The 126,284-nt window shown below is 36.1% G+C and overlaps 1 protein-coding gene across 1 annotated transcript; it reads right to left on the bottom strand.

Moving 5' to 3' along the window:
• Positions 1–24,085: 24,085 nt before the first annotated feature.
• Positions 24,086–123,912, bottom strand: LOC149791889 (N-chimaerin-like). Its single transcript, XM_089970395.1, has 14 exons — positions 123,828–123,912; positions 118,034–118,290; positions 105,090–105,131; positions 101,044–101,099; positions 86,637–86,668; positions 81,528–81,641; positions 76,555–76,849; positions 75,025–75,096; positions 70,256–70,340; positions 64,717–64,890; positions 59,386–59,463; positions 50,071–50,208; positions 28,406–28,517; positions 24,086–27,510 (listed from the first exon to the last, which is right to left on the bottom strand). Exons 2-14 carry the CDS (start codon positions 118,101–118,103, stop codon positions 27,327–27,329), a joined length of 1,452 nt encoding a protein of 483 aa, XP_089826521.1. The 5' UTR covers positions 118,104–118,290; positions 123,828–123,912; the 3' UTR covers positions 24,086–27,326.
• Between the last annotated feature and the right edge of the window lie 2,372 nt (positions 123,913–126,284).

Here is a 126,284-nt window from a genome sequence, read left to right as displayed (position 1 = left end):
AGACGCAATAGCAGCAGCAGAGGAGGCGAACATACCATTTACTGGAGCGTCATTTTTGGAAAAATAAGGCTTCCTACGAAAATGAAAATATAAAGTCAATAACTCCAAACCAAAGCCTCTAACTAACCGAGAGTTTCTCTAATTGAGTTAGGTTTTTTTTGTTCCTTTTTTGTTGTCGTTAGTGTTTTTCAAAAAGTATGTGCGTGTGTTTACCCACCGTGACGCGTCACTGAGGTCGCACTTCCTCTGCTACTGTAACTAAATCAGTTTCTCATCTACAAATTTTATCAAGGCCTATACGATACCGTGATCGAGGATCATGTAAATTCATTGTTATAAATCCGTGTGGGATTGGCTGTGCTCGCGAAAAGAAGTTTGTTTTTAAATTTAATTATACCCATGTCTCTGCTACACCAAGTCTGGTGAATATTTCTGAGAGTAGTTGTTGTTGTTGTTCTAGGGTTTAACGCCATTTTTCAGCACAAGATAGGCTATACATGGCGGCCAGTATAACTGGTAGAGGAAGAACCATGGAAAACCCAAGGAAGAACCACCGACCCACGATAAGCTACCGGCATTTCGCAGAGCATGTGTATCAACTCAGTTAAATACAACTAAAATATTACAGTTGTCTCTGATCACTTTTGGCATTTGTGTATATCGTTGAGTAACATAAACCACGTCTGTGTTTTATGCCTGCCTCTGAAAAATATTCTAGCTGGATTTGATTGTTTGTCCAACATCACATCATCATAAACTACTATATTATTAATAAATCCGTCAATGTCATCTACCGATGGTGCTTCATCAATATCAGTAATAAATTCAATAATAGCATTGTCATCTTCATTTAACAATTTTGCATTTTCATTAAAATCTTTAAGCACCTGGTAGCATCGCTGTTCGTCAACTGATGGTGCTATCAAATACATCTTATCCCATTTGATCCATCTCATTATCGAATTAAGTAGCAATTGTGTTTTACTAGACCCGGACAGCCCAATTTTTATCATTCGAATATAATTTGGTAACGCTGGATGATGTTTGACTGGTTCTTGCTTTCTTGCCGCTGAGAAATCAATGACATCCATGTTGTAGAAATATAATAAATAATATGGATCTTTGTTGTGTAAAATGCAGAACATCCACCCCCACAAGTGGATTAACAATTACGATAACAAAAAAATAGCAAGCGTGCGGTTATAGGCAAGTGTGTACGACTTGGTACAAACAAATGTAAATTTATTTCTAACAATCAGTCAGGCGGTGATATTGCCGCTTCACTAGGAAATTGCCAGAAACTCCATGGGTTAAATACCCAGGAGAAAAACATCTTCCACGATATAATTATTGCGGCCCTGGTACTCGACTTGATATTCGTCTTGATAGCCAAGACCACCAAAGACCTGGTGAATATCCAATAAACGCTATCGATAAAACGTGCCACTACAAGATGTAGCTTATAAAAGAAAAGATCTTCAGCAACGACATGTTGCAGATGTAAAATTAATTCACTCGTTAAATTCTATATAAAAAAATCTTTCAGAGAATCATTCGCTAATTGATTGGTAAGATCTGCGATGAAAGGTAAATTATTATTTGGAGCCGATAATTATTTAACCGATAATTAAAATAATGGAATCGATTTATTATAGCCCAAGAGGATATTGGAGGGGTAGAGCAGCGATTAGTAAACTCGCTGACGCAGCAAATGTTACACGTTCTGCCACCGCAAATTGGTTGCCACGACAGGCAATAATGCAAATTTCTACCACCGCCTAAACGAATTCAGCATGCACATTTTGATGTCAGCATGCCAAATAAAGTTCATCAGGCGGATATTTTGTTTTTACCACACGCTACTATTAAACTTGGCAGACGTCAGTCACGTGCAAGTAGATACAGGGAAGCAGAACCGTTATCAACTAAAACAGCAACTAAAGTTTCATCTGCGCTTGAACGAATTTATTAACGAGGACCCTTGCGATGGCCACAGTTCTACAGGTTGATCCTGCAACGAATTTCTTGGTGCAGTATCATCGTTGATGAAGAAACACGATGTCCAAATCAGACGAGGCCATACTGCAATTCATCGTGATCAGGCAATTGTTGAAACGATTAATCAAACACTTGCTGAGCGGTTGTTTGGATATCAATACGCGAAGGAAATAATTCAGAAAAATATAAGATCTCGCGAATGGGTTGCAAGACTACTAAGTGTAATAGCTGCGTTAAATAATAAAATTACTCGTGCAACTTCTCTGAAACCCGTTAATGCGATTACAACAAAACATACACCAATACAACGACATGACTTTTCAAAATAACCACTTTTAGGTAATGTGACTGTGAGGTATTTATGTGAACCCGGTGAACTTGAAGGTGGTTAAAAAAAGAGCTACTTATCCTATTTGGAGTATTACAACGCATACAATTTCTAGCGTGGTTACATCTATGGGTAGACCTGCAGTCTACAGACTAGATTCAACTGCTCCTCAACGTGGATTTGTACGTGAACAATTACAATTAATTCTTGAAGAAACAGTTACCACCGCGATCACTTTCGTAAGCAAACACCCGTACGACGATTACACTCAAGACAGGTCAGCATTGTATTTTCTCGTGTATAACCAAAACTACTGTAAATTCTATCTACGGTAAATTGTCTTGGATTATTAAGAATATTGCTCCACAACATTACTGTGTTATAGCTCGCACAATGATTATTTTGCTGTTGTTTCAGCGTCAAGATAAATTCAGCATCGAGATCAAGTCACGCTTATATTTTTTGTCACATTGTTTATAACTAACTCATTTTTTTCTTACTATATCATTGTCAGTAACATCGACAACAACAACTCTGTTGTTGTCTCCATCAGTTTCTGTAAAGTCTATGACAATTCTCCGCAACTGAGATATATTTGTGACTCGAGACACTGCGAGATAAACTACGTTTGACCACTCGATGTGATCATCGACGATCGAAATTCGCGTTATCAGAAATAGTTAATCCCTGAGATGAACGAATTGTCATTGCGTATCCTAGCCTCCATGGAGTTTTGTCCATAGTTAACGCGCTCTGAACAACACTGACAGGAACAAAAACAATATCATTTAATACAAGATTTTGTTTTTCTGACGATCCTGGTATATTAACGCCGATATTCTGCCGTCGTGTATCAACCGGTCGATAACACAATGGTACGGGTAGATTTGGAAACTTTTCTTTATGTAACATAAATAATTGTTGTTGAAGTGCATCACGAACTATCTTTCTACTTGCCACTATCAAATCGTTTGGACTCCACACTTGCAGAAAATCTTTCATAGAAGTTTCTGAAATTATTTCACGAATTATTTCACTTTGAATTTTATTCGGTTGTAGTCTGGTTAATTTCTTAAACTCCCTTAATTCTGGATCAAGTGTTCCATGACCATCAGTTATTTCTTCATAATAATCTACAAAATTATTTAACCTTTCGTAGGGAGACAATCTAACAAAAGGCGGTGGTTGACCATGGTCGCCACACATTATTGCAGTAGTATTCTTAATAACAGCCAATCAAGAAATATTGTTAGCGTTTCTAGCGACACTGTACCTATTTCATTCGAAACAATAATCACTGGAATGCATTTTTCGCCCATTCGTTCATGATTCCATTTATCTCCCTTCCATGGAAAGAATTTATGATAAGTGCATGATTTAATATTTCTTTTCTCTCATTTCTCTTTCGAGTCTGTGTGTAGGTGTTAATACAATTATATCAAAATTCCTAAATAATTCGATCACACGAGTTGTTTTACCACAACCCTTCGGTCCTTTGAGATAAACTGTTTTATGTCTATCTACAGGATCATATACCGATGGTGCTGATGACAATTTTGATATTTGATTTTTAATTAATAAAAATCTTTAATCGAAACATCAACGGATTCAGTATAATCAAGTATATTTTTTGTTTTATTCACCAATACACCCCATGATGCATAAGTGCCGATATGTAGTTGTTCTATCAATCCTGTATTTTTTATTGACATAAAATGAATCCGTAGAGACTGACAGCAAACTCAGAAATTCAATTTGTCATCGATAATAGATTTATCGAAACGTACACGAGCATTGACGATCTTAAAGGAGTAAACTGCGATGACTCACCATCAGTATAACTCACAATTGTACCTAATTTAGTTCCGTCTGATAAATCAACATTACTTCGACTTATAAATGTGTTTCTATTCGTTGTATCAGCGATTATAAAGCTAACTCGGCATCATCTATAATTAATCTTGTACAGTGTCTTTTGTGATCATATGATACTCCTTGGGTGAATTTACCGATTATTTTTCTGCCAAGATCCTTTGCTGATTTATTTTCATAATCAGTTATATCAGGATCTTCTTCAGAATATTCCTTTTGTGGCGGTAACCAAACTTCTTTCTGAGAACGATACGATATAATTGCTTCACTTACAACCAACGATATCAGTAATTTTACGTCGAGCATATATCGTAATAAAACTATTGGTGTCCACATTTTTTCTGAAAAGTGTTTACCAAACCAGACATAACAAATCGGATGAAGTATCAAACTTTAATGACTCGATACAAGCGAATCCAGTCAAGTCAAAACCTGGTAATGGTCCATTTATCGATACTCTGGTCATCTCGTGTGTGGAATGTCCAAATCTCTTAAAATACTCAGAACACTCCCCCATACCAAGAAAACTTCCCGGATAACATGCGACCATATCAACCGAAACAACATCGCCATACGCGTATTTACTATTCCACAATGCACCGTGTCCATATTCTATACAACTACGTTGTATTTCTTCTAGAAAATCAAACAGAGTTGGTTTCCACGAATTTTTCTTCTGAGAAAAATGAGCCGCATTGATGGAACGGTAACACAATTAATCAGTAATTGTTCAGACTTGACATCGTCAAGGTCATGAAGTATATTCAGCGATAAATATCGCCGCGCCAGATTTTTCATTTTTTCTTGGAGAGATTCTTTACGATATACTTCGCCGCTAGGTCTTATAAACTGATCAAACGTTTTTATTTATTTATACACATACTTCCATCTGGTCTTATCAATTCGTCGTCGTTTTCAGAACTCTGAAATAACCATACTGATACATGATCGTTCTTACTTATTTCGTCAATAAAATCGAACATATCTCCTTGGTAAAATATATCAGTTCGATTAAGTGGAAATATTGTTACTGCATTAGTCCACGCATGCGCATTATGATCAATAATTTCAGTTGAAACCCCATTCGATTTATTCTTTGATTCTTACAAAATCTCTACGGTAATCGTTTTTACTTTTATTGGGAATTTTAATTTCTTTCCTTATTCAGCAACATCATTTATAGTAGCTCCGGTATCCTTGACTGATTCAACCCATTTGTTTATTTTTTCACGTCGTTGATCCGTTAAACCATTTCCACGTATCGCGTTTGTAAAATGTAAAGTTACTCGTTCGGTTACGCAATTTATTTTAGAAAATTTCATCGGCACAAGATCATCAACGCTTGGTTTACCATTCAACGAATAAATTCCATAAATAACGGCGGTCACAGGATACGCTCTTTCATAATACGGTTTGTCAATACCAGTCAGCATTCCTGGCTTGAAATTTTTACTTAATACGGCGATTTTGTTATTATGAAGAACAGGGTCACGTTTGTCACGGATAATCCAAGTATTATTGTCTGTTTCTGCTAATATAATAAACTTTATTCGGAAAAAAATATCTTTGATCGTATAGATAATTAATAATCTTTGCCGCTGGCTTGTCGTTCATTGTAGCATCGGTGACACCATCGGTGTTACGCATGATTTTGAATGTTGACCACACGTGAGATGTACCATCGTTGCGAAATTCTTTTTTAGCATTTCGAATATAGTTAATCAGAATTTTCGTCGGATCAACCAGAGCTCGCATCGGTAAGTCATGGGTACTTCTGTCAAGATCGAATCTATATTCAGAGGGTTTAATCTTAATAGCTGATATTATCTCTCTCTCCCTCTCTCTCTCTCTCTCTCTCTCTCTCTCTCTCTGTATATATATATATATATATATATATATATATATATATATATATATATATATATATATATATATATATATATATAATGATTCAAACAAAGAACAAATGTAGGTGGCTAATGATAGGCTCTACAACTCCCTGTAACAAAGTCTGTGTAAATGAATTTTGTGGATATCATTTACAAAGCGTGCATCGTAGAAGTCTAGGACCAAATCCGTGCTAACGGTGAGGTGTTGGAGTTGGAGTACACGGTCATTAAGCAAATTTAACAAGCTATGTTCCAATCCTTGACTGCAGTCAAGGAAACAGAAGTGGATAAATTCGTCTTACTTTTACGCGCGATCGAGAAAATTTGATCAGAACTGTTTCACGAATACGAAACAAAAAATAATTATGAACACATCTGTAAGACATTTAAGAAGGATTATGTCAGGAAATGAAAATACTGTCAGTGACTGTAGTAATGAAAATCCAATTAGGGTCCCTGTCGTAAAAGTGAAAGTCAATTTTTATTCAGATTTTTTAAAATATAATTCTGAGTCAGATTTTTTTTCTTTCTGAATTTCTTAGAAAATTGCGAGATTTTAGTGACCTTTAGTCAAAATTTATCGTATTTTCACTGATTTTAGTCGATTTGTCAGCAAAATTGCAGATTTTCGAAGGGTCAGACCTCACGCAGTTCTCTAAATGATTTCAGGATTTATCGTTAATTTTTCATGAAAAATAGTCTAAAGTAATGGGGTTTTTTTTATACTGAATTATGTCTGATTTTGATTGTTTTTTGAGCAGAAAAGGGGAACTAATAGATAAATTCTAAAATCATTTAAAGAACTGCATGAAGTTTGACCCTTCAAATTAACAAAACATCAACATTAAAACATCTGCTATAATATACCTATCTGATTCGACCTCGTCAAGGATTATTATTCAGAATTAGAAAATATTCTTTAAGCCGATCTAATTCAATACAAGAATGTGCATAATTCTCAATCTGATATCTATCCCACTTAATCATAGTAATATGCTCTGGCTGCAGTTCATTTAGTTGTTCCTGCATCAAAAAACAATTTTTATTACCGTATTCATCAATAATTATATTAACACTAAATTGTTCTGTATTGACTTGGGACGGTGTCATTATTGTTCTGGTGGCATTTTCAAGTACCTCTTTGTCGTGTATAAAAACTTTCACATGTTGGTACATTATATAATACCTCTTGATTAAATAATTAATTTGTAAAACACTCTACACGTTTAGAAATCGTTAAGATCTGACATACAAATTTATACTCAGAGTTTTATTCCTTAATAATAATAATAATAATAATAATAATAATAATAATAGTAATAATAATAATGATGATGATAATAATAATAATAATAATAATAATAATGATTTTGTATAGCGCCTAATCTTTAGAAGCTCTAAGCGCTTTACAACATTAGACAACACCTATAAGATTAAAAAAAACATATAATAATATTATTACAAAAACAAACACCATGAAATTAGAAAAACATTAAAAAAAAATAAAAAACATGCTGAGAATATTTCAGGTAGGAAACATTATTAGGTTTTTAAGTTTGTTCTTGCAGTCGAAATAAGTGAGTTTTGAGAGCCCTCTTGAATGTGATCACTGTGTCTTTGTGTCTAAGTTCAGTTGGCAATTCGTTCCACGTTGCTTGGCCCTGGTATGCAAAAGAACGCTGTCCATATGACTTTGTTTTCATAGTGGGAATAATGAGTATACAATTGTCAGAAGAGGAGCGTAAGTATCTTGCTGGTGTCTACACATGGGTGAGATCGGATAGGTATGTTTGACTAGAGTCCGACAGTGAAACGTAGCACAGAGAACAAATTTTGTGTTTGATTCTGGATCGAATGGATAGCCAGTGTAGGGTACAGAGCAGCGGGGAGGTGTGCTCTGATTGTGGTACTCTAAGTATGATCCGAGCAGCTGTGTTTTGAACTTTTTGAAGTTTCTGGAGTAGATATTGAGATGAACCAGACAGAATTGAGTTACAATAGTCCAGTCTTGAAAGTACTAATGAACACACAAGTGTTTAGTGGCATCAACTGAAAGATATTTGCGAATGGAGCTGATGCGTCTCAGCTTAAATTAAGCAGGTAAGTTAGTTTGAAATATATCCTTGATAATAGCGGATTATGACATCGTAGACAGACCGGATTGATTGCACGATCAACCACCCGGGAGGTACTTGAAGCATAAAAGTATAAAGAATATATCCATGCTGAGCTTGATTTGATTTTTCAAGATCTGTTTGATAACTACCATCGACTGCATCACATACAAAATTGACCGCGATCGTCGATGTTACATTTACAATTCCCGGCGAAATATGCCGACCTTCAACGTGCTGATTATTGTTATATCAGAGAATACCTGGTGGTGGATATATTTTTTTCCATCTTCAAGTATTTTAGGAAAATATTCATCAATGATATCATTGATTGATTTTTTAAATTCGGCAGCGTTAATACCAGGAAAATTAAAAGTCGGTAGATCTGCTTCTGTTTTTGAATATTCATTGAAAAAAAATAGTGTTTCTCCCCACTCCATGAATTAATTACAGCCTGCATAATACTATGATCGGCAGTTTCTAGGTCAAATACAACCTGGTTTAAAAGTTCTATTTGTTTAATGATTTCATCTTTTGTAGACGTCATGTCAAAACGATACTCAGTGAATAATTGGCGTAACTTATTTTGTTGCTGCTCGTGTTCACGATTAATATCGCCAAAAGTAATATTGATATCATTGGCGATATATGGCCTTTTTGTTTTTCTGTACATCCACCATAATTCAGTTAAATGGATGGGTTGAAAATCACCACTGTCTGGGTTAGCTTTAATATTTTTCCACAACGGATTGTTTTCATATCCTGTAGTAATTCCCCAGTACAAACGTTTATCCGAAGTAAAATAAGATCGCACAGGCTCAGGTATTGCTGTAGGCACCGGCAGTTCTATTTCGGGCCATCCTAAAACACTTCTGATCAACGAAGAATAAATATCAACAGTGAATTTATTTCTATCACTACTGATAATGTTGGTTCATGAACCATTATAGCTATTTTTGATTCTCTTTTTGTTATAGATTTTGTTCTGCGCCGAAATTCATCATTGATTTGTTCGATTTGATAATTGCCTGTTGGTATTCTGACAACCTGCCAGTTCCATCGTCGAGATTTCTATCTGCATATACAAGAGATTTATTTGCTGGTAATCCACCAAATGATTTTGATCTAATATTGGGCCAGTTGTAATTTACTTGCTAGTGTGCAAGAGCTATTTCTTTCACTGGAATTGCAGTTGGAAAAACAATGCTGAATTCAGGGTTGGTTGAGCTTACTGATATCATGGTTTTCAACTGCGCTATATTTGTGGTGATCTGTTGAAGTAGTTCTGTCATTATTATTTAAATCCTGATTATCTAAATTCACTTCATTGTAGATTTTAACCATCGCATAAAACTCATAATATGATATTGTTAAGGCTTAATGATATCAACCAGGATAATTTAGAATACATCGCTGTATGTAATTTTACTACATAACTGTGCAATTTTGCATTTGTGCATGTAGATATTTTTTCGTGATGATATTAAAAATAGCGGCAATTGTTTTTGTGGCTGAAACACAAATTGTTACAACTGCCAACAATGATATTAATGCTGATAGTAATACGCAGGTTCCAGCAATAACAGCAGACGCCGAAAAAACCACAACGTCGATAACAACTACACATTATATTTTTGTACTTTTTACTGTCAACAATATTTTTTAATTTTGTTTGCCATTCACGCACTTGTTCGTACCTAAAATTCTGTACATTTGGAAGGCTCATTATATTTTATTTGTAATCAATTGAGACGTTTCTTTTAATTTTTATCAGATGATTCCAGTATAAATGTTTATTCATCTCCGCTATTTAACACAATAGAAACGGTTCCAGAAAACGTATCAGTTGAGTGACACCAGGGATACGAAGTGTATATACAAAATTTTGCACAGATGAACACAGACATTCTATACACACCAGTGACTTCCACGGTAAATATGATAGTGTTATTTTGATGTGATCATGCTGAGAATCCTGATGACACTGTGTATGCGTTGTTGGTAATCTGCTTGTGGGGAATTTTAATCAGATTAATTTTTTAACAATATCAGGAATTCCACTTATAACACTTCTCGTTTTTTTTTTTAATTGTTTTAATATCTGACATGACTGTCTTAATATCACCGAGTTTTGTGTTAATATCAGAGAGTTTCATGTCAACAGTTAACGGCGTGCCAAAAAAATCATCTTCGGTTTTATTGAGCTTTTGAAAATTTCTATGAGTATTTAAAAACATGTTTACGCGAATGCCATACTCAGCTCGCAGCATGGATAATTTAGTATCCACTGTATTATAGTTATTGTCTACGTATGTTTCTGCTGTGGCATCTTCATCAGATGTTGGATCTCTTAAAACAACTATTTCCATTCATGCTGATTTCACCTGTCATTGTATCACCAGTAGATCGTAAACGATTAGCAACACTTTTTGCGATTTCATTTTTAATAGTCACGGCTGATATATTTGAATCTCTTATTCTACCGCCGTCGGTAAATACTGGAATATTATCCATGGTAGCACCGAGTACTCTACGAACTATGTCATTCCATTTGATATTACTCATCTTTAAAACACTGTATTTATCCTGAAAAACAACAACTTCATCTCAGTCAACTCCCGAGAGGTTCATAATATTGGTGCGCTCATCTTTATTCATCTTATCTGACAAATCTATGTCGCTGAATTTTTTCTTGTCTTTGAACAATGAGGATATTCCGTAAATATCTACCATTATACTTAAAGATCTATTTAAATCATTTACTTGTGAAATTGTGCACGATTTAATGAGGTGGTAATGTTGATTTTGATACAGAGTTGAGTACAGCAATTGCTTCAAGGCTGCAAATTGGCGGATCGGTTATTGTCTGTGTTGGTAATGTTAAATACCAGACTGGAGTTTTTATGGATTTCACGTAATTCATAAATTCTTTTGGTGGAGCCAACCTATACGAATCAAAATAAACAATTTCACGTGGATCAATCGCATATGCCACCCAATGAGTGCTAACACCGGTATTATCGAGATTAATGATACCTGTTTCAATATGGTTTGGTTTGAAAGGTAACTAATCGCGTGCAAAAACACCTCTGAAATAATTTATATTTAATTTCTAAGCAGCATCAAGTAAATCAAAATTTGACATTGGAAAGACTAACGAATTGTTCCTGGAAGTCTCAGACCTTTTCCATATAGATAAGGAGTTCCTGGTAATCTCAGCCACAGAAATATTTAGTTTAACACTAGTTTTTGGTTGTTTGGCATTATTGAAATGCTTCAGTTGACGTTCTGTCAATGAAAATTTATTCTCACCACATGTGATCTGATCTCGCTTTAGTGATATATTCCTTCCACAGTTCTTTGCTGAATTTGATTGAAGCTTTTTAACCTGACCAGGAGTCAGACTGACACTAACATGATGACATGACATTATAATATCATGAGTGATTTAATTACATGTTCAGAAAATATTACATATTTTCCACTGGAGTGTCAATAACTCTCATTCTTCCACCAGCACCTTCAAGTAACATTGATTTGTCACGGAGTATAATAGCAATTGTTCTATAGCCATCAGCGGGTAGTTGAGCTACACGAGCTTGGAAGTGTATATCAATGACAGACTGCCTGAATAAATCTAAATGTTCCAACGAAAAGAAATAGATTGGATACAAATGTTGTGAAATCCCATTGAGATATCTGCAGGCCAGTGTCAACATTCTGACCATGCCCCATAAATGTCATCAACCGATGATATGCGCATGCTACATGATTATGTTCAAAATTCAGCAACACTTCTTCAGAAGGTTCTTGATGCCAGTTTATCCTCAAAACAACTTCAGAAACTCCAAGTGAGTCAAATACCATTGGATTTCTTTCCTGCAAATCTACTTGGGCATTTTCCTGAAATGCAATGAATATGTGTCGTGGTGCCGACACTCCCTGCTGTGATGCTATCAGTCATGTGAATAACTCAGCAGCATTATTTTGAATACTCTCTGTGGTCATTGTCAACCATGATAACAATGATTTACCACCTGAGTTCATAAAAGAAAGTAATTTTTGTTCTTCAGCAATCGATGGAATCATTACTGGCATCCACACCGGCAGTGTTTTCTAGTGTTAATTTACCAACACCAATGGCAGCATCATGCCTTATTGCATTATTGTCAGTGGCTTTTCTAACAAGTACCACGGTGTGTTTAGCACCAAGTATAACCTTTCTAACATTTCTGCAAAATCCAAAAATATGAGACAGTGGAATTACGCAGGAAAACTCTTCATCACCATTCAACATCATTCATTGTGCAGGAAATCCTAAGTTGTAATTTTCATTCTTTGATGCAACTTCAGTTCCAGCTGCATTCATTGTTACGCTTCTGTTTTCTGGATAATCATTTGTATCCTTCATAAACATCATTGTTGGACCAGACGATCTTGTATCGCGCAAGGCCAAGTATTGTTGTGACAATGTCGATGTTTTCAACAGAGTTTTCAATATTTTTTCCATCAATCATGTATATAGCGCTGTTAAATAACACCATTGTTAACAAAACCAACATCATCACCATTCTGTATGCTATATCATCTGCTTTTAAAAGTCTACCTTTGACCTTGATAAATGCCTCAGCGGGCAAAAAATATATACTTGTATCCTGAACTTGTAATTCAATTCTTCCACATGCATTAGGCACATGTGCGTCATAAGAATAATGCTGATAATCACGCAGACTCATATTGGTACGTCCATGTCAAATGCTGGGTCAGTTACACGTTTGAACATTTTATTATAATTGCTATTGTCTAACACGAAGACCACTTTGTGCTATCAGACTTGCAGTTGTATTTTTTCTTTTTCTGATAGTGGCACACCAGCCAGCTCTACTAGTTTTTGATTTGCAGCTTGATTTATTATTTAACTGATATTTGCAGGCATAATTTCAGTGCTGGCCAGTTTTACTGGTGGCTGTGGTTTTCACTGTATTAATCGTGCTAGTCTATCCTTGACTGCTGAGAATGCTTTACTGGCAACATCACCAACAGCGCTAGAAATGTTTCCACAAACAAAATCAATAGATTTCATTCCTAGTTGTTTTGCAATCAGTATTGCTTTTGGGGCTATCTTTCTAAATAGACCCTGGATAACATCGCCAAACCCATCACCGTAAATCACTTTATAAATCGGTAATTGTGAATTTATCACCCTGACCATTACAGGTCCACATTGAGCATTATATATGATCATCTTGTTTATTTATTATTTATCTAATCACTGTGATAATCATCAAAGATTTCATCAATAAGAGACCAATAAACATCGATGTCCATGATACCGCCTGTAAATAATCATTGACAAATATCAGCTGCTTCATTAATAATTTCTGGAGAATTATTTCCAGCACGTTTCCCTCCTATGAGGATTTCTAGTCGTTCTATGTCAGAAAGAACATTGTTAGGACAGTTTTTCAGGCAGCAGAAGGGTTTTTACACTACCAGTGACAAAAAGTTTTCCAGATTTTTTGCTTAGTTGTTGTCATACTGTTTGTGGTTGTTCTAACCATGCAGGATAGTTATCTATTGCATAAATAAATGCAATATATCTAGTATCACTATTTCGAGCATGATGAACTCCATAGCGTATACGATATATCCATTTGTACCAGTTATCATGATTACAGCATCATTGATATGGTTGGATTTTAAAACTTTTTCTCTCTGATCAAAACTTTGCAAGACAAACTCAGCCAATTTATCCAGGTTTTTAATTTCTTTTATGAATGCGATACTATTTTCGGTAAATTTATCATTTACATCAATTTTGGCCATTGCTTGTTCTGGTTGTTTCTGGTTCTGATTCTGGTATACGATCTTTTATATCACCTATTTGAGCATGAGCTTGGTCAATAGCCTCAAGTATTTCTCGCATTGGTTGAGCAGCAGCTATTTCACCTGGAAGTTCTCACAGAATCTTTTTTTGTTTCTTTTAGTTCTTTCTGCTATTTTTCCAGTTGCTCTAGCGGTTTGCTCCAAAGTAGGAAGACCTTTGGTAGCCTCTGCAACTCCTTCGGTGGCCTTCGTAACCAGTTTAAATAATTGTTCTGCACCCTCTGCAAATTCCACCCCCCGAGACTCCTGACGGGCATGTAGTTGCTGCTTGACAGAATCATGAACAGGGATATATTTTTTATTGCCTCTTATTGCTCTCGAGCTAATCTAGCCATGTAAGATTCCATTATTGATATAATAATGCTTTAATTACTCGTATATTTACAGCAGCAGAGGAGGTGTGACCTCAGTGAAACATCCGGTGAGTAAACAAATGCGCATACTTTTTAAAAAACACTAATGACAACAATAAAGTAACAACAAAAAAAACCTAACCCAATTAGAGAAACACTCAGTTAGTTAGAGGCTTTGATTTGGTGTTATTGACCTTATATTTTCATTTTTGTAGGAAGCCTCATTTTTTCAAAAACTGATGTTCCAGAAAAAGGTCTGTTCACCTCCTCTGCTGCTATAGCCTTTCTGTCACAGCCACTGATGTGAGTTGAATCCTTGGCATATAGGACAGCAACCATGGCAGTGTGAGGTCTGGCCTTGTACTTGCATTTAAACTTCAGAAAGCTGCATGGGGCCAGCAGGAAACCATATGGTTACAACCTATTACCATATCCTTACCATCATCACCACCACCACCACCACCATGTGGCTTGATGAGATCGAGCTGCTTGTTTTCATGCTGAGATTTAAAAGCACATTGAAAATCACATGTGCAAGGGTTCTGCCTGGTACATCACAAGGTCTTTTGGAAGCAAAGATTCACATTTCGAAATAGCATCCATTTTGGGTGAGGAGCAGACTAAGTGTATTTCTATCATTAATGTGAAGAAAAAAAGTGGAATACTCTGTCTTGCCTGCTCTCAGCAGAGGACCGGCATGATGACCGGTCAAGTAAGTAATGTCAACACATGGGCGAGCTCAAGTTAGATGGCATCGATTTGCCAGTTAAAGTGCGTGACATCTGATAGATCTAGTTCCTTGGCCAGGGAATAGCGGTCAGCATTCTGAAAGCCAACAGCGCAGAGATTAAAAAACCAAAGTGAATCCCATGTGCCACTCTTAGAGCAGAACTCCAGTACAACTTATACCTCATGTGTCGCCATGAGAAAGAAAAAAAAGAGTTCCGGCAAATACCAAGGGAAAAGCACATCTTTGGTTACAATTTGTGTGGGCCTAATACACGGCTGGGTATACAACTTATTTCTAACAATATACAACTCTGCCAAGTCTAACAGAGTTACACCAACATAGATTGGCTTTGTCAAATTTAGCTTGGCTTTCTTGCTGTGGACAGCCACGAATCATAAAATATTTTGCACTACTGAAATTCCACTTCTGCAATTAATCAGTTGTGTTTGTCTTGACCAGTGTCCGGGAAAAGATCAACTGGGATTTGTTAAGTTTCTCCATCATTTTTGCCCAATTGTTCACCAATCCGAAAAATTGATTTTCAAATTCATTTTATGGCACTTGTGCCCAGATCCATATTCATTTGTATATACAGCATCTTGCAGTCACAGTGGCAAAAATCAAACACATGGTGGACTTTGCTTATAGGCATTCTGAGCCGTGAATACAACTCTACATTTTTATGTAGACTACCTAATTCGTTTTAATCCAAAGATTCTGGACAAGATGGTGTAAATGTAAGCTTCAATTCATCCACGATCTGGGACCTGGTCCATCTGACCATGCTTGCAAAATCCTCCTGCTTGGCTTGTGAAGAAATTTTGATATACTGCTTAATATATATTACGAACAGTTTCTGTGACTTTGTGTCTGAATCTCTTTTCACAACTCTTGTCAGACATTGTGCCAATGTCTCTTCATCTACTATTTTACTTTCTTACAAAAATATGACTGATGTTTCCACATATTATAATGCTGAAGGAATCTCTTCAATTTATCCTTGAGGGTCTTCATTAGTGTTACTAGATTCACTAACTGCATCACAGGAGTATTCACCTCAAGATGCAAGATGACCTCATTAATATGCATGGATCTTGCTCATAATTGTGCTCATTCAAAATCTTGATCAGAAGCCTTGACTGGATCAGAAATAGCCTCTAGAGTGGTAAGAAGCTCAGTCAATCAGATGCAAGATGACCTCATTAATATGCATGGATCTTGCTCATAATTGTGCTCATTCAAAATCTTGATCAGAAGCCTTGACTGGATCAGAAATAGCCTCTAGAGTGGTAAGAAGCTCAGTCAATCAGATGCAAGATGACCTCATTAATATGCATGGATCTTGCTCATAATTGTGCTCATTCAAAATCTTGATCAGAAGCCTTGACTGGATCAGAAATAGCCTCTAGAGTGGTAAGAAGCTCAGTCAATTAGATGCAAGATGACCTCATTAATACGTGTGCATCTTGATCATTATCAAATCTGTTGAGATCTTTTTGCTGTAGGTATATATTCCATGTTTGATCAAAGTCAGATCACAAACACTACCTCCTGCATTGTAAAAAAAAGTCAGTCAATCAGATACAATGGCTGACTGAAATTGAACCAGAAACATGGACTCCAGTGTGCTAAGAAGCAATTGTTGACAGACAGACAATGCACTAACAACAGACAATAACACAATAGGCACAGGACTATACAATAAGATCACATGGCCTTATAGCCACAGCCAATTGAGGTGAATATTTAAAAAATACTACAATTTTAAAAACTGATATTCACACCAATAATATGCCTTCATTTTGTTCAGATACTGTACTATTTCCTGGTGAGAATGCGAGAAAAATAATTCATAATATTCACTGGTATGGGAAATCCCATCCTTACTGATATAGGAGAGATAAATCCCATCCTTACTGATATAGGAGAGATAAATCCCATCCTTACTGATATAGGAGAGATAAATCCCATCCTTACTGATATAGGAGAGATAAATCCCATCTTTGTGACTAGAATTCTTGGCAGGGGCAAAGCCATATTCCTTCCTATAAATTTTGACACATGGGCAGTATTTCCCAATCCCAAAACTAGTGCACATCATGGATTATATTAATTCTCCATGCTTTTCTCATATCAGCAAACTATACCACACATATGAATGAGAGGAATGTGCAGGTGAGCCAACAACTATGATCATGGGAAAGCTATCAATATAAATGGGTGAGTAATTAGAAAGCTATCTTTTTTATACAGAAATATTTATGTATATCAATTACATTCATAATATCACAAAAATGGCACTATCTGCCTCTATACACTGATGACATTAATATTATACAAAAATCTATTAACTATAAACATAAAACTGAAGCACAAGAAAACAGCAATACAAATTAAATTGAAATTTTGCACTTCTATTATCTAAGCTTATTTTGCCAATATCACAAAGATTTACATTCCTGTTAATGGTAAAAAGGTATAAATTATTGATGCAAAAGCTGAAAAAGAAATCACCAATTAATTTATCTTGGGTCAAGAACCTATTTGTTGGAACTAATCTGCCCATAGTACAATGGTCTGTTTTGAAAAAGATGCATCCATGAAATTTCTTTTGAAGCTGCACACATGAAATAGAAGAAATAAATAAAAATGGATGAATAAAATAATGTTAGAACGATTCATTCAGTTCATGACTTTTCCATTGTAGATGTTATGGGTCTTATAACAACTACAATGAAAAAGTCATGTACATAATGAATCTTTCTGACATTTTTTTAATTTATTTTTTAACTGAACACCAACTGAAATAAAAATAGGAATCTACAGAAGAAGCTTCTAAAATTTCAAATTATAGAAATAATGTATCACATAATGATAATTAGTTTTCTTTAAAAAAAACTTTCATATACCATGAGACATTTTATGAGTCGCTGTGATTGGTGACAACTAATCATGTAGAAAAAATCAAAGTCTAGCTTTCTTTTAAAGATTAAAAATTCCAGTAATTCCATGCAATGAAAGACTGATGATCTTTCTTGTCCATCTTGTCATTTTTTTTTATTTTCACCACTTGATCATTTGATTTAAAATGCAATCAGAGCTTGTGATTCGTATTGGTGCATGCAGAAATGATGGGGAGGGGAGGCAAGTTTTTGTTACTACAATCCAATTATCAAATTATGCTGTTCTCCCACCCTTGAGTCATCTCTGAACAGGGGGCCATGGTTGCTCAGTAAATCATCCAACTTAAAATCCAAAGGTCACAAGTTTGATATGCCAGACCAGCCCTGTCTACTGCTTCAGTATATCCTTGGGACAGGTACAGACCAGTAGCTTCCTTTTCCTTGGCAAGGATTAGCCAGCCATCATCACATAACAACTACTTCCAAATAGCATTTACTAACATGCACATTCATACTATAACAAGCAAATTTTGATCAGACTTTTTGTAAAAAAAAATGCAGTGCCAAAAAAATATATTGCACAAACATGAAAAGAATAAGAACATGTGATACTATGTTATAAAAGTTCTAAATTGGCACTGGAGTTTGTTTGTTACATATTTAATAATCTCTGGAAGGTGTAATGAACGTCTAACTACAAGCTGTTAACAAGGAGTAGGTCAAGTAGAAAATTCTATTACATGCATATGAATGTAGGCTAAATTTTCAACACTGAACTGATGCATTATATAAAACCTGTATCACCTGGCTCATATTTTTTTTTGAGAAACCCATTTATACCTTCCACAGCACATCTCTGACTTCATCATCACAATGTAGTTTGAAATCACGTATCTAATGTAAAGCAACATAAGCAAACAATTTCTTTTGTCACTTCTCAGGCAAAGGTTGTGAGTTTACACATGCAAATTTATGATCAGCAGTTTTAGACCTAGGGTAGATTTTTGTCTCAAAACAAATCTTTTAAAAATCAATGAGAGAAAATCATTTTACATAAAATCTGTCTGAAATGAACACACATGAGACCATGAAATTGACCCCTTACTGACAAGTTCCCTTTAAACAAGGTTGAATATGAAAAAGAAAATGACAGTGGTCATAAATGTCCTTTATCAAGCTGATGTCCTTTATATATAGATGTCTGTTATGACTAGTTACAGTGTAGATCAAATCCAAGCTAATACACAAAGAATAGAAATAGGTCATCTACATAGGTTGGGACCTTTGTTATGACATCTCTTTGTATGTGAAATATTGCTCTCTGCAAATTATTAGTACCCAGCGATAGGACTTGTGTCCCTACAAAATGATACATGAAAGCAAACCATATAAGCTGCATTTGAATGGACAGTAAACTATGCCATTGTGCTTCAGCTGAATTATTTGACAGTAACACAAAGTTTGGTGTGTCCAAAGCTAAATCTCTTGACAGTAACACAAAGTTTGGTGTATCCAAAGCTAAATCACTTGACAGTAACACAAAGTCTGGTGTGTCCAAAGCTAAATCACTTGTCAGTAACACAAAGTTTGGTGTGTCCAAAGCTAAATTACTTGACAGTAACACAAAGTTTGGTGTGTCCAAAGCTAAATCACTTGACAGTAACACAAAGTTTGGTGTGTCCAAAGCTAAATCGCTTGACAGCAACACAAAGTTTGGGGTTTCCAAAGCTGAAACAAGTTTCTAACAGTGATTTTACATATCTGATAAGTAATGTTTAAAAAATGTAAAGAAAGATACAGATACAATATGTGATTTGTGTGTATGCTGAGTATGAACCTTTCAGCTGAAGCATTATATAAATCCTTCTCCGTGTGCTTGCCTGACAGCCCTCTCCAGCTGGTAAACTCTTGTACTGCCACCCAATTATGTTACTAACCCTTTATAACAAGCTGGCAAATAACAAGCAGTCAAGTGATAGCTGACAGACATATGCCATAGTAAAGTGATAAATCATGTATCATACAAATTACCTTACAAAACACCCTTCAACATTTACTGGTAAATTTAAAAACAATCATCATATGGTAACCAAGACAAATTAGCCAATCAGATCTCTAGAATAAGGAACTCCTTTCCATTGCAGCTGAGGTCAGATGAGTTTAGATAAAATCTGCTCCCTTTTAGTCTAAACCTTTCATCCTCATTAGCATTATCCTACACACAAAAAGTTAAAATGGGTTTGGGTAATGCTTAGGACAGTCAATACTATAAGAAAATAAAAATAAGGGTTTGGGTAATGCTTATGACAGTCAATACTGTAAGAAAATAAAAATAAGGGTTTGGGTAATGCTTATAAAAGTCAGTATTATAAGAAAATAAAAAATAAGGGTTTGTATAAAGCTTATAACAGCAGTATAAGACGATAAAGGATGTACAAACAATGTACACTTTACTGCCTTTGCCTGTTGCTTTACTCAAAATAATTAACAGGTAAATTTTAAGATACACAGAAAGGATGATAATCATGTTAATATTTGATAAATTGACCATCAGAACATGTTTATTTCTGAATTTGATTATCAGACGTACAAATGATTACATAACAGATATTTCATATTGGTCTGAATATCGTATAAAATAATACTGTACCCATTCTATCATTCATGCTGAAACTATGACATACAATTAAAAAACTCAAAACATTTTTATGGTATTGCCTTTCCTTATACTAATCTATATGTTAAATAATTTTTAATTTTATTTTTCTTATTTTCTTGTCTGCTGCTCATTTGCAGATATCGACTTGTATGCTTGAAGCTTCCTTATTTTAGACATTTTTAATAAAAGGATCTGCACCAGCTTCGACAGGGAAAGAGAGCTGAATGTATCAATCTGAATCCTAATATGTGTAATCTATAGCCTGAACAATTTCACCCATTTGGCAATTTTAAAAACCAAGACTATTAAGGATGTAAGTTTTTCCCCCAAAAGTATAATTTCAAACCCAATTGTCTCCAGAGGGTCCCTAAAATGGTCATCTTTGTTTAGATTTCAAACACTGGTGATCCAACTCCATTAGCGAATGTTCCAATGTGTTAATCCTAACTACACCTTGGCAGATTGACCAGATAGTGCTTTGTCATAGTGACATCTATTGGATTTTATGAGTTATCTCCCATAGTATATAATGCTAACTAACCAACAGAGTGTAACAACAGTGCAACGTTACTTTGTATATCAGCCAAAAATGGTGGAGGCAATCGACTTCAAAAGGATACTTCGTAAGTTTAACATTGAAAGTATTACATACCAGTAAGAAGAATTGACAGGTTATAGCGAAAAGATGCATTTTTTTACAAACATGGAAAGCTGTTTATTTTTCAGTCCATTCCAGTTGTATGCTGCCCTTGTATCAATTATGTATGAACAATGTTCACATTTGAACAACCTGATTTTGATTGGATGCACTTGCTGCCACATCCAATGGAATTTACAGATTTGAAACACTGAATTATCTGATCGATCTGCCACAGTGTAGATAGGATTAACACATTGGACCCTTGGCTAGCTAAGATGACAATGATCATGCTAAATATCGTTTTCTGATTCTTGGAAAATTCCTGTTTTAGTGAAGGGGTGAGGTTCCTAGGACTATACCTGATACACAGATGATAAAACCTGCATTGTCTGCATCTAATATATCCAATGTCAAATTTTAATATTTCTCCAAATCAGTGAAAAAATTAAAGCTATTTTGTACAAAGTATCTTAAACCTGATCCCTTGGGCAGAATGTCATACCCAGGTATTTGCCACATTCAACCATTAGCATGAAAATTTGATTTGGATTAATAGCTCAAGCATTTTGTAATATCTTTTAAATCTGACAAGTATGCTGAAATAAAAAAAAAATACAATATAGATATTTCTGTGACTATAACTTCACTCTGAGCAAAGTTTAAAAAAGAAAATGTTTGTAAAGTTTTAACATATGTCCAATTTTGTTTGCTTAGATTTGTGACTATGGGGACTGGTTTGCTTGTAGACTGGAGTCTATCCACACATTATGCACAAGTAACTACCAACTATTCTGATAAAAGTACATACCATGGAAATCAATAACAAGAAAACCTTTATTGAATACATGGAAATTAATAACATTATACAATTTTGCTACAGTAGACAAAATGTTTGCAAATCTGAGGGTCTTTCAGAAACAATATAATGCACAAAACAATGCAGCATATTTTCAAAACAGAATTTTAAACTTACAATTCTATGAATACTTTTTTCCCCTCTCACATATCCGGACCATTTATCATGCTAAACAAGTTCGTATTTTTGTACCAAAAACAATCACTGACTCTGCCGGTATGTCACTGTAATTCAGACTTGTAAATGAATACCATTTCAGATATGCAGAAATCAAAGGAAAAGCAACAATAAATAAAAATTAGTTGCTTGATAAATGAATCAGTAAAAAATTAGAAACACAATTATAAATATAATCAAAGTCTGACTAAACTACAAAAATGAACTCTAAACAAACATACTGAGGTTTAATTTTTGCTGATTATATTCACACATGGAACAAACAGTTCAACTTCTATTGCAGACCTGCCAACTCTGACGAGTCCATCTCAGTAAGGCAGTTGATATTTTTCCGTAAGATTGACCAGTTTTCAGTAAGGTGTAACAAAACATCAATAACTGCTATTGTAAAGCTGGAAAACCATTAAAAGTTTGACACATCGATGATAAACATTATGTTCAACTGAAAAGTTTATAAAGTACTCATAGACTTTACTTATGACTAGTACAGTTGCACAAACTCTAGTTCCAAACCCTATGCAGCTCAATGGCTTGTTGCTATCTCTCAACTTGACATAATTCTTGGAAATTCTTTTCCATTTCACATGACAATGGCAATTGTATATCCCACCATGAGACATACTCAAACTGGCATGTAATGTCCAACAAACGTAATCGCGTCCTTTCCAGCTTTTATTTAGAAGAATCTAAATACTCCTTTTATTCTTCTGTACTGATTATTAACACTTTTCTAGAAGCTTATTTTTTCTTTCATCTTAAACATGTATCGCTTTCAAGACGCCGTTTTTAAAAATTCTATAATCAACAGTCTGATCGTGCAGGCACTTCGCATGAACAAATAGGTGCAGTTTAAAGTATCTGGGGTGATGCTGTAAAGTTAGTCTAGTTCCCAGACTAATTTCACTAATTCTAAGACGAAACCCGATCCAAATAAAACAGATGAACCAATTATCCAGATTTTTCGACAATGATCTTTTTTCTAGTATGCCATAAGTTGGTATTTTAAGGGTAATGTTCATAAGACTTATGGCAAAATCATAAGAGTTGGCAGGTCTGCTATTGTCATATAAAACCAGCTTTGATTGTCGCTATCAAAATGTAAATACTGCTACTATAGAGTTTTTATATGTAGCTAATAATGAATGAATATACTCAAAGTTTTGACAAACATTCAGAAGACCATAGTGAGGTGATGCTAGGAAATAAAAAAGTTATTTTGATATTATCAAGCCATTATAAGGTCAGATTAACAAGCAGAGATCATACAGTATTTATTTTAGTTTTTCGTCTGAAAAATGACAATTTAAAAGTAATCATACTGCCTCAAAAAATTATCTTTGAGGAACACTAAACTAGCTTAACACAAAAATTTTCATGTAGTCAGCAAACATTTATCCTGAAAAATACTGACAATAATCTTATATGCCAGAAAAGACCTGCCCTATAAAACTTTTCCTAATGAAAATATTTAAGAGAAAATGCAGAAATCCTTTATCCATTAGTAAAATAAATTTCTTATGACTTTGAAAGAAACATTTCAGAATAGATGGACATTATAAAATAAAATACAAGCTAACAAGGAAGCAATTAATATAGTTAGACACCATATGACTACTATTCAACTATATTAATTGCTTCCTTTAAGCTTGTATTTTATTTTATAATGTCCATCTATTCTGAAATGTTTCTTTCAAAGTCATAAGAAATTTATTTTACTAATGGATAAAGGATTTCTGCATTTTCTCTTAAATATTTTCTCATGTCTTTACTGACTTCAAATAATTCTTGTTTTAGTACTAGTATGTTTTACCAAAGTCAATTCAATCCTCAATGATGAATTATCTACACCTCAGTTATCATTACAAACTTCCAGATACAAATTACTGATAACTGTGGACCTTTAAAAATGCAAACTGGCACAAAATTGGGTCAAGAAAAAAGATATCAGGTCGAATAATTACTAAAGCAAGGGGTACTTCACATTTTTTCGAATATTGCAAACATTCATTAATACATCATACCTTGTGACAGTCGCTCTGGTTTACACTAGATAGTACCTCTTGGATGGCACTGTTTAAAAAGGTTGATATACTTTAACATTGATTTTGTCCTTTTCTATGTCATTTACAAAATGATCTTCCAATGAATACTGGAAAAAGGAGTCGTATCAAGTGAATAATTGCTGTTTAAAGGTATGTGTAATCAAATTCTCAAAAATGACACCTATAGCTGAAATAGTTGATACCAAATGCCTACATGACCTATATAGCTTGTACTTTAGTGGATATCAATGACTTCAAAGCACAAATCTGTAGACAAAAAGCACATACCACAAAATAATCAGTAACTAGGTAATTAAATGAATCAACCTCAGAGTATTTTGGTCACCAAGGGCAATTTGGATGTTCACTGAAGCCAAAAAAGACTATGTCTTGCCTAAAAAAATGTGAAAACTATATCTTCCCCGAATCTATTATCATTATGGGGTTTAGCACCATTCTAGACCATATGACCACTTGAAGCACCACCCCGAATCTGACACAAAGTGCAAGACTCATGTGGGTCAAACACTGCTCACACCACTAAAATCAGCCTAATAGCCAAATTCAAGAATTATGGGTAAGTATGATGCTTTCTGTACAAATTGTGTTCAGATTCTGCTCATGGCATATAGCATGAATACAGTTGTCTCAAAGTTTCTTTAGTTTTATTTCTCTGTCCATATCTGATGGCATTCAAAATCATTTGGTCACTTTATTAAGAGGTTATCTGAGAAAAAGATGTAAAACTGTATCCATTTCTAGTAACAATGGCTATATTTTATATCAATCAAATTTGGTCAAATCCAGTTGAGACTTTTTTAGAAATTATAAACTAATTGTAACTTTTTAGTAACAGCAATCATATTTATTGGCAGATTGGCATCTTCTGCATTAATTTAAAAGCTCTTTATGCCAGATATTTTTTTTCCTGAAAATTCTATAAAATTCTGTCAGTTACTTTTGTGATGAAGTCATTTAAAGAATGTTCTGTTGTTTATTAATGGTGGCCTTATTTGATGGAACAAAGACATACCATTTTTATAAAACTGTATATGCCCTGTGACAATGTTTTTTGTCAAATTTGGTCACATTCTGGTGAGCGGTTTCTGTAAAGAAGTTTTAAAGGTTTATTTTCTTCTAGTTTTAGAAATGGTAGACATATTTCTGGAGGTCCATTGTAATTGTATGCCAGGATGCTTTTCATCAAATTTGGCCTCCTTCTGTTGAGGGGTTCTTAAAAGGTTGTCAAAAGAAGTTAACCAAGGTGTCCATATTGGACTGCTGATCAGTATCATCTGTGTAAAAATGAAAGCCCCCTATGCCATCATTCTTTACATCAAATTTGGTCAAATTATGCCAAGTACTTTATGAGAAGAAGTTGTTCCAAGTTTTTTCCACTCTGAATAATGCTGATTCAGCATATTAATTTGTTCAAATCTGAAAGTCCTTCTCGGCAGACAGTTTTGTCATGTTTAGTCAAATTCTGCAGAGCAGTTTCAGACAAGTCTTTTGAAGTTTCTTTTTTTCTATTTTAGTAATGGTGGCATTATTTGATAGATCAGCATCATTTGTAAAAAAAAAAGTTGAAGGCAGCTGTTACTAAAATGGAAAACCCTTTAAAAGACTTCAATAACTTCACAACAGAACTTGACTAAATGTGACAGATAGCATGCTGGCTTACAGGAAAACCTGAAATACCTACATGCAAGGATGCTTTATTTTCAAGCTGTTCAAATTCTGTTGAGCAATTTTTGAGAAGTTGTATAATGGATTTCAAAGTTTTAGTAATGATGGCCATAAATAATAATGGATCAGCAACTACAGAACAAATCTGAAAGATCTTCATGTTAGAACACTCCCTCTTTATGACATAACACTCCCTCTTTATGACAGAACATTCCTTCATTATGACTGATATCTCCCTCTTTATGACATAACATTCCATCTTTATGAAAGAACACTCGCTCTTCATGACATAACACTTCCTCCTAACGAAAGAACACTTCCTCTTAATGATTGCATACTCCCTACAAAATCATATGTAAATTGTTCAAGCATTTCTGAAGACCTTGTACACAGTAACTGTAACTGGAAAATGTATGATGGACAAGAGATAAATGAAAATACTACTGATAAATGAAAATACTTTTAAGATCACATGGCCTTTTACAACTAATGTAAATTACCTTTATTAATCAAATAAAAACTATTCCTTTTATAATACCTTCAACAACTTTGCAATCATGAACTCTTTTGAAAAGAGAATACATGTACAAGTGAATGTCAATGAGAGTTAAATTAATTTTATGAAATTTTCTTTTTCATGAAAAGAAATATCAAAACAATGCCAAGTATCATGTTTTGTGGTGCTGAATAATAAAGTGATTTGTACCAAAAAACATTTTTTTTAAAAGTTATTTCAAACAAATTAACAAGAGTTTTGCAAAAGCTAGCATTTTACTTGTGACCCTAGCTTTGTCATAACCCCTACTGTATCTGATATTCCAAGTCTTAACACCTAGCTTTAACCATAATACTGACAATGCCATTATTCATTGCTATCAAAATAATCCCAATGTTTACATAGGTTAGACAAAATAGCCACTAATAATGTCCATCCTTCTTTCTATCCCTGAAATGAATAAAATTCCAATTTTTACAAGACACTATGTATGACAGCCTAACTATATGTACTAGTTACATATATAAACCATTGGACTGAATTCATTCTCTGGGATGTAGAATATGTATTGTTCAGTTCATTGTCTAGTGCAAATTCATACATTTTTTACCACAATTTCTACATATCATGGTTTATTATGGTTTTCTTAGTGAGAATGAATCCTAAACTGAATAAGTTTGAAAATAACATACATACATCATTTCAGAAATATCTCTTTATACTGTGTGAGCATCATTTCAATGGCTTTCTGTTCCAGTGCAGCATACAGTAATCCTTTCATTGGATCACCCAGTGATTCAGGGCTCCGCATCAGTGTTGGTGCAAATACTATAGCCAGGTTTGGTGCCCCCATCATATTCTTTGATTTCTTTTCTGTCACCCTGAAAAGATGAGTAAAAGTATCAGGGTCACACTCATAACCTAGACCGTCAGGGAAATCATTATAATTTCATAACTAATGGGCCACAGAAGGCTATCAAAGATCTAATATTAATCCTGTGGACCAGTCCAACCCTAAATGTTTTGTTTCATTTTGCAACTGCATCCTGTTTGCTTTCATTTTTCAATTGCATCTTGTTTGCGTCATTCATTTTGCAACTGCATATTGTTTTCATTTAGCAATTGCATCATGTCTGCATTCATTCTGCAATTGCATCCTGTTTACATTCATTTTGCATTATGTTTTTGTTTCAGCAGTAAAATGACCTATTTCAGGTCTGTACCTTCAATATACCAGGACCCACTTCATTCTGCAGTATAACGAGCTCCAAAGTAAGTGGGTGTATATGATTACTTTACTATGTGTGCCAAGAGGCATTTTATACTGGATGTATATAATTACCTGACTAGGTGTGCCAAGAGGTATTTTATACTGGATGTATATGATTACCTGACTAGGTGTGCCAAGAGGTATTTTATACTGGATGTATATGATTAGATGACTAGGTGTGCCAAGAGGTATTTTATACTGGATGTATATGATTACCTGACTAGGTGTGCCAAGATGTATTTCCTATTGGGTGGATATGATTAACTGACTAGGTGTGCCAAAGAGGTATCTTATATTGGGTGGATATGATTAGATGACTATGTGTGCCAAGAGGTATTTTATACTGGATGTATATGATTACCTGACTAGGCGTGACAAGAGGCATTTTATACTAGATGTATATGATTACCTGACTAGGTGTGCAAAGAGGTATTTTATATTGGGTGGATATGATTACCTGACTAGGTGTGCCAAAGAGGTATCTTATATTGGGTGGATATGATTACCTGACTAGGTGTGCCAAGAGATATTTTAACGTTTGAGCATGGGCTGTGGGAAGGGCAGCTACTCCATCCTTAAGTGCTTTTGCTTTCTCTTCTTCTGATAGGCCTGGCTGCTCTATAAATAGGAATACAACTATACTTAGCAAAATCAAAATATAAAAAGAACTGATTTAATTTTTTGAAGAACACAATATGCTTGTATTGCAAACCAAACCAGAATGTAATCGATGACTACAAAGCTTGCCTCTACAAAGCTTTTGTAAACATTAATTACGCACACACAGAAAATGTGTCGGCCAAAAATCCATTTCTCACTGCACTTTTCCCCCATGTTAAAAAAAAAAAATCATATTAAATATATGTAATTTAAAAAAAAAAAAAATGCTTATACTAATTTTAAAACCAGTGCAATAAGAAACACATATTTTTGGGGTCTTATCATAAATTCAAACAAAAGTGATCATTATTTTTTTCTTTACAGTTTTCGAACTAACCTTTTGATCAGCGCCATGTAGCCAGTAATGTGATGACATGCCTTTTTATTAACACACACACACAGAGAAAGCAAGATATGACCGATGGGCAAACAGAGGGCAAAACTCCTGTGAATGTCATGGAGTGCTGGAAATTAAACTGATATGATGTCTCATCAATATAAACTGGCATACAATTTGGCTTCAATTCCACAATCTTTGGCAAAGTTGTGCAGAAACTCAAGTCAAGCGAGGCAGACATAAGGGGGCATAACCCCTGTATGCTGCAAAATGCTGCTAACTGAACTCATTCATGGTCTCATTAATATTAATCACATGTTTTATTGAAGTCCAAAAAGTGTTGACAAAGTTATGCTGTAGACACCAATTCAGAAAGACAACAATAAGGGAGCTTAAATCCTTTAAATCTTGTCCACGTAAAGTTTCAGGCTAAACTTGGCTGAAACATATTTTTGGGAGTAAAATGTTTCTTGTTAATAGTGGCCAAATAAAAATACATTAGGAGAAATCCACTAACAAATCCATCACTCCAAAGCCAGATTTGGCATAAAGAAAAAGCCTGCTTACCAAGGTGTGTTGGACAAAAGTGTCTCAGAAGTTGAACAAAAGTTGTCTCCCTTCGACTGGCACCAAATGATTGTATTCTCATGAGGGCTTGCTTAATATGAGTTGGGAATGCTGGCTCCAAAGCTCCAGGGTCTCGGTAGCACAAATACATTCACCATTGTTTAAACAAGTAATATCAGGCTGAATTTGTCTGGGAATCTCCAGTGCAGACTTTAATATATCACTGATGCATGACCATACCACCTGAGAAAATCCCCAACCTGGAGGCAGAATTGCATGAAATTGATTCCCCTTTTATGTAATTTTCTAGAAGCTTATTTTCCCTTTCACCTTAAACATGTATCGCTTTCTGGATGCCATTTTTAAAAATTCTATAATCAATAGTCTGATCATGCAGGTGCTTCGCATGAACAAATAGGTGCAGTTTAAAGCATCTGATGTGCTGCTGTAAAGATAGTCTGGTTCCCTGACCAATTTCACTACTTCTAATATGAAACCCAGATAAAATCAAACAGGGATGAACAAATTTTCTGGATTCTTCGGCAATGATCATTTTTCTGTAGTTTTTGTCTGTATGCCGTAAGTCTGTATTTTATGGGTAAATTTTGTAAGACTTACGGCAAAATCGTAAGAGTTGGCAGGTCTGGCACTATGGGTACACTGAGGCTTATGAGTGCCAGTGCACTGATGTCGGGACAGCATATGGGATGCTGATCAACGTAAGCTGGCCCATAATTCAACATAATAGGCAGGATCAGCTTTGTTACTGACCTCATGCTGTCTTATTCAAATGGCAAAATGGCTGAGTGCAACAGTAATGGTACAGAGCCATTGTATACTCCATAACTTTATCAAATTCATTACGATGATAGTGGGTTATAGGATATGTACTCAACAAAACCTGTCCCAGTTGCACAGTGCAATGGCATCTAAGGTTCTTACTGATGTGGGCTTCGCCATTCCCTATGCTGCTATGTGTATATGATGCTCTTCAAATTTGCCACTTGACCCAACAGCAACAACAGTTGAACACTAGTTGGTTTTTGAGTATTAGCAGCATGTCTAATTTTTTTTGAATGTTCTAAGACCAAGATGCTGACAGGAGGAGGAGGAGGAGGAGGAGGAGAGTGAAACTGGTGACAACATGCAAAGGACTTCTTGATTCATGGTCAGAAGGCAGAGGCTTCTCTTCTCAGTGAGATCTAACAAAAACAATGGGCTTCTGTGCATACTTCATGATGTCTAGATGAATGTGACAAAGCTGATACCTAGCAGCAGAGGGGGCGAATCGGACATTTTGTCCAATCGTCATTTGGTTTAATTGATACTTTTCTGCACTCAGCGGATCCAGCGTCGTCAGCGCCTGGTAAAAAAAAACGACGTTGTCGTCGGGGGGGGGGGGGGGGGGGGGGGAGGGGGCAAATCGAACGTCATTTAGTTTAATATACGTTCTGCACGCAGCGATCCAGCGTCGTCAGCGTCCGCTAAAAAAGCGCGACGACCGTGTCGATGTCATCGCCCCCTCTGCTGCTAAGAGGTTACAATGAGAGTCTTTATGATCTTACAAACAGAGTGATCACTAACTCCTCCTCTTGTAGATCAATCAGTTTATTTGACTGATCGGTAAGTCTGAAATTAATTCTTGTTAAAAACCGATTATGGCATCGCATATAGACCGGATTAATCGGACTCTCAACGATTAAGAATCTGGGAGGGGCTGTTGGTGAAAATGAATAAAGGATATACCCCTGTTGAGCCTGATTTGATTGCTTGGTATCTACCTGGTAACTCCCTTCGATAACATCACACACTAGATTGATTGCTATCACCGATGCAATATTTACGTTGTATGGAGCAATATGCCTACCACCCTCTCCATTATCGTGTCTGAGGACAATTGATGGGCCGAGAAAATCATTAAGAGATTTTCTTAGTTCTGGCGCGTTGTATCCTGGAAACTTGAAATCGGGTAAATCGGCTTCTGTGATATTATACTCGGTTAGGAATTTTTGTTTATTATTATCGCTGTTAGCAGATACTGTTTTAACGATTCGTTCATTGATATATTCCATGTCTTATATAAGTTGATTTAACACCTCAACGTGTTTTCGTGTTTTTGTTTTCCGTAGCTGTTCTAGTTGTGATTGGTAATTACGATTAATCTCGATAAAAGCACTAATGATATCATTTAAATTAACTGTGACCGTGGCGGACGATTCAGGAGTTTCCTTATACGGAAAATACCATTGCATGGTATTCCTGTTTTGAAATATAAACCTGCTGGGTACTAACGTGTTTTTTATAATAGACAAATCATCTCGATAACTGGGATTAATTTCATGATACGATTGCGCATTCGTGTGCAAGTCCGCGGGGGGTCCATGAGGTGGATTCTTAGGCCATCCTAGTATGGTTCTTATTGAACTGTTATAAAGATCAACCATATACCCCGGTGTGCTTATTTCAATCGTCGACGATAACGTCGGTTCATGAACCGTAATATCTATTTTTGATTCTTTTCCTGTGATTGATTTTATCCTGCGTTGAAATTCTTTATTGATTTGTTCTATTTGGTATGACCCAGTTGGTATTGTAACCTCCTTCCAGTCTGGGGTCTCATCGGGTTTATTTGTCCATGCAAAAACCAGCGAGTTATTAGGTTGTTGTCCGTTAAATGCTTCCGCTCGGATATTAGGCCAACCGTGATATACTCGCAATTTTGCCAGCGCTATTTCCTTTACTGGAACCGATGATGGGAAGTTCACACTGAATTCGGGTTTCGTTGACGTTATTGATATCATACTTGTTTGTACCGGAGTGGTGTTCTCCGCGATCCGTTGAAGTAATTGAAACCCTTCGGGGTTCAGCGACATTATTATTATTCGCTGTTTTTAGTGTTCAATTTCAACACCGAATATTAACAACCTGCTTGTTTTCAGGAGAATGTTTTAAGCCCATTGAAGTGGTTTCAGCGACGTGGTTTCCGGTTTCCAGTTGAAAATCCTCGATTTTTGACATCGCGGAGTCATACAACTGGACCATCGTGGAGAATTCAACATCGGATATAAACGAGTTATCAATTGACAACGAGATCAACTCGGATAATTTCGAGTACGCGTTGGATACCATTTGATGTTTTACTGTATACTCGTTGAGTTTTTTTTGAGAACACGATGATATCTTTCTAGTGATTGCGTTGGCAACTCCAGCAATTGTTGTCGCCGCGGAGATAGCGATTGGAACAGCGATCGGGGCCATCATGGTCACCGTGGATAAAATGACACCGGTACCAGCTACTATACCTGACACCGAGTACACGGCCGCGTCGATGGCGGTTATTTTTCGACGGTATTTTTTTATTTTTACACGGTATTGTTCGGAAAGCGTTTTCAACTTCGCGGAGAATTCTTTTACTGTATCGAATCGATATTGATGTGACGTCGGTAATGCCTCTGATTCAATTACCCTGGTGGTCATTTTATTTTAAAAGAGCTAGTGTTTTCAATTACTTACTTAAGTTGTCCCACGAATTCCACATAAAAAGTGATGTTTGTCCTGGTTAAATTTCTATCAACGGCTCTAATTGTAAACGGTTCAGTTACATCCTTGTCAATGATTGTTGATATTGTATTGTTAAACCCGGACGAACTCGACGATGATATATTAAACTGCATCATTGAAATCAGTGTCAATCGATAAATGCCCTTGACAGTTGCGGTAATATTTATTATATTATGCGTAGGAGTCCAAATGAATGGTCCATTCCAAATTGTGTATACGCTATTGCCGGCGCCCCCCTCATGAGGTGTTTTCATTCTTTCAAGTTGCTCTGTCATTTTCGGTAGTTTGTCTTTAATCTCTGTAATATCAGTTCTGACTGTTTTTATTTCCCGTTCATGCACGTCTATATTAGTCCTGATCGCTGTAATATTATTGTCGACTGCTTTATTTTCCGTTCATGCCCGTCTATATTAGTCCTGATCGCTGTAATATCAGTTTTGACTGCTTTTATTTCCCGTTCATTCGCGTCTATACTAGTCCTGATTGCTGTAATATCAGTTTTGACTGCTTTTATTTCCAGTTCATTCGCGTCTATACTAGTCTTGATCGATGCAACACTAACGCCGATTGTTTCTATTCTCCGTTCATGCACGTCTACATTATTTATGATCGATGCAACACTAACGCCGATTGTTTCTATTCTCCGTCTATGTGCGTCTACATTATTTATGATCGATGCAGCACTAACGCCGATTGTTTCTATTTTCCGTCCATGCGCGTCTACATTATTTTTGTTCTCTGTAATATCAGTTTTGACTGCTTCTATTTCCCGTCCATGCGCGTCTATGCTAGTCCTGATCGCTGCAACATCAGTTTTGATTGTTTTTATTTCCTGTCCATACGCAGTGATATCATTTATAGTTGTTGTAATTTCATCCAGCTTGGTATTTTTTTTACCAAAGAATTTATCAAAGTTGTCATCGATCCTGTTAACATTTTTTCGTAACGTGTAAAATTGGCCCGACAGCGTTGTAAACTCCAAAATAGTACTTTTTATCCCTGCAAGATTTGGTTCGGTCACCGTCGGGGTCCCAAAAAAACTAGCGGTAGTGAGTTGTATATCGGCGACAGACTTTTCCACCTCGGCGAATTTATTCACCTGCGTGTCAAGTTCGGCCACCAATCTATCTAACCTTATAAAACCGTCTTGGATTAATGTTACCCTATCCGTTATCGTCGATAGATGTTCACCCGGTTTGAGTCGTCCGTCGCTGGTATACAACGCGATAGTGTTCTCGGCGGCATCACGCTGTCGTGTTAAAACGTCGTCGAGTGACACATTACTGGATTTTAATTTACCCTGGCGGTCTTGAAATACAACTATTTCGCCCGGGTCAACACTGGTTAGATTTAACGTATCAGCGATCTCATCCTCGATTAGTTTTTTTATGTCATTGGTGGCGAGCGTTTTTGTGGATTTTTTCAGCGCCGAAACCGGTCGTCCCCAGATATAAATCATTGTTATTGTAAAAAAACACAGTGTTTTTAATTAGCCCGCTGGGCCTCTACGACCCCACTAGTGTATTCGTTTACAACCACATGAGGTGGTTTCCGCGATGATGAAATCGCCGCGAGTACGTTTAATACCTCACGGCCACATATTGGTGGGTCACTTAATTGCTGTGTTGGCAGCGTGGAATAAAAAACCGGGGCTGAACACGCCCGGATATACCGCATGAACTCGTTCGGCGGGGCTAACCCGTATGAATCAAAATAGACAATCGCACGCGGATCAATCACGTATGCAACCCAATGAGTTCCCGCTCCGGAGGATTTATTGAGGTTAATTATACCGGTTTCAATATTCCTTGGTTTTGTTGGTAATTGATCTCTCATAAAAACACCTCTGAAGTTTTTTATCGCTAACGCGTCGGCGGCATCTATTAAATCAAAATTGGATAACGGAACCATAGACTCTTGCGTTAATAAACGGTTCCCGGTAGTCTTAGACCCTTCCCCGAGTACCATGAATACGGGGTTCCCGGTAGTCTTAGACCCTTTCCGGCTACGGATCGTCCTCGTTTCTTTTTTTTATAGCCTCTCCCGGTTGCCTTCTTCAATGCCATCCCCGCCGCGGTACCAACGACTCCTAACGCCGCCGCCTTCGCCACTGCTGGTGCGGCCACGGCAATCAACGCTGGAATCGCAGTTAACAGCGGAAATATCCCACCGGTCTTTTCCATGTTTTTGATTGCTGCGGCTGAGAAAGTTATTTTAACACCCTTTTTATTCTTTATTGCATCATTGAAATGTTTTATTTGACGTGTCGTCAATGATATTTTATGCTTGCCACCAGTCATCTGTGACGGCTTTAACGTTATTGTGGTTCCACATTGTTTAGCCGACTTTGATCGTAATTTCTTGACTTGACCATCGGTCAACTCTACACTGACAACACTATACGACATTTTATTGTAAACGCGTTTGTGTTTTCAATTACATATTTTCCACTGGCGCATCAACGATTCTCATTCGTCCACCAACACCTTCCAACAGCATTGATTTATCGCTGAGAATGACAGCAACCGCTCTATAATTAACACCACCCGGGGCTATACGAGCTCGGAAGTGTATATCAACGACGGATTGTCTCGTTAAATCAAGATGTTCCAACGAAAAGTAATAAATCGGATACAGGTTTTTAAAATCAAGTTGTGATATTTGCAACCCGGTGTCAACGTTTTGATCACGACCCATATATGACAGCAATCGATGGTACACACGTGCAATATGGTTGTCACCGTAATTAAGCTGTATATCCTCGGATGGTTCCTGTTGTCCGTTTATTCTCAGCGAAACATCCCTGACTCCTAATTGATCAAATATCATATGGCTGCGTTCTTGATTACCTAATCGATCCCTATTCTGTAGCGCTATAAATATATGACGCGGGGCTGAAACGCCTTGTTTTGATGCCAAGTGCCATGTAAATGTATCAGCGACATTATCCTCTTTAGCATCAGTTGTTACCGCTAGCCAACTCAATAATGATTTCCCCCCTGTTCCATAAATGATAACAATCGTGCTTCCGTGGTAACTGATGCAGTCAACACCGGCATCCACAATGCTATTTTAGTTAAAACGACTTTACCGTTAGTGACGCCAGCAGCACGCCATATTGCATTGTTATCATCGCCCCTTCGCGTTAGCGCGATTGTATGCTTGGCCCCATAGATAACGTTTCTGACATTTCTACAAAATCCGAATATGTGATGGAGTGGAATCGCGCATGAAAACTGTCGGCGTTGTCCTTGCAATGTTGCTACTCGTGTTGCAAATCCTAGATTAAAATTATTGTTAGTACTTTTTATAACAGTGAAATCAGCGCCTGGTCTTGCCCTGCGGTCTGGATTGGCTGCTTCAGCCTGTGGGTCAACTGCGTTATCTCTTCCGGTCAGCACGTTAATGTACTGAATATGATCAGCGTTATTAGTGGTATCCTTTGCGAACATCATAGATGGGCCCGCCGATCTTGTATAATCATCGGAGTATCTTGCTAACCCAATTATCGTCGTTGCAACATCAACCTCGCGTTCTATTGATTCAATTTCTCGCCCGTCAATAAGATATCTGGCGCTCTCAAATAACGCCATGATACCGTTGTTGACAAAACCAACTCGAACACGATCGTCATTTGCGTATGGTGCATTATCGGCAGCATTTGTTACAAGTTCCCCTTCGATTTCGATAAACGCTTCACACGGCAAAAAGTATTTACTGGTATCTTGGACTTGAAGTTCAATTCGCGATCGTAGGTCGGCTTGTGGTGGTTGATAGGAATAAAATTGATAATCACGGACAGAATCATCCTTGCGCATTGGGGCATCCATATCAAACGCGGGCTCAGCGGTTCGCGCAAACATTTTATTATTATCATGTTGATGTTTTTAATTGCGAGACTCTTTGAATGAAAATCTACGATTTTCAACGTCGTCTTCGTTTCGGTTTAAGACCACTTCCCGCTATCGCGTTCATGAGCGCGTTGGTTGTTGCATCAGTGGACGGCTCCGCCATCAACGACGACGGGGTCGCCGCCAATGACGGAGTCATCGGAGTCGCCAGCGACTCGGTGGATGGCTTCGCCATCAATGACGCTAGTTTTTTTTCCACCGCGTTATTTATTACTTTACTGACATTTGCAGGCATCACTGTTGTAGAACGCAGCGGCGTTTGTTTTTTTCTTCTCACCAACGACATTAGTTTGTCCTTTGCTGCAGAAAACGCCTTTCCGGCAACATCTCCAATAGCGCCGATTCCCTTATCACGAATAACATCAATGGCTTTCATAGATAATTGTTTAGCTAACGGCGCCACTTTTGGAGCCATTCTTGTAAATAACCCCGCAATGGTGCTACCGAGACCATCTCCGTACCACGCGCGGTATACAGGCAATCGTGAGTTTACCACGTAGACGCTGACTGGTTTATCATGGTTGTAGTGTATGATCATCTTTATTATAAAAACACCAGTGTTTTCCAATTAGTGATTGATCACCAGTGATTGATCAATCGCTGTGATAACCGTCCACGAGTTCGTCTATGAGCGTTCGATATACATTAATGTCCATGATACCGCCTGCAAATAACCGCCTGCAAATATCAGCGGCCTCATTGATTATTTCCGTAGAGTTATTTCCGGCTCGTTTTCCTCCGATTAGTACTTCCAGCCGTGATATATCACCGAGAACACTACCTGGACAAGTAACACTAGCGTTTTCAACCACACCGCTGTATCCTTTCCCTCTTTTTGGTTTCCTACTTTTAACATTCTCGAGGAATGCTTTGTAATCGGTATCACCACGTGGCATTGTATCTTTATATCTACTTGCTAAATACACGATTTTTGCCCAACTATCCGTCGACCTTATATACTTTTTGTAATCTTTTTTGATATACATCTCTCGTAAACTCTTAGCAAAATTTATAGCAGTAAAATTAACTAATTCTTCATCGCTGTCGAAGGCTCTAATTGTATCTATTGCGGACTTTGTAAGTACATTACGGGGTATATTCTCCCCTTTCTTTTTTTCTTTCTGTATTTCTTCTTCTGGTTCTCTTGCAGTAGCGTCTAGTTCTTCTTCCGGTATTTCTTCTTTTGGTTTTCTTGCAGTAGCACCTAGTTCTTCTTCATCGGCCATTGTAACATAAGGTTCTTGTGGGTCGGTTATAGCGAGTGGTGGTGGCCCCCCCCCCCCTCCGTTGGTGTGTTGTAGCGACTGCTATTTCCGCAGGAAGTGTTTCTAAAGACCTTTTTGTTTGTTCTGTCTCTGCTGCTATCTTTTCAAGTACGCCAAGCAGTGGCGCCTTTTTCTTTCTTTCTTCGTCGGGGATATCCCCGTATATCGCTGTTTTCACGTCTTTGGTTGCACTCGTTATCGGAGCAAAGAGCTGTTCACTTCCAACAGTAAAATCAGTTTGTAGTTGCTGCCGCGTTTGAAGTTGTTTTCGGACCCTGTCTCGTAACGGTATGAACTTTTTAAGCGCTGCTAGCCGCTCTCTGGCTAGCCGAGTAGTAAGTGATTCGCCTACCATTATTACAAATAAAAATTTTCTAATTTCCCGCCGAGTGTGGCAGGAATATACCCGAATGCCATGAAACGCAATCGTCTTACTATTTCAGTAGTATGACCTATCGGGGGGGGGGGGGGAAAAAAATATGTATACATTCAATGTGCCACTTCCGTTCCGCTACCATTAAATTGGGGGCTCCACGGAGTTTTCGTCTATAATCTTTCTAATGTTTTTAATCTTACTAAAAATCTCCCGCCGTCGTTCATAGGCACGTCCAAGTTTTTTTCGTACTGTTTCAACGGCAGTGAATAGCCCAATGAATGCATTTACGTCATTGAGGTACAGGTTTTCATTAATCGTATGTTGTAATCGTTTTATAAAAGCGTACTCGCGGGGGGTAAAACGCCCCCGTTTCGATTGTTCGTTAATAATTTCATAATCGGATAATATTCTTTCGCTGTTGAGACTATCAGATAATTCAATTCCTTGATTTTTTAATTTTGAAATCTCGGTTAATATATTATTGATGTCTTCGATATTCATATTCTTATAAACATCTTATTTCTAATATAAAAAAAAAAATATTTTTACAAAATGATCTCTAGGCACATAAAGGTGCTGTTAACATCTTTACTGCCTAGAGAATTATAACCCATTTGGCAATCTCGCTGGCGCCCTATGACGTCAGAGAGACCCAGAGGCTACTTAATTAACTTAATTAAGGACAACACATCTTGGAACCCCTTGGGTGCCTTCGCATCCATCTGAGCCCAAGGGAACCCGAAACATGTATCTCCGGGAGGGAGGCCTAGGGTGACAAACGTCATCGTAGACAGCCCAGAAGACATGCTTGGGGGGACATCACTACATGTACTTAATTAACTTAATTAATGATGGGACGGCACAAGACGGCACAGACATAAAACGGCGGGGCGGAACTCTACGGTCAATTCAACCAATCAAAAGCAACCCAATTAAATTAACCCGGTTGCATGATTGTGAACAAAAGACAACCACACGCCCGGGTCAAGAGCGTGGGTTAGTTTTGATTAGTTGAATTGGCTTTCGAAAGCCACAGGCTTATAACGAGTCGGCTTATATATAAGGTGACTAGTACAACCGCGTCAGTCACAAGGTGTGTTATTGTATTTCGTTAAATTACTTAAAAAACGCTATCAATAGCGCTTAAACAACATTAAATACTTCGATGAAACATAAAACAGAATATTACAGTTGTTTGTAAAAACAATTTATTCCATCAGTTTTCTTCCGGTATTTCTTCCGGAACAGACAATTTATTAATTGTAATAGACTGTAGCGTTCACACTGTCGGTAACTTCGTCACTTGGTGATATACCATCACGAGTTATTCCCCTTGATGTTACATATGAAAATCGAATTCTGTGCCCGGTCTTTTTTGAGATCGCTGTTTTAGTTATATCCTCTGCAACATCTCGAACTGATTTACTACAAATATCGAAGTACCTACCAGCCGCATTCATAGAGCGAAATATTTTTTCTTCGTGCGTTATTGTATCAAATGACTTTACGGGTTTTCCCTTTCTCATCCCTCCTGGTTTTCCAAATTTGGAATTTTGACTCGCTGTAACAGCTCTTAGATTACACATTCTGTTATTTTGAGGACATCCATCAATGTGATCAATAACGAGACCGTCGTTGATCAGTCCGTTAAACGCTTCATATACCACCCTGTGAATAAGATAGTTTTTTCCCCCAGCACCAAATCGCAAGTATCCGCGATTATTTACAGTGCCAACCGGCTTCTTCAGTCTACGGTTTCGAACAACGCCGTCGCGAGATGCCTCGTAATTAACAAGCACAGGGTGAGGTAGAAATTCTTGGTTCATTTGTATAATAATACTACTTGTCTAATTCATTATTTGGTTTAATTATAAACCTTTCAATGTAGTCTTGAGGGGTTTTGATGATTTTGTCCTTGACGGAGTCAGCAGTGGGGTCAACGGTGGAGTTTTTTATTCGTTTATCGTAATAACGTTTTAACTCTCTGTATCGCTTTCCGCCACAATTGATACACAACTGCGATTTTCCTCTTACACCAACATGGCAAACCAAGCACGGGAGAGGGCCAAGAGAACCATTACGAACGCTTTGTAAATGATACCCGCAGAATTCACCTCTACATGATTTATTGCACGGGGTTGTCGACCCAATCATCAACCATTTGCATTTATTCATTATACTATATTCTTTCATTTAAATACTTGTTTTAATTATATGGAGGAGGAGTTCTAGAAATTAGCAGCAATTAAGCCCTGGAAAAATATTAAGTTTAATCTCGATAGAGCCCTCAAGGGCACACCAAAAGCGTTAATAAACGATAGAACCCTGTTAAATAAAATACGTGATTGTATCAATGAATTCAAGCGTGATGGTGCATCCCATAGTTGGTCAACATTTCGAATTGATGGCGTTGCTGATGCTACCATGAACGACAAGCGCGCATCAACGATAATATCACACCTTGACGGTAAAAAGTATTTTTTCAGAGTAAAATTCATTGTCCGGGTGGAATCAGGTAATTGGATCATACGTGATAAATTTGAACCAGTTCTCAGCGACAAGAAAACAGTCATTGTTAGCCGCGACTCCAAGCCGGGGCTGTTAACCGGAATTGACAGACCATACTATGAACGAGCGTATCCTGAAACAGCAGTTGTTTATGGAATATACCCGTTAAATAAGAAACCTGATATCGGAAAACTAGCGCCGATGAAACAGTCAACGGGGATAAATTGTGTAGCAGAACGAGTAATAGAGCATTTTACAAATGCGTGTCGAGGAAACAAATTGACTGATCTACGGCGTAGCAAAATAAACCAATGGGAACTAACCGTAAAGGAGCGAGGAGCAACCATCAGCGACATAGCGAGATTAGAAACGTCGTTGAGATTTCCAATAACCGTTACAACGATAACCGGTGAAGTATTATACGAATCAAAGTACAAATCAAAGGGAGCCCCAATCAAAATTATTGATCATAACGAACACGCGTGGACGTCCGCGATCACAGTATTTCCACGGGATAGAACAGTAAAGTATATCCCGGGGGAATTCCTGGGAGAACAATTCTCCAAGGACGGTTTTCTCGCGGAGAGGAAACTATTTGATGCTATTGCTTGTTTGTGTAAAAACGACCCTGTATCAGTGTGGTTACTTCGCAGCGCTGAAAACGATGCGGATACCTTTGATCAGTTTGTAAGACCAAACGGTGAATTATATCGCACTGAAGCGTTTCACAACAAGATGAAAAAAACCGCCATGGAATTTGAAGAGCATGATGAACAACTGCTAACAAATTGTTTTACAATTCCATCGGTTGCGGCTCATGTTGCAGCAAGGAAAAATGCGTGGAGACCAACGCGCAAGGAATTTCTACCGGATGTACAATCCAGTTGTTTGGAATACTATCACGGTGGACTATGGAACACTAGATACAACCGCGACGCTATGATTTCCGTTGATATTGTTGCCTGTTATCCAGCGAGTTTTCTCGGGTATGGATCCGCCGCTGAGTACTTTAAACGATTTGGACACCCCAGACATGAAATGACTCGTGTTGCTATTAATGGACCACTGCCTGATTTTGATTTAACCGGATTCGCTCGCATAGTATCATTTAAATTCGCGGCAGGACTTCATCGCTGTTGCTATATTTGGATCGGTAGACACATGACTGAAAAGAAGTGGTTGCCAATAGCGCTGCTACGGTATATGATTGATTGTAAAATGCTAGTTTCGTTGATTGTCAGTGACGCGATTATATCATACCGGGCGCAGACTGAAGTCTGGTTACCAGAACCGGAGCGTCTAGATAGCATAATTGACGAGTCCAGAAAACACATTGATGCCGACGAGGAATATATCGTCGAATGGTCCAAAAAGATATTCAACCAACGAAACCGCGAGGCAAAAGATCTCGGTAGAAGAATAATTGGTAAGTTCACACAAGGTGGAAAAAACTGCGACTACAAACGATATTGCTCACGGCTGATTATAGATGACGCAGAATATGATTTCGTAATCAAGGACGCAGTGGCGAAAAATAGATACGTGAACTGCAAAACAGCTTTCTTGTCCAATGGAACAAGGTTAGGTACAGTTGTTACTTACAGCGATGGAGACAGCCCACCATACCCGCATTTGACGGCGTCTATGCTGGGTTACGCCGCTATCAATTTATTCTCGATGATAAATAGATTTCCCGACACCGCAGTTAGAGTTGCGATTGATTCATTTTATATAGACGTAAAGTATAAGGGAAACACAGCCGAGTTTACTAGTCCTGACGAGAGTTGGGGTACATGGAGAATTAAAAATGAAATACGACGCGATTATTCCCCGTCAGCAGATGTCACCGTTGAAAATAATTACCTACGCGGTGATAATCTATCAGAATGGTCTAATGCACCACCGTGTTCTGATCCAATTTGTAGATACAAAACAGTTTATTTAAGCGGCTGTGGCGGGTCAGGAAAGACGACTCGGGCAATTGAATTATTTCGAACGCGGGCAAGTATAATCGTGCTTACACCGACCCATAGACTAGCGCGAGAGATAAAACAACGAAATGTTGACGCCGTTACTTATCACAGCTTTTTTCGATACAGCGGCGGTGAGTGGACTCCTGATCGAATGGGTGAAAAATTTATTCCTGAGGTTATCATCTGGGATGAGATATGTACTGTTTCGTTAGATGTTTTACAAATGTTTCTTGAGTGGTTGCTGCGCGCGAATACAGCGGTGATAATGTGCGGTGATCATGGTCAACCACCACCATTTGTCGGCGAGGGTCCACATGATTGGTTAAAGGGTTTTGTGGACTATTATGAAGAAACCGATACTGATTACCGAGCACTTGATGAACAACTGCGCGAGGTTAAGAAATTAATCAGATTACAGCCGGATAGAGTTCAATGTGAAATAGTCCGCGAGGTGATTCCGGAAACGCCGTTAAATGAATTCTGGGAAACATGGAGACCAAACGATTTGATTGTAGCGAGTAGAAAGATAGTCAGAGACACACTTCAGCAAAAGTTGTTTACGTTGCATAAGGAAAAGTTTCCAACGCGCCCAGTGCCGTTATGTTATAGACCCGCGGATACACGGCGGCAAAACACTGAAGTTGAAATTCCAGGCCCGACAGCGTCAGGGACAAAAAAACAAGTTCTCGTGCTGAATGATATCGTGCTCGTTGATATCAGCGTCGTCGAGGACGCGCTACGTGCTGATAAATCCCCGTGGACGCTAGGATACGCAACGACAATACATTCCTCGCAGGGACTAACCATCACGGACACAATTGTTTGGATAGTTGATAATCGCATCGAATGGTCAAATCTAGTCTATCTTGCAGTGTCCCGAGTACGGAGGATAAATCAGCTTCGAAGAATTGTTATTGACGAAGCCGGCGACAAAGTCACCGACAAAGTCACCAACGACATCATCGATGCAAGCGTCATTGATAGAAAACTCTCGGGTTACCGCCAACAGGATAAAAAAAAACAGCGGCGTTTTGATATTGATGCCGAATTAATAATCTCGCTACGACAACAACAGAATAATCACTGCGCGAGTTGTAATTGTATAATGCGGTGGCGTTATTCGGATAAAGACGCTCGCCAATTTACCGTGGACAGGATCGATAACAGTCTCGGTCATGTCAAAAACAATGTGAGGTTGACCTGTCTTGAGTGCAATAGACCCAACGGCGCTAGTTAAGACCACGCGGGGGTAATTGAGTATCGTCAGGTATCACTTGTAGTTGCTCGCGTGTAAACCCCCGCTGTGGGGCAGTTAAATCCAGTCTATAGATCGGTGGTCTATCAGTTGATCGTGTTATCGTTGATATGTTATGTGTGGTAACACTCCAAATAGGATCAGTAGCTCTTTTTCTGCCGCCTTCAAGCTCTCCTGGTTCATATAGATATCTCACGGTGACATCGCCGAGAATCGGCTTGGAAACGCTATTTATTTTTGATCTTCCGGGTATATACTTTTTTTTAATCGCGTCGCTGGGCTTCATGTTGATTGCTCGGGTAATCTCGTTATTTAACGCTGCAATTACGCCTGGCAACCTTTTGACCCATTCACGAGATCGTTTTTCTTGGATGAATTCTTTTGCGTACTGATATCCAAATAACCGTTCAGCAAGAGTCCGATTGAATCGTTCAACAATTGCCTGATCACGATGTAGCGCAGTATGACCTCGTCGTATCGCGACGCTATGATGTTTCAACGCTGATAAAACAGCGCCGCGAAATTCACTACCAGGATCAACTTGTAATAGATTTGGCCAGCGCAGAGGACCTCTTCGATAAATCCGCTCAAACGCATTGGCTACTTCAGTTGCTGACTTTGTTTTTAACGGTTCCGCTTGTTTGTATCGACTCGCAACATCAACTACGGTTAGCGCGTATTTGTAACCGTTGTCATGCGGCAAAAATAGTATATCAGCCTGATGAACTTCATTGGGTACGCTGACATCAAAGCGTGAGAAGTTGATTTGACGGGGCGGTGGTAGATAAATTTGCCATATAGCCTGTTTGGATAACCAATTAGCCGCAGTGGCCCTCGTTACTTTTGCAGCGCTTGCAAGCTTACCAATTGCGGCCTTCCCCTTCCAGTATCCTCTCGGAGAATAATAGATGGATTCCATGTTGTTATTAATTACCAGCGCCCATCATTAATTTACCTTTCATAGCCGATTTTACCAACCATGAGGCCAATTTTTCTTTGAAGGATTTATCAGGAATAGCATTTAACGCGTGAATTAATTTTACATCCGCGATATGATGCTGTTGCAGATCGCTACTTTTATAAGCAACATCATGAGCATGACACGCCTTATCGATAGCGTTTATTGGATACTCACCGGGTTTGGGCTGATTTTGATCATCGAGTCTGATATCTAATCGTGTTCCGGGGCCACAGTAGCTATATCCTGGGAGGTGCTTTTCTCCTGGATACTTTGCCCACGGTGTTCCGGGGAGTTTTGATAACTTGGCTGCAATATCACCTCCTCGCTTTTTTTTAAAACGTCCCCGGGTCTAATAGAAATAAATCTAAATTTCTTTATACCGCATTGTACACACTTACCAGTAAGTGCCGATCTGTTATTTCTTGTTGTAACGGTTGTCATATCATTTGTGCCAGTACGCACTCTACACTTCACACAATATAGATCCATAATTTATGTATAGAGATATGAATATAATTGATTTTTCGGCGACTAAAACAAGAGAACCAGTTAAGCATGTTGCAGCGTTACCAAACTCGATCCGGATGATTATCATCGGACCATCTGGATCGGGCAAGACGCAATTGTTACTTAATTTAATAATGAGATGGATGAAGTGGGATAAGTTGTATTTAATCGCCCCTAGCGTAGATGATCAACGATGCTACGAGGTTTTAAAAGATTTTAACGAGAATGCATCAGCGATCACTGAAAAAAATGTTATTGAGTTTATTACAGATATCAATGATGCACCAGGTATTGATGATATTGATGGCGACGTTAACAATTTAGTCGTGTACGATGATGTTATGTTAGACAATCAAAAAACCCAGCTAGGATATTTTCCAGAGGCAGGCATAAAAACACTGACGTGATATATGTCACTCAACGATACACTCAGATTCCAAAAGTAATCAGAGACAACTGTAATATTCTTGCTGTATTCAACGGCGTTGATACACACACGCTACGAAATATTTGGCAGACATGGTGCGGCGGTGACATGGACTTTAATGTTTTTCGAAACTTTTTTAGTCATGCTCAGTCGACCCCACATGGATTTGTAACGATAAATTTACATGATCCTCGGACACGATATCGTATCGGACTTGACCAAATATTCGCTTAAATTGTAAATAGCCTCTTAGCAGCAGAGGGGGCGATGACATCGACGCGGTCGTCGCGCTTTTTTACCGGACGCTGACGACGCTGGATCGCTGAGTGCAGAACGTATATTAAACTAAATGACGTTCGATTTGCCCCCCCCCCCCCCCCCGACGACGACGTCGTTTTTTTTTACCAGGCGCTGACGACGCTGGATCCGCTGAGTGCAGAAAAGTATCAATTAAACCAAATGACGATTGGACAAAATGTCCGATTCGCCCCCTCTGCTGCTTACCTCCTGAGCAATCTGAAAGGAAACTGGAAAAAAATTATCTAAAGGAGTGGCCCACCATGTTTGCAGAATGTCCTGCTTGGGATTTGATGAGTGAGTGTTCCCTCTGAGTGACAAAGCAAATGCAGTGACTCCATATCCTGTGTGTACTAGGGAATTAAACTGGGCACTATGTGCATTAATTAACCCGTAGATCATAGAAATTGCCTTATTGTATGAAGAAGGCAAACTGCATAAAAGCCCTTTAGTCTTTTGGCTTAAATGGTAAGACTGACTGTGGTAGTGACCTGTCGTGATCTGAGGTATATTGCAGAGTCTAGCTATTTTATCTTTCACAACACTGTGCAGTAATCTGTTGAGACAGGCTAGGGACATTTGATCCAAAGAACCTGTCTATATAGCTGAAACAAAGATCTTCCATCTTTTGGCTAAAAGGTAAGATCAACTATATTAGTGACCCGCTGTGATCTGAGATGTATGGTAGAGTCCTGTTTTGATAGAACAGTACCATTTAAGATTGCAAGACACTGTGCCATTATTTTCTGTTGATATGGGTTAGGGGATATATGATCCACAAAACAAGTGTTGTGTGAGATAATATCTCTGACAACTTGCTTTCATCTCTTTCTCGCTCTGATGTATTCTATGAGTTACAATGTGCAATCAACTGTGGGGGTGAGATATGGTAACTCCAAATGGTCAATAAGTAAAGTCTTCCTTTAGTGCCAAAGATTTGAGAACAAAGTGATGCAACATCTCCTGGGTACTGAGGCACTAAACTGGGCATCATTTGCACTGAGTGTCTTGTGGCATTATGCTGGTCATGCTGATCTGCAATAGCGTCTGTATTACATGGGTTCAGCAAACTAGACAATGATCGTCATTCTGGTGGCTGACAGTGGAAGATAGGCTAGGCTGTGTTACTGATTGCAATCAGAGCCATATGGCAGAGTCTAGCCATGGCAGAACAGGGCCATCTTAGTTGGCATGATGTATTAAAGTTCATTAAGTTTTACAGGATATTTGAACATTGTAGCCATTCCATACAGATGCAAAGTGAGACACAAACTGAGATGGTTTGTTTTAATATCAACCTTGTTTAATGGCAGGTGATAAAGGCATTTGGGTGTTACGCCCAAGTTGCATATGGCCTACTTTCAACAGTGAGGGAAGAGTCAGAGCTGTCACTGACCATGATAGCTTAGATGGTTTTGTTGTTGATGAGCCATGTGGAGTGTGATACCCATGGACAAGCCAGTCATTCATGTGGAGCGTGATACCCATGGACAAGCCAGTCATTCATGTGGAATGTGATACCCATGGACAAGCCAGTCATTCATGTGGAGTGTGATACCTATGGACAAGCCAGTCATTCATGTGGAGTGTGATACCCATGGACAAGCCAGTCATTCATGTGGAGTGTAATACCCATGGACAAGCCAGTCATTCATGTGGAGTGTTATACCCATGGACAAGCCAGTCATTCATGTGGAGTGTTATACCCATGGACAAGGCAGTCATTCATGTGGAGTGTGATACCCATGGACAAGCCAGTCATTCATGTGGAGTGTGATACCCATGGACAAGCCAGTCATTCATGTGGAGTGTGATACCCATGGACAAGCCAGTCATTCATGTGGAGTGTGATACCCATGGACAAGCCAGTCATTCATGTGGAGTGTGATACCCATGGACAAGCCAGTCATTCATGGCCAACAAGTCAACGTGCACAATGAGGACATTTTCATCTCTCAAAATGTACTTTTGCACCTTCTCCATCCAGTAACCCCAATACTACAGCCCAATGACTTTCCATCCATAATATAAAAGTCTGACATATTCATAGGCTGGCAACTGAAGCCAGCTATATGTGTAAAATGGTTGTCAGTCCTGTGTTTCCAATGTTTACAAAGCTTACACTTGGTATTGCTCATGGCCAAAATTTGTAAGACAAATTAAAGCAGACAATATAGCACGGCACATGTCCTGCTTTATGAACTCGGTGAATGTACAAAGATTCACACAATAACAATTACTTGTACAAGAGCTCATGCGGCTGCAAACACAGTTAGAGTACCGGATCATTGCTATTAATACTTACAAAGTGGACGCTAAAACATTAATTTTAATAGAAATTACCTGTAGGAAAGGCCAACTGACAACCTATTAGGTAAAATCAGTCAAGTGTCACATATATAACAACAATGTGGATGCTAAGAACAGATTAATATACAAAAGTTACCTGTGTGCATTTATCCATAGCAGATAAAACAATATTATAAAAGTTTTCTATATCACATACCAGACCTGCATATATTTAAATAAAGGTATAGCAATGTCAGGAAACACAGTAGCAACCCATGCATGCATTTATCAAGGGCACCAAGGTGTGTGAAGATGGCAAAGTGATGATAATAAATTCCAGAAAAATTGTTGTCCAAGAGAGAAAGAAAAGAGAAGTTGGAAATTTATAAACGGAGTATACTTTCATCTGAAGGGAACACTCCTTCAACATGCTTCAAGGTCAAACAAATTTGTATGTGGATTGCGAAAACACTCTGTAGTAGTACCTTAAATATTCTCTGATTTTGGCACCAATCCCTGTATCAAGTGGAGATCACTCTAACTACTGTCTAGGTGGGCAGATAACTTTTAGCTTTAAGCTAAAATGTTTAGCTCAGGAGGACTACTTGCAAGGCAGCAGTAGTTTTCCTAAGGAATTATGATTGGGTAATGTATCTGAAGAAGGAATGAAATTGCTGACAGATGGCTGGACCATCTGACTTGATCGATTTTGTTGATCATTATTGCTCTATTTATATCAATGAAGTTAAACTCTGTTTATCCATATCACCTTATTCATTTTCTCCAATGCTCTTTCACAGATGAAGTTTGACAAAAATAGCCAGTTTGTATGATTTTTTAATGGCATATTTACAAGGATATACTCCACTTTCAAAATGGGTATTGGAGTGCTTACATCTTGATTGCATGATCTGGTGGAATAATCTTGTATGCATTTGAAATATATATCTTTATCACTGACCTATATGCTTTTAATAACTCCTCTAATGAAATGTCAAACTGGCAAGTAATTACTGTTGAGCTACATCTTTGGTAACTTATAATAAGCAATGCTATTTCAAACTGTGAATGATCTAATTATTCTGTGAAACAATTTTTCTTCCGATTCTGATATATATGCAAATCAGAAAAAAAATCACATTTTGGACAAAAGAGGGTGGTGACTATACCTACCAATGTCGCCTAGAAAAACAACATAAAACATTTTCAAGTGTGCATAACAATTGTAACAGCAATTAATCAGAGACAGATAAAAACAGCAAGAACAATGTACTAACTGAATCCATCAATGATGATTTTGTATGCCTCAAATGTAACTAATGGAATAGGTAGAAGTCTGAAGTACAACTTGAGGACGCTGGTAATGGTGTTAATATCTTCATATTTGGCTGCACTAATGTCTGCTGTTTCAGTGTCTGAAAATAGAAATAAGATTTTGTAAACATAAAGCCTGCTAAACAGGTCATATTACAAGATCCCTCAGTGCTGAATTAGTTGACAAAAGAAATGAAAATTGCACTCTGCTTTTAAATTGCTTGTATTTTAATTATTGTACGCGTTCACCTAATAAGGCATTTACAAAATGAGCACAACGCCTTTTCCAATATGTCCACTTTTGTTAAAATCACTGATAATTTGAATGACTTCACTCTGTGACTGATTAAGATAATCAACATATCAATCCAAATATAGACCAAGTAAACTTGTTTCTCACACTACCATCCACTTCCATAATCCTGGCATCATCTGATGCAATTAGAGTTACATACATTTTTCAAACCGAAATGCCATAAAATGATATATTATAACAAAGAAAACAAAGTTATTCCAGTTACTTCAGACTGATATTGAATATTCATGATCAGGAAACAACAAAATTGTTAAAGGCATCAAGCCATCCATGCAACTATATCTAAATCATTGAAGAGAACAAAGGCGCTTCCAATTAGATTTCACTGGTATCAAAAATGTATTATTGGGAAACACACAACTGATAATATTTATCTCAAACTATGACCAGGCACGGAACCAACCAACAAATCAGTGATCAATCAACTGACCCTACCCCTTCTCCAATTTTCTCAATAAAATTTACATTGATCTCAGAAATGAATCAGATGACCATGAAAATCACAGAACTGTATGAATTCTTCTCATCCCTAAATATGGCTGCTGTGGCAGTAATATTTGAGGTCAGATATGCACTATTTTCAATTAGGACCAACTAGACACCACAAGAAGTCTTTTAGTGAAAACCCCACAGTGATATGACCATTTATTATGGAGGAGAAGCAATAACAAGTGTTTCAAGATAACTGCTGTGGTGGCGACATTAGATATCCTAGTGGCACCATTTTCGTTTAAAACCAACTAAGCCTTGGGATGAATGTGTGTGTGAAGTTTCATGGCAACTCTATAAGTAGTTTAGAAGTAGTGACAACAAACTTATGTTAACTGACAGACAAGGGATGATGAATTTAAAAAAACCATAAGCTATTCTGGTCTGTGACCAGTACAGCTAGCAATTAAACAAGATTATAAAGATTTCTGATTGTAAAACATAATTATCAGAGAAAGCAAATTTGTATGTAAATTATGTTTCTCCAAGCATACTTACCCAATCACATTATGTTAGGAATATTAGCCTGCTACCACATGAATCCAACCTTACTTAAAGATGATAAAGATGAAAATATTCTTTTTCTATCTCATATAGATAAAGGGTAATAACATTTGCCCATTACCTCCCCATGCCAATTCCAGGTGTCGCTTGTTTTCTTTTAGCTGAGTGATATGCTAACAAGGATAGCTGCAGGCAGTATGGTTGGGAGGGGTTTTAAGTAATGTGATTGGGTAAGTATTCTTGGAGAATCGCAATTTACTTTCTCCATCAAATATGTTCCCCAACCAGATATTACGTTACAAGAATAGGTGATAGGATGAGGGAATGCTGAGCATCCAACCTCTACCTCAGGTATCCTTATAGGAAATGATGGCTGAATTCTCCATGTTAAAAATAACCTGTTCTCCTAATTACATAAGCAACACAGTCTAGGGTCACTTGATCTGTGACCTACATATGGTCAAGGATATAATTACTGAAATTTTCTTACCCACAAAATTTCAAGGTTTGTGAAGCTAAATCTTTGGGATAAAAACTCAAGAAGTTTGACACTGCAAGCCATCCAACAGCTTCTACTGAGATCAAAATGTTATGTTTGAATGCAGGGCTCACAGAGATTGCTCTCATCTCATAAGCAGTAATCTTCATTAGGCGACTTGGATGCTGTGAGAGCGTATAACCCATTACAGCCATGAAGCAATGGCTTGAGGGGTGATATCCTGTTTCCAGGCTTTCACCAGAAGAAAGAGGTGCCTGCGCATGCCACAGCTTGTCTGCTGGAGTGCATAAACAGGATCATGCATGGCTGCTGATCTAAGGAAGAAAGCAAACGAATGACTACTGTCATTACTGACAGGCGGTAACCTATCTTTGGTTACAAAGCCTGGTTGTGTCAAGAAGACCACCGAACCATTTGATCTGAACTGAAGATAGTTTGGGTCGACAGAAAAGGCATGTAACTTGTTCACCCTGCATACTGAAGCTAGAGCTATCAGGAAGCATGTTTTGTATGACAGCAACTTTAGCAAAGTTTGGGTCAAAGGCTTGAATTCAGCCATGTTAAAACCAAAGACAGATTCCATTTTGGAACAAAGTGAAGGATTTTGGTCAGTTGAGATCAAAATTGGTTACAAGATCTGATAGATCTTTATCATGCCCAATATCACATCTACCATGATGCTGATATCTGTCTGACATCATGAAGCAGTAGCCTTTAATAGGAACTGGGCCCAACTGTTTCTCCTTGAAGAGCCAAAGAAAAAAGCTGGCCAGTTGCAGGAATCAGGCACTCAGATGGACATGTTATTGATACAGCACCAGTCCCTGAAAGTACACCACTATCCCTCATAAGCTTTTTCAGAGTGGAGGGTCTTCTTGCTTTCAAGATTCTCTCCACAATCAAAGGCTTTAATTGTTTGTCTCATAAGGCTAGCCAGACATGAGCCAACCATGAAGAAGACAGCCCGGGTATGGATGGAACACTCATGACAATAGTGGCTTGAGAAGATTCAAGTTGGCGGGTACACCTATTGCTAGATCGAGTAGATCAGTAACCCAGGATCTGTCCCATCAGAGAGGGGCTATTAGAATCATCTTGCATTTCTGACCCCATAACAGTTGGATTATTTCTGGTAACATGACTGTGGAGTGGATGGGTAGGCAAATGCCCACATCCCCTCCCAACTGACTGACAGAACATCCATGGCCCAAGCTTCTGGGTCTGGAACTGGAGAGCAAAGTGGGCAACTTTTGTTTCCACCTCATCTAAAAGTGAGAGAAGATTGTTAATTCCTTGGAGCAGAATAGAATTTACCCTATGTTTCTGGAAGATGTTGTCCAGGTACAATGATGTTGCTATAGATGAAGTCGACTGGAGAGGATGGCAATGCAATCCGTGTCCTTGGTAAAAACCTTGGGGCTGATGTTGAGGCCAAAGTGTAGGACTCTTAACTGATAACCTGTGTCCTGGTAAGCAAAATAAAGAAATCCAGGATGTGGGGTGGATAGGGATGTGAAAATATGTGTCAGTCAGTTCAAGACTGATGGTATACTGATGGTACACCATCTCCATCTTGAATTTCAGTGGGGAAAAAATTTAGGCGATCCATCCCAATGCTCAGCCTTACCTACCCATTCCCCTTCTGAGTACGAAACAGCCTTGAATACACCCCGGAGACTGTGGTTTTTTGTACAATCTCCACCACCTATTCTGCAATGAGTGACCATATCTGCTGTTGAAGAAAGGCATCCTTCTCCTGATCTGACGAAATGTCCATGAAGAAAGGAGAGGAGGAAACAGAAGGGGATAGGATAAATTAAATTTGAAGCCCCACTGAAATGAACTGCATCACCCAATTGGTCTGAGGGAAAAGGGAGATCTATTGAGCCTGAAACTGAATGAGGCGGCCACCCACAGGTAGGCTGACTGCTGGTGGTGGGGAGGGTTGGTCAATGTCTAGAGTTAGGAGGCTTGCAAGCAGAGAAACTTGGTTTCTTGCCATCTCAGTATGGTTGCCTCCTAGCTTGATTAGACTCTTGTCTCCTGCCATTGGGCTGGGATCTATATTAATCAATTAACTGAGAAGATCCCTTGTCCCTAGTCTGATAATCATCCCTCTGCAGTAATTGTTTTAAAAAGTCTCTGTGGGTTGAGTGGCAAATTGAAGGGGCAGTCCCTTGAGCTGCCTGCCTCCGAACTTCTTAAAATTTTCCTCCAAAGAGTAATGGTGACCCAAATGGGGCCATCCGTAAAACCAGGGTATGATGAGGCATGAGACATGAACTGCAGACATGCATCACATCTTATGAACTCAAAGTTGGCTGAAGCAGTCAATGTATTGGCCTTTAAATCGAACATGGGAGATGTAGTGACTACATTCTGGACTAGCTTTGATGTGGCAAAGGACACATTCTTGACCAGTTTTAAAATGGTGGAGCAGACACGAGACCGGCTGCTAAAAAAAACAAATTAAATTAAGGGTTGCAAGACAAGTACTGAAGGCATCTGAGTGATTGTTCCACCAAAGATTTGAGAATGTCACTGGTACTTTGCTTCATGAAAGGAAAAGCCTTAAAATTCACAGGATCCTCAATTCTACAAGACATGCAGTCACTGATCTCCTTAATTTAAGCTGAAGGAAGGAATTAGAAGGATGGCATCTCTTCCTCCCGGTCAAAATCTCAAATGCTTTTTCTTTATAGTCGTAAGTAGCAATGGGGGTGGAGGGCATTCTGCAGTTGCCAACACCCTATAAATGTTCTTGACTGCAGCCTTGAGGCTAAATTCAGTCTGTTCCATGGTTATATCTGAGTATGGCTGATTGGTAGGAGCTTCATCACACTCACTGTGTGTTGAGTCCTGACCTGGTTGCACTTGCAGCTCTGGATAAGCCATACCAGGTAGCATTGATGATTCAATGCTGTTAATTTTGAAAATGTCAGTAACTCTCCCATATAGATAAGTAATGAACATTTGGAAGTCCAGCATTGCCAGAACAGCCAGCTGGTTTGCCTGGTTTATGGTCAGCCTGGATGCTAGCGGTATAGAAGATGGTCTGGTTATCACCAGTACTGGCCACTCCAAGGGCCTGGCTGGACAGAAAAATTTCTCACTGAAATCTCCATCAAAGAATGGGTATGTCACCAATGGTAAAGATTAAAAGATGGATCCGTCACTAAGATCCCTGAAAATCCTAGCTGGCCAGACTGTCTGATCAAAAAGTCCCATGCTGGCACTGGTATATTATGGTAATGTCACCAAAGACACATCTAAATGGATGGATCTACCACTAAGATCCCCGTAAATCATAGTTGGCTGGACCGTTTTCTCAAAAGGTCCCCAAAGCTGGACAGATGATGATGTCTGGACAGCCACTGACGGCGAGGTTGTATTATCAAATGGCTCCAATACAAACTCCATTCTTCCAGACTTGCAATCCCAAAGGCCATGCTTGAATATGCAGGGGGACTTACACTCACTGGGCTGCCAAAAACTGCGGGCAACACTCCCCCAATGAGTCAGAATTGCAAGTGATGAACTCCTGGTTGTCTCTGTATGTCTTCCTTGTCGTATTCTGCTTTTCCATCCCTTTGATGCATTATGGACTATTGCTCTGAACTTTGCATTTCATGCATTTAGTTGTCATGTCTTCCAAAATGACACAAGAAGAGAAAACAAAGCATAACTCAGCAATTCAGCATGCTACTTACTCATTCATACTTTAGCCCAGACTTCCAAACACCGCATATTACAAATGTTGCATGTCATAAATGATACGCACTTAGTATATGCAAAACAAGAGTCATGGTTGACTTCCTGTTCTGAAATTGTGCATGTTATATATTTAGTTGACATTTCTGCTGAAATGACACAAGAGAAAATAAAGCATATATTAATAATTCAGCATGTTACTAACTTGCTAATATATCCCCATTAATAATGGAGTAATCGAAAATAGTGTCACGTCTTGATGCCTTCTAGACTATGCTTTGAACTTGCACATTTCACACAATTAACTGACATTTCTACTGAAATGACATGAGAGAAAAAGCATGAATTAGAAATGCCGTATGTTATTAACACACCAATACCATCTCCAGCCGGCAGAATAATGATTGTCCTACACAATAAATCCAGAATGAAAGTTGGAAACTCCAATTTGAACACTAAAACAGCTTGGATTTGTGAGAGGTAAAATGTACAATGTTATCAGTACAGCAGTGAAGTTAATAAACTAGCAATAACTGGACATGGCAAGGGGAGGTATTGGGCAAGATTTATTGCCCTTGTCTATATATGAGAGAGAAAAATCACAATTTTCATCTTTTTGTAGGGCTGGATTCGCAATGTAGCAGGTTCATATTCCTAACATAATGTGATTGGAGAACATATTTGAAGGAGAAATGAAGATGAACTCAAATGCTTAACATTCTCTTAAGAATTAAACTAGATCACAAGACCTGTTTTTGCTCATAATGAGTAGTACCTTCCAAGAATAAATCCATTCATCCAACCAGCTTTTTGACACTACATGGACACAGACAACCATTTCGGATTTCCATAGATCCTAATGTTAATGTTTGTCCAAATTTCTATACTTTCATTGTAAGACACACAAGACATGCATCCTTATGCATCCTAGAGGAAAGTTTTAAAAGAATGCGATCATTTGCTGTGTACCTTGTTTGCGGAAAATTCCCTTGCAGATATCCACCACCAAAATTAGGCCCAGTGAGATCTCCCCATTTACATACAATAGCAGTGACAGCAAGAAAAATGAAAATGTTTTGGACCCAATTTTTGTCCATCCAAAATTCACCCATGGTTGGAATCCAATTTTGTGTTTGGATTTTAGACTTTTTGGCCTCAGATCTAAGGCAGACCAGTCTGAACTGCACAGACAGATGAATCTTTGCAAAAAGTAGGATGAGTTAGACATTTGGAAAAAGGAGTGGTTTCAATACAAAAATGGTGGGTCCATTAAGCAAAAAAAACAAAGAGAAAAAAGTACTCCAACTTTTACCCTTCTGCTCATGCGTGAGTGAATAGCTAATGAAAAAATATTTCTAACATAACTAGGCATTAAGTTAATGAGAAACCATTTGGAAATCAATGTATTAGGATGTATTCAGAAATAGCCCACAAAATGTGTTTCCTACTTGCATGTCAGGCGAAAATGACAAAAACCTCCAGGGGTTAATGAGTTAAACAGAAAAACGTAATAGATAAATTATATATATGCCTTTACAATGCTTGAAAGGTGAGACAAAAAGCAACTAAAAGGTACAGTAGTTGTCACTCTAGCATTTGCCATAATAAAGGCAGTCCAGTATTTCTCAAAATGGTTGAGGTAAAAAAAAAAAAGAAGAGGACCTGATATTGTTCATCTAACAGATATTCATCTAATATGCAAATGTAGTAGCAATAAGGCTTGTGTTTTGGCCTAAATGGAAGTAGAATTTATTGGGATGTCAGCACAATCATAAATATGTGGTGCCATTTAAAAGTAAAGTTCTATAAATGCAACACAAAAAAATTGCACAAAATATTTTAGGAAGACAAACCCTTCCAAAATAAATTTAAACATGATTACAAGATAAAAATTAAAGGTAAAGATTTAAAAAACCATCAAATGTTTATGAAATAGGAGTTAAAGGTAAATGATATAAAACACTTAACATATGGAATCCATAATTTGATATATAAATCACATTCCCACAAAAAGACATTTTTTTTTAGGTGGCACAAAGTTGTGAAGTTCCTTAACTAAGTTCACATAAAAAGTATTTAACATGTCATTTAATTGTTTTACTTTTGTGTATCTTCAGACTTTCTATCCTAAATAATATATATATTTAGCTTATGCAAAATAATGACACTTTGGACAACATGACATCACAAAAAATGATGTCATTTAAAGAAACAATGGCATAACACTGTTGTATCATGCACTCAAGCTATTGTATCTCTGTTAATATTCATAATACTCCCCAAAAAAAGAAACTGAATCATAATCAGGAAAACTTTTTACAAACACAGAATCTCAAAACGTCAATTTTATGTCCAAAAGGGCTTTCTCTCTTGATGTGACCCACTTTCTAGTAACAATAACAAAACATAATGAAAAACAGTTCTGGCACAATATTCCGAAGAAACATTCCTATCAAGCTATATTAAAATTGATTCCACTGTCAGAAGCTGAAATAGGTTTTCCATATGGTTGCACAAGAATTCACACTGTTGCAAGGGGCAGTCACCTTAAAGTTTGGTAGAACATGTCATGAAGAACATGCTTACCAGATGTAATTTAAGCTGGCCCATCAGTTGAGAAGTTAAATCACAACAAACAAAATCTTGATATGCTGGCCATATATCCTTATGACTGTCAATGCATGCCAGATGCATTGACACACCCTAAACTCACATAACCTTATGGCAAGATGCATTGCTCATTATGAATCTATATATTATTGCTTGTACGTGAATTGAATTTTGTGGTTTGTGAAGTTATATTGGTGTCAGTATTTAAATTCATTGATTGGAGATGGGATCTTAATGCTCATCATCTCTTAAAATCTTTGGTCTGTAGCAACTATACCATGGAAAATAGTAGTCACATTGACATCACTTATATTGAAAAGCCACCTATGTCAATGAAAACGCACAAAACTTGTCATGCTTATGTCAATGTTGGGATAAAAAAAAATTAACATGTCAACATAAGCTATAGGTCTCAAATTTGTTTTCTACTTGTTTATGTCGACAAGCTACCGGTTCCGAAACATACTTTGTTCTTCTGTACAATTATTCTTCATGTTTGCCATGGGCTTTAATATTGCCATCACATTAACAAACAGGCATTTGTTTCATCTTCCAAAGGTGGCCTTTTGTGACCGCTTCAATAATGTTCTGCACCCTTCATCAAAGCAAACCAACTACTGGCTTCAATAAAATACAATGCACCCTTCATCAAATGAAGACATCACCAAACTTGAATAAGGCAATGGAATCTGAATGATTTTTGCATTTTTCCAAGTTATCGATGTTTGGAACTGCAGAAGTTCGATATTATTTATTTATAGTACAGATAAGGTTATTTTATTTTGTCACAAATTTTCATTGTATTTTATTGATAAGGTGTTGGACTCCTGTGAAACCTGCCTATAAAGAATCATCAGGGAACCACAGAATTGTCATTTACTGACAAGTCTCTTGTATATACATGTAAAATTAGCATACAAAACATGCCTTACAATATGTGGAACCCATTTTCTCAACTGCATTCATCAAATTTATCGAGTTAAAAAATTTGCTGCTGATGCCACTGCTGTTGTTGCTGCCTATCTCTCATAATGCTTGGGCAAATAAGACAATTAGGAAAAGGGTCCACAATTTATTTTCCTCTCAAAGAGGATGTACTTTATATGCAGATGCCTATTAAGCAGGTTTCATTCTATTGAATGTCTGTACCTTTATCAAAAGCCATTCGGATTTCTTCCACATCATCATGGAGACCAGCTACCCTGTATAAACCTTCCACATTCAGGCCTGCAGAAGAAAATTAATAAGCATGCAATAAAAGAGAGTGAAAATTTGAATGTCTCTCATCATATCAAATCTAGACATGATTTTAATAAAAGAAAATATTAGTCAGCAATTTAGTTTTGAATGAACCCTTTCATATTCACATTTTCACTTGGGATAAATTACCGTGACTACTTGAGAGACATAGATAAACAAAGACAAACACTAAGCAAGTTAACTGCCAATAATAAAACACCAGTCCCTCAAAGAGACTGAAGCTTCACTTGATGAAAAGAATTTCCAGCATTCCAAGATAAGATCATTTCTTTTCAACTGCTGACTGTTGAAACCATGTCTAATATTCTTCAGTGGAAACAAAATTTTCAAGATGGCCATCATTGAAGCTATACTTGGATGTAAGATATGCATCCTTTTCATTTAGGACCAACTAGACATCATTAAAAGCCTTCAGGTGAAAACATGTCAATATGACCATCCATTCAGGAACTTCAAGATGGCCACTGTGGCAGCCACAGTGGTTACAACTTTTTTCATTTATGATCAATTAGACAATATAAGAAGTCTTTTGGTGAAAATCACAAGCCAATATAAGCATCCATTCAGGAGAAGCAATAACAAGATTTTCTATAGTGCTACAAGGCCACAATAGTGGCCATACTGGATGTCAGATATGTACATGTTCATTTGGGGTCAAGTGCACACCATAAGAAGTCTTGAGGTGAAAAGGCCATGAAGATACAACTTTTGTTTAGGAGGTGCATCAATAACAATATGGCAGCAATATTTGGTGTGTTCATTAAGGACCAACTAGAAATAAAAACAAATCTTTAGTGAAAGCCATATTCTGATATGATCATCCATTTAGAAGGAGTAGCAATAACAACTATTTCAAAATATTTGCTTAACAGCCATACTGGAAGTCTAAAAGCACTACTTTCATGCAGGACGAACTAGACCTTGGGATGAGAGTGTGTGTGTGTGTGTGTGTGTAAAGTGTCAAGGAATTCCTCTAAGTAGTTTTGGCAGAGAAGTAATAATAAACTTGTGCTAAGAGGTGGAAGCATGAAGGACAACAGGTTATCACATAAACTCTTCTGGTCTATGACCAGGTGAGGCAAAACAAGAATCCCCCAATAGGGACCGAAACTTGATAGTCCAAAAGAATTTCCAGGAATTCAAAATAAGACCTCTACTTCTTTAACAGCAGAGTGCTCAAACGATCTCTGATATTCTGCAGTGAGAAGAATTTTGAATCAGCCATACTGGATGTAAGATTAGGACAAACTTGGTACCATTTAGAGACTTTTTTGGAAAACACCATGTTGATATAACCATCCATTCTGGAGAATTAGTGACTATATTTTCAATACGTTCTTTGAGGCAGGCATATTTGAGCTTGGATTGGCACCATTTTCATTCAGAACCAACTATATCTCATACTAAGATTTCTGGTGAAAACCCTGTGTTGATATGACTTCCTGTTTAGGAAGAGGAGCAGCAACAAGAATTACAATATGGCCATGGTGGGCATACAGAATGTCAGACCAGGAGCATTTCTGTTTACTACTATGACATCATAATAAGTCTTCTGATGCAATGCTGATATGGCTTTCAATCAAGGAAACGTATTGCTACAAGTTCCAGGACTGTCACTGTGGCAACAAGTGTTGGATATGAGATTAACACAATTAAAATTTAAGACAAACTAGATAGCTTAAGGTCTTCCAGTGAAAACCCATGCTGACATGACTTTCTGTTGAGGAGCACCAATAACAAGACTTTCAAGATGGCTGCTGTGGTGATCATATTGGAGATCAGATCAGCACCATTTTCACTTAGAATTATTTACATATGAACTGCTCATCACAACATTTTAAGATTCCATCAACCTTGACTCATTTTGTAAGGACAATTTAATCTGTGTACTGCTTCCCCATTTCTAGACAAATATACAGTAATCTCATACTTATTGCTGCTAAAAAATATCATGCTATCTCATAAAAATGAATCCCCTTGCCACATTTGGAGTAGCCAAAAATATACAGACTGGTATAGAAGTTAAACATGAATATTACGTCACACTGACCTGCACTTAATTAAGTTACTCTTTCTCAACCAAAGGGCTCAAGATATTCAGGATTTAGCAAAAAACACAAAAAAATACTGAAGCATGAAACTTAGGTTACAATGACATAGTTTTGACATGGAAGATTACTCACCTTGATATGCACCCACAATACTGAGGATGTAATGAACAGTCAACTAAAAATATATTAATGTACCAGTGTAACCAATGATCATCTCTACAAAGTGTTTAGTAGTCTGTAGCAGCCATTGTAAACAATAAAAAATAAATAAATAAATTCCAACTAAACGGATCTTGACAATAAAATGTTGACCCCTGATCCATTTCAGACATTTCTGCAAGCACTGATGAGGCTTGGGGAATTTCACATTGCCAACGCGTCTATCAGGGTATCTACTATCTGATTTACAAAGGCTCCAGACACACTTTTCACAAATTAAATGTCTTACAATGCAATAAAACAAGCCATTCTACTATTGTAGTGTTTCTAAATAATTATCTGGGGAAAGTGGCAGATTGAAGTGTGTCACTTCAGTGTCTGCTGACTGGTCAAGCGCATTAGCCTATCAGTCAGTTTTGTCTGGCTTTTTTTTCAATCTTGTTTTTTTTATAAAAAGAACTGAGTTTTGGTCTGAATCAACAAGAACACCATAAATGCCAATGCCTGGCAAAGAAAAAGTATATTCCATGTGGACAAAAAGAGTAATCTGAGCAGAAAAAGAGTAATCCACATATAACATAATAAATTTCAATGAGCGTATGTACAAAATGATTTATTTACCCCTTCTGGTCTTTTGACATCAATTACCGCTTCAGATTTTCAAATATAGCATTCTCAGCAATAAAAAGCAACAGTCTCTCATACTGCAGTTCAAAACTTTGTACCAGCTGAGATTATGAATGTTTTGCACACCAGTAGAGAACCAAGTGCTGGGCTACAGAGCCTGGATCTGAATTCAGTTTTATCTTTTTTAACAATACTGAACAATCTTTCAGTCAGCATTAGAATGGTAAAGAACCAATATTCCTCTCATAACCTGACAAAGAAGAGGAAATATATATCTTCCAGTCATTGGATCTTTTAGCTGGGAAATAAGGTGCCATGCACATCAGCTCTATCCACATGAAGTACATTGTCAGGTAGAATGCCAGCTTGGTACTTCAAGGATTCTCCTAATTTATCGGCACCCTTTCCTGCAGCAAGGTGCATCATATGACAGGGACAATCGATATGTACACTGAGGATACATTTTTCAAAATACAGAATGCAACTCCTTTATGAATTCCAGTCATCACTGATGCATTATTAGCTGAAAACCCCATACAGTTCTGCCCATTTATGCTTATTTAAAGCATTATCAAGCAAATAAAAAAAGGTTTTCTCTAGTGGAATCTACTGTTAATTGTCATAATGAAAGAAAAGCACTCCGAATTTGCCCTTTTCGTTGTCAAAGTCTCTTACATACACTGGGTACAACTTTTTGTTATCATAATCACTGTTGCAATACTAAACGGCCCAATTTTCATGGCTTCTGCAATTTTAAGCAAATCATCTTCTGCTAAACACCTAACAATATTAAATGATTTTGTTCTTGCATATGAACATTTTTTGCAATTTCGGAATCAGGAAACATACATTTGAAAAAGGATCTTTACAGTCTTCTACTGCTAGGGGTAGTCCATATTCTATTAAGAACTCGGTAAATAACGCCTCTGCATTTATTAGTTCTGCTGTAAGAAAGAAGTTACAAGTTACCTTAGTACTGAAGTCAGTAAAACGAGCTAATTCAAGGTTTCTTTGTTTTACCATCATGACCAATATTAAAATCCTTTCCACATTGCATGCAGTGGGAGCAAAGCTGCCTTAGAATGGAACATTGTATTGTGTAATTCATGTATTCATCTTTGAATCGGTTTTTTGTTTTTTTCATATCCATCTGAAAAACATTTTTGTTCTAACACATGAATCTACAAGAATAAATCTGACTTAACTTTTAGCGCCAAATACCTACAGACTGGTTCTGTACCAGATATAAATTAGAACAAAGAATCTGCAAGCAAAGATTAAAAATTAGAAAACCAGTCTGTTCTCTCCTAACTAAGCCATACAGCTGCTATAAATAGAAACTGAGATCAAAAGTTTGAAAGTAGAAACAAGCATGTTTCTTGGAAATAGGGCAGCTGCTACAAATAGAACATAATACTGTTAGGAAAGTGCATAAAAAGCTACGGACAAGTGTACTCTTATGTCGTAGTTACATAGAAGCCATCTTTTCTAGAATACGGTCTGAAAGATTAATGGGATGTTAATTAAAATAAGAAAACAAGTTATTAATTTTTTGGGAGGTGGACATACTGAAAATGCACAATCCGAGTATGTTTACACGTAAGGCATAATTTAGTGAAAAAAGCGTAATGATTATGCAAAAAGCATAATGGTTAGCATGTATGGAACACTGGAATGTATCCATATTCAAATGCACAAAGTAGAGATGTAATACACAAGCTGTTTTGCCGACGTATATTGAAAACCTCTTAGAGTACTGTTATTAACAATCTTTCAAAGATTGGTTATCTTGAAAATAAAAGTAATTCATAAAGAAAGGGTGAAAAATTCATTCGAAATACCTATTTATTGGTAATTACCCACAATATGTTGATTATAAAATAGGTATTCAACCTATCAAACAACCCCCCCCACCACCACCACTATTCTCCCACTGTTGATCTCCATGTCTTATCAGTTTTTCAGAGGTACTTCAGTATCTTGTGCCCTCACTTATGCTGTGATTTATTTCTGGGACCCCGCTGTGTGCAAGTTATCAAGGGAGAGGGGTATATGCCATTTCCATTGTCAAACAACAATAAATAAATTGTGCTAATTGTTGTAGTGGTAGGGTGAATGCATAATAACTGTACATGGTAAAAATATATGTGAATAAGCCATGATGTTATAATGCATGTGTCATCATGCAATACTACTTACCATTCATGTGAAAGATGTGTAAATATATGCCATCCAGAAAAAACAAAGATAACTTTAATGACCTGCATTTAATGAATAAAGTACTAATTATTTCTCAAAATACACTTAACTTTACGTAAAATCAGCAATAAAGATTTAATAATCATTTTGACATTAGATATTACCCGTCTTGATGATGTTTTACCTCTTTGTTCAATTTCTTTGACACATTTTTCCACCACAACTGGGACAGGGGTCTGGTGTGCTTTTACTACAGTTGTCAAATCAGCTCCGAATAACGACTTGACATGCTTGATATCTGGCATACAGTCATTAGGAACCTTTTCTGAGCATTTTTTATGCGCCTCAAATCCACAATCTGCTCAATATAAAATGTAAGTGATGAAAATCAACAAGAATAAGTAACACAGTTAATGTATGCATAACAAGTAAATGCAACCCATCCACTCCACACCAATGCTATTCTGAAGTACTGTCGTGATGATGAGAAGAATTTCTTGTGCTTCTCTACAATGGAGGCATCAGAAGATGTTACAGTGGCTGACAGCTGAACAGCAAATGCATAAAAGCCACTCAGGTAAAGACTGAGATGCCACAGTAATTAAGAATGGTATTCTACATGCAGAATCACCAGGAATGTCTATTATATGATAAGCCAATATTTTTTCAAAAGTTGTGTATATGTTTATTCAGAAAAGGTTTGTCAGTTTCTATGCACAACTTATCTTTGGCTTAAATATAAAGTAAAAACTCAATGTGCCTTCCAAATACAAATAAAAAGCTTGCCAATTTTACCTCACTTTTAGGAAATTTATATTTATACTTTATTTCAGCTTCTCATTAATAGGTATACATTTATCCCATTGTTTGGAAGGAGAAAAAGAATCATACAAGTCGTACCCAAATGACAACCTCCACTATTAAAAGTAAAGAAAAGAACAGGAAGCACACAAAATTGCACAATATTCACACTAAAATTGGAACCATATACTTAAGTTCACTAACAGTAATGCACTGTAAATAACGGCATGTATTACTGACCATTCTGACACTACGATATCACCCTCTCAGTAGCTGAGTTAGATAAGAAGACTTTGTAGGTCTGGGACTATGTAGGCAATAATGCAGTGTGTTGCATTTTGTATCTAGTAATTGCATCTACTTTTTTCAGTAAACGATAACAGCCATAACCAATGCTGTCTTGTGTTATTGAGAATATTTAATTTTCTGTTAAATTCAAGTGTGCAATTTATTTTCACTGTGAGGTCCTTTGCTTATAATATAGTCAGAAACATGGTATGTTCGGGGTGAGCTGACCTTACCTTCAAACAAGCCTAAAGATCATGAAATTTCTTTGGTACATCCTTTCTTTTTAATTTTCATGCTATGCATTGTATTTTTTACAGACATATTTGCCATTTCAAGTGTTTCATATCTGCAGTTTCAAGTTATTAACTGATTTTCCTTGATGTATATATTGTTTTCTCAAGGATCTATAATTAATCAGCTTGGTAATTATTACATCACCTTTAATGAGCTTGGTAATTATTACATCACCTTTAATAAGCATTAACTGCACCTAGAATTCTTAATATTTGTTGATCACACTAAAATACTCATTTAAGATAAAAACCAAACAAAAACAAACAGAATATTGTTTATTTACAAATTTTTAGGCAGGGATTGAGGATGTCGTCTTTTACAACAATGCAACTTCCAAATAATGGTAATATGTAATAGAAAGAACACAGTAACTTTGAAATAATGGTAATAAGTAATAGAAAGAACACAGCAACTGCCAAATAATGGTAATAAGTAATAGAAAGAGCACAGTAACTTTGAAATAATAGTACAGTAGTCCCCCTCTTGAACGGCCCCCCTGACCAGCGGCCACCTGCTCCTTACGGCCAGAATCTGTTTACGAGTTTGTGTTCAAAAGCACCCCTCACGAAATGCCACCTGCATATTAGTGCAATAATATAAAATTTACCCCTCACAAGCGGCCGCATTTTATTTTAATATGTATCCAGAACCAGTATTTTATTCATAACGTGTGTTAAGTAATCCAATTTCTGTTTCCCGACGTCATGTTTTCGTTAATGAAAGAAGTGTTGACTAAGGTACATGTACCACTAAGGTTAAAATTATACCATTTACGCCTCACGAGAAGCCACATTTATTCCATAAAGCCGAGAAATGCTCAAATTTTAATCCATATAAAAGGGTAAGTACATGTAATCCAATTAGCCTTACTGCTGTGTTATCATAAGATGTCTGGTTTAGACACTCTGATAATTGTTAAGATTACAATTATTGAACAGTAGTAACAGCTGAGAAGTGGCAGCATCGATGTACAATACACAAGTCAGCAGGAAAATGGTTTGATAGCCTTTACTGCTTCCCTTAGTAAGATGTTGAGCTTGTTCACTTTGATAATGAGTGGCTATTACTACTGACAATAATTGTCAAAATTACAAATCCTAACAGCCGCGAGGTCAAATCTGCATGACGTTTAGGTACATATCGAAGCCATTTTGGCTTCTCTCACTTAGTGTAAAGAAATGTATGACAACAAATGGGTACCAGACTGCAACTAACAAATCATATGACAAGATCAGTTTCTTTAAAAACACAAGGCAATTTGTTTAGATGTATACAAAATTGTTTTATCAGTATTGTAGTTGGCAACATGAATAACTTATTGCAAAAAGATCAACATGTCATCGAGGAAAAGAAAAATTCTCAGTTTAGAAGAGAAAGTGAATGTAATTCAACTAATCGAGGTGGGGGGGTCGAGGATCCTTGCAGAAAACTGATCTCGGAAAGACTCAGATAACAATATCGTGAAAGATAATGAAACAATTCTGCAGAAGTGGGAAGGTGAAATGGATGGAGAAAGGAAGATTGTTTGAGCCAGGAGATGTTTGTATCCTGATTTGAATGACAAGAAAAAGCAACAATTTTGGCAGTTGAATTGGGATATGACGACTTTACCACAAGTAACGGATGGTTGCACAGATTTCAAGTGTGACACATTATTAAGTGTTCTGTCCTTAGTGGAGAATCAGCTGATGTTAATAATGAAGTTGTTGAAGATTGGAACAAAAGACTAAATGATATATGCAGGGGATATGATAGCAAGGATAATTTGAATTGTGACTAGACTGGTTTGTTTTCTAGACTGTTACCAACAAAGTGACAGATGATGTGATCTGTAACATAATTATAAAGACAGTTTTAAAACTATATCAATGGTTATTCATAACATTCTTTTGAAAATGAAAAAACAGTTTGTTTTACATTTATTTCACAACACGCATGTGGGTTTTTTTTAATGATGTACTTGTGACATTCTTCATACGTATTTACTATTTGCATTTGTCATCCCCCTCTAGAAAGGCCACCCTCATTATAAGGCCACTTCCCTGCTGCAACAAAGGTTGTCTTATAAGAGGGGGACTACTGTAATATGTAATAGAAAGAACACTGCAACTTCCGAAAATGGTAATATGTAACAGAGAGAACATAACTTTCAAATAATAGTAATAAGTAATAGAAAGAAAATGATACTATACTTCATATTTATTTTGCAATAGTTTTTGCACATTTTTAGAGCATGTGTACTGATCTGCAACAGTTGGCTGATGCCTTTCAACTACAACTTCGAGTATCATGCATAAACATTTTGAAATCGTGTAACAGATGGTCAACTTTATGCAATTAGCAGTCACACGGCCTGGCAGCATGACTGAATTTATGTTGTCTTTTGCATCTTATGTATTTGATACATTATTAAAGCACACTTTAATATATATAAAAAATACAAAACAATAGTTCTCTATACTTTGAATAATCTTTAAAAAAAAATTAAAAAATTCAGAACACCATTTCCATTTTGTTCCAAATGAATGAACATAAAAGAAGACAATGAGTGGGAGCAAACATTGCAAAGTCAGAATGCAGTTATGAGATCATAAACGAAAAATTAGTAGATGATGGCTGAACTGCAAATGTGAATGGAATGCAAACAATTTTGGGTGGTTTAATGCAATTTTTCAGCACTGACAGGCTGGAGGAACAACCTGGGAAAATCCTGGTAAGAACCACCAACCCATGAGAACCTACTGACAAGCTTTCTTGCATACTCACATTGGCAATGCCTGAAACTTGAACCCACACAGCCAGAAGTGAGGTGGCAGTGATCAGTATAGGTGAGTGCCTTGGACCACTCTGCCATCTGGCAACTCCCAAACAAAATGATTATGATATGTGAATTAATCTCAAACACAATGCAGGTACTGAATATCCCAATTTCCATTCCACTACAATCCTTGGTCTCAGCTCCTCCAATGCCTTGACAGCTGACAATGCAGGTACTGAATATAGCAATCCCCATTCCACTACAATCCTTGGTCTCAGCTCCTCCAATGCCTTGACAGCTCACAATTGGCATTGGAGGAGGTGAGACCAAGGATTGTAGTGGAATGGGAATTGCTATATTCAGTACCTGCATTGTGAGCTATTACTGCATTAAAGGAGGTAAGAAAAGGGTTTTAGTGGAATGGGAATTGCTGTATTCAGTTCCTGCATTGTGAGCTATCAAGGCACTGGAGGAGGTGAGACCAAGGATTGTAGTGGAATAGGAATTGCTATATTCAGTACCTGCATTGTGAGCTATCACTGCGTTGGAGGAGCTGAGACCAAGGATTGTGGTGGAATGGGAATTTATATATTCAGTTCCTGCATTGTGAGCTATTATGGCACTGGATGAGGTGAGACCAAGGATTGTAGTGGAATGGGAATTGCTATATTCAGTTCCTGCATTGTGAGCTGTCAAGGCATTAGAAGAGGTGAGACAAAGTAAAACAAATGTGTGGGAGTTTCATTAATATGGTAATGAGCCAATGGAAGAGTTACAGGAATCTGCATAATCTGAAAGCAAACTGTCCACAGATGGAGACTCAGAGAGTGTGAAGCAACAACCAAAATTAGCAAAGCAAATCAAACCTTTGGTAGGCTGAAAACACTCATGGAAGACCAAACAACTTGACTCAAAGCCAAGCTGAGGATTTACCAAAGCAATGCCAGAGTGCTACTGTATGGCTTTCAATGCTGGAAGCTAACATTAAGAATAGCATAAAAGCTTAAAATTTTCCAAACCAAGTGTATGAGGAAGATTCTTTGCATCTTTTGGACAAATAGGATCAAAATGAAGATCTAAATCAATGGACAGAATCAAAATATCTTGTCCAGATTGTAAAGAAAAGAAGATGGCAGTATCAGTCCCTGCTGAATGTCAGTGGATGCACCACCCAGGAGAGCCCTCCACTGGAGAACAAATAGGAGACAAAAGAGGGGTCAACCCAAAAGAGTAGGATGACAGAGAAAGATGTGCAAGACTATCATATACAGTGGTGCTCTCTAACTGAAGCCTTATGTGCCACCAGAGACGTGATGAATGAGTGAGTTATTACAATGGACTAGTGTTCCATCCAGAATGTAGAAATGAGGGCTCTGCAGCCCAGTCTTGGTGTGTAACAAAGCCTGATCAAACAGATCCAACTAAAATAAATGTTTGGTGGCAATAGGTGTGAAAATTAAGAGCATATATATGTGTGAAAAGGGTAGACAAAGTAAATTCTATATATTGTCTGTTCTCAAAGCTGGGGATGGTAGTGTTTGAAAGCTAAATAAAACAGGATGTTATTATTGGACACATGTACCTTGACACTTGACACCCTGGGCTATCAGTCCCCACATGAAATTAGCGCAGAAGTCACACCAGTGAAGTCCTATAAAATTTGTGGTCTGAAATGGAAAAATTCATTAATGATAAAATAGTTGAATGTATAGTATACAAACTAGTAAGTTAATACTGCATAACTGTGCATAATGACTAAAAGAATTTCTTATCACAAGTGACTCCCTCTTTGTCAATCCCAACTTTTATTATCTAGAAAGTCAGAAACTTGAATACTGATTGTAATCTTGAAAACCTGCACATTAAAACTTCAACTAGAAAACTTTAACACTGATTGTAATATAGAAAACCAATTTAATTTTGTAAAAATGTTTCTACAATAATACTTAACCAACCATTAATACCTTATGAGAACTACTACTATCTTGCAAATCCAGCCTTCCCACGCTAAAAAGTTATCTGCCCACCTTGGTGGCAATTAGAGAGATTTCTTCTAGATACTGGGATTGACACCAAATCCCATGAATACTTCTGTCACTGCTCAAGTGGGAGGTAAGTTCTCCATATGGATGTATGACTGGGGGGAGACTGTGTGTGTGTATGTGTATGTATTATGATCAGGAAAATATTATTAAAGAAAATATTTTACTATAAAAAATTGGTTTTCTTCTTCAAATATGTTACCTAATGATAATATCTTAGAACTGTGGTTCCCAATTTCTGGGTTGTGGCCCAAATCCGGGTTTTGCAAGAGTGTTCTGGTGGGCTGAAAGTAATTTGTTTGAGGGTGGCAAAACTTATTAAAATGTAAAACAGGGGTCGTGAGGCTCAGAAAAAATATTTTTGGGTCATGGTAAAAATAAATAATGGGAACCACTGCCTTAGTATATGTAAGAATGGAAAAAGAGTTACATCCCTTTACTCTGGAGAAGCCATCTCACGTCCCTATGATATATGAGACAGCTTGAAAATAAGCCTTGAGAAGAGACTCCACCTGTCATGGAGTGACATTGCAAATCCAGCAGAAGTTGTGAATCTGTGTCATTATGAATCTGTTGAATCATCTGGGAAATAATCAAATGTGCCATGGCTATAAGTTCTACCAGGCTGAATCATCTGGGAAGGTAATCCAATGTGCCATGGCTATAGGTCAAACCAAGTTGAGCTGAGTCTTTTGGGACGAAAGATCTCTAAGATAATAGCTGGAGAAAGCCTGATTCTTTATGAATGTGAGCCTGTTCTTATCAATAAAAATTGGGGGCCATCACGACTTATACTATCCCATCCTGTCAGAACTGCAAAAGTAGTTCCGGTCCACTAATGAAGCATGTGTCTTGCTAATTCTGCCTGCCATAACAAGTGTGAGTAGGAAGCAACTCTAATATGAGAGGTGAACCAATTAAGCCCTTTAAAGCAGTTCAAACAATGTCTTATTCAGCCAGGTTAACACCCATGACAGATCTATTTTGGGCACAAAGCCACTGCCTTTGGACATGTCAACTTGAACATTTTACAGCAGATCAGATAGGTCTTGTTTGATATCCTATCTTCCATGATGACTCAGCATGTTGGAGATTGTGCAATGGTGGTCTTTTATCATGATTGGTGCAAACTCTTTCTTGTCAAAGAGCCAAAGTAAGAAGTTAGGTACATTTGATGTGATGTGATGTGATTTTGATTTTTAATGTAGCTTTAACAATTTTTCAGTCATATCGCTACGATGTCTGCAGTTTGCCAGTTTAAAGTGATGTCTAGCACTGGGGCATCATGCTGCAGATATTATCCTGACACCAGGCCGACCAGTCCTAACACTAACCTTTTAATGCTGAATGCCAAGCGAGGCAGCTGTTAGTACCATTTTTTTAAGTCTCTGGTATGACTCGGCCATAACAGAATAGCATAATTTATTACTCTTATATCTTTTTCTTTAATTTTTACTCCACTTTTTAATATCTCTGTATGAAAAGGTTTCAATGATGCAGACCTCCAGCCAATGTACTAGTTTTTATGTGGCCCTCTTAGTGATTTGAGTTTGAGACCTCTGCCTTAAGGCAGGCTCGACTAGTATTCTCTTCAAAGGGAAGTTGACTCCATAAATCCAACTTTTGTTTTCTTTCCTACTTTGACAGCAGTATTTATGAATTTTCAGTATCATCAATTTTTCATCCTCACAAAGTTTGGTACCCTTGGTATGTACTTTTACGGGTATATAATGTGTCCCCTGACATTGCTATAACTGTATTTAAATATCTGCAGGTCTGGTGTGTGTGCTAAAAGAAATAAGAGTAATAAATTATGCTATTCTGTTATGGGGGCACTCACCAGTTAATATGTACTTTTGAGAGAGTGACGCATGTAAGGTGAAGTAGTTCGCATTTAAAACATGCACAATGGAGAGAATGTTGGCATACCTCTATGCTACATTAATGTAATGTTGATATTTCTTTGGATATTGTACTTTTGGAAATTTTACATGATTTAAGCACACTGCTAACTAAAATGACTGCTCCCTTGTGTTAGAAAATCAGCCTGAATTAGTCTAAAGTACACTATACATAGCAGCGATTAAAATAGGGAAAATGAATTTTGCCAGACTAGACAATACCAACTTCTGAAAGTGCAATGAATGAATTACCAAGTAAAGCCAAGCTGTATACTCTATAACCCATAGTACACCCATCAATCATACACCAAAATAAAGGGAATTAAGGGTTCTTTGAATTATACCTAAGATATACAAGATCTTTTTTAAATAGCCAGTATAACCAGTGAGGAAAGCCAGGGAAATTCTTTTTTCTTTAAAATCTTAACCCTATGCAAAATATGAAACTGTAGAGTGCCACCTATGCTAAGTGGCATGGAATTATATGCCCGCCCAAAATTTTTATCAAAACTTACTGGCTGTGAAGAAAATGCCTGCATTATTATTTTACAAATTCTGGGTGTTGTTGAGGGTGGCAGGAAATAACACCATGTGTCATGTGTTGGAGACCCTTGTATTAAGGTAGATGTGGATTGCAAGCCCTCTCTTTGGAGATGTGCTACTCATCATGAGCTGAAGCAGTAACTTATGTATTCACAGGAGTTGGAACTAAGGGTAGATCACTCTAGCTAGATGTAACCTGGGGGGGCTGAATTTGAGAGGTGATAATAGTTCTCCTAAGGTATCATGATCAAATAGTGTATCAGATAAAGAAGCTTGAACACAGAGCTTAATCCAAGATGTTGGTGAATAGAAGGATGGAGATCTAGACAGATATGCACAAGGATGCTTAAGTGATCACCAGGAAAACTTCCACCAAGGCAGGCTTGAAAATAATTCAGCTCTGACTTGCATACATTGTTTTAACAAATCTACCCATAGCACATGACAATGTTCATATTTCTTTAAACATTATACTGTATTTTAACAATGTTTTCATTCTGTGGTGTCTTCCAAGCAAATAGGCAAAATGAAAGGACAAAATTTTTTATTAACGAGGTGAAATTTAATGTTTAAGTTTTAGTTAAAAAACACTATTTTTGCATTAACAAAAACAGAACCTGCTTCCATGTAAAATATAAGATAAACAAGACACCAGCAAACATAATGAAATAAAATATTTCTGGTTAAAGTATTATAACAAAAGGGAGTCTGGTAAAGTACTGATCTGGTAATATGTTATAACAAGAGGTAATTATGTAAAATGGTGATCAGATTAAAATGATCAAAATATATAATTGCACAGGTTCTTTTGATACAAAATAAATGAAACAAGATTTTTTTAGTGAGCATTTGATTGAGAGACTGAAATCTGCCAAGCTGCAACCATTTCACGTAAAAGTTACAACACAAATGAAAGAAATACAGCAAACTAATATGGGCTTGACAGTAATATTATATTGTTGTGTCTATACTCCAATTGGCATCATGGTGAGATTTTTCACTGGTGCAGAATTAAAAACTATGAAATGGGTTCATAAGCTGCGTAAATGATGCAGTAAGGAACTAAAACAAATGGGATCATTCTTGATACCTCAACTTATATGACACAAATTAGTATAAAAAGCAAGTGCTGCGAAACTCAGAAAAGTAGGTCACTGTGGCCAAGGTTTGTCGTGAATCAAACATTTATCCACAGATGATCCAAACTGCAACTCTTATGCATGTGGGGAAAGGTATTGAAAATAATAACCTGGTCACAATTTTGAAGGAATGTTATTTTGAAAAAAGAAAACAAAAGAAGCATGGCCAATTTTTGGTGTAAGCAATATGTCATTTGCAGAAAATGAGGTCTAAACAGTGACATCTGAAAGAAGAGTTACAGCCTAGGAAGAACGGACAGAGCAATATTTATTACATGCTTTGTTAACAAATGGTATGAAATAATACTAGGTTTAGAAGAAACTTAACTGAATGCAATACTTGTGTTAGAATTATGTAAATTTCCCACTTATACAGTAATACCCCAAACTGGAGATTGCACCAAAGTATTAAATGTACACCACATTATATGACCTAAATACAGCTTTCACATTATTTTCAGATAAGACAAGATTCAGAAAGGATGAAGAATTTTCATTTGTGATGTCATGCTCCATATATTTTTTCTACTGACCAGGTATAGTCTTACACCAGATCACCGCCTGACTGACACTATTTCCCCAATGAAAATGCAAGAACTTTGTTAGAAATTTTTGAAATACTGCCCACTTTGTTAGAAATTTGTGAAATACTGCCCACTTTGTTAGAAACTGGATATTTACTGCCCACTTCTCAAACAACAGGAATTATGATGAAATGATTCTTACTTTGAAGACATGGGGTTTCTCAAAATCAGATACCATGCTGCTTAGATCTACTTCCAGATCCATAGTGAGGTCCTGAAGCAAGAACAAAATACAAACACAGAAACTTTTAAAAACATAAACAGGTAAGTTAAGGAACCAAAATATTCTACAACTGTAGATCAAATAGCTTCTTCATTATAAGGAATTTTGTTAGCATAATGTTAGAAATGTTTAAGTCTCATGCTTTGTTTTTATAATAGTAGAAATGTTTGAGTCTCAATATTTTGTTTGCATAACTGTAGAAATGTTTCAGTCTCAATGCTAATTCTAACCTAATTGTGAATGTAAAAGCAATCAGTCTTTGGAGATAAGAAGGAACTAATTAAATCAGTAAGTATGAACTATTATGCATTCCTATAATCTTAATAAGAAAAGTTACTCCCCCTTTTTAACTTGATTTTTTTCCTTTATAAGCAATGGAGAACCTAACATGACTGCAACTACTAAATATCCACTGCTAAATTCACACTTATTTTCTGTGGTGTTGATCATAGTGTTTCAAAATATGAGAAAGTACACAAACACATAAAAATCAATCAGTGATCATTTTAGGCTGAGACCAATGACTCTTATTTTTTATCCTTGGCGCAAGAAAGCTGCATCTATGGAACCAATAGGGTGCATAAAAAGACCACAGCAAAAAAAAAAGACAAGAGACTGACTGTATTGAGTGCATCCTGAGCTGGATTAATGAACAGAGTATGCTTACAGCCAAAGAATATCAGACAAAAAAATTTGTTGACTGACAAACATAACTCACTGATTTTAATTAGCTTTGGCAACAGTCCAGGTCACATGGCTGATGATCATGAACATGAAGGGTAAAGATAAAGTCTCCAGCAAAACCACTATTGCATTTATTTCAAAAGCAACACACAGGGAGAAAAAAGCTTAGATTCAAATGTCCAAAGTCAATTCCAGATAAGAAGATACACATGTATTAAAAATTCAAATCCTGGTATGGGAGGCTCATGGCAGAGAAGGCTGATAATGATACATGTTAGAATTTTCCTGAATAAACAAGGAACTGGTATGGATATTTATGACACCTGTTATGGGTGCACATTTTCCATTTTAGGAATGAATAATGATCTATTCATTATAAGTGCAAAATTTGAATGATAATATATTGATATGGATGAGAAATAAACATATTTCAATACATAAGTGCATACAAAAACTGATTGTCAGTTCATTTCAAATTAGAATAGTAAACCCAACATTTATCATGACATGAAAATATGAGTCATAACTCCTGTATATTAATTGCTACTTTTCATAATTTCTCAAACGGTTTTATGGTTCTTTTGTAACACTATTGCTTTGTTATCTCAAACATCAAAACGTTAAACCAGTTCACAGCTTTTGCAAACTATAAGGTTCATTTTTACAGAGATGGATGACTTCAAACTTAGATATGGTCTATGCCATAAAATTGCTTCAATCATACAAAACAGCTAAATGAATTGAAATCACACAATGAACACAAACCTGGGGTTCATTTGTACACCCTATCAAATTGCCATCCACATAATCAATCCTCCTGGTCGCAACTGTTTTCCTGCCCTGTTGCAGACGTTTTTTCTTTACACTGTATGCCAGATATGGAGACTCGGCATAGTTGGACTCATTTGATAGTGAAGCAATATAGTCTGCTGCCCGAGATTCAACGTAAAAATGGATAAGACCATCAGCAACAAGTTGTTCCACTGTCTCAAACCTTTTCTCGCCCACATAATGAAGACCATCATAGTACAACTTGAAGTTCTTTGTTATGCCATCAAATCTGAAAGTGCAATATAAGGAATTAATTTTGTGACTTTTTTCTTCCATATTTAGGTCTTGGAAAAATACAAATAGAACCGGTGAATGATATGAACAGGACCTGCCTCAATGGACAATGTTGCAACATTGCCTCATCATGTCCAATCATTGTATGCAGGGTGGGGTTCTTCAGAGTTTCCAAGTGAATATGAAGCAACTGCAATTCCACTATCCTAAGGGCATGACTCAGCCTGTGATTTGATGCACATGTGAATTTTTCTCCTCAATAGGGACAAAACACTATACATATGTAGCACACCTGCCCTCAATAATGGCATGCAGGAAATATTTGATCAACACCTTCAGATTCATAAGAAATTATTTGAGATTTTTAAACATGAAGACCTGAGCATGCCTGTTGAGCCCACAATCAAAGCACTGGTGAAAAATGTGTGACTTTGACCTCAGGGTCACAAGTCTGAGAAAGCATGACACAGTACAAACTGTCATAGTCCAGTAAATCATACTAGGACCCAGGAAGGCATTTTTAACTCTTTACCTTCAGCAAGTACTTGCTGCCCTGCCTACTAAGCCTGATAAGCAGCCTGCCTTCTAGCAGCTGTTTGTAGGCTGAACCCCAGGTATCATAATGGCTGCTTGAGTGAGAGCTTCTTGAGTTAGTGCACATGCTGTCTACATTTAAAAATATCAATCTTGTCCGATGCAAACTATGTAATTTAATGAAAAATAAAATTTTAAACACTTACCAATGTTTTGTGCCACTTATTTCCACCAACAAGTACATATAATCCACAGGAATCAATGTTTATATTCACATATTTATATATTAAAAAAATACCTCAAGATATATGTTTCCTACCTTAAATATTCTCAGCATGTTTTTTAATGTTTTCTAATTTCATGGTGTTTGTTTTTGTAATCATATCATTATATGTTTTTTATCTTACAGGTGTTGTCTAATGTTGTAAAGCGCTTACAGCTTCTAAACATTAGGCGCTATACAAAGTCCTCATTATTATTATTATCATTACTATTATATGTTTGTGTTTAAAATGTATATTCGACTACTTTTCACTACACTATTTTTCAAAACAATGTGTCCACTGTTTGACTGTAGATTTGGCAATTTCCTGTGATACTGCCTGAAGCAGTCTCTGTCTACATACAATTTAACTTTGCATATTTCACAGCCAATAAAGACTTCATGTCTGCTGCCATTCTGCAAACAAAGTTTGCATTTACCTCGCTTGTCAAATTTGACTGGCCAGTGGCAGTTACCTTCACTATCTATAGCTGATACTGCTGGCCGTTTCCTTCATCCCATGTAATCTGCAATAAACTGCTGTCCAAGATTTTTCGAAAGTCAAGCTGACACCATTTTCTTTCATGGTCAGAAAGGCATTACAAAGGGCTATATCAAATAAAAACCAGAACAGATACTTTCACCATTTCTTTGCTTTTCTGCATGTACCATATTGCATTCTGATCTGGTCAGCCAAGTCAACACCCATTTTCTTCTTGGAGTACATTGTGACCACACCAGGTGCAGTTATCTGCTGGCGAACACCATGTCTCTGACATCGCTGAACTACAGTTTCTTCTCCAGAGCTGATGTTGTTATAAAGAGAATGTACAAATTTTCTATCTTTCCATGCAGTTATTGTCAGTGTTTCTTCTGCATTGTTCTGAACTGGCCTCTTGAAAGGCTTCTGGGATTTTACATGGCTTCAGGAATATCTCTTCTATTTGCACGTACAGTTCCACAGCAGTATATTTTGTCAGTTTCCAAAGATTCGAAAAGGGTCGGGCTTGAAAAATAATTATCCATGTAAACATGGTGGTTCTTGCCAACAAGACTTCTTGTCAAGTCTGTCACAACTCGGGACCCTAGGCCATGTTCAGTGCCTCGACCTTCTTCACGTCCACAATATATCTGAAATTCATGAACATAGCCATTTGCTGGATGGGCCCTCTCCCATACTTTTATACCAAATTTGGTAGGCTTTACTGGCAAGTACTATCTAAAAGATAATCTGCCTTTAAATGCTATCATACCCTCATCAACAGCTTGATCCTTGGGTGGGTATAATTTTCAAGACACCTTTTAAGGACAGTTTTTAGAACTCGTCTAATATGACACAACTTCTCATGCCCAGATTGTCTCTTTGGAGGGTTGTTAGTCACGTCGTTAACAAGAAAATATTTTGACAGCTTTTCGAATCATTCTCTTGTCATTACATCTGGAATACCTGGTACTCCATAAAAGTTACCTGTGTTCCAAGCGATCTTGTATTCAGGAATTTGCGTAATACTAAAAACTACATTGTATTCCAAGAAATGCCTTCATTTCTGCTACCGAAGTAGGTGACCACTTGGGATCAGGCTTATCTTCAATTTGTTTTCCGGTGTATCTGTTTGTTTCATCTACCAGTAAATGGAATATTTCTTCCGGAAAAAAACGTAAAAAGAAATCTATCTCCCTTGCATTTTCTTCTAAAATAAATGTTGGCCCTGAAACTGCTGTAAAGTCGTCCATGTTTACCAGTCTCAAGTGTTCCAACCAGATTTCATCGTTGTGCGTTTCATCCTCAGATTCAGATAAATCTGAATTGTCAGGTGTCGAAACAGGACTTATACTAATGTCCGATCCTTCATCTTGAATCTGATTAATAATAATAATGTTTCCTACCTGAAATATTCTCAGCATGTTTTTTTTTATGTTTTCTAATTTCATGGTGTTTGTTTTTGTAATAATATCATTATATGTTTTTTATCTTATAGGTGTTGTCCAATGTTGTAAAGCGCTTAGAGCTTCTAAAGATTAGGCACTATACAAAGTCTTCGTTATTATTATTATCATTAAAATCAATGTCATTTGCAATATCATCACTTTCAAATCCTTCAAAACTAGCATCAGAATCGTCGTCGGAATACATGAATGTTGCCATTCTGTTTTGCTTTCACAACTGACCTCGTTTTCAATACAATTTCCCGCTTATATGCTGTAAAACCACTAACAGAATATGTTCATCAATTTTATGTAAAGACTACTTTCATTGGCTAAATGTTTTAAAAATGAACGGATGTTTGTAATTACATCCAATACAAAGCTTTAACATAAAACGTGTATATGCGTATCTGGGGTTTCCCAACCCTTGGCCGGAAATGCATGTATGAGCCAGCCGGGACAGAGAGAGTATTGTTAGCAGCTTTTATATGCATCTCTGGGGTTGCAAGGCTATTTTTATGGTCGCATATATGCGTCAGCAGAAGGTAAAGAGTTAATGTGGGATGGTCACCCATAGACACATTTTAGTTTATTTTCATATGAATGTTTGAGAAATCCATCTTGAGTATCCTAGCATAAGTTTTTTCTAAAAGCTACCAATCATGGGTAAGATAAATGGAACTGCCCTAAGCTTCATAATGAATATGAACAAATACAAATAAAACCAAACAAGATGTTTTGGAAATTTAAGAAAATGAAACAATGTTAACAAAAACTGACATGCAAATTATCCATGATTGTGACTTTGACCCCAAAGTCAATACAGTGGATGATTGTTTTGTAGACAGATTTCTATAGCTTCATAATGATTCATGCCAAGAGAGATTATAACGAGATTCTATGAGGAGGTTTAATAAAAAATTAAGTCAAACCTATCAACAGCAAAAAAGGCAAAACTTGTCGCTGTACACAAGTGATCTCTGTACACAGGATCACCTTCCAAAATTAGTTTTTGAACAAATCATGCAATGAATATTATTATTATTATTGTTACTGTATTATGATTATTATTATTTTATTGACATTGTTTTGTTTACTATTCAACACATTCATAAAATACATGTATACATTGTTCTCTGCCAGGTGAGACGCAGAAATATGCCAATGTGACAGGCTTTAAGGTGGTTGACACCAAATAACCCAAAGAAAATCAAAGGTCATTGAAAGGCAACTTCTAACCCTCCAGGGTGTTGGAAATTGGGATTGAATCCTAGACTGTACATCAGGTACATGATGAACACTATGCCAATGTGCTGTCCATGCATGCCATATGAGGTGAAATTTCTGCTTGAATTTATTCTTGCAACTTTCAACACTTTACTGGAAAACATTAAAAGTTGAAGCAGTAAAATAATTTGTTATCAAGGCCAAAATCGGGGCTCCAGGTAGACAAGTTGTGTAAGGCACTAGCCTTTACAGATAACTCATATCTCATCCCTGTCTGTGTGGGTTTGAGTCTTAGACTTGCACAGCATGGGTATGTGAGAAAGCTTGCCAGTCGCTGCTCGTGGGTCGGTGGTTTTTTTAAAAAAAATCCCGGGTTCTTCCTGAACCAGATATACTGCCCACCATATTTTGCATATCATGTGCTGAAAATGGCATTAAACCCCAAATAGCAACAACAAAACCAAAATCACAAAAATGAGACATATGAAATTTCTAAATATTAGCCACACAAAACTTTCCCCTACATCAGTGATGTCCAACCTTTTTGACACCATGGGCCACTGAAAAATATTTTTTTGAAGCTGAGGGCCGCAGCAGAAAACTGAAAACCAATGACTATATAGCTGTTCGAGCTCTGGCAGGCCATTTAAAATCAGCCCACGGGCTGCGGTTTGGACAAAACTGCCCTACATGTATCATCATCAATTGGACTTGCTCAACTCACCTAATAGCTAGTGTATAGGCATCTGGTGCCCGATCACTTTTCCTCACTAAGTAACTTCCCTCCTGTTCACATAGCAGCTGTTCTGCCTCTTCCCTTGTTATGTTGCCATGGTACCTGTAAAAGAAACAAATGTAGTCTTTTGCCACATATATATATATATATATATATATATATATATATATATATATATATATATATATATATATACACACACACTGGGCATTAAGAAGACTGGTATTTTATATATTAAGATATATCCACACATTAAGTAGCACGATTCTATGACCATCTGTAATTGACAAACTGACCACATGAAAAACTGAAACATTCAGGTTAATGATGACTGTGAATGGATGAATGTATTGATATACAGACATACACATGGATGCCCAAACGAAGACTGCTGAGCTTCAACAATGGCTCTTATCACAACAATACACAGTCTCAAATGATGAACAATTTAGCAAAAGTCTCAAGTTTAAAAAATTTACTCCCCTTCAATCTAAATTATAAAGGGTTTCTAGATTAGACTATGTTTGCAAAACTAGCAAAATCTGTGAAGGATGGGATAGGAAGTCTAAGCCAAATAACTCCATTCTCTCATATATACATAGTAAATAAATTTCTTCTTGTCTTTTATCATTTCTTTTATCTCTCTGTTTGCATAACAAACTAACAGTGTAATATGCCAGAAATGTGTGTGTGATTTAGGTTTTGAACGTAGCTTTAACAATTTTTCAGCCATATTGCTATGATATTTGCAGTGTGACAGTTTATAGTGATGTCCTGCACTGGGGCATCATGCCACAGACATGTTAGATGATGTCCCACCCACATTATCCTGACACCAGGTCAACCAGTCTTAACACTAACCTCTTAATGCTGAGCGCCTAGTGAGGTAGCTGTTAGTATCATTTTTTAAAGTGTTTGGTATGATTCAACCAGGGTTCGAACCTGCAACCTCCCACATCCGAGGCGGATGCTCTAGCCACTAGATTGCTATAGCAGTAATATGCCAGAAATCAATATTTAAATCAACACTTAAGTTAATAAAGAACTGAATTTAACTAAACTAAAATGAACTGAATAAAAGAGATTAAAAAAAAGACTGATTTGTTCTGTCAGTCCTCCTTGTAAAGTATTGATGTTTATTTTTTTACAAAACACACCCTTCTTTAATTAAGTAAATGTTGCTTAATTTATTAAGATTTTCTAATATTTTCTCTATCACACCTGTAATTGTAAAATTTTGACTTCAATTCTTGAAAGCATAAAAATTAAAGTCATTCAACCTGAAACTTTTTGTAAAATTGAACAGAACCTTAGACTGCTATATAGGTGTTTGGAAGCAGATGTAAACTTAAAACTTTGTAAGCTTAACATTACCCTCTGAACAATCAGGACCAATTCCCAATACAGTATTCCCTTACAATATTGTCCATGGAAGCCAGAGAGTATACTGCCTTATTGTATGAGCAGCTTATACTCATGGTAATAGTACAGTACTCTATCTTTATAACACTGTCCTTGGAAGCCACAGAGTATATAAACCTTATTGTGACCATCTTATAATGGGGTAATAGTACAGTACTCTATCTTTATAAAACTGTCCTTGGAAGCCACAGAGTATATAAACCTTATTGTGACCATTTTATAATGGGATAAAAGTACAGCACTCCATCTTTATAACACTGTCCATGGAAGCCAAAGAATACCACTTTATTGTGTGACCACCTAAAAATGGGTCAACTGGACAATACTTTTGTTATAACACTTCCAAGAGAGACAGAGTACACCACATTATTGAGGAACAACCTTATAATGGAGTAATAGTACAGTACTCTATCATGACAGCACTTGTTTATGATAGTCACAGTGTATACTACCTTATGATGGAGTATTTCTATTCTAAATGATCACTAATCTCATAATGCTATTTGGAACAGTGGATTGAAATATATTACATCATACTATTCATTTCATATTTAATAACTTATTAACTTGTTGTTGTTGTTAGGTTTAACACCATTTTTCAGCACAAGATAGTCTATACATGGTGGCCAGTATAACTGGTGGAGAAAGAACCTTGGAAATCCCCGGAAAGAACCACTGACCCACAAGAAGCTACTGGCAGGTTTTCTCATGCAACCACATTTGTCGTGCCTGAGACACAAACCCACGCAGACAGAGGTGAAATGTCAGTGATCCAGAACAGTAAGCACTTTAGACCACTTGGCCACTCAGGGCCCTATTAACTTTTTGATTGTCATGCACGTTATATCTATTGATATTAATAAAAATGAATGTCATTAATATTTTAAGTATGTAACAGTCATGTCAGTCAATTTGTACAAATTATCTGAGTTATATTTAGCATAGTAGAGAGCCTAAAAGGAGAGTAGTTGCTAACGATTTACCATCTTTAAATAAAGAATTTTTTTTTTAATTGATATGATTATTTATGTTTTTATCATTATTTGTAAGACCCTCAATATATTTAAATTTTCCTGCTGAAAAATGTAACACAACTCTAGGCCCATAGTACCTTACACATATGACAGATTTTCACTAATGCACCGATTACTGTAAATTAGTGAAGGCATCTTAAGTTGCTATTTTCATCATCAGATTGGTGTGACAATAGTATCAGATCAGCAATAGATTATCAATATCATAAAGTTTTGAGATACACCCCCCTCCCAAGTCTATGTAAATCAGTTTCCAATTCACTGCAATACAGAACACAACAGAGTAGCATGGTCACTACAATCAATCATGTCCACAGAATTAGTGGGTTGGATATAAACTGTAACAGTCTTTGGGCAATTAGAAAAAAGCCAACACAACAATGGAAACCTTGCCCCTGGCACTTTGACAGGTATGTGTCTTCAGTGTGCATTGTAAAGATCACCTCACTGATAACTTTAATGACCTGAACTAGCATAATCATCCTAATATAAACATGATGACATCGTAAAATTGATGTCATGATACAACTTCAGGCTCGTAATCAGATCACCACTGTAAATTATGCTAATGTCAATCCACTTCCATAACAAATACAGATCTTAGCATCTCTTTATTGTTACCATTATCTTTTATTTTACACAGATATTACTGAACTTAATATCTATTTGTTTTATATTTGATTTTGCTTTATCACACAGTCACTACACTTTACATATATGTTATTTGCAGTTTCATATTTTTGATAAGACATGTTAAAATATCACTTTATGTGATCCAAATATGTTCATGAAATTCGTGTGCAGTATTATCTTTACTGACTGGCTATGACTGAGAGAAAATTTAATTAATATTAGAACTTTTTGTTTTTACTATGAATTTTGGTGGCCATATTTTCTTATCAACTGCCCCAAGGGAAATGTGGAACAAAAGGTCACATCTGTCTTAACATGTGTTGAAAAATTATGTTGCTCGAGTCAAATATTCTATTTATTCAGAAGAATGGTTGCTATTTGAATTAAAATTAGTAAAAATAAAACTAATAAATGTTACAAGTTATTGAACAGTGCAAAAAAAAATACTAAGTTTATGAAACTCACTGAATAATGTCCAGCTTTTTACTCACCAAGGCTCACAAAAGCTGGATATTATTCAACTTGTTTCATAAATTCAATATGAAGTCACTACCCATTTGATATCCCCTATATATGTCAGGCTTATCCATTTATTTGTAAAGATTTATCTTCCCAAAGTTATTATGCAATTTTAGTTTTACAAGTTCCAAACTTTAGTTGGTATAATATGATCACTATTGTTTTGAGATGCCATAAAACACAACCACATACAAACACAAATTGCATATCAAAGTACTATTAGAGGAACAAACATATATATATATATATATCCTTGCCAGTTCCAAATCAACAAAATCTGACTGGTGATTCCTAGAGTTTATTGCAAGCCAGTTCCATTATATTTTAGTAACAGTAGAATATTTGAAGCAAGATTTCTGTAATTTACTGAAGGACTGGAAATATACATTCACTGTATTCTATATTGGGATCTGCAGCAGCTCAATTGGAAGAGCATCACACTTGTAATTCAAGGGTTGCAGAGTTCATACCATCCCAGACTATCCCAAGTTGGAATTCACTGTGTGACTTTACACTTTGCTCCAATTTTCTTATTACGATATAGCCAAAATGTGCTCAAAGTGCTTTAAAACCAAATCAACCAACCATATACTATTATATAACAATTAAAACCAAACCAACCAAGCATCTATCATTATATAACAATTAAAACCAAACCAACCAAGCATCTATCATATAACAATTAAAACCAAACCAACCAAACATCTATCATTATATAACAATTAAAACCAAATAAACCAACCATCTATCATTACAGAACAATTAAAACCAAACCAACCATCTAAAATTATAGAACAATTAAAGCTAAACCAACCAAGCATCCATCATTATATAACAATTAAAACCAAATCAACCAACCATCTATCATAAAACAATTAAAACCAAACCAACCAACCATCTATCATTATATAACAATTAAAACCAAACCAACCAACCATTTATCATTATATAACAATTAAAAGCAAATCAACCAACCATCTAAACTTATAAAACAATTAAAACCAAATGAACCAACCATCTATCATTATATAACAATTAAAACCAAACCAAATAACCATCTATCGTTATATAACAATCAAAACCAAACCAACCAACCAGCTATCATTATAGAACAATCAAAACCAAATGAACCAACCATCTATCATTATAGAACAAAAAAACCAAACCAACCAACCATCTATCATCATAGAACAATGAAAACCAAACCAACCAACCATCTATCATTATAGAACAAAAAAACCAAACCAACCAACCATCTATCATCATAGAACAATGAAAACCAAACCAACCAACCATCTATCATTATATAACAATTAAAACCAAACCAACCAACCATCTATCATTATATAACAATTAAAACCAAACCAACCAACCATCTATCATTACATAATAATCAAATGTGAACAATATCTTAGTTAATAGGTTTTTCTTGCTGCACCAAACTTGTGCTTATTAAAAAAGTTGTAGCTTTACAGTATGTTATACTTACTCATTTCCATAAAATGTAGGCCTTTGTGGAACCTGTAAAAAAGTAAACAAAGCGTAACTGAGATTGCTGTACTTTACACAGTAATATACTGGTGATACTTGAACATAAAGCTTTGTAAAATGAAAAGGATGAAAATCTTCAAAAGGAAAACAAAATACAGCAGTCAGCTAAAAAAAAACAAATAGGAGTCCTTCAAAAATTAACTCTAATTTGTACTCATATAATGATCACATTAGTTTTAAAAACATAAGAACCACATTTTACATAATACCCACACATACCCTAAAAACTTCACACTCGGCTTTTTGACACAAATCATATATCTCAAAGGGTCTGATGCTGTACTGGCCAGAAAGAATTGTCAGGAATTCAAAATAAGACCATTTGTTCTTTTCAACTGATGAGTGTTGAAATCATCTTTGATATTTCTGAGCAATACAGTATCAAGAATTTCAAAGTAGACATGTGAACTGGCAGCTAGTTATACTGTACAGCATTGCTGTAGTGTTCCCTTACATTTAATATGTCAGATGGGCTGACTTTGTAATCGTCACAAAATAACTGAGAAGATGACTTTGTTGATCATTATTATTTACTCCTGCACCTTCCCAACTCCAGTTTTTGATGCAGTGTTGTCAGTTGTTGAAAATAGATTAACAAATTATCAAATTACATGCAAGCTTGTTAATCTCATTTCTGTTTTATTTAGGAACTGTTTCTTCTTGCATATCAAATCCAGAAATTGCTCTCAAGCAATTAACTTTAACTGAGTTCAACATCCATGCACCTAATTTTATCATTTTTAATTTTCAAAAAGAGGACAGTAAGTATATTTCAATGGTCTCTAAGTATCAGGTGAGCATTGCTATCTTCTGTTTAAAGATGTAAAGTTTAAAGATGTAAAGTACAAATCATTTGGCAGATGTCATATGTCTTTCAAATAATAATAATAATAATAATAATAATAATAATGAGGACTTTGTATAGCACCTAATAATTAGAAGCTCTAAGTGCTTTACAACATTAAACAACACCTTTAAGATAAAAAACACATAATGATATGATTACAAACACAAACACCATGAAATTAGAAAACATAATAAAAAAAACATGCTGAGAATATTTAAGGTAGGAAACATTATTAGGTCTTGTTCTTGTTTGCAGTCAAAATAAGTGAGTTTTGAGAGCACTCCTGAATGGGATCACTGTGTCTTTGTGTCTAAGTTCAGTGGGCAATTCATTCCATGTTGCTGGGCTCTGGTATACAAAAGAACGCTGTCCATATGACTTTCTTTTCATAGTGGGAATAATGAGTATACAATTGTCAGAAGAGGAGCATAAGTATCTTGCTGGTCGTGTACCCTGGGACACTGGCTATCCATGGTCGGATGTCAGAAACAGGAACACGTAGAATTTGTTTTCTGTGATTCTGTGTTTGATTCTGAATCGAATGGATAGCCAGTGTAGGGTACAGACCAGCGGGAAGGTGTGCTCTGATTGTGGTACTCTAAGTATGATCCGAGCAGCTGTGTTTTGAAGTTTCTGGAGCAGATACTGAGATGAACCAGACAGAATTGAGTTACAATAGTCCAGTCATGAAAGTACTAATGAACACACAAGTGTTTTAGTGGCATCAACTGAAAGATATTTGCGAATTGAGCTGATGCATCTCAGCTCAAGATATGCAGCCTTGCATATGTTCATGACATGTTGGATGGTAAAGCTAATACTTAGGGTCTCTTTAAAGGATGGCCAATTCATGTATAACACTTAAAAAATGTTTCTGCTACTTGTGAAATGATTCTCTAATGTTGAACTTAAACGCTTCTCCCAAACTGGTTAGTGGGTGATGTTTGATGATGTTACCAAATTTGAATATTCCTCGTGTATTTAATCGTTTGTGCATCAACATTGGACATAAATTACAAAATTAGCCATTCCTTGACAATTTGTAAGAAATTTCAAAAACCCTTGTTAATAGTCAAATATTTTGCCCAGGTTACATAGTACATGTTGTTGTAATATATTTCAATGGATGGTACCTGACTCTACAAGAAGCAGGGGAGTATGAAGGATTTTATTCTGAGAGGATCTGTTTAGAAGAAGTGGTTCAGTGTACTAAATGGCTAATATTCTTGTTTTTCACCTAACAGTGTACAATTTGAACAGATGGGAGGGAACCTAACCATCTGACACCCTACTCCCCTATATGGATTTCTATATGGAAGTAAATTTCTAAAGCCAAGCAGAAATAAATGTGAAGATTTTTCCCACGTATTCGAGAAAACAGCCGAGAGAGATTCCTCTGACTGAAGAGCTTGCCTTTCTGTGAAGCAGCCTGAATACCTGGAATGTTCCTTAAATTTACATTGGATATGATACTGCTAATGTGATTTTCAGATTTTGTTAGATTCTATTGCTCATGTGAATTCTACCTACCAGTAATTTGCATGTTAAAATGCACACAGGAACAACACAAGTTATATCTCACATGAGAATCATGCTGCAATTTTGGTGTACTTGTAATTGTGAAGTGGTATTCAGTACTTCTAAGCTCACAGTGAAAGTACCCTAACTACATTCTTTTTTAATATGATCTGCAAAAAAACTTAATTTAAGTACAGTTGATGCCACACTTGCAATCTGTACAACATAATTTTGCATTCCAAAAAGTTGTATCAATTACCATTCATGCTTTCAAATGCAAAACATGAATACAAATATTAGGCCATGTTGTTGAACAAAAATCTAGTAAATGCGGTATCCGATGTAAATTTGCTGATACGTGCCTCTCACTGTACAACACTGAGAATTAGCAACAGAATTTTATAACAAGTTCATATTATTAACATCATTTAAAAACTTTTTACCTGAAAGAAGGCTGTTTCAAAATATGTGTATTTTCATAAATCTTCTTACAAATAGTTGAATTTATTCCATTTATTTCAGATTTATTTAATATATAATCTCTTTTTTAATTTTACTGCAACAATGTTATCATCATGGTGAGTATTATATTGTCATCATGGTGAGTATTCTATTATCATCATGGTGAGCATTCTATTATCATCATGATGAGTATTCTCTTATCATCATGAAGAGTATTCTATTATCATCATGAAGAGTATTCTATTATCATCATGGTGAGCATTATATTATCATCATGGTGAGCATTCTATTATCATCATGGTGAGTATTCTATTATCATGAAGAGTATTCTATTATTATCATGGTGAGTATTATATTATTATCATGGTGAGTATTCTATTATCATCTTGAAGAGTATTCTATTATCATCATGGTGAGTATTCTATTATCATCATGAAGAGTATTATATTATCATCATGGTGAGCATTCTCTTATCATCATGGTGAGTATTTTATTATCATCATGAAGAGTAATATAGTATCATCATGAAGAGTATTCTATTATCATCATGGTGAGCATTCTATTATCATCATGGTGAGCATTCTATTATCATCATGGTAAGCATTCTATTATCATAAAGAGTATTCTGTTATTATCATGGTGAGTATTCTATTATCATCATGGTGAGTATTCTATTATCATCATGGAGAGTATTCTATATTGGTCTGTAAAATCATTTCTGCTTGCAATATTCTACAGCAATGAACCTTGCATAAGCTTGTTTGTCCATACAAGCTTCTTGCCCATGCAAGCTTGTTGTTTATCCATTAAGGACTCACAGTACTAATTCAACTCCAATGGTAAACATATGGAAACACTATCATATTCAAAATTCAATAACTTAAAATTTCTGGGTGCTGATAATGACACCTATAATTCTTCATGCACATCTAACCTTGGTGCAAGCTTATGTGTGGAGAACACCATATGACCCGTGGCACTTTGTTTACATACATGTGCATGAAACATGTGTTATTGATTCTGCACCAAATGAATCAGGTGCTACTTTCAGTACTGAGTACTCCTGAATCAAGCCTGTAAAAATGTGAAAATTGCATCAGTAGAAATTTGTCAATATTTTTTTTTACATTACATATAGGATAAGCTCTCAAAAGATATTTTTCCTAAAATTTTAATTTTCATTATTAACCAATTATGGACCACCAAACCTGTAAATACTCTATTATTTCTTCACCCATTTCTAGACTGGTTCACAGTTCTTCCGTATAATTAGTACCATGTGTCCTTAAAGATTGTTGTTTATTAATGCAAGATTGTTGTTAGTCCTTATTAGCTTGTTCTTTAAATAATTTAGGCTTGAATAAACTTGTAAATTATAATATTTAGGATTGTACAAGCTTGGAGCAATTTTCTGCAAGCTTCCAAGATTTCTTTTATGTGGTTTGCATAAGCTTAAATATTTTTCAGTGCAGGTTTGTGCAAGCTTGCCACAAGTTTCCAAATACTAGCTTGCACAGTAACAGTTTGTGCAGGGTTGTTGCAAGCTTGCATGAAGAGCTTACCATTTCAGTTTGGATATACTGCAAACATATAGAGTTTCAAATATTATCCTTAGATTTATCAATCAAATTTCCAGTGAAAAACACAAACTAATAATTGAGTATATACCGTAGGTAGCTATTAACTGAGAATGTTAACATGAAAATATGTGCACTGCTATAAGGCAGATGTCAGGTTTACCCAGTCCCCGTCAAACATAGTTGATCTTGATATATTTTTTAATTTTTTAACATAACTCATCTTGAAACTTAATATTTTCCTATTAAATTTTGACTTCAGGAGAGATATTATTTGATACAAAGTAATAACTATATTAACAGTTTTAAGCAGTTTTGTAAATGGAGAATATTTTATGTTGCAGACAGACCATCAATACGCACAATGCACCTTACACCATTTTGAAAGATGAATGAATATATACTCCTCATAGTGCAAATGTATAAACTGCTACCAAACAAGTTACATCATAAATGTATTAATTCAAGTAACTCGGCAAGCACTGACTTATAACTTGAAATGTATAACTGCTCAGATATGCCCTATTATAACTTCTACTTAAAGTGGGACAATACAAGAGTATATATCAATACTACTTAAAGTGGGACAATACATGAGTATATCTCAAAAATACTTTAAGTGGGACAATACAAGAGTATATATCAATACTACTTAAAGTGGGACAATACATGAGTATATCTCAATACTACTTAAAGTGGGACAATACCAGAATATATCTCAATACTACTTAAAGTGGGACAATACAAGAGTATATCTCAATACAATTTATAGTGGGACAATACAAGAGTATATCTCAATACAACTTATAGTGTGGCAATACAAGAGTATATCTCAATACTACTTAAAGTGGAACAATACAAGAGTATATCTCAATACTACTTAAAGTGGGACAATACAAGAGTATATCTCCATACTACTTAAAGTGGGACAATACAAGAGTATATCTCAATACAACTTATAGTGTGGCAATACAAGAGTATATCTCAATACTACTTAAAGTGGGACAATACAAGAGTGTATCTCAATACTACTTAAAGTGGGACAATACAAGAGTATATCTCAATACAATTTATAGTGGGACAATACAAGAGTATATCTCAATACAACTTATAGTGTGGCAATACAAGAGTATATCTCAATACTACTTAAAGTGGAACAATACAAGAGTATATCTCAATACTACTTAAAGTGGGACAATACAAGAGTATATCTCCATACTACTTAAAGTGGGACAATACAAGAGTATATCTCAATACAACTTATAGTGTGGCAATACAAGAGTATATCTCAATACTACTTAAAGTGGGACAATACAAGAGTGTATCTCAATACTACTTAAAGTGGGACAATACAAGAGTATATCTCAATACAATTCAAAGGGGGACAATGCAAGAGTATATCTCAATACAACTTATAGTGTGGCAATACAAGAGTGTATCTCAATACTACTTAAAGTGGGACAATACAAGAGTATATCTCAATACTACTTAAAGTGGGACAATACAAGAGTATATCTCAATACTACTTAAAGTGGGACAATACAAGAGTATATCTCAATAATACACTCATGCAGTTTTGAGAATTTTCAATGATTTGTAAATGTAACACTCAGTTCACTGGCTTGAATATTGCTTGTTTTTCAAGCATGTAGTTTGTTATTATGAACTACTACTGAATACATGAACAAAAAAAACCAACAAAGCTGATGGCTATCAATGCATCATTCATACCAAATGGATTATTTTATCACCATAATTATACTGAGTTTACTGGTTCAAGGTTATAAAGATCAAATTACAACAATCAATTGCATGATTGTGCTGGGACAACAATCTACCCATATAAACACAAATATCATGCAGAAAGTATAAACAAATTTGTGCATATGTTACCAAATTATAAGTTTTACTACCAAGAGTTTCTGTATGGCTTCCGAATTACTTTAATTGATATTTTGTCTTCAGAATATGTCATACAGGAGAGAGAAGTTTTAAAAAGAAATAGGTATTTGATGTTTTAAAGCATTATTATTCCTTTTTATTGCATCAGTATATACCTGTCAATTTCTGCTGCCAAATATTCTGCCAAAGCATTTTCTCCAAAACTTTCTCTGCATAAGTAGGTATATATTGTATTACCAACTAAATCCCACGCAAATGACCACATTATCTATCCATTATTGCAATTTAAAGTAAAAGGATGCTTAATAACATGAAAATAAATGCATTATAAAATGCTGAATAATGATAAGACACAATCAAACAAACTTTCATTCAAATAAAGCATCCCAACCGCACAATTTTACACTCACTCACTATACCACCACACCATCCCCCAACTCACACAAATGGCTGAAATTAAAGTACTGCAAACTGCCACTTTAAACGCACAGTACCTCTTTCATGGACATAGTTGTGACTAAATGAACTAAAACTCCAGTGACAACATAGCTAGAAATAACTGATTCAAAGTTACATGTATTTTTTCATCACATAACATTTTTATTACCAGCCCAATGTTCAATTTCTTCAGTGAAATTGGTCATTTAAGACAATGCACCTGGCCATATGTGCAGAGCATCATGGGAGGTTTGCATAACAGTGTCAACACAAAGGGAGATTGTTCTTAAAGCATATATATTCACTGGTATGAACTTATTATGATAACCTCTAAACCAACGAAATTTACCTAAATGGAAATCTTTTAAGAGCATAGTGTGGCTAACTGGCTATTTGCATAAAATATATTATGTACTTTTACATGATCTGAGTGAACTTTAAATAGTGGAAGTGTTCACATAGGTTCAGTCTCAATTTGCTACCAGTGAGGAAAATGTCTCCTTAGAGAGGATGTGATTGGCAGTTACTACATGACAGAGTAACTCACAGGTTGTACCTGTTTGCTTTCATAGCACTGTTAATTAGCTATAAGGGGGATGGAGCTCAGAGCATTCAGCTCTGTGCATCATAGTAAATAAGTGTCAGATTTTCTTTTTACACCTCATTTGATCTTGGTACATGTATATAGCAAAGCTGGATCTACATGACCAATCACAGCTAATGTGTACCTTACAGTACCTATCCTTCCCATCATTAACCAACAGGTGGTCTTCACTGGTGAATATCAGAAAAAAAACTAAAAGACATGAGTGCCTCAAAGGGTCTAAACCTACTGGCTGAAAAGAATGTCCAGGAATCCAAGATACCAGTAAGACAATTTTTGTATGCAAGTGTCAAAGCTAATTCTGAGGTGATAAGATTTGTTTGTCCAAATGATTTTCAGGATGACAACTGTCTTGGCTATATTGGATGCAAACTTACCACAATTATCATTTATGGCCAACAAAACATAATAAAAAGTCTTTTGGTGAAAACTAGACCCTGATATGACCATCCATTCGGAATGTGCAGTCATGACAAGATTTTGAACTGGATGTCAGATTGGCATCATTTTCTTTGAGGAGCAACTTTAATACCGTAAAAAGGATTATAATGAAATATCCATGTCAGTCTAATTTTTCTGTAGAGAAGGAGTAGTGACATCAAGATTGTGAAGCTGGCTGCCATTGTGGCCATTCTGGACATAAACTTGGCACCATTTTCATTTACAACTAGTCAGCACAAAATGTCTTAAATATGACCATCCATCGAGGAGGAGTAGCAACAAGAAGATTTTGAAGCTGGCTGCCATAGTGGCCATTTGAATGTACACTTCATTTACAACTAGTTAGCATAGGATGTCTTTTGTGTAAATATAACCATCCATTCAGGAGGAGTAGCATTAAAAAGATCTTGAAGCTGGGCAACAGGGTGGCAATCGTAGCATTAAAAAGATCTTGAAGCTGGGCAACAGGGTGACAATCAGTTTGGCACCAGTTTCATTTATGATTGACTTCAACTAAAAGGAATAATCAAATAAAAACTCCATGTCCATGTGACTTTTCCATTCAGGACAAGATAGATAAAGATTTCCAAGATGGCTTCCATGGCAGCCATATTTGATGTTGGACTGGCACCTCTTTCTCTAGGAACTGGAAGTCATACAATGTATTTCAGTGAAATACTGATATGACCATCCATTCTGAAGGAGTAGCATATTTTTAATGATTGCTACTGAGGAAGTCATATTGGATGTCAGATCTATGCCATTTTCACTTAGGACCAGCTAAACATAATAAAAAGTCTTTCAGTGAATACCTCATGTTGATCTGACCATTTAATCAGAAGCAGCAATAACAATATTTTCAAGATGGCTGTTGTAGTAGCCATACTGGATGTCTGAGCAATACCATTCTCAATTTGTACTAAGAATACCATGGGATGAATGTGTATGTAAAGTTTCACGCCAATCCCCCAAGTAGGTTTGAAGTAATGATTAACAAACTTGTTCTAAAGAACAGATGGACAAAAAAAACTATGAACAACAGGACAATCAATAAACTCTTTTGACAAATAGACCCCAGATCCTGGTCCTGGATCCCTCACTTAGTCTGTGCATCCTGTTTGCCCTCAGGAACTATATGTAGTTTGACCCAAACAAACCCTTTATTTTAAAAATCAACAGAATGTATGTACATTAAGCATAGCAAATTAATCCAACAAAATCCTGTTCCTTGTTGTAAACTAGGAACAGGATTTAGATGTTTTATTGTATTAAAGGTTAAAAATAAAATTCATACAAGCTTCCTCAAATAAAGTGAAAAGTGACATACAAGATATTTGTTACAAATAAAAGTTACAGGGTTAGAGAAACTCAAGAATAGATGACTGCTTGGAAGACTATCTGGAAGAAAAACTTAGTAGCCAAACTTAAATATCCCAGCCTTTATTACAAATGCACTCTCTTTATAAAATGTTTCCAAGGTTTTGAACAAAATTAGACAGTCGTGATATCACAACATAAATGAGGTAACTAAATAACACTAGGAACAGAAACTGCAGCAGACATCAAAGGGATTGTGTGGTGACTCTGAGCATCCATTGAACTCTCAAAATGTATATTTAGACTGACTGTGTCATGCTTACCTATTACCAAGCAAAATGCAAACACCTGGTTCATCAATTTGAAAAATATCAAATTACCTGAAAGTGTCACACCTATCAGCTACATACTGAGCACTGAACTTTGTGATATCAGACTTCAAAAGTGTATACTGTATCATGTAACATTAAAATATCAGGTTTCACTCCATGCCTTTTATAGGGAGACAAAAATGGGAGTTGTGAAAGAATTATGTAACAATCTGCTAGTGTCCTCCGTAGGATCTCAAGACTGGAAGTCCAAGGTCACATCATATCAAAAGCTACAAGTTCAGTACATACATGTAGAAATTTACAACACCAAATTAATTTTTTTGCATGTTTCAGAGGTCAGGGTTGTTTTTTGTTATTATTATTTTTAAATCACACATTTACAGCACTTCTCCCATAAAAAGTCCTGGACGATACCCCAATAAAAAGTCCTGGACGATACCCCAATAAAAAGTCCTGGACGATACCCCATAAAAAGTCCTGGATGATACCCCAATAAAAAGTCCTGGATGATACCCCATAAAAAGTCCTGGATGATACCCTATAAAAAGTCCTGGACGATACCACAATAAATTTGTTAAGATGATGCACATGGCCTGCATGTTAACTCACACCCAAGCTTCAACAATGAGGCCATTTCATTTAGTCAGACATAAATAAGTGCACACTAAAACTATACCCCAACTCCGCAGTCACTACAAGAGATAAAATGGTATTGAAATAACAGGAAAATAAACAACATTCAGCACTGATATTAATGTAGAGTGTGGGTGGAAATGCATGTACAAAGACACTAAGTGATCTCTTTGTTAAGTGTTCACCAAAATTTGCTATAAACAGACAAAAATGGGGTGGGGCTGGCCTTATTATCAGGCATGGGCTTACTACTGGACGCAGTCAACAACAGAGCGGAATTCTGATATTAGTGCATTTAGTATGTGAAACCAGATCCAGATATATGGTTCCCACGCTTTTCTAAACATAAATTTCCTGGTCATTTCCAGGGCATTTCCAGGATGAAATTCATTTTTTTCAAGGTTCACATATGACCATTACTGAATGGAATTAAAGAACATTTTAGATTAAAAAACATGTATTTTCTAATCTAAAGATGTTTCTCTTTCAAGACTCACCAAAAACATCGAAGTCAGAAAAGGTGAGCATGTACAAAACCACAAAATGTATCACATGAAACAAGTTTGATTATATTCCTATAAATTGGCATGTAAAGTCATTTAAATGTATAGAATAAAAATTCTGATTTTTTTTTGCTGCATCATGTTGCTATGTGGGAACAACATAATGAACATAAATTATGTTTTGTTTCCTTTCAAACCTTTAATTCTTAAGAATTCTATAGCAATATATATATATATATATATATATATATATATATATATATATATATATATATATATATATGCATCTCATAGAAAGTAACATTTCCTATTACAGTATTAAAAAAAAAACAATAAATGCAAATAATTAGAATCTTGTCTTGTAACAAAAAGTTTTAACCCTAAATTATTTGTGCCAATAAAGTCACAAACAAGAGTTTTCAAACAATATAATCTCCTTAAGACGATCTGGTTAAAAATCCATCATTTAAAAAACATTTTCAAAAGGATTGATTTAAAATTTTTACAAAAGATCTTCAAAATTACATAATGGTCTATAAACAAAAATAAAATTCTGTAAAATCAACTTTTCTTCTTGGAATTCATTAACCCAGTCCCAAACATGTACTGATACAGGGGCTCATATCGATTTTTAATATATAATACAAGGGACGATAATTTCTCATTTCAGCTCTGAGATTCAACAATCTGGACTAGAAATTTGGCTTAAAACAAATAGCAGTCCATTTTCCTTCAAATATTCCCACCCTTTTTTCATATTTGGACATTTGGGTTGGGATCAGGGGTCACTACAACTGCATATAATAAATTTGGTATTTGCCACCAAAATACGGTAGTGACATACGGTAATCACTTACCAGCAGGCCTAGAAAATTTAAACTTATGTTATATCGACTCATACCTGCATGAAATCAATAGGAAAATTATTTATTTTCTTAGAAATGGCAAGTATTATAATTGTTATGTCATTAATCCACTAACAGACAAGATGAAACTACAGTGTAGATGAAATCTGACCCAGTACTGACCATTTGCATTACTAACTAGTCACATAACTTCACAAATCTCAAATGACGACATCAGAAGTCCAATATTCACTTGATATCAACAACAAACTCCTTTATAATGTTGTTGTAAAGAAATTCAATTATATTAAATGAAAGTGAGATACTTTTTGTAAAAACAAGCAATCTGGCCAGTCTGATTTATCAAGCAGAGAGCACATGTCAATGTGGTAGTCATGTGATACAACTAAATTTCAGAAGTTGTTCTCGGAATATATAAATATGGAGAATTTTGTGTTCTTTCATTTTTGTAATTTTATTACAACCAGTATACAACTTTAATATTTTTTTATTTTTCTCTCTACAACATGTGGGTTGTTAGATTTGTGTCCTCATGCGACTAGCAATGCAAATCACAAGTACCAGGTCACATTTCATCAACATCGTAGTTTTATCTTGTCTTTAGCAGACATAACAATTTTAATACTCACAATTTCTGAGAATACAAGTAATTTTCATATCGATTTCATGCATGTATCACTCGATCTAACAACATTTAAAGTTTGCTAGGCCATCCGGTAAGCAGCTACGCTTTGCCACCCCCAAGTTGGTCTCTTGTGATGCTAGACTGGTTTTTATACCTTCCAAGTAAGGAAAGATAACAATATCTAGCTGACTTTGAAAATAAAAGTCTAGACGAATCTAATCCCCACTGGGCGTTTGGATTGAATCAGCATATATGTTTTTACAAGCAACTAAATGATATATACTGAACCCCCTGAATATTCTGGTTAGAACTCAATACATTTAATTTATGATCAGTTTAGTTACGACTCAATTACGTGACTGTTTTGGGCGTCAAGTGGTGGTGGAAAATTCCCAGGTTTTTCACAACTTTCATCAATATTTGCAAAATTCAAGGACTTTTCACGGTTGGGATAAAAATTATCATTTCTCCCAACTTTTTCCCGATTTCCCGGTAGCATGGGAACCCTGCAGGCAGATCAAGTTTCTACAAACAGCCAATAAGAAATGAGCTTTTAAAATAAATGTTATCTATTACTGGTCACAACCAAATCAAGTTCAAACTCAAACTAAAGATTTTCAGGGACTAAGTATTGGAAGTGGGGGGGGGATTTTTTACTTTTCTTTCACCTCAAGATAATTGAATTACACTTAGCAATTTTTGAATGTCAGATCAAAAATATTTTTTCAAGCTATCTGGGAGCCAGAAATCAAAAATAAGAAAAATACACAACCCAACCCCCACACCATCCCCAATTTAGATGGTTGATCCTTTGTAGACTCAGGTCACAATCTAAGATTCATTACCCACAAATGATGTCCTGGTCTATTTTGTAAGCAATTTTTCCTCTCTCATTTTGGTGGTATACAGGAGTTAGATTTTGGCAATCTTAAACAGTATCATTTATTCCTTCACATATGAGCATTGCGGTGAAGTTCTCTCCATGTACTTTGGTGATAGTGCACAGTGAGTAATAAGGAATTGGTGCTGATCCGGAAGTGAAACTATTGCAGGATGCCTCGTCTACAGTCCAGCCTCTCAAAAGAATGCTGGTTAAAATTACAAGAATTTCAGTGGAGTTCATCTATGATAGCATATGACTTACCAGGATTTGGACTATGTGGAAAGTTCAGTGCCAACAAACGAATGTAGAGACTGCAATGTAGGTAAGTAAATAAAGTACTGCATCTTAACATAAAACTACAAACAACACAGACCCAAATCTGCCATCACATCATCTACATAAGATTCAGTTGTTGTTGTTGTTGTTCTTGTTGTTGTAGGGTCTAATGCCATTTCTTAGCACAAGATAGGCTATACATGACAGCCAGTATAAATGGTGGAGGAAGAACCCAGGAAAACCACAGAAAGAACCATCGACCCATGAGAAGCTACTGGCAGGCTTTCTCACATACCCACATTGGCTGAACCCAAGACTCGAATCCACGCAGACAGATGGCAGTGATCCGTAATGGTGAGCACTTTAGACCACTCAGGGCTCCTGTAACAATTCAATAAAACATGTTGCATCTTCTCAGGTCTAGCCCAATATCTGGAACAAGGTGGACCAGTTGCCAGTTAACATAAGACAAAAACTTCACTAAGTGATGGCAGATCTGGATTCGTGCAATGTGCTAGGACTAATCAGCAGAATAACATATACCCTGATACGCTTGTACATGATGTGATGGCAGATCATTGTCAACATTGTTTGCGACTAGATCTGATTTATATGCATGCATATATGGTACATTTCTTTGACTGTTAGGACTAATCAACAGAACAATATACACCTTGATATGCTTGCACATTATGTGATGGCTGATCACTGTCAACACTGTTTGCGATTGGATCCGATTTATATGCATGCATATATGGTACATTTCTTTGACTGTTAGGACTAATCAGTAGAACAAAACAACAGATATCCTGATTTGACACTGCATTATGCAACTGTATATCTGTCTGGTGTCTGCAGTTGGTTCTAAATTGTGCAAGTTTTATACTGCATATTTTTACCTGAACATCATGATGTATTCAAGCTGCTTTCAGTGAACTATGATAAAAACTGTTTAAAACAAAAGGTTTTGCAGAATGGTGTGTCTGCAGGCCATTTTTCAATGTCATTGGTTGGGACAAAGACTTCAACACTGAGCTGAAGACACTGCTGGTGGATGACATTAGGACCACTATGTTTTGCACTGATGTCAGACAACACAAAAATAACAACATATTACTTACATCTCTAGTGCTGACAATCTTCTTGGGTTTAGGAGCTTCTTTCTGCAGCTGATACACTAAAATCAGAAAAAAAGAATCCCCTGGCTGAAAATAATTTCCATTAATTCAAGATAAGATTGTTTCTTCTATCCTTTCATTCTTTGCAATCACATGTGCTTAGCACTGAAACTTATAATTTCTGATATTCTTAAGAAACTCCAACATAACAAATTTGGTAACATATAAATAATTCTTATATGCTGAAGTTAGTATGTTCACAAGATACCCGTAAGTAAGGTAAAAGATTTCTTAGTTTTTTTAATCTGATATCATGGACAGAAAATCACTGAGCTTTGTACTGACAATGTCAAAGTGTACCCACAAAGTAGCTATAACAAGAGTTTCAATATCGCTACCATGGTGTCCATAATGAATGTCTGATCAATTCCATTTTCATTTAGAACCAATTAAGCCAAAAGTCTTTAAATGAAAACCTCTTTTCACAATGACTATCAATTCTGAAGATGTAACAACAGCAAGATTTAACAGGGAGCCAACATGGCCACAAAACTGGAGGCCTAATCAGCACCATTTTCATTTAGGATCAACTTATATCACTCGATGTCTGAGGGCAAAATTTTCATTTAAGACTAACTAGATTACAAAACGTGATTAAGTGAAAACCTCGTATCAATATGGTCATCCATTAAGGAGTAGCAATAACAAATTTTCAAGATGGCTGTTGTAACCTTGATAATGGATGTCAGCTCAGCAATATTTGTATTAAGGACCAGCTTGACATCATAAGAAGTTTTTCAATGTCAATATGACCATTTACTGAGGAGGAGTAGCCATAACAAGATTCTCAAGATGACCAACATGTGGTCATATTGGATGTCCAAGATGCACCATTTTCATATAGGACTAATGTCCTAAGGAACCTTCATGAGAAATCCCATCTCAATATGACCATTCATTATAAACAAAAATTCAAGCTGGCCATGATAGCAGCCATATGAGATTTCTGAGCAGTGCTATTATCATTATGAACCAGCAAGACATTATGAGAAGTCTTTTAGTGAAAAACCAATGTTGATATGACCATCCAATAAGAAGTAGAGACAGCAAGAGTTTCAAGATGGCCCCATGATAGCCATATTGGATGTCAGACTGGCACCATTTTATTACAATTCATAAACCTGTAGTGAAAATCCCAAGATGATATGACCATAATGGTTAGTTTACTTTTTCAATTGCTTAAATTTATAGTTCTATTATATAAACTTCTGTTTGGAGTTAACTGTAATCCCCAATTAATACACCATTTCTTGTCTGAACAAAAATAAACAACAAGGGTATCAAATTTCAGCTGATGACAGAGAATGGAAACACTTCAACATTAACATTCTGTGTTAATTTAGTCAGTTGGGTGTTTTACAGCACATCATCAAAAATAGGCTTTTTATTTGCAAAGAAATCGGAGTAATGTGCCTTGCCAAAGGACACCATGGTATGCAACCGAAAGCTGATCTTATGGTAGGATTTGAACCATTTCAGTTAAGAGTCCATCATGCTAACCACTAGCCACTGTGGTTCAAGAATTTGTGTTAAAGTTTTACTTTCAAGATTTAGTATGTAACATAATGTAACAGTGGAATTACAACACAGAGATAAATACTCACTTTTGTAGTGCTATAACTGTATTTACCATATGACCCAGTCAAGCACTATCAATATTTTAGTAAATACATAGATCTATTTGTACAAACCAAGTCTTGCCAAAATGTAAAGCCTACAAAAGAGGACACTGTCATCAAATATTTTATGCAGTAATTCAGTATAAGAATCAGTAATTTTATTGATACTCTTGATTAATAAAGAACCAGTCTTAAACAAACCAAATGATACATTTTTGTTGAACAATACATTCCGCTTCCCAGTGTACCCCTCCTCCCACTGCCATATATGGGTCTATTTTTTGTACTAAGGTAAAAGTTTTCACATACATGTCGGTCAAGTAACTCAAACTTCCTGTTTTTGTGATAGATACTGTGACTAAAACTATATCATTCAAAGTACTGAATACAGTAAAAGCCTTGGATCATTTGGTTTTCAGCTGATGATGTACAACCTTGATTAAAACCTTAACATAAATATACAATTTTGTAAGGATGTTTAGGTCAATTCAATCCTACCCCTCTCTTAAGTCACTGATTAAGTCTATGATCAGCCTATGAAAAGTAAGTAGAACTTGTGAAAAGGGAGGTGAGGTGTTGTGCTGATGAGTTGGAATAAAGTTCTAAGCTTCGATTCTGGAGCAAATCTAGTATTTATTAAAAAGAAAATTCTGTCTTCCTATGTAAATACCAGATACATTTCATCATGTACTAGCAAAAACAACATATTCTAATGAAGTGGCAAAACCACACATTTAGATATCATGGTTTTTTTTTGGTACCAAATGATGAAATATATCTGATATTAGCGCATGAAAAGAAATTATTTTCTATGTAATAGTAATTTTTTTTTATGTAGTACAAGACTTGGTAGATCACATCTATGTCATCATTATCATCATCATAACATCATCATTACCATCACCATATTCAGCAGCAGCAGCCTTGACATCATCACCAACATCGCCATCTCTACCAACACTAATTACAATGCAATCATCACCACAAATATCATTATCATCATTAACACGACCATAAACATCAATATTATCCTCAACATCCTCATCACGATCAGAGATTATCCAACTGCTAAATACTGGTCACTCAATGTCCTCATTATGATTAGAGATTATCCAACTGCTAAATACTGGTCACTCAATGTCTTCATCACGATCAGAGATTATCCAACTGCTAAATACTGGTCACTCAATGTCCTCATCATGATCAGAGATTATCCAACTGCTAAATACTGGTCACTCTATAACAGTGCTTCCCAACCTTTTTCCACTCCAAACCTAAATTGGATGCCAACAGGACCTCCTGACCCTCTGGCCTATAATACAATATTCTTCGCACCCCTACTAAAGAACCCCGCCCCCCAAACTCTGTTTAGGGTTGTAACTTGAGGTATGGAACCATTGCTGTAGTTAATCTAGATTAAATCAACCTACAAACAATGAACACCACATTTACCTTATCAAAGCCCTTTCAAATGTCAATCCATAAACAATGATGCAACTGATAAATGCCGGTAGGTGGGGGGGGAGGGGGCATTCTGTTTATCAAGATTCTAATGTACCATAGTTTGCTGTACATATAATTATCTGTTAATATGTTCATCAATACAGATATCAATGAATATCTAAATTGTACCTCTGTCTCTATGACTCATCTGGAAAAATGGGGTCCATACATTTATCTATAGCAGCCTAAGCAAGGACATGAGATAGTGAGGGAAAGAAAGTTTGATTAACATGGGGGGGGGTAGTGTTAGCAACTTTTGCTGATATATCTGAAAAATAATCATTAATATAATGAATTTTAATATCACTGGATGCCAGATTAAAAATGAACTATAAAGAAAAGTACTTAATAAACCACTAGATCCAAACATTAGTATGGCTGCACTAGTTAGTTCTTCACATTATGATAACTTCATTTAAAGTCATTTAAAAGACAACATTAAAACAAGACATCTTTAAATGGTATTTATTCCATACCATGTAGGTAGGTATATAACATTTTCATTAATCAATATTTCATTATCTTCTGAGAAAATATTTTTTCTCAAGAAACAGGACAATCTTGCAAAATATACAATTTCTCATTTAAATTTGAGGTACATGACACTTCAAATTTTGTGAACTGGTTGCCATTTTCAATGAGATACATCAAACTTTTTATTTTTGATCACTTTTCTAACTGAACCCTATTTAGCTTATTTTAAAAGAGAAAACTGAATCCACATTTGCCCCCATATTTTAAACAGATTCATTAAGCTATCCTGGTATGCTACAACAAGGAAATGGTGTATACTGAATTTTCACGTTTCACTTTATTAAAAATGAAAGAAGAAAAAGAAAAACAATATTATGAAAAATATATACTTACAATAGGTCTTCCATGTTGGCAATGACTGGCTGTCTCCACCTTCTGGAATTAAAGTAACATAGTCATGACAACCTTGTGAGTTACGGTTATAAGGCATTCTTTTTCACCACCATATATTCACACACATGGAATACTCAATGGTTGTTTGTAATATCCTTAATTTTGAATGAAGTGTAATAGCTTCCTGTTTAGATCAAAAGAAAATTAGCTTTCAAGCCCACTTCCTGATCAGTACTGTATACATGTTATATTGATAGTTATTCATTTTCTTGTGTCTCTATAATCAAAACAGAATTCTGATGCACATAGTTTTCCCCCACTTTTTAAAGTTCTTTATAATCTTGATTACAGAGCATATTTGACTTTGTTATCTGACCTGAAAATGAACAATCAGTTAACAAAGATCCGTTTCTCTTTAAACACGACAAAGAGGAGCTGCGTTTTCTATTATCTGTAATGACTGAATGTACACTGTGTATGTACTGTCACACCTCTGTCTTATTCATCCATCCCTGTAACTTAGAATAGGATCATCCCAACTATAGTACAGAAGATTAAGACTGATGGAGAGTCTAATATGAGGAAGAGAACTTGTATCAAATTACATATATTTACAGTACACTCAAAGCCTGTCTTTTCATGCTAGAGTATAATGTTCTACACAAAGGGAAACTTCCTGCTTCTGGATTATAAAAGTTCATTTATAGCTGTTATCTCATTACAAAAAAATATGAGCAATTTAAATGACGGAAACAATCCAGACTGCTACTTATGTGAAAAACAGATTCTGCATCAAAAAGTAGTTTTTATTGTACAGTAGAACCTGTCTTGAACGACCACCTCTTCTGCCAACAAATAATGGTCTCACAAGACAGGTTGTCTCTCATGACAGGTAATAATGCTATATAACCAATAAATATGTGCAAGGAGAACATGATCTCTTAAGACAGGTGGTCTTTCATTGCAGTGGTCTTCCAAGAAAGTTTTAACTGTATTTTGATACCCAATGATCAACTAAATTATCCCTGTCTGTCAACATGTCCATCCTTCCGGATACACATCAACTTTTGTGTTAAGATCAGTTTCTCAGGCTTTACTGCTCACAGTTGCACAAGTTTGTGTGTGGCTGTGTTTGATGAGTCCAGCAATAATAAACTGAAAAGAAAAGCTATATGACCTATTGACCTATATTTCTTGCATAAGTCACTTTTAGCATTTGAGACAGTTTCTGCTGGTGTACCGTATTCACAGTAATTCAGTTTTGTGAATGCATCTTGGTGCATGCAACATCATAACACAAAGGCAGATCACTGTGACTTTTATCTAATGACCAGTAAAGATTTAGGTCAGTTTCTGAGGCATTGCTGGCTGCCAAGTTGTGAATACATCTTGGTGCATGCAACATCACAATACAAAGGTAGATCACTGTGCAGAGTAGGCTGGTTATTTCAGCTCCAGCGATTCATCAACTACAATGTATACTGTCCTGTATTATTATATATAACCATGTTTAAACCTTCACCAAGCTCAAAAGTGCCATAGACATAGACTTGATGCTTAATGATGCACCAGCTTTGAGTCTACACTGTTTATTTTACTCATAATTTCAGCTGAAAAATACAAACCCAGATCTGCATGCATATTATATTATATGTACATCTGGGTTCACGTAGGTTGTTTGCACTTCATCTGTCTTATAGATGGGTAAACAGGATAACCCCCAGTACTTTTTAAACAATCCATATATTACATGTATTTCTCCCATGATCAGACCTGGCAGTGGGCCTAATAAATCTGCCAAATAGCAAGTGGTGGGCATATCCCCATGGCTGCCTCAAGGATGTAGAACATGTCAATGTACCCAATTGTATGTTGCAAGAGGTGACTAATAATGGCAACCTTTGTGCCATTATAGCCTACACACACACACACACACACACACACACACACACAAAGTTATCTGACAAAGAAATTTAATGATGTTTTAATATTAAGCATGGACTTACCATATGATAAATATGGTACCTCAATGCAAGATGTACTCGTGCCCTAATTTAATCCTTCAGAACTTGACCTAGTTTTAAGATTTCCCTAAAAACCAACAACAAAATATAGTCTGTGTTAGTTGGATTTAGTTTAACCCAAACACATCTTTCAAAAAGGTTTCACAATATCACCCTATTAAGGGAAAATATACAAAAAGAATAATTCTTATACATCCATAATTGACAGTCTTATATTATACCACTGAAAGAAAAGGAAACTGGAATGTAAATATGCAGTCAATCTTTGATTCATTAATTCTGAGTAAAACAGAAAGTCTTTGAAAGAAAAACTACTTGACATGCAAACAATATTCTTGTAAAAATTCTCATCTTAACGAGACATTGTCCACAAATTGTGTTCCTGTTTTTAACAAGTGTTGAGAACTTGCCACTTAAGTGTAGATGATGATAACAAATATATGGCAGAACATGCTGAGTCTGATCTATTAAGTTCACTAATTTCCTGAAATTAACTCAAGGCTTTTGGTTGCTTTGGAGCATGAACATCTCTATAAGCATCTGTTCTCTGCATTTGTGAAAACATTTCAAAACAGGTCGCCAAAAAATGGACAGCTAATCTGCCATATGTAAATATGTGCTCAGTATCCTGCAGTAATGATCTGAAATCATTTAAAAATTCTAATATTACACAATTCATGTTTCAATAATAAAATGAAAATACTGTTCTTCCAATAAATTGTGTTAATTATTCTCAAGGTTACTCCATAATCGAGGTAGACAGGAGCAAACTTCTAAACTTGGAATGGTGTCATACACTGAAAAGGTAACGTCTCATTAGAGCGCAAACCATTAGAGCTTATCACACTAGAGCACAAAAAATATTTTTGTCCTACAAGAGCTAATCGTATTAGGGCGCATCCAGTTAGAGCGCAAAGAACTAGTATCACTAGAGCGCGAACAATGAAAAACACATTTGTTAACTGTAACTTTATATTTATTTTAAATGGGTTGATTCAGAATGAAAAAAACACATTTGTTAACTGTAACTTTATATTTATTTTAAATGGGTTGATTCAGACTATGGCTAATACCAGTTATCAGTTCAATGGCATCAATGCTCCCATCGTTGTACATTATCGTCAGTCTCTGAATGCGTTTTTCAATGTCCAAATATTTCTTGCTTGGATGTACCACTTCTTGTCCTGCAGTGATTTGCAGTCATGTAACGGCGGAACTTGCCTGCTCATCATGAATTGCTGTAAGTAGACACCAGATGTTTGGATGATGTTTGTTGGCCAGACGATTAAAGCAGTTATGCCATCCCTCACAATGATTGTTCGTTCGTAGGTTGACCTGGTAAACATTCCACATTTGAATAGGAATGTTTACCATCGACTGTTGTTCGAAATATCCAAATAGAGGTGCCAAAACATGTGAAGCGGAGGAACAAAGCTGTTGAAAGATTGACCAGATAAGCAGTCTTGGTGCAAATCCCAAATCCATCAACTGCCTGACTTGTAACCGAACAGTATCATCCTGTGCATAAGTGTTCGCTAATCCAAGACTTTGCACCTGACGCCATACAGCCTGTGTGAGATGGAAATAACAACCTCATGGTCCCTAAATTACAGTTATCTTGACCAAGGATCAATCTATTACAGTATTGTGTTTGTGTTATATATGTATCTATATTGTTTTATTCATGAAATATCGTGTTTGTGCTAGGAATGGCCACTTTATATATTTTAATTTGCATTACATTTTTTATCTACTTGTTTATTTGTGTACAAAAAAGAATAAACTGGTGTAAGGTATAATAGTTGTAAAAAATTATGTGTATTGATGGTTCTCTGGTTTCTGTCTAGTAATTATTTTCTAACAGTGATGAGACTGCTGTTTTTGTACATATTATAATATAATATATATATAACATCAAACGTGATGACAATTCAATCTTGTTGAACTTAATTTTTTTCTCCGCACCCTATTGTGAATGAGCTCTTGTGAGATTTGTTTGCGCCCTAATGGGATTAGCCCTAATGAGAAAAAAAAATTCAGTGCCTCACTGAGCAGCACTCAAATGAGATGCACTCTAGTGAAAGCAAACAATTGAAAATACTGTACGCAAAAGCACATGTTCAATGCTCAAGTTAATTTCAACAATTTCAAGATGCAAATATGCCCAAACACCACATCTCACACAAAAATGGATTTTAAATACATGTAAAAAAAAAACACTGGGTTGCTAATTTTAAAATCCAACAGTAAGAAAAATATATGAATGAAGTCACTTCAAAATTCATATAGTTTTAGGAAACAAAGAAATACCCTTAGTCGCAGTAAATTCAGATCAACTTCAATGATTATTTAGTACATGGTTAACTTCATATTAAAGAGGGCTTGTCTTTTAAAAAAATGTTTCCATACTTTAATATTTTTATTTAATGTTGCAGATCATTTTCAAATCATTGCCTCTGTCATGCACAATGGCTGGAGTCCCACATGATCTTTTGAGTTTCTTTTATCCCCACTGCACAAAACATGTCTCTGACAAATCATGACTACTTTTATGATCTCTTAACATTTCTTTTATCCCATGTTTTCAATAATCTGCTGAGAATATGCTAAAATATTGGGAGGATTGTGAGGGATAAAAGACTACCAGACACCGTAAATTATGGCAACCTTTTATGATGGAAAAAATTCAGAAAAAGAAAAATCTAAGCCAAAACTTTTGGTTTTCATAAATATTGGTTTTTTAATAACTCATTCATAAAACATCCAATACATGTAGATTAGAAGAAAAAAAAAACAGTAATGTGTATGGTGATTTTGATTTACCAGTTTAGGTTTGGTTAAAATAAATTTGTCTATAATTAGAATAACCAAATACATAATATTTAATAATCCAGAAAGCTTAAGAGAACAGAAAGACAATCAACATCAATTATCTGTACAATCAATAGCTATTATTTCTGCAGCAACTATCAAAGAATCTGGTCAATGAACCTAATTTATTGGGAATGGGAAAAATTAATGCACATGTCAGAGGTGCTTAAATGGCCATGATTAGAAAAAGTGACCAACTTCAATAACTGAGATAAATCAAGCAGTCCACTCAGAAATTTGGCTTCATTTTTATAAAATTTTTGTTGGTGATTTTTTTCAAGCTATCATTATTATACAATATTTATCAAAGCTTTACCACCTAATTTTTCCAGTTTTTACTTGAGTAACTTTGCCAAGTTTAACTATAATTATTTATAAATATTTTTTTTATAAAAAAATTGAAATTGATGCTTTGTTTAAAATAAATACTTCCAATTACATGTTTCTTTTGTCATTTTATTCAATAATGGGACAAGTTTACAAAACAGCAATGTAATTAAAAATGAAGTGCATTTCTTACAGCTATTATACAAGTGAATTATGTACCTCAATAATTTAGGATGTCATCTTTTTCCAAGACGTAATCTCCTTGAGTCCAATAAATCAACCCCTCAGATCTGTGTTGATACTGATGTACAATATGTGGTTCTGATGTCACCTGTTCATTAAAATATGTAATTTTGCTGCATGCATATCTTTCTGGAACAATTTATCTTCATACACTTCATATGCTTAGTGGTAATTGGTAACAGCAATATCTAGTGTGAAATTCAAAATGGCCACATGACAGATGGTTGTGCTATTCTACATGGATTTCCAAGCCACCAAACATAGGATCTGCTCCAAAAACAGAATGTACAATACCCTTCAGCCAACAGTAGTTCCACAGCCACAAGAAATACAGGTAAGTGCATTAAATGTACACTGACATGTGCAGCCAAAATGCTCTGAAAATCTGTGCAGTTTTTAATAAATAGGCGATATCAGCCCCTAAAAAAAAATCAATATTGTCACAGGTGAGGGGCTCATTTATTGGCCAATAACTGTCACCAACAAAGATAGTCTTCCTCTTCTTTTTGATGAAAACTGCTTCATGATTTTTATTCCATCTGTGAATATTTATCATCTTGATCTTTATTATTTTCCAGTAATGTAGTTTCTGGCAGGTATTCTGGAAAACCTCATCCATTTTGATGTTAATACATGCTACCACAGAGTGGAGAATAATGTCAATAAAATATGGTTGATTCAAGCACCTCACATGCCCATTGCATAGAACTGTCATCTTTTCATAGACAATGATTACACCAGGAAAACATGGTGGGGTGGGAGTAGGGTATTCAGCAATAGTGACAAGTATTGCATAATGAAAATTAATTTTACTGTCCCCAAAACTACATTTTAATAGCAGCAATATGTGACCCATAGCTGCTGCATACATGTAGCTGAATATGTTGGTTACGTGTGTAAGATGATGTGTTAAAACTGATGAAAAACAGACCAATGGAATGTATTTGCCACTTTACTGAATGTTGGTATCTCTATACACCGCATGTTGTGCCACAACAATGGGTCCCAGGGGAAAAAGGAACTGAACTCTGTTATGCTAAAGAACAGAAGTAAAAGTATATGATTGCGAAAATGCTGCCTTCATGTCGTCCAAGGAAGAATGATTAAAACTGGCCTACAAGTCATATAAGCAAGTTCTAATTCCAATAAATGACTTAAATGATACCTTTCAAATTAAATCTAAATATAACAGTAACTACTTCAGCAGACTGAAAATATAATTACAGAAATAAGAATAGGAATAAATAATTGGTAACTTCTTCCTCCTTAGATACATCCCCACAATTACTCTATATCACAATACATCCCTACTTGATTTATGTCATAATACATTTTCCCACAAAATGTACAGATTTTGTAATCCATTTTTGTGAATCAACATACTTTTCTGCACTCAGTTAAAAAGTTTCTACTGATACTGAAGTGTCCTGTAGAAGTCAAACATACTTAAATAACAATAATTATTATTATAGCATATCGAAGATTTAACAATATTTCCAAATCCTTGATTAGATGGATGATATATTTGCATCATCACCAATTTAATTTAAACACCATTACAATACAAAAGGGCATAGTTTATTTGCCAATCAATTACTGGTACTTACATACAGACACTGTAGAGCATGGTTTCTTTGAAGTATATCAGCAGGGCAGCAGATTTAGATCTAGATTTTTGTTGTAACTTTAACAACTTTTCAGTCACATTCATACAACATAAGTAATTTTAATTAAAGACACTTGCGCCCACCACGAAGGACATGCACATCTGTATTGATATAATGTCTCCAGTGTGCCAGTTTATAGTTATGTCTAATGTCTAGCACTGGGGCATCAAGCCCCAGACATGTAGCATCTGGTCTCACCCAGTCAACTTATCCTGAGACAATTTAAATGCCAAGGATTAACTTGTTAATTAGTCACACTGACTTCTTTCCTGTTTACTAATAAGTCTAGCCTTTAACCAATGTGCAGATTGGTCACAGCTGATCAGAATAAGAAATGGCAATGTATCACTGACCATTAACCATCTATAATTTAAATGATGATGACCATTACCCTTTTGACCCCAAAACTGATAGGTTTCCTCCTTACCCTGTGCAAGCCTCAATAAAGCTTTGTTCAGGACTGCATGTAGAACTAGTGTTACTGTGATGATACTGTTAATTTCTATTCATTCCTAAATAGTGGGCCTGAATTTAGCATTTTGACCCTAAAATCAACAGGTTTCTTCCTTACCCCAAGTGCAAGTCATACACAAAGATGCCTAGCTTTTTCACTGGAGAAATTTAATTGAGGTGTGTTTGTGTGTGATTTGGATTTTTAACATAGCTTTAACAATTTTTCAAGGTTTAGTTGAGGTATATGATGTAGAACTAATTTTATTGTGTAGAAACCACTTGAATAATTTTCAAACAAATCACTCTGACCTTGAACCTTTCCACTCCAAAATCATGGGAGCTCACTTTTAAATATTGGTACATGAACTGTTTGTGAAGGAAGCACAAAGCATAAGTAGTACTTCACGTGATTATCTCTAAGCCTCACATTTGGCAGAAAACTTGCAAACTTAAATATTTAGGGTCAAAGGTCAAACCTGTTGAAATTGCTTGTAAAATATACTTGTTCCTGTATGTTTGGGTATGTAGTTTAATTCAACATAAAATTACAAGGCAAACATGTGCTATGAACTATGAGTTCAGAGTTCACCTAGATCTTTATCTGCATGTGGTCAGATGATTAATTCTTAATTACACAAGTATAGTAATGCAAGACAATTAAAACAATACTAAAGCAACCACAATGGCTTGCCATATCAATTTTCCTCCCACTTTTCTGCATGATTCAGTGACCCCTCCCACCCAAACAAACACTCACACACCAACCTGGTATTCGGGTAGAATTCAGAGGCTGCAATGGTTGTTTAAACACTAAGATTGCGCAAAGTTGACATGATGGCATCCATTCAGTTTCCATTCAAAAGCAGCTAAGAATAAATGACTTAAATTTTCTGTTGATTTAGGTCAGAGTATCTGCCCTTGGTGGGCATTTTCCTGCAGATACTCTGATCTAAATCAACAGAAAAGGCATCAGTCATCTAAGTGCGCAATTGAGTTTGTTAGGAAATGTCAAACACAGGACAGAAACTGCTGGTCACCCATGCTAAAGGAATGCCACTTGTACAAGAGTAACTCCAAAACATTATTAATTCTGTGTACAGTGTATATTAGCTGAAGACTGCCACATTATTTTACTTGTTTTTTCATTGTATATTTGCCAGTTTGGTTTTATTTCTAATATGAAAAAGTATGCTTTGCTACCTCCATGTTCAAGCTAAGAAATGTTTTAACTGGGGACATGTGGGGAACTTGTAATACAAGAGGCACTCTTGTTGAAGGAAAGGGCAGTTTTGTAAGAAAGGGCACATTTTACCACTAAAAATGACTTGTGAATAATGAAATTTAAAACATAATCATTTGGGAACCTGGAAGTATAAAAAAAGAAAGACACTCATCAGTTTGTACTACATTAAATGAAATGACAGATTACTGGAATAAATACAAACCAATACAGGTTAAAGAAGGTATTTTAGTGTTATGGTGAGAGGCATAGGGGAAAGCTCTTGGATTATTTACATATTTTGTAAATCGGAGTATTGACATATTTTGTACATTGGAGTTTTGATCAGATGTAGAATTGCCTCCCCTTTTACCTATGGCAACATAACTACAATGTTTACTTAATTTGGTTCAGGTATCACAACACTTACTGAGCCAGTCTGCTGTTGCATCCTACTGTAATTCATAAGAAAATCATTACAACATTTTTCCCGGAAATGAGTAAAGTAGCAAAGAATGTTACTTCTAGTCACTAGAAAGCAGCATTAAATCCTAAACAGAAAATAAAATGTTTACTGAGCTCAGCCTCTTGGTCTTTACCTCTTGCAAAGCAAACAAAGCAAACAGGTGTGATTCATCACAAAAGCTCCAGCTATTTCTTTCAAATACAACAGAAGCTATGTTGATTTGGGGATATGTTATGTTCATGATTGTGTCAAATATAAGTAAGATAATTTTGATGCATCTAATCCAATGTCTTTCATTAACATGTGGATTATAATAAAGGAACCATCCAGTAATAAATTTTGTGATATCATGAATAGCATCAAGGTTAAAATCCACTGTCTTATGAATTAAGCATTCTAAATGCATTCATAGCTATTTTTTAATGTATTATATAAAATTTTTTAAAAATCACTTATTTGGGACATATGTGAATGATCCCAAGTGAAAAATATATGTGAAACACATACTAATGTTCATTCCACACAGGATCACAACTGTAATCCTATCTGTAACTCAGTGAAATTTCAGGTCAGCATCATTAAATGTAGCTGAAAGTACCTAATTCATTTTAAACATTTCCTGTGAAAAGAATTAGGTACTTCATCTACATTTAATGATGCTTACCTGAAAATTTACTTAGAGGTAGCATAAAGTTTGTGATGCTGTGTTGAATGAACTATAGATTTCTTTCTACCATACACACTAATGTATTATATAGTTCTATTGCATCAATTTTTTTCAAGCTTTATTTGGATTTAAATTATAAAATATATCATATACAAATGTATATGTATATTTTATTTGTTTTTAAATAATCATATATACACTGCTGAATATACATGATCAAAAATTTTGATTTAAAGGTTTTTCAGACATTTTAACCCCAACTTCCCCATAATAAAGAAATACACAAGACAAACAAAAAAAACACTTTAGTAATAGAATTTTAACTCTACACTAGGTACTTAAAAGTCTTGCGCACAAGGGATTGGGAGTTATGTCTATTTATAATTTGTAATTAAGGAATGCCGATCTTACTGAGCTGCTGTGAGATGAGGGATCATTAGGTCTGTAAAGGAGTCTCTGAATACTATTTAAACCATTATCAAATTGGTAACCAAACGAATGGGGAATTACAAAACAAATATTAACAATAGTATCCTGATTTACATCCACAACCATGTCATGACTTTACGGAAAGAAATACACTTAACCCACCTAATTTAAGGGTAGATAAATATATAACATTCAAATTTTTTATCCTTTTGGTGCCAGTCAGTCATTCAACAAGAACACAGGGAAAAAACAAATGCAAACAACATTTTTGCAAGCATAAAATCAACACTATAAGGGACATTAATGTGGCTGAAGCGACATCAAGGGCAAAGTTCATTCCAAAAACAATTGTGCAATGTTGAGGCAAACTATGCTCTCCATGAGGTGTATCAAGGATACATCTGACTATACACAGAGGTATCACTAGGATTTTAAAACTAGGAGTCCAGGACTCCCATTTTTGTAAAAATAGGAGTCCCACCAGCAAAAGTTGCAGTCCCCTCCCAGAAAACTATGTAAATTAAAAGAACTATTGGTTGCCACTGAGTCTAATTTCTACATTCTTTAGAACACTGACATAGCTCTTGTTTGTTGTGGTGTGATGGTTTGTTATGAAAACACTGTGGTAGGTGTGTTATGGTTGGGGTGAGGTGCTCCCAATATTTGATTTTAATTATTATAGAAGTCCCACCCTGGTTTGATTTTGACTGGAAGTTAAATCAGTGAAAGATAGATGTAAAGCTCTGAGCCCCCAGTAAGCAATGCCAACAGTTAAATGATTGAATATACAAAAAAGTGAAACTCAACAAATAACACTTTAATAACAATTCAATAGTCCAGTGCATCAAATTTCCCAAGTACTCTCCTTCTGCTTGACCCTGTGATAGCCAATTGCATCATTTGATTTATTAGTGTGAGATAGTTTTCCACCTGTCCTTGTATTCTACTCATCTGTGCATTTTCTCTCCTATTCCTCCAATTCCTTATCCTTTTCCTCCCAACTTTCCCCAAATTCCTTCTCCTACTCGACTTCTCTATACTCCTCCTCCACTTTCTTCTCCTCCTCCTTGACTCTCTCCACCAACTAGACTTGATCAGATGTAGAATTGCCTCCCCTTTTACCTATGGCAACATAACTAAATGTTTACTTAATTTGGTTCTGCTAGTCTCACCTCCGTCTCCCTTCTTAGAGACTCAGGACTCAACTGAACCAGAAGTTCTGTCCCCCCGAAAAGCTTCCTTTATGAAGCTTTGTCTTTCCTTAGAATCTCCCAAGTTTTACCACCAAATTATGAGTGGCTTCCTCGGAGTAACCCTATAATGCTTAGCAATCTGTCCAGGCATAACTAAATTTTTGTTTGCTAGTTAGAAGTTATAATTCAGATCGAAACTGTCATCACACCCTCTATCTCAATTCTGATTGGGTGTCAGTGTGACCTGATCCAATCAAACTTAGCAGACAATATCCTTATCGCTGTCTGTCCATGTGGGGATGGATTTAGAACACACCCCCATTCCCCCTCGTGGGTTCATATGATCTTAGGACTAAGCTGTAACACATAGGTAGGAAGTCGTGCGATTTAACGCCTGTGCCAATTCAAGATGCAGGGTCTTCTCTCTGGTCAATGTAACCTTGTACAAGAGATTAACTCTGGTCTGTGGCAATGTTTAGACATCAAACCATGGCTTGTAATAATACCTTAGTTTATACATGACTTACTAACTGGGGCTGAGCAAACGTGACATTTGTCCATAAAAGTGAGTCAGAATTTTGACAATCCAAGGAAGGTCTTATTCAAAGCACTAAGCTAGGCATCACACACTTCTTACACTTACTGTCCCATCTATCAGTTCTAACAACTTTAGTACTCTCCTGAATATCATTACTATCTTTGTCAGTTTGCCATTGAACACCAAAATACTCATTCAAATCTAAGTCTTAACATATCTTGATTCTGAGGACACGATCACTGCTTATTCTGCTACACTCAGAAATGAACATAATAATGAAAGCTAAAGTTGTTTATTTGATGTACTGTTATCAATGACCACATGTACATCTCTGCCTCTGAATTCAAGCACTGGAAATATTACTATATTTTCCAACCCAGCTGCCAGTCAAAACATTTGATCTTGCCACCCAGCTATTGCAGCATGTTCTTTTGATGTACTCTTATAATGGTGACATTGGGGGGGGGGGCTTTCAGCCACTAAATTCTGTCATAGTAAATATTAGCACAGCTAATTGATCAACAATTTTCCAATACAGCATGTGGCTCAAGCATGACTGGCAAGCCTTTGAATTTTGCCGCCCACCTATTACATGCATACGGAGGACTCCCACCTAATTGATTTTCTGCGCCCCCAATAAAAAACGAGGTTCAAATACGCGTGATTAAACATTTCAGAGACCTCTGATACAGATCAGACCAAATACTTTTCTGATATATGACATTACAAATTTTTATTTTCTTCTGATTATCATTAAGATGTTGATAATAAAAAACACAAAAACATTACATAATTTATATGACCTAGTAATTTATTACAAGCAAATAATAATAATAATAATACTTACGAGGATACACCATATTGCAGTATCGTGGTTTAGGAACAGGTTTCTCTCTAATAGACATTCTGTGAGGCATCTGCTTTCATTTTGCCATCACATAAGCATTGTTGTTTATTGTCCATGTACAAGCATAAAAATATAAACTCCAGTTTAGATGATCTTCTCAAGGGAAATAGCAGATGAGAACAAATCTTTCAAGCCGCTCTTGTAAACAGAGGTTAACTGGTTATACTGAACTTGCAGAAAGATCTCAAAGTTCTCTGCTGCAAAAGAAAATGAATCATGTCTTTTAGGTCTTATATATTTGTTTCGCAGTAACTACAAATTAAATCGCCATCACAGAAAAGAAAGGAAAATAAAATCATTTAAGGAACACAGATATACTGCCATGATGATCTGCGATATACTTTCGAGTAAATCAAGTACTGAACAACCATTTATTTCAAAAAATTAACCATTAATCTTAAATAATCTCTTCTGAGAAACTATTTTTCAAGTATAGCAGTGGCAACTTTGATAACTGTGAAATCTGCCTTCTGTTGAACCATTACTTGTTTCCCCGTGTTTTTGGATTGTTTGCACAAAGACAATGAGGAAAACCAAGTCAAGGAAATGGTATTTATGACATTCTCATCACAAAAACAAATTATAGATTTCTATTTTAGGTAATTTCTCAGCTTTGAAAATTTGAGACAGTATTTTCAAGTTACTTTTTTTCTCTGTTTTGGGTTAAAGAACTTTTATCATATTACATGTATATGGTACTTGTAGAAATGTGGATCCTGCTTCTGCAATCTTAAGCCCCAGTCTGCTCCATAAAATCACTTAAAAAACCCACAAGTTTGGTCCTTTTTTTAATTATTAACTCTTTCATTAACTATCTTTTACTATGCAATATAGTCATGCCACCAGTAATTTAAATCGTTTATTTCCTGAATGGCAGCATAACAATGGCTCAGTGTAGACAAAAGAGATATACCTAAGTTTATCAATGCCAATAACTATTTACAATCTTCCAATGTTCTGAAATAATGTTAAAACCTTTTTTCACATTATGATATTAGATATGATTAATGGTGCAAATTTTTATAGACATTTTATCGCAGCACATTTTGACATGGCCAGTATGACAAGTTACCACTAATATTAATGTATAGGCTAGGCTTGCAATATATTGCTGCCTGTGAAAGATGGGATAAGCTCTGTATGTGGCATGATTGGATTTTAATTAGGACCCGCCAGGATAATGGTCTGACAGAGATGTTAATGTAAGGTTATGTGGCGAAAATGACAAAGTAGAGATAAGCCAGATAAAATATTTAGGAGATCTTGGGCCATTTCAAATAGGTGTCATAAAATGATGTTTTCCAAAATAGTTAAATTAATTAAGGCCAACTAGAGAGAATTATTCTGACTTCGATGGGAGCATTAAAAAGTTTGGTGGTTTGAGAAGTTAATCCTGATTGTCTAAGTTAAACGAAAGGCATGTGTTTCCCAGATAAAATTCAAATTAAATACAGTAGTTTCTCGAGTGACAGTAGTCAGTCCCACTTTTTCTGTGGAAGGGGAAGCTGGCTTTGAGATTAGTAAAAGTACTGTTCTTCTTAACATTTTCGAAGGGTTGAGGTCTGGAAGAAGTTGAGAGACAATGAGAGTCGGCTGACAAAAAGAACGAGACTTAAAGGGCACAAAGGTATTGCATCAATCACATACAATATGGTCATTGATGTAAGTTTGCAATTATTTGTTCAATTTATTCATTTTACAATCATACTTCAATTTACCATGAGTTTGGAAGCTAAGGGTTTGCATGCATGTCTCATATGCTATATGCCACAAGCTCCATATAAAATTTGTTTGATATGATATAAGCTTGTTCGAATCACCGCATTCAGATGTAATAGAAATCATGTACTGTAGGAGTTTCATGCATGACTCTGATATGACTTGTTAGAATTAATTTATCTGTCTAAAATAATTTGTAGCTTGTATGAAAAGAATTGATTTTACTATGTCTATGTCAATGAATCACTTGTTAGCAAGTAATGAAGTTAGGAAAAGACCATTAATTCACTTGTGTAATTAGATTGTGAATTCTCTTAACCAAGAAAATCAGTGTGTGCTGACTGACATAACTCTGCAAGTAATTTACAGCCCCCAGTGTGATGTAATAGTTATCTGAAAGGCCTAATTATGTCATGGCTCCAGTTAGGAATGCTAGTAGCTGCTAAAGAGACATTAATTTGATGATAATAGGTTGTGTGTGTGTATCAGGATGCAAACTTAGCACACTAGCTTAGTCTTGCTGAGTTACAATGAGACAGCATCTGACATAACAAGAGTAGGAATATTACTCAATTCCAGAAAGAAAGAAAAAAACTGACAAAAATTTAGGTTGAGTTTTTATTTATTTTAAGGAAAAAATAGCTCCATACATGTGCTACAGTGAGTAGGAATATAAACTACACCATGTTACGGTTGATGACCCGGAGAGGTTGAAGAAAGAGAGAAGGAAAAGAAATAAGGCAAAGGTGACCTGTCACATAGCATTTTGCTACAACTGGAAGCAACCAGGTTATGCTGACATGCTGGCTATTTCAGTTCTATCATTCCCTTGATTGTATGATGAAATTTATTTTAACATTATAGCATGATGGCTAATTGTATTTCGCGTACATTTTTTAATTTTATTTCTAAGCTTAAGTGTATAATTTAAATTGTCATGTTCAATTTTAGTTTGTTTATACAACTGATAAAAGTGGTATATTTTACATAAAGGGCTCATTTTGTTCTATTCTGTATCTTTGCTCTGATCTCAGTTTTTCCTGTTAATTACTTGATCTGGGCAATAACACCTCCTAGACATAATAATCAAATTGCAAGATTATAACATAACACTTAAACCCTAACAATATGAAATACTTTCATCAATTCTGGGGGCTTTTAATCTAATATCACCCTTTAGAGCTACCATGCAACAATCTTATGCCATCCATAGCAATAACACTGTGACACCATCCCTATCATGAAGGGGCTGGGTGGCTTGCCTTTAAAGATCACTCACATCTCACCTCTTGCCCATGCGAATTCAAGTTTTTGCTCAGCCACTGTGGATATTTGCACAAGCTTGCCAGAAGCTTCCTGTGGATCTGTGGTTCTTTATGGCATCTTCCCGGGTTCTTTCCTCCACCAAATATTATAATGGCTGTCATGTATAGCCCATCATGCTCTAAAAAATGGTTTTTAATGCGCAAAACTACAATCCTATCATGAAATCCCTAATACTGTATTTACATTTAGAGAGTAGCTGTAGTTGTAGGGTTTAACGCCATTTTTCGGCACATGACAGGCTATACATGGCGGCCAGTATTAATGGTGGAGGAAGAACCCAGGAAATCCCCGGAAAGAACCACCGACCCTCGAGAAGCTACTGGCAAGCTTTCTCACATACTCACATTGGCCGAATCCGAGACTCGATCCTACGCAGACAGAGTTGAGATGGCAGTGATCCGTAACGGAGAGCGCTTTAGACCACTCGGCCACTCTGGGCCCCACATTTAGAGAGAGAAGAATGGTTTGGAAATCCATAGGAATGAAAAACTTCAAATCTTTGATCCAACTGTCAGTGATATTGTGCATTTACACTTTATCTGATCTAGTATGTATATGAATCCTTTTTTTAGGCCTGAGGGTGGTATGTATATGAATCTTTTTTTAGGCCTGAGGGTGTGATATCATGAAAAACAATCATTGTATCTTGCATGATGTTTTTTTCTTCTCTCTATTAATAATACGAATTAACTATTGTAAAGTGTAAATAATAAATACCTATCAACAATTGTTGAAAACTGACATGGCAAGTTGTAATTTCAACAAACAGCTTGATAGTTTGTCATTTACCCAGTTTTCAATGTTCTTATTTGCGTTAAATGTCCATCAAGTGGCATGTGTGTGATTTGGATTTTTAAAGTAGCTTTAAACAATTTTCAGTCAATTCACTATGATATTTGCAGTGTGATAGTTTATAGTGATGTCTAGCACTAGGGCATCAAGCCGCTGACATGTAGCATGATATCCCACCCAGTCACATTATCCTGACACCAGGCCGACCAGTCCTAACATTAAGCTCATAATGTTGAACACCAAGTGAGACAGCTGTTAGTACCATTTTTGTAAGTCTTTGGTATGACATGGCTGGGGATCAAACCCATGACCTCCTGCATCCGAGGTGGATGCTCTAACCATTAGGTGTCCATCAACTGGAGGAAACCTTCTGGAGAACCCCACAGATGACCATTGACATTGCAGGGCCTATTCCTAGAACTGAACATTTAGATAGGAAATCACCCTCCCCCCAAACATCCATACTCCTTGTAGTTTTCTAAATACTGAGGAAATTTAGCAAAGAAAACAAAATATGACTTACAAAAATGATGCATGTTTTTCAGCATTTAACTTAAGTTTTGGTGCAGTGGTTAAGAATGTGGCATGAATCCCACAATTACGCATTCTGTAACAGACCCTGAAAACCAGAAGCTCAACAATTTCCCTCTTCATAAGATGATTAGTACATAGAACTGAACTATGAACAGAATATACATCAAGCAAGCACATTACCATGTTCTATGCATACAAAATCTTAAGAATTAGTTACTCATCACAATGACAGAAATACCAATACCATGAATTTTCTTGTAGACAATACACTGATAAACACCAATAATAAACTTAAACCAGCCCTTACTTGGCAAAATTTTATGAAAACATACATTCGGGAAAAGACATTTAATTAGGCCAAAGAACATTCTGGTTGGCTGACCATACCTGTTTTCCCCTTCCGAATCTAGCCCTTCCCCCTACAAATGTAAATATATGTATAATCAAATTCTATAAAATGACACCAGTAACTGAAATAGTACTGAATGCCTACATGACCTGTATGACTTGTACTATAGCTGGCCTCATCTAAGACTGTCTACATTACTTACAACTAAGTTAGTTCAATGTATTTCCTGGACAGATATAATGAAATTGGAAGGAATATTGATTAAGAAGAAGCAAAACAAACTGGACTGCCTTTAAAGAGGATTATATAATTGAATTTATTTGAATTCATATGACAATATCTGAAATTAATTACTTCAGGCTATCATCAACATTTGGTTTGTTGTCGAATATAATATTTATTTAAGGCTGGCATGATTTTTCTTATGTATCCATTTTTAAATGGCCAAATGAATAAAACCTGAACAAGTTTCATTTAACTCTTAAGTTTTTTTTTATTAAAAAAAACAACAAAAAACGCTGGATGATAAGCACTGTAAGTAGATTTATTTTACTTCGCTTGGAGAACACAGTTTATGTATCCACCGGATCTGCAACGCCCCCTTATATAAAAAGCCTTCCTGTCCCCGGAAAACTACAGCAAAACAAAAAAAAAAGAACCTCCAAAACCACAAGCTTTAAGTTGTGCGCTATATACAGTACTAGGACTTTCGACACAACTCGAAATGCTGAAACCCTAAGAATAACGAGTATCATGCATATTCGTCGTTTTGTGTGTGTGTGTGTGTGTGTTTTGGTTTTTTTTTTAAACCAGGTCTTTACTTGCTGCAGTCAGACAGTGCAGACAGGCCGTGTGGAACACGTATTAAAGTATTTATATCAAACAGATACATTTGACCTACTGTATGCCGAAATAGAAGTTAAGCCACAAATTTAAGCAACCTCTATTTTCTGTAACACATCAATAAGTAAAGAGAACAATGATTGAAAACCCTGCTTAAAAAAGAAATCTCACCATTTTATACATGATTCTTGCAAAAGACAATGAAACTGATATCACTTTTGATTCCAGATTAGTCATTGATTCTGTTCGTACAACGATCAAAAGGAAAATGTTCCGATTATACGTCGCAAGGGAAGTAACTCCAAAATGTAATATCAATCGGCATTTTTTTAAGAGTGTGTGTGTGTTCTATACACATCATTGATGTTTTTGTTTGTATAACGTTTTGTGACCAACATTTTAAAATTGGGCGAGATTGTTGCAGCAGAGGTATTTCATCTTTTTCTTTAGAGCGGAATATCTCTTTTTGTCATCACTCTTAATCACTTTTACTGTTCATTTTTTTTTTTGGGGGGGAGGTGGTGTTTTTTCGCGTAAAAAAGAGGGATTTATATATAAATCGACAAAGATAAAAAAAACTAAACCAAATATATTGTTCCCGCCAAAATGACAGGAGCCAGACTTCTTATTAATAAATACGAACAAAATTTTCAAGACACGATATAACCTTGTATAGTAGTCGCACACCCTCTCGCTGTTTGCACCCCTCGGCACATTTTAATAAAAATGCGTCAAAATTTTCAAGACACGATATAACTTTGTATAGTAGTCGCACACCCTCTCGCTGTTTGCACCCCTCGGCACATTTTAATAAAAATGCGTCAAGGGTATACAAAAATGTACAGACCTTAGTCAAATTATTCTAAGCACTGTCAAGTTGTTGTCAATTCGACTCTGACGAGAGTTACTTTAGTAACACGGTAGCCAAATTTGCATGGGCGAGTCTATGTTTTCAAGCAACAGATGTGATGCTGTCCACGGTCTTTGATAATCTCAATAATTTCGTACATTTTGGAGTTTATATCTCTCTGAATACATGTAAACAGGAGTTCATCCTTTTTATTTGTTCAATTTGTTTTAGAAATGTTAAAACTAGACTCCGCAGATATTGGACTCAGCCGACACAGCATTCGCTGAAATTGACAGTTCTAGAACCCAGAAAAGGACAGTTAGCAGTCTGTCTGCTTGTTTGTTTACAGCGGAAGAACCCGGGAAAACCCTGGAAAGAACCACCAACCCACGAGAAGCTACTGGCAAGCTTCCACATACCCACATTAGCCAAATCCGATACTCGAACCCACGCAGACAGAGGTGAGATGGCAGTGATCCGTAATGAGAGCGCTTTAGACCACTTGGCCACTCGGGGCCCCTACGTTAGTAATGGTATACTATAGATAAGGTTATTTTGTGTTGTCACAAATTTTCATCGCATTGTACATGCATTGATAAAACGTCAGACATATAGGCCCTAAATACAAAGGCAGAAAATGAAATGGTCGGTCCTTCTTAACTTTAGTGTCTATATTAGTTCTAGACCAAAAAGTTGTTCTCCGCCTTTTTTTTTTCTTTTTGTTTTTCTTCTGAGATTTCTGGTGGCTGGTGGCGGAATTGTCAGTACGAAGGATATAAGTTCGAATGCTGGCTGATTCTGACAGGATAATCTGGATCATGACAGGATAGGACCTAATTACGGGCAGCTCTGGACAAAATGCCTATCTGATAATTAAGGACATGTGAAATATCTTATAAAAAAGGCAAATAATGGAGCACACTTATATTCCTGTTTTGCAAATATAGTTTATTATTAAAATAAATACGAGGTTCAAGACAAACAAAAAATCGCTTAATGTGGACTTAGGATATTGTATTGAATTAAATCATAAATTTTACAGGAACCCACTATTGTTTAGTATATATTTTGCAATTTACTATAAAGTACATAATACAATGTGTTACAAAGATATATATATATAGATATATATATATATATAGATATATATATATATATATATATATATATATATATATATATATATATATGTGTGTGTGTGTGTGTGTGTTTATATGGGTTTTGGTTTACTTTTCTAGGTCAAAGCCTTATACACTTCTGTAGTTTTGCACAATCGTATGCAATTATTTTCCCACTTTCCAGTCGCACATGCGCCTCCTTGTAGCCTTGGAGCGCACTTGCATGTAATGTGAGGCCATAGTCATGGGGTGAGGGGTGTAACGTTGCCTGTTTGGGTATTTATGTTAATATCGTAGTATGATATACGATTTAACATTTTTAAATAGATGGATATGTAGCTCCGAGCCCCCAGTCAGCATTGTCGACAATCTAATTGGATAAAATACAAAAAATAAAATGTGAGGCATAAGAATTTAATAACAAATCCAAATAATCAAACAACACAGTTAAACTTCCACAATTTCTCCACTTGGTCGACCTATCAAATCTGCCATTTCATCATCTGATATGCAACATGAGAGTGATTCCACCTGTCCCTGCTACTTTACTCATCTGTATTATTTCCTTTTCCTTGACTGGTACTCCAGCACCCATGCCGGTCCTCAACTACGTCTTTCACCCTTCCACTTCCTCCACTTCCGTTCTCCGGTCTGCATTCA

Source organism: Sinohyriopsis cumingii, chromosome 9 (assembly GCF_028554795.1).
Source record: "Sinohyriopsis cumingii isolate HCF-2022 chromosome 9, ASM2855479v2, whole genome shotgun sequence".
NCBI classification, from domain to species: domain Eukaryota; kingdom Metazoa; phylum Mollusca; class Bivalvia; order Unionida; family Unionidae; genus Sinohyriopsis; species Sinohyriopsis cumingii.
Note: the sequence above shows the minus strand (reverse complement) of the source record. Positions and strands in the feature narration are given on the sequence as shown.

What these genes read in the sequence shown, in the direction of transcription:
- LOC149791889 (XM_089970395.1), bottom strand. Translation starts at nt 118,103, where the DNA reads ATGCCTCACAGAATGTCTATTAGAGAGAAACCTGTTCCTAAACCACGA. An exon ending in GGTGTACAAATGAACCCCAG is followed by an intron (nt 75,097 to 76,554) that starts GTTTGTGTTCAT and finishes TTCTTGCTTCAG; the next exon opens with GACCTCACTATGGATCTGGA. An exon ending in AATCATCATTGATGGATTCA is followed by an intron (nt 28,518 to 50,070) that starts GTTAGTACATTG and finishes TCCTATTTATAG; the next exon opens with AGCAGCCAGGCCTATCAGAA.